Source organism: Pinus tabuliformis, chromosome 7 (genome assembly GCF_031772625.1).
Source record: "Pinus tabuliformis cultivar Carrire ecotype Pingquan chromosome 7, CPIR1, whole genome shotgun sequence".
In the NCBI taxonomy this organism is placed as follows: Eukaryota; Viridiplantae; Streptophyta; class Pinopsida; order Pinales; family Pinaceae; genus Pinus; species Pinus tabuliformis.
In genome coordinates this window covers 1969227397-1969371575 of record NC_142293.1, presented here as the reverse complement: position 1 = coordinate 1969371575, position 144179 = coordinate 1969227397, and the positions used below count along the sequence as shown (strand labels likewise).

The following is a 144179-nucleotide window of genomic DNA, read 5'->3' as shown; positions in this document are numbered from 1 at the left end:
CAACTTCAGTACCCTAACCACAACCTTTTTAACCCATTTTCAATTACCGATATGGTACGAAACGGGAATAGAACTTCTTACCAATTTCAAGCAAACAACAACCACTCACATATCTGAGCATATTCATGAGTGGTGACGTCGTCGTAGAATGGTAAAAACGTACATTCCTGATCAGATTTTAGTTGAATGGTTTATTAAGGCATTATTACCTTCCATTACAGAAGATGTGGCAAAAGGAGGAGTCATCACCGAAGAGCAAGTTATTGCTCGTGCACAATATTTAGACTTGGTTTATATTCAGTCTGGCACGCTCTACGATAAAATACCTAACGCTCCCAACCAGAATTTTTGATCCCCCCTCCTCCTAAATAGAACAATGACTCTCATGCCGGCCACGGCGTGATTGGCGCGACAGACACGAAGTCGACAAGGGCTACATCTAAAAAGGCCCGTAAGATTTCCAGTGAAAATATGAAAGAAGAACTTCTCGCCTCAGAAGTAAATGTCGTCTCGATAGACAAAGGCAAAGAAACCAAGCAACCAGGAGGCAAGAAGAAAAACAAAGGGAAGAGGAAGAAACAAGAGGAATCATCACCTGAAAAATATTTTGCAAACCCTCCTGGAAATAGGAAACCAAAAAATCCATGCTTTATATGCGATGAGGATCATCGGACATCAGATTGTCCACATAAGGCTGAGCTTAAAAGATTCATCAAGAATTCAAAAACCTCAGTCAGTATTCTGGTTGCTAGTGAACATGCTTCCCTATCCCAAGTGCTAATGTTGTCGGTTTCGAAACAGCAAAATGATGCTTTGATATCGACAAGGAACAAAGATTACGGAAATCCACAACTGTTGAACAACAAGGATAAAGATCAACCTAGTAGTTCGACAACAACTTCGACAAAAGTTGTGCCACCCATCATTCCGGAACCGACAATAAAACCGCCAAAGGGAGTAGTACACAACTTGACATTTAATCCTTGTGCCAAAGCAGCACAACATTATAATGTAGTGGAAGATTTTGCCCAATCGCCATCCGCTATGTCGACACTTGAGGTACTGCAAAATTGCCCATCCCAAAAGAAGGCTTTATTATCAGCCATCAGTGGGATAGACCCAAAGGATTCGAATCTGGCGTGCTTTAATTATAAAGCATATGATCCACAGTTACCAGCTCAACTATCTTTCCTCATTCAAGTGAAAGCCCTGAACAAAACTGTTCATCGAACAATTATTGATGAGGGGGCATCTACATGTATTATGTCGATGAGTTGCTGGAAAACTTTAGGATCTCCAACCTTGTCACGATCTTCCACAACATTAAAAGAATTTGACGGACGAACGTATACCCCATATGGTATTCTAAGTAACTTTCAAGTTGAACTAGGAGGGAAAATAGTAGAAATAGATGTCGAAGTAATCGACGGAAACCTCGATTACAACATCCTATTGGGAAGACCATGGACATATGCTATGGTTGCTGTTGTGTCCACCTATTTTAGGAATATTGCATTTCCTTTCCAAGGAGGAATTACAATCGTCGATCAACAAACTTTCCTCCCCAATGGATCCCAAGTTACGGGAAGCATTCCGATGATCCATGGAAGCCTCCATTCGCTTCAAAATATCGGAGTAGGCCTACTAAAAGACCCTGTATTAATGGGTACTTTTTCCCTTCCACCTCCAACCAATTTGGAGGAAGTAGCATCAGTAGGAACCTGCAATATGATATCTTCAATTCAAAAGATCTCAGAAAATGATATAAACATGGATCCTACGCTGGTGTTGCCTCCAAGCCCAATGGAAATATTGTAGCAATCAATGTTTCTAGCCTGGGGGGCAAACCCAAATCAACGCTCATCAAGCATTTGGATAGATAGGTCTAAGGAATATGGCACCCCTTCAGATCCTTGGTCGAAAGTGCATTACACCGACGAAGGAATTGTTCAATCAATTGAAGGGGCACCATGGGAAGATCACCACCATCGTTCCCATCTTCCGACTTGTAAAGAAGATACTCCTGATGGACTTCATCATCCGTCAGTTTTTGATTTCCTATCAAATACTGTAAACATGGTGGGTTTAGAGCGAAACTTGTCCAACATTGAAGAGCTATTGCCATAAATATCTCGACCAAAATAGGTGTTGTAGAGAATATTTATGTTGGCAAATGTTGTTCCCCTTTAGAACTCGAAATATATAACGCTCTTTTTCGCAAATTTAGAGATGTCTTTGCTTGGTCATATGATGAAATGCCAGGCATTGATTCGAGTATAGTTGAACACGAAATTAAGATGTATCAAAATTTCAAACTAGTACGACAATGGCTATGGCAAGTGCACCCAAAGAAAGCCACTGCCATCAAGGCAGAAGTTGAAAAGCTTCTCTATGCTGGTTTCATTTACCCGTTTCCTCTAACCGATTGGGTATCGAACATTGTTCCTGTGATGAAAAAACAAGGAACGATTAGAGTGTGTGTCGATTATAGGGATGTAAATCAAGCTTGTCCAAAAGACAACTACCCTACACCCTTTATTGACCAGATAATTGATGAATGTACCGAATGTGAAATCTTTTCATTCATGGATGGATTCTCCACGTATAATCAAAGAAATATCCGCCCACAGGACCAGTCAAAGACTGCATTTATTTGTCCATGGGGCACATTCGCATATTGAAAATTACCCTTTGGTTTAAAGAACGCAAGGGCAACTTTTCAAAGGGAAATGAATTATGCCTTCCACGACATCAAAAACATCGTTCAACCATATCTTGACGACCTTCCGGCTCATTCGCGAAAGCGGACAGATCATCCGTAGCATTTAAGAGCGATATTTCTACGTTGCCGACACTACAAGATATGACTCAATCCACACAAATGTGTGTTCTGTGTCAGTTTTTATCGTCTACTTGGCTTTGTAGTCTCAAAGGACGAGATTCGTCTCGACCCATGTAAGGTACAGGCAATTTTAAATTTTTGTCCACCTTCAAACTTGCTTCAGTTTCAGAAACTCCAAGGGAAAGAAAACATTCTAAGGAGGTTCATTCCAAATTATGCCGAACTTGCTAAAGGTTATACACATCTATTGAAAAAAGAAGTGCCCTTCATTTGGGATCAGGTTGCGCAAGCTTCCTTTGATGCTTTAAAAGAATCCTTAATGAAAGCGTCATTAATGTATGCTCATGATTATCAAAAAGATTTTAACCTGTATCTGGCTGCAGCAGATACAACCATTGCAATGGTTTTAGTACAAGAAGACAACGAAATAGAACATCCTATATATTATTTAAGTAAAAACTTAAATGATACAGAAAGCAAATATTCTTATGCTGAAAATCTAGTGCTCGCAGCTGTTCAAGTGATAAAGAGATTTCGACACTATGTCCTCTTTCAAAAAACTACCATTCTGTCAAATTGCAACGTTACCCCATGACTTATATATTATCGTGACAGTTGCTGGGGGGAAAATATTCAAAATGGATAGCAATTCTACAAGTGTTTGATCTGGAATTTGTAAAATCCAAGTCAAAGAAAGCCATAGTTTTCACAGAATTATTATGTGATCTCCCATCATCGTCCAACGATGAAAAATCCGAAGAAACAATCATGGACGAATCTTTGTTTCTGATATCTTCAAGAAATCCGTGGTATGGAGACATAATCATCTATCTCCAAACCCAAAAATATAGGCCTAATACCTCCCGCCTAGAATAAAAATGTATTCGATACCAATCAAAAGACTACATGATCATCAGTGATACGCTTTACCGTCATGGTGTCGATACAGTTCTGAGGAGGTGCCTCACCCATGAGGAAGCTGAAAAAGTCCTGAATGATTTCCATTCAGGCACGTGTGGGGGATGTCAATCCGGTTATGCTACAACACAAATTTTTTTACGAGCGGGATACTTTTGGCCAACAATGTTCAAAGATTGCATAACCGCAGTCAGAAGTTGCCATGCCTGTCAAATTTTCAATAGTAAAACTAGAATACCATCCGCACCTCTGCAGCTGATAGTTGTTGTTGGGCCATTCGCCAAATGGGGCATTGATTTCATGATATGTAACCCCACCTCGACCGGGGGGCATGGGTATATCATAGTCGCAGTGGACTATTTTACCAAATGGGCCGAGGCGATGCCTACATTAGATAACACTGGTGAAACAGCTGCCCTTTTCTTTTTTAATCATGTAGTCACCAGATTCGGTGTTCCACAGGCTATAGTCACAGATCATGGATCGCATTTTCGCAATCACATGATGGCTGAATTAGCTGCCAAATTAGGGTTGTCTCACGACAGCTCTACTCTATATTACTCGTAGGCCAACAGACAAGTTGAAGCAATCAACAAGGTCCTCAAGCGCACGCTGCAAAGGATGATTGGAGTCCACAAAAGGAGTTGGAACCCGATCTTGTACTCGGCCTTGTGGGAATACTAAACATCGGTAAGGAATGCAACCAGGTTTACACCCTTCCAACTAATGTATGGCCTGGAAGCAATCTTACCAGTTCAGTGTGAAATCTTGTCCCTCAAACTCGCAATCGACCTTCTCCCCGAAACTTCAGAAGAAGACGCTCGTTTCTTGGAACTAATCCAATTGGATGAAACCCATCATGATGCCGCTTTGTCTAACGAAGCCCATAAGAAACGAGTCAAGGTGCAACTCGACAAAAATGTCAAACCCTGTGTCTTCTCAGAACGTGATTTGGTCGTACTTTACGACCAAGAATCCGATAAATTGGGAACAGGAAAATTCAAGTCTTTATGGATGGACCCCTATATTGTTAAGCGAGTGTTAGTAAAAGGAGCCTATGAGTTAATGGATTATGATGGGATTCCACTAGCACAACCTCGTAATGGGTTGTACCTTAAGCGTTACTACGCATGATTTAGTGTGGTAACCCATATGCTTTTGTTACATTTTTATTTTCGCTAAGGGTAATCGTTTTGGTTAAGTAATTCGCTTTTACATTTATCGTAGATGTTGAACCCATTGGAATCTTTTGTTGGATATGCCGACGGAGCAAGTCATAGTTCGTGGAACCTATCTTCTGCGGCCTGGGCTATTTTTGATCCAAGCGGCGAGTTAGTAAGTTTCAGAGGGGTATGTATTGGTAGTTCAACAAATAACATCGCTGAATATAGCACGTTGATAGAACTTCTCTCTGATTCCATAACACGTGACATACGCCGACTTGTCGTCAGGCTAGACTCACAGCTCGTCATACTACAGCTCACTCGTATCTACTCCGTCTGAAATCCAGCTATTTATCTCATGTTCCTAAGGGTCATGATTTTCGAAAGGCGATTTGATTTTATTCAATATCAGCATATTTCCAGAAACTTAAACACATTAACTGACTCATTGGAAAATTATGTGTTAGATAGACATTTGCAACATTTATAAAAAGAAGAATTTCATCAATATTTGCATCAGGATCATGTAACTTAACCAAAATAAAACTCTGAAAGTCAAAAATATATATATAATTGTTTATGGTTTACACATAAAGTTCTGTAACCAAGACAAAATTGGTCAAATGACCCAAAACTCAAAATGCTAGGGGCACCCTAGTCTAATGATGCTGGTGATAACAAGTCACCGCCTGTGCAATCATGTGTAAAAGCCTAGTCCATCGACTTGGCACGCCAGTAGTGTGTCGCTACAACCGTAGAGGCAGCTCGTCAGTCCTCACATCCAGAATATCGAGAGTGAGGCCCTCGACCTGATCCTGTAATGCTGAAAGACTCTCGGCCACATTGAGGTCGCGAAGGATAACCCTTCCCACAGCCTCTTCTACTGGAGCGGCAGCTGGCACTCTCAGGCGTACTACTGGCCGAACTGGTCCAACATCTGCATGAGCACATGAGTTCTGATTAGTCTTGATAGAATAAAGCACAAGAACATTATGAAGTGAAAAGATAAATAGAAATATGGTCAGAGAACTTACCAATGGCGCCCCACTGCTCGCCAGCCGACAGTGCCAGATCCGGGTCACCCCGGAAATCCATACCAGCATATGGATACTCGGAATAAACCATCTTCTAACGATCAAACCACCCGAAGAAGGTATCAGAAAGAGAAATCTGACATTGACAAGCATGTCTGGACATATGGTCAACCCATCTTTGCATCTGTGGCTCAGTCGGTGGAGGTAAACCAAGTGAAATATATTAAGGCTGCATCAGCGGGATCTTTTCCAAGGCGAAGGCGGTCAAAATAGAACCATATCCAAAGTTCTTCAACCTTCCATTTTTCACCTTGGTCAACTGTTCTTTCATCACAAGGAGTACTGCATCACACAAGTTGAACACCTTCGGTTCGAGACATTCTAAGGCGTACTGCATATAAGACCGGTTGGCCATGTGAAGGGCCGCACCACCAGCCATCCTACCAAAAGTATACAGAATGGTCCTCAGGGACCTGTCAGTGACATCTCGGATAATGATCTTGCTGTCTTTACTCGATTGAGATCCCTCTCTGCAATACCTGCGAATATAATCTCTCACAGATTTGGCCCCACGGGTTGAACCTGATAAGGAGATGGGGGCACCTCACCTCGATAAGCCGGTCAAAAAATAGATGTCCACGACAGTCAAGGGGATGGATTTGCCCCTAATCTGGAACACCTGGCTGGTAGGATCCCATGCATCGAGAAAATATTGCAACAAGTTGATTTGTTGCCTCATGCTAGAAATGCGGAAAAACTTGAGCAAGCCACAGTTTTGCAGTGCATTTGCCGTAACCGGATCATGTAAAGCAAGCATGTACTCTTCTTCATGCTCACGTTCTCGCCATGTAACAGGAATTTTGCTCCAATGAATCTCTGAAAACAAACAAGAGAAAAGTTAGATCCTGATTTGGTGAAAAACATGCAAAAATTTCCATTGAAAACTGTGCACAAATTTTCTTCCCTCCGCCCAACGCACCCCCAGCAGTGTTCTGGGTGTGTTTCATGCCAACTGACCAGTAGATAGGTCAACATGCAATGCAAATTTCGATATAGAAAGGGTGCGATGGGGCCAGGGCGAGTTTTTCAAACCCCTGGGGCCCAGAAAAACCAGAAATTAGACTCAGAATACAAAACGGGAAGGATGAAATTAAAGAGCTCAAGTTTAGCTCCTACCTGGTTCAGACGGTGCCAAGAATCATCCGTAGAATCTCCCAGAGTCAACTGGTGAAAACCAAAGGAGGGAAAGCACCTCCAAAGCTCCAACAAACCAAATTTCAAATGAAATGGTAAAATGAGAGGTAAAATCACTTCTAATTATTTTTTTTACGTAGTTCAAGTAAAATATTAGTGTATTAACTCATTTTTCAAATGTATATTGTTCATTTCTAACTAGTTTGATGAAGCAATTGATAATGCATTACAATCCTTGAAGGAACAAAAGCTATTAATGGTAAAGACAAGAAATGACCATTATATCGAGCAGTTTTAGCACATAGTTCAAGCTCGTTAAAAAATAAACATAAGTCATGAGCAAATGTTTCTCCCCGCGTTTATGGTCATTAAAAAATGAATGGGTAAATAACTATCGTGAATGTAGTACTTCAGCCTTTAAAGACTTGGTCATGTTCTCACCATCACCTCCACTCTATATTGGTCAATCATTCACCTCCATTTGATTGTTTACCCCTTTTGAGGAACAACTGTGAAGACTGATCTTGTTAGCCATCCTTGTAACACTACCGTGATTGGAAAATTCCAAACCTTACCTGGAATCAGCTGCTACCCAAATTTATCACTCGTTCCTCAAAGACGAGTCTCCTTTAAGCTCCTTTCAGCTGACTCGTAAAATATGAAAAGGTTTCCTAGCCATTGGCCTCTCCAGCTCGTTAAAGTGACCGAAAGTTCTATCCCTCCTTTAGATTTTAATCTTTTTGGACCTGAGGGATTATTACACAAAAATATCGAGTGCTTGTTTTGTTCGGCTCGTTAAAAGTACTGAAAATTCATCCCTTCTGTATTATTTTATACTTTTTTAGACTTAAGGGATTAGATGATGAAAAAGGATTTTTGGAGTTTCCTTTACGTCCCTTTTCAGACTCTCTAAAAATGAAAAGGACCGAGTTATATTTGTCGTTAAACTCGTTAAAACCTAATAGCGACAAAATTGTCCATAACAGACAAGAACGAGTTTCACTATCGCTAGGCTCGTTAAAACATAGCGATGGGTTTGCCAGAAGGGAAAATTATAGAACAAGCATATGTTATCCTCCTCAAGCTTGACAAAAATAAAGAGGTACTGGTCAGTAATGACTGGGGAAAAATTGCGAAGAAAACTTGAAGAAACTTTGTTGGTAGCAAGTTGCTCTTGAACATGACACTTTCACTCCGCATCCAAGTCGGGTTGGGTTGTTCCATTCACTGGTCACATCACCATGGTTCCATCATGCCATCCACATTTTGGATTAATGCTACCAATCCATCATGTCAGTGTCGCCGATATGTTCAAGAGAAGTCACCCAGAGAATTCGCCTGTGTCTCGCCCATTGCAATACATTCACGCTCCATTCTTTCATGACCGCCACCCTGAACCTTATATCACCAGATTGTTTTCACCTCCATTAAAATCCTTTCCTCCGTTCTGTGTCATTGATGTGGGATTCATTAAGGCCATCCTATGATGGATCGCTTCTTGTCGACATCAGCTCATTATCCAAGAAGTTGATCTAGGAAAAACCCTTTCAGTACTTTGAAGCTTGCATGCCTCAATGGCAAGTTTCTCACTTTCGGTGACAAGTTTACAATAATGGCCTTCGGCCAAAAGATTTTGCGTGGTGTTCGACGCCAAGTCATTTATTCACACCACGTGAATTATACTGTAGTACCTTGAGGGTCATCATCATTATCGGTGATTCCTCTCGCGCATGTTAACAGCTTACATCATTGGCTGGTAATCAGGCAATGTCTTTCCATGTTCGACTCCAGAACATCTCTCACATGGATCGACTTGTACTTTGAGTGAAGATCGAACAAGATTGAAGACCCCGGATCTAGTTTCATCCATTCGGGCTACGATATATATTCAGGAAAATAAAGACATCAAATTTACATCATTCCTGCACAGATAATCATCCAACCTAAGGGATGATGGCTCTACCAGAATCGTCAGTCTACACTCAGACGATTGTCTGTCCTATGTACATGAAAGTGAATTTATAAAGCTGAGCATGGGAATTCCCGCCTCAGCTAGGTTATGAAAATATTATGAAGATAATATATTGAATTGTATCTTATTACAGGTCTCCTTCCAGCTTGAAAGAACTTCAGATCCTCATGATAAAGAATTTCACCCGACATCCACAAATTAACGACCTCATGCATTAGGGGGCAACTGTTATAGAAATTTTTGGGCACTGCAACCCAATCATAAATGTTAATAAACCAAGGGCTCTTAAGTCCCTAAAAGTGTTGTTCCGACCCCTAAAAGAACAAGGTCAACTGATTACATCTTCTCCCAGAAGTTCTCCATGAAAATCTACTCATAACTGGTCAAAACTGGACCATTTCACTTGCTCCATAGGCAAAGTGCACTGCATCCCACCTAAATACACACAGTAGGTGCGATGCATGTCAAAAAGCCCTTCTATGGGGTGCGATGGGTGAGAAGGGACAAATGGCAGGGTCAATCCGCAAGGTGGAGGAGCATGGAATCTTCCAGAAACTTCTCCTATGACACTTGCCTCTCTGAATTCAACTAGGGATGAGTAAGAGTTCATCAATCTCCAAGTGGAATCAAGAACTATCAGAGAGAAGACACTAGTCAAATCTCAAAAGTTGACTCACCCCCCTTGAAAACATCTATATATGGATCCCTCATCCCAGAGATCCAGAGGCTGGAATTTTGTATCTTGTAAGGAAGTGTTGTTGGTTTCTTGGTGTAATATCATAGTGTTGGGTGATCTAAGCTTTTCATGAGGTGAAGAAGGGCTCCTTGCTGGGAGGATGATGCTGGGTTGGAACAATTGGTTGTAATTCTCTTGACTCTTTCTTGATTATCAATAAAGCTATTCAAGTTTTCCTCCATACTCTTGTATTATTCATGTTTTATGCATTTGTATGGTCAATTTACATCTGATCCTAGATTTTTTATGATAATAGATCTATGTTCTCATATAGTGTTATGCTGTTGTGACTCTCCAGGTGCTCTTTGAAGCTGGGTATACGAGAAAGCTAGTAGCAGAGGACTATCAAAACGGAGAGGAACCAAACAAGGAACCAAGTGCAAGACAGAGGTTGGTCTCCTTTATTCTTCTCTCATCTATTTCTCATAAAGGAAAATTAGAGTGGTTTTAGTTTGCTTTTTTCTAAGGTAGCCACTAGCCTTAGTGGGATTAGCAGTTCTGCATAGACAATTTTCTCAGTAACATGCACCCCGTATTTAATGTGGATATCCTTAGGACATACTTTCCACCATTGTTGGGCACATCAAATGTTGTTGAGTAGTTGACACCAATAGAGCTCAACCCAAAATACATTGAATATACCACAAATGATTGGGTCATGGACACACAAATCAAGAACACTCACAAACAAAGGATACAACTATATCGAGTTGTCAAAGTTGGACAATTGCTATAGGAGGGAAAGTTATTCACCAAGGATAAAGTTCAGCAGAAATTCCCCATCTCATCAAGTCACTCAATACAATGGGGACCATTGCTTCCTAAGGAGGGAGGAATGATCTAGATGGGTATTGGTGGCCACACATATATTCCACTTGGATCCCCAGCATCATTTCTTTTCATTTCCTTAATTATAGCATATTTTACTATTTTTGGTTGTTTTCTAGATCTTAAACTTCGGGAGCCATTTCGAGGCCCTAAACGACATTTTTCTATAAGAAAGGAAAACTTATAGAACATGATAGAGGATTGTAGTCAAAATTTGTATTCCTCATATAGATCTTTCTAACGAGGTATCATAAGTGTCAAATGAAGATTGTATGTCAAAGTTACGACCCTAGGAAGTTGGTGTACCAACTAACCCCAACGGGGCCCACAAACTTCTGCCACTTCATCTCCTAGGGTTAGATTTTGGATGTTTGGAGTATTCCGTTGTTTATAAATAATTAAGAGGCCTACGAGCCTCATTGTAACATAATTTAGAGTCATGTTGCTACCACATCTCTTCTCATAGATAAGCTACCATCACCTGAGCTACTTTATTTCCATTCACCATGTAAACAGTTTAAGTATTTTTTTATCAAGCAATTGAAGTTCAATTTTCTTTGTAGCATTGTGTCTCTTTTTAAATTTGTATTTCATTTCATTCTTGCATAAATCCAGATCAATCAACTTATTAAAGCTTACAACAACAACCAATAATAACATGTGTGAAAGAGAACATTCATGTCTAACTCCTCTAGAAGCCTTGAGGGGATACCATTTGTGAGAATAACAAAATTTACCAAGGAAACGCAAGTCATGATCCATCGTACCACATTAAAGGCCAACCCCAATCTATATAAGACTAACTTCAAGAATGTCCAATCAATGCAATCACACACCATCACAAGATCTAGTTTTAGCAACAAGGATTTTAAATTATTTGTTTTTATAGAAATCATGAATTCCTACATTACAGGCATAGCATCATGTGTATTTCATGATGCTTCACGAAATGAAATTGCATAAGGGATAGATGTGAAGAGAGTTTAGCCCTACGACTTAATGCAATCATTTTGAAACTCAATTTGTATAACTGATTGTAAATATAAATCAAGAAATAATCATTAAAAACCAAAGGCTTAGATTCCTTTGAAATCAAAGAAATAAAGGTAGCATTTAAAGCACTTGTAATCTCCAAGGACACTCTAGACTCCGCCAATTTGAGTAGATCCCTGTTCATCAAATAAAAAAATAATAAGAAGAGTTCAATTCTCTAGCCATCAGGGTTTGGACTCTTATCTTTTGAGAATGTCCTAAGAGTCCTTTCCACATCTTTCAAAGATAGTTGTCGACACACTTCCTCATCTAACATGTGTATACTCTTGAAATTTTAGTGAACCCACAAGGAGATAACTCAAAAATACAATTAAACAATAGTTTTTATTTTTCCTCCAAATTATTTTCCCCTAGTTATGATATCACCATCTTGAATCCTATTATATATTTTTAGGTCAATTTTATTATTACATTTTATGTATTGAGGCCCATTTTTTACCTCAAAATTCCCCTAACTAAAGGTCATCGATCCGAAATTCTGTGGGAAAAAAATATAGTCATGCTAAGGGCTGGTGTGTCCTAGGCCAAGTGAGAACCCTGGGTGATTTTGACGGATAAGATGCCCCTTGGTCATAGCTACTCAAGCCATGGGTTAGTTGTGCAGTCATCTTAGGACTCACATAAACTAGCAAACAAAAGAAGAAATAACACTTAGAATTTAATATTTGTAATTAACTAACTACTAATTCTATTATCTTTCATTATGATATTGTTCTTGTGAAGATATATGCCTATTTACGAGTAAAATGAAATTACTCGTCCATATACATAATTGTATTGTTTATATACATTTTTGTATTATAATAAATTCACTAAATAAAAGGTTATACAATTGGATTTTGATTATCTTTTTAACAATTTCAAGGAGACATTTATAAACTAAAAATTTATATAATTAATATTATTATCATGCTAATGATTAGCATTTTATAGACTATAAGATATTAGATGGAAAACTTCAGAATTTTATTTTTATGTTAGAAAAGTGTTAACCAAATCATTCCAATATCACCATAGTTTTGTTGAGTTACAATGTGAAGAAAATTGATATCGTGAAAAAAATTCAAAATTTAAATTTAATATCAGTATTTGTTGAACAAACTGTATCGTTATATGCATTTTTCCTATAGCGTTAATAAGAATTTATTTTTATTTTAGCGATGTTCTTTTTCTACATTAATTTAGACAAAAATATAGTATTAATTTTCAAGATATACTTGATCACCTCTTTATAATATCTTAATTTTTTTTTTAGATACATCTTTTTTAAAAATGATTTATTGAAACTTAAACTTATCAAAATATTACTAAATATTAAAATTAATTTTTTACTCAATACAAAATGCTTTAAAAATTAAATTATTTTTTTAAATGTTATTAAAGACATAATAATTACTATTGTTTTAGCAATACATAATCAATTCCCTTGGTTTTTAACACGTCTTTTTAAATGATATTTTACTTTCCACACATTTAATAGCATATGGTGTCTATTTTGTGACAATTTATTCATTATATCTCTCTCTCTCTCTCTCTCTCTATATATATATATATATAATGTTAGTGTTTGAATCGTGTTTTTTATGGTTGAAATGGAATCAACACCATCAAAAACCCTCGAGGCACCTATAATATTTAAGTTTTAAAGCTATAACCTAGATTTCAAAAAATTTCTACCAACGTTTATCAAAATCATGATAGATTTTCCATTCTTTTCTGGGAAAAAATGAGACCTTTTTAGACTCTGACCAATTTCCTATTTTATAAAATTTGCTAACATGTTGATTTTGACGTAACAAACTCCATATGATATATTTTCCTAACAAGTCTCCTAACCCTCTCTTGTTGACATCTCTTTCCTTCATGTGTTCTAGGAACACAGCTTGAGGCGGATGCTCTCTCCAAGCCTAGGGTCTCTCTCCACACTGATTAATATCTTTTGTGTAAAACAACCAAAATTGGAAACCAAATTCCACTGTATATTCATAATGTTGTGGATGAATGATGTGCATAATGTACATATAAATACAAGAATAAAACTATTAATTCAGTTTCCTAGGTTTATTGCACTCTAACAACTAATTACAATCACACACTAGCCCAAAACATAACCCGTGGATTAGGTGTCTAACATTCCCCCCCTTAATCTAAAGGGATGTATCAAAGTCCAAGAATGAAAGCTAAAAATGCAAAAATGCATCTCAGCCAAGAGTTGAATGTCTCTCAGAAATAGTTTCCAAAGGATGACCACAAATTAAGGATGGTGCTTTTTAAGAGAAAACCAAAAACAATACCAAAATATGGGAGAAATCAAGGTATCAACCAACACCAACTTTGGAAACTTCATAGAAGTTCTCAAAATAACCAGAAGTGTGGTTTTAAGGTGACCACTAACTCTAGAACTATCCATGTAGTTCCTTGAACAATTTCGAATATGGAAGTGCTCGTTCACAAACAACTCATTTAGAAAAAACTAGAGTCTCTCTGGCTAAAACTCAGCCTCTAACTAGTATAGGTTGTGGGTCTGGCTCACTTGTGGATCTCTGACTCAGGCCTGTTTGAAAAAACCTCGAAGTTGTAGTAGACCATCAATTCTATTAATTCCATCAATTCCCCCCTTGTCAGATTCAGAGTGAGAAGATGAATTACTCTTCATCATTGCAAGGCTAGTCAATACTCTTGAACATATTCGATGGTATGATGCATAAAACATCTTCATTGTTTTGGACCAATCCGAAGACAAAATCCATCCAAAATTTAGTTTCTCTCTTGCAATAATATTCTTTCTAAAACATTTGTTTGAATGGTGATTTTGCTTTCCACAATGCTCACACGGGTGAAGATCAAAACACCAATCTTTCACATGTCCAACTCTGTCACAATGCTAGTATCAATCAATTTCTTCTAGAATGACGCCATCGATAAATCTAGCACTCTGAAATTGTCTAAGTTTAGAAAATTCAGGAACATGAAAAGGTACATCCAAAATATCCTTATTGTATCCAAAACTGGTTTTGTTTTTGTTGTGTACAATTTCTTCCCATAGTCTTCTAAAGGTTTTGGAAACTCTAGGTTTCATAGCTATATGCAAACGAATCTTGCATACCCTTTCTTGAACATTACTTTCTATTGCATCCAAATTTTATCTTGAAGTGACTTCATTACTCTTTGATTGTTATTTGAAATTAGGATCATCTCCCTATACTTGAGACTCAATATGGAGAAATTCAACTGTCTCCAATGCATCATGTAAACGGACTCTAATATTAACAAGAATTACTATGTTTATATTTACAGTTTCATCAGCAGTAGAACTAATGAGATTGTTTAATATTTCTAATACATTTTTAATGTGAGACATTTGATTCAATCTCAGGTGATGGGTTCAACCAAAAATGCACCCGTTTACAATGAAAATTCAACAAGTAAGACAAATAAGTTTTAGTGAGAGAAATAAATGATAATTCTTCAGGGTGGAAATAATCCTTATACCAAGTTTCAAAATAAATAAATAAATTTAGCTCTAATTGACCGATTGACCCACTTGAAGCATTTTTCACTTAAATAATACATGCAAATAAAATAATCTCACTTCAACGTCATTCACACTATCATTTTTCACTTAAATCAAATATGCCAATAAAATAATTTGACTTAAACATCATTCACACTTAAAGATTTAAATTCAACTCTTTCACAACCCAATTATTAGAACTTTAATTTGAGAAAAAAAAATTAAATCAAAGTTCATAATGCATTTATGTCTTCATAGTCATGTTTATTATATTAATTCATGAAAATTAATTTGTGAGAGTGCTTACCTTCCACATTTTCCCCAGTTGAATATTATTGTTTTTGAGTCGATTAGCACAGTGATTCCTCAGATGCAATACTGGAAGATCATGTCCACAATGACAGATACGTCTGATGTAGGCTTTCCAAAGGCCTTAAAATACTTATTCCGAAATAGACAAAATACCATCTTCTAAGCACATTATTATTGTCCTCTAATAATGGAACAAACCTTGTTTGTTGATAGTATTTTCATCCATCCACAAGAGAAGTAATTCATTGCAGGAATAAGTTCACATGGTCTTTAACAAAATGATGATGCTTGCTTCATTTATACTCCTTGCAACAGTTGTAGGTCTTCAAATAGGGCTTTAAACAAAAATTTATTCCACCAGAGAGCACTCAACTTTGGGCATCAGCTTCAACTCTGTCTACACATAATCTATTAAATCCTCACAAAATTCATCTCAAAATGACTGTATGTATGAAGGCATGCTTCAATCTTTGGAAAAATTTTACAATGAGATGGAACCAATTTCGGGTCTTTGTATCCAGTGTCTATCCATGCTGAGTTACAAATAGTCAAGGGTGTTGTGAACTTAATGAGTTCCTACCAATTTTTTTGACTAGTCTATCAATAAATTCAGCCCCTAGAACTTTTCGTCACTTACAAAGTCAATGGAATTAGTGTAGCCATTTCTATTGCTTAATAAGGAAGCTAACAAAGCAAACTAGATGTAAATTTTGGCAACAACTGCATGCCATACAATGAATCAATCATCAACCAATTGCAACGATGACTTCCAAATACGTCGACTGGAGCTATAGCATATTATACTAATCTCAACAAGGGTTTGGTGCATTAACAATAAAAATTACAGTGAATATGGAAATTTATTTGCAAACCTTGTCTTGTTACTCACCGATAATCTTTCCTTTGTGTGGAATTTGCGACTCCTCTTGACACACGTCCACAACTTTGTTGATTGACACTCTTAGTAGTCATAGTTAAGAAATTCGAACAATCTCACATTATGAGATGGAAAATAGAGGTTCTAGAGTCACCAAACAATATGCAACAAGATGAATTGGAAAATGCGAGGAAACTTTTCACATTTAGTAAGAGAAACAATGACCTTCTTCTAGATAGACTAGATAGGTTTTGTATTTTTGCATGAGTTACCATATGCAAATGGAAACAGGGTCTAATTTGGCTCACTCCTCATTTCTCTATTCTTTCCAAATATGTAACATGAAAATCCCCGCTACAACTTACCACAACTTGACCTTCAAGTTTGGTATCCAATCAAATACATAAATTCCTCCAATAGGTCATTTTACGGGACCGCTTACAACTCTATGGTCCATCATTTGAGGTTTCCAATTGAAACTCCTTACGATGTGTAGGTACTCCTAAATAATAAGAAACTATCATGAGATCGACAAGATCACCACGCTTCAATACTAGGGATCACATAGCATAATTATTTTCCCTCAACTATGATTGGTCATCACAACATGCATGTCTTCATTTACTTCAAAAACAATCACAAAACAATAACCCAAACATTCTTTCAGTGAGAGTTCTAGGCAACAACCCCTTCAAATATTAAATATTTCACCAGTTGCATTGTCTTGCCTACTCACTGACTTCACCTGCTCACTTTCTTGTGTAGGAAACAATGAGAACGTGCTTAAGAAAGCAACAAACAAGTTGCTCAATTTACTCAATAGGGTGAATGAACCTCCATTCTGATACCACTGTAACACAAACAAAATTGGAAACCAAATTCAGCTATATATTAAGAATGGTGTCGATGAATATATGTAATGTACATATAAATACAACAAGAAAATAGTTGATTTAGTTTCCTAGGTTTCTTGGATTCTAACAACTAATTATCATCACACAAACCCAAAACATAACCTAAGGATTAGATGTCTGGCATTTTGAACTCTTGATTGATGAAATTTTTTTGCGACTGAGGATCGGCTAACTCTCTCTTTGCCTTTTTTTCTTTGTGTGTGATTTGTTATGCCTCTTCGAGGTGTCTTTGTGATCACTTCAAGCTTTCAAGTTCCATTTTTTTGTCTTGTTCTGATGTTTGGGGAATTTTCCTTCTAGGCTTCTTCTACTCATTTTGACCTATCTCATTCTATGTTGACTCTCAATTTGTAGTCCTCTTTTTTTATGCTATTTCTCATATAATGCCAAAGAAAATTTGTTGTAGATCATCTTCCAAATTCACAAAATTATGTTTCTTCCTCTTTATAATTAATTAAGGAATTAAGTTTTTGGATTGAAAAATAAAAAGTCTCCTCACTAGACAGGCCAACGTGTTTTCCCATAGTTATTTTCGACTTCTCAGAAACCATAGCCATTCATAAAATTCACAAAGATGATAATCAGGAATTGAAGTGGGGCATAAAGATGAAGAAAGTGTGAGGAAATTCTTTGATATACACCAACCCTATGTAATATTCATGACAAGCCAATGTAAAATAATTGGAGGACTACACATAAGTGTTGGAAATATTAATCCCAACCACTGCCTTAAACACATTGACAAACACCATGCTTACCCAGTCAACTATTACATAGTTGCGATTTTGTTTTCAGGCAAAAGGACTGAAGTTAGATCAGAAGTACAACACTGACAATTCCGCAACAAACCAGAGAGTTTAAGGCATTTACTGAATTTTGGTAAATAGGTATGGGCAAACATTCACTCTGCAACTATTTCCCACCCTCCACAACACTTGCAAGTTCAGAAAACCAATTATTTTGTATAATCGCCATCCAGTGTATTAATTATTTTCTCTGTCATGTATTAATTTCAAATTTGTATGTTGAGATAAATATGAATGTAAAAGACATTTGCATTTTAGAGAGAGTAAGAGAGGGTTAAAGTTTGTGAGGTAGTGAGGAGAAAATCGTGGACTAACTATTGGTGGGTGCATGAAAACCAATTTTACAGAGTTTTACAGTAAGTCTTTTGTGTTTTCACTTGGAGCTGCAGCCTGCATCTATCATGCGAATGTATTTTCCTATGTTTTGTATTATAGTCAAAAGTATGTTATGTTTCGATGTGGTCTTAAGCCTTCATGAGTATATTTACCGCAACCATTTGTTTTTACCTTGTTTTACTCTATTTTTCCGTGAGTGAATTCTGTGTTTTATTAAGCCTTTGTGTAGTTGCGATATCCTTGTAGAAAATGAAGTTGAATTTGTCACAAATGATTTCCAAACCAAACTCTTCTACTATCCTCTGCCCCTATGAAATATTTTTTCCAACATGGTATTAGAGCAGGTTAAACTCTGTTAGTGTACAAACAAGTGTTTTTACTAGCAATTAAAATTGTTTTCAGGGTATATTTTTCTTTAGCATATTTACCAGCAATTAGAAATTTGTTTTTCACTCAGAAATGGAAACATCAAGCACAATCTTGACTAATCCTCAGATACCTTAGTTTAATGGAAAAAATTATGATTATTGGGCTATTACAATGAAGGCCATGTTTTCTTCTCAAGACGTTTGGGATTTGGTGGAGAATGGCTTTCATGGACTAGCAAATGCAACAACGTGCAATGCCTTGTCTCAAGTAGAAAGGGATTTTTTGAGGAACAATAGGAAGAAGGATAAAAAATCCCTCTTCTATATTTTTCAAGTAGTTCATGAAAGTATTTTCCCAAGGGTTGCAACAGTAACGAAATCCAAGCAAGCATGGGACACCCTCCAGACAGCCTACCAAGGCATGACAAAAGTCAAGAAAACAAAGCTCTAAATGTTGAGAAGAGACTTTGAAACACTTTGTATGAAAGAGTATGAGAATGTGGACTCATTTTATACACATGTAATTGGGTTGGTTACTCAAATTAGGTCTCATGGTGAGACACTTGAGGAAAGGAGAATAGTTGAGAAAGTTTTGAGAAACCTGCCAACAAGTTTGATGCCATTTTTGTCGCCATAGAAGAGACAAAGGATCTCTCACAATTATCAGAGGATGAGCTTCATGCATCACTGATTTATCATGACATAGAATGAGTAGAGAAACAAGCTCCTCATTGGAGAATGTCTTCAAGACACAAGTTTCATTTGGTCAAGGTCAAGGTAGAGGAAGATCATATGCTAGAGGAAGAGGAAGAAGCCCACACAGAGGTGGAACAAGCAACCCTTCAAGCTCAAGTGGAAGAGGTAGGAATAAAAATCCAAGTCAAGGCCCAAGCCAAAATCAAGCACAACGTCAAAGGTATGATAAATCTCAAGTCCAATGTCATTATTTTAAGAAGTATGGTCATTATGCAATGAATGTAGAAAGAATAAATATGACATTAGTAACAAACAAAATGTAAATTTCAAAAACGAAAATCAGAACCATGATAGCATGTTCTTAGTTTGTAGTGTAGTACAAGAAAAACAAAGTGATATATGGTATCTAGATTCAAGGTATTGCAACCACAAGTCAAGGAACATAGAAATGTTTTTCAATCTAGATGAAGGTGTGAAATATGAAGTGACATTAGGGATTGATAACAAAGTCTCTTTCATGGGAAAATGGAGAGTTAATATCCTAACAAAGAATGGGGAGAAGAAGTACATCTCAGATGTTTACTTTGTCCCTGATTTGAGGCATAACCTCATAAGAATTGGACAATTCATGCAAAAGGGCTACAATGTCTTCTTCAAAAATGATGTGTGCACAATTTTGGATAGGCCTCCGAGAAGACAACTAATTCCAAAGGTTCAGATGAGAAACAATAATATGTTTCCCCTAAAGATAAGATCAGATTTGAAGGAAGAAGGTGCACAAGTATAACTATCAATGAACTCACAAGAGGATGGAAGAAAAGATGCAGATGTCATGCAAGTAAATTTTCAAGCAAAGGTCAAAGATGAAAGTTGGTTATGGCATTTGAGATTTGGACATCTCAACTTTGGAGGTTTGATTTTTCTGCATAGCAAAGGAATGGTGAAGGGATTACCACTCATAGAAAAATCGGACAGCTTATGTGAAGGATGTATCTTCGATAAGCAACATAGAGAGGCATTTCCAGTAGGAAAGTCAGTAAGGGCAAAGGCACCTTTGGATATTGTCCATTCAAATTTATGTGGACCAATGAAAACACCATCAATTGGTGGCAGTCACTATTTATTGACCTTCATAGTTGACTACGCAAGGAATACATGGGGCTATCTTCTAAAACATAAAAATGAAGTGTTTGAGTGCTTTTTCCAATACAAGGCTCTTTTTGAGAAGCAAGGAGGACATTACATCAAATTCCTCATGACTGACATAGGTGGCAAATATATCTCAAATGATTTCCTTCGTTTCTGTAGGGAACCTGGAATTCACAAGCAATTTACAACAAGATATACACCTCTGTTAGCTACCTGTACCAATAGGTTTCATATTTCATGATTGGCAATGAAAAGTTCCAAAAATGCTATGCTTTGATGATGCAAAGATCCCATATTTCCAAGAGGAGACAAGGTGTGTACATAGTTCTATGTTGACTCCATTTTGATGGATGGTCCAACAGCCTAATCTGGATCATGCCATGTGTTAAATTTTCAGTTGTAGACTAGAGAAAGAAGTTTGTCCAAACTGTTTAATCTTGGCAGACAAGTAGCTTAGGTAGAGAGGTAAGGTTCCCAACTGCTTAATCTGGGACGTTGGAAGTAATAAGGGTAGCATTAGATAGAAAATCAAAGGAAAAAAGCCAAAGAAAAGAAAAGGAAAATAAGGGTCTGCAAGTCCAAGTGCACCCTCCCAGAAGAAACAAAAAATGCTAGGCAAGTAGATGGGTAGGCAGATGGGGTTGCAGAAGTGTCATTCCTTACAATTGAATGTGTGCTAACCTATTCACAAAGCAAAATCAATGGATTGAGAAGGTCTTCTTCTCCATCAGGTTGCAGCAAAGCAAAGAAGCATGTCTAACTTCCCAATTTTCCCCTTTCCCATTCATTACTAATATCCCCTCATCAGTTGAGATTCATGGAAAAATTGGTGGTTTTATGGTGGTTCTTATTCCTTTAAAAGCCACATTTCTTGTCTAAAAATATTTTCATTTTGATCTACTCCCTAAGCTAAGTGATTTTCAAATAAACTTAGTGATATCACTCCTCATCCACCCTTTTCATCCATATTAACCCCTAACATCTATTATATAATTCCCCTATGTTACCCTTTCCCTACTATTATAAAACTATGGTGTATAAACCCCCAAGCATTGTATAAATATCCCTCGCCTTGGCATTATAGCCATATATTCTCTGTCAGGGATCAAATTGACATCTGGTCAGTTTGAGAAACCTAAGCCTTACCCCCTCCCCCCTTTCTGAATCCATTTTACCCATTAAACCCTTTATTGTCTAGGAAAACCTTGAAAAAACCCCCTTTTACCTATAACCCACTTCATTTGCAAAAATCACACAAAAACCCACTTTTTCGATGTTATCCAAAGTATCGGCGCGATATTATTTTTATTTGAAAATACATTGAAAAACCATCAAAATCCGCCGCATCCCAAAGGTTTCCGCTGAGCACAAGTCCCAAAAGATATATTATTTTAATCCCGCCCCCCTTCCGTATTGTCCGATCACCTCACCGATCCGTCAACCGTCCGATCGAGCGCCTTTGATCGGACGGCCATTATGCATATCGGGTTGGGCCCGACGTCCGAAGTTTAGTACCCGAGAAACTGTCAGAGGGTGACGTCAGGCCTCTGCCACGCGTCGCCCTCACAATTTCTCGGGTCGCCCTCTGACAAAACCGCGACCGTATCAAAGGCGGTCCGAGAAAAACCATTACCGCTTATGATTTACCGCTGGTCCCGCTATGCTTATGTCATCGCCACGTCAGGCCCACGTCATTGCCACCCCGCCGTCGCGTCAGCACCCTTGTCCGCCCCTGCGCTGATATGTCTGCCACCTCACCATCCCCGTGGACCACTCACAGCTTGCCACATCACCCAGTGACGTCATGCTGACGTCATCCGACCTTGACCCCACCTGATGACGTCATGCTGACGTCATCCAAAAAACGCGCCAATATGCCAAAAATCCATATTTTGGCCAAAAATTCATGTTTTTCCCACTTTTTGCCAAAACAACTATTGTTATTCCTGCATGCTTTTTACGATCAAGCCAGCGCCAACCTACCGAATTCGACTCTGAAACCGTCGGGGCCTCCGTCGTACCTGCATTTGCAACTGTTATCGGTAATTCGCAAGGTATTTCTCAAAATCATTCCCTGCACCTGGTTTTATCCATATTTCTGCAAGCAAACTGGTTTAAGAGATGTAAAGCACTGAAATCACCATCAAGCATCTAGTCACCTGTACCCATTTCCAACTGGCAAGGCAATAAACCTTCTGCAGAGCCTACATTTGACAAAATTGACCTGAATTCACAGGTAGTTCGCGCAGTCGTGAACTAGAAACCTCAAATACATAAATTCACCATAGAAACACTCTGGTCAGTCCTGGTACTGGTGTCATCAGTCTTCTAAACGGTATTTCAATTGTTGTTTTCACAAATTCACCCTCTGTTCCTTACAATTCACATTTCCATTGCAAAGAAACTCCTCTGTATTGTTCTGCTCACTCAAAACAGTTTACATACAAGTCAGAAGCCTCATTAGCCATGGAAACACCAATAGCCCTAAATATTCAGCCTCTGAATGCCCCTCAAAGGGAGTTAGAATGGAAAGCCCTGGGAGATGTAGATTATCAGATGTTAGACTGGTTCCCAATGAACTCCAAATTTAATATTCATATGCTCAATGAACTAAAAGCCCAACACCTTAATGGAGCTGATATTTTAGGGATTTGGGACTCAAATTTGCCCATTTACAACCTCCCTCAAGTCAACCCCCTTCCAGACTTGATCCATAAATGCCAGGAATGCTATGATCCATGCCAAAGAGCTATTCTCAGTCCTACAGGCTCAGTTTTGTTCCGTATCACCCCAGAGACCATAAATGAGATGCTGCATTTCCACACTGCAAGGCCATTGACCCCTCTTTCCATGTTGGACCTAGTAAAGAAGGGGAGTAATTTGTCAAGTGCCCAGATCATCAAAATTAATTAGTTATTCGTACATCCAAGCTCTGAAACTATGAGAACTCCTCCTATTGGATATGAGTACCTGAATGACTTGGGCAGAATGCTGGTGGATTTGATCAGCTACGTCCTGGGGTACAGGGGAATTGAGGATGTTGATGACACTATAATGGCAATGCTGTCCATATTTTCTCCTGGAAGGCCTCCAGCTGTACACTATGACTATGCCACATATATTGCAGAAAAGATTCATGAGCAGCTAATGAATCTACCACGGGAAAGGGTGTCCAGATACACCTCATACATCTACCATATGTTCTTATTTTATCAACCAGACAGCTTCTCCGTTCCCCTCAAGAAGCTAAATGCCCAGGGAATTCCAAGGTCAGTTGTGTTTTGGACTTCAGTTTTCCATTGTACTTCTAATTCACCATACACATACTGTGAATTCATAGACCTGTTCATTCACCCAGCTATGACCTTGCTGTATGGTGTTCCTCCTCCAAGGTTGACTGATAACATGCAAAGAGTCCTCCATCTCTCCAAGGCCTACAGCATTGGTGATTGGTATTTTTACCAACAACACACAGTAATCAGAATATATGGCTGTGATTTGAACCCTTATAGGCTGCCAAGATATGTCCCTATGAGAATTTTTGCCCTAGAATACTTCAGGCAGTTTGGAAATGTCGACTACATCCATTTCCAAAGTAAAAATAAGAAGGTGCAGCTGAAGGTAAGGAGCCAGCTAGGTCCTTTCCTATACAACAAAAGAGAAGAGGGATGGAAGGAGGTAGATATGATCCTAGAGGGCCTCAGATTACAAACCAGTTTCAAATGGACACCTTATGACCGTAATCATTTTATTTCCCTCAGAAGGATAAAATACAAATTGGGTAACTATGCACATGTAAGGCTGCCTCATATTGAGCAATATGCCAATTCTTTGAGCTGGAAAGAAGACACTCTAGAAGAGCCAATTACTAGGGATCAGATGCTAGAAAGAGAGGCTAGGAATATTCAAAAAGAGGGTGACTTGGAAACTTGTGGACAGGTTTCCTTTTCATATCAAAGGAAACTTGGAGCAGCTGCCTCATCGTCAACAACACAGCAGCAACCTGCCATGGACACTCAACAGACATCCAGCAAAGGCAAAGAAAAGCAGGTGGAGAAGGAGCAGCCACCTCCCATGACTGAAGAGCAAACAGAAAGAGAGCAGCAACAACAAGAAGAACAAAGACAGGAGCAGCCTGTGCAGCAAGAGCAAACAGTGGAAGCCCGAAAATACACTGAGCAACAGCCACAACAAACTATGACTCCAAGGCAAGAAACATCAGCTGAAGCATCAATCCTCCAAACTCCACAAAAGGAGGATATAAGCAGGAAAAGAGACAGAGAGACTCCCCTTACATCATCCATAAATCAGGGAGAAAAGAGACAAAGATTGAATCCTCTTTTTGAAGAGGAAATGCCAATGGGATAGTCTTTGGGCATGGGCCCAACTAGCAGGGAAGCATCCGCAAGTTCCTTCCAACAGGAACAGGACAGAACAATGGGAGCAGAAGTCAGCTCCTCAAGCCAGTAGAGAGAAGGTGAACTGAGCATCAAACAACAGTTCATTGACATAAAGAGGAGGAATGAGCCAATAAAAATACAACTATATAATCACTTGTTGAAAATGGCTCCCACTAACCAGCAAAGACTGATGTCCGCTTATGATGTTAGTGAAGGCAAAATGATCATGAGTCACTTCATGCCAACTACATTGCAACCACAGTCACCTTCAGACTACTTGAGGACCAATCTTGAGGTCCTTGCCAAGGACATCCACCCAATGGACAAAATCGAATTGCATAAGCAAACAGGTGAGATGGTGTATGCCTCCTTGGCAGACAAGACATTAGACAACTATAGGCTAGAAAATAGCCTTAATAATATAGCTGCCCAACTTGAGTTGGAGAGAGCCTCCTCCCAAGCAAAGGACAACAGAATAAGGTCCTTAGAAGATATAATCATAGAGATTGGGCATGATCCCAAGGACATTAAGGGCATTCAAGAAATATTGAAATTGAGGGATGCAGACATGGTAGCTTTGAGGAGAAAGATCAAAATCCCAGCCTCAATTCACCCTCAAACAGATGAAGTAGCCCAGCAGAGGCATGATCAATATGCCTCAGCTTTGTTGGTGTCTCTATATAAGCAGCTAATCCAGACTCAAGAAAAGTTGGGAGAATCAGAGGCTGCACAGGCAGCATTACAGGTAGCTTTGAAGCAAAAAGAAGAAGGTCAGACCTCCCAGCCTCCTCCTGAAATAATTAACCTTGAGGAAGCTGCTCCAACTACTGTTCCCCCTCCTCAACAAACGGAACAGGCAGCACCATCCACCTCAGCACCACCACCAACAACAGAGCAGGCCCCAAGCCTGGACATGCAAAAGCTGAGAAATGAAATTCAAGCCTTGGAAGCACAAATGACAGAATTAAATGAGGCCAGGGAGAAATTAGCCAAGGTAAATGAAATATATGACAAATCCAAGCAGACTGTGGCAGAAAAGGGCAGGGAAATAAAAGCCCTTAAAGACAGGATAACGGAGCTAGAGAAGGAGCTTCAACTGGATAAAGTAGTGGCTGAGATCAAGACAGTGCTATGGGCCAATATTGGCCAGTCTATCACTGACCAATGGCAGTACATTGAGACAATTCATGAGCAGTTAGAGCTCATTGCAAAAGCACAGAAGGAAATTCAGAGATCAAGGGCTTCTCTAAGCAATATGCCTGAAGTTGCCACCAGGATGATCAATGTGCTCAATAATAGAACAAGTGCTCAGTTAGCAACTATGGGAATTTCTAACAGGACTGAGACTATTCAGTTAATAAAGAGGGTCCTAACACTAAGAAGCCTCATGCAGACACTAGAGAGAAGGACCCAAGACATGCAGACCGAGGTAAACAGATTTATGGACAAATTTGTGGTATTACAGAACAGAGGTCTCCCTGGCTTACTGAACAACGCAGGAAGACTATTTACACATGAGAAGTATGCCAAGAGGGTGAATACATTCGCCACAAGTCAGATCACTGAAAGGCCCAGCACCTCAGAAGAAACAGGGCCAACTACAGGACAAAGTCTCTACAACAGGGTAGAGAATCTATTCTTTATAATGAATTAAATTAAACACCTGTTTGAAGTGCCTCCCTATTTTTATAAATACACAGAGGCAGATGAGACTATGGATGCAATTCTTAGGCATCAACTGCCCACACATGAATGGTGGACAAAGGCAATACAGATGATCTTATAGATCAGGGAAGCCATTCTTCAAGTTTTTTTCATCAAAAATACAAGTTGGCACGCACAGGAAAAGTTAATAAAATCAGCATGCATAACAGGTGAAGGCTGAGAAAACTCAGCAGAGCTTTCGGTCAGCAAATCAAGATGGACAGCTACAGGTGACAGGGCCGAGAAGTTACAGCAGAGCAGCCACAAAAGCGCATTTTCCAGCATTAATGCAGATCATTCCAACCGACTCGGTGGCCTCCAAAGGCCAAAATATCTTCTGACAGACATAAAGATTATTTATGTTGTATTAAAAGCAGCAATAACTTCTTATCTCCTGTTCTGTACAAATTTGGTGAAACATTTATTTCTCAGATGACTCAACGCCTTAGATATTTTGTATTGCTGTTTGTATATATTGGCCCCTCGCACAAGCTTGCAGGGGTTGTTGTTGATTTCTTTTGAAGAAATTTCTTATGCTGTAATCTTTTCAGAGTTTAATAAAGGAAGTGATGGAATTTCTCAAGTTCTGAGTTGTTTGAATGTGTTCGTGGTGTTTGTTAAAGGTTGCAGGATCCCTGTGTATCTCACAATACAATAAGTTTTCTTTAAACTCTCTTCGTTATGTGTTTCAATCTTTTACAATCCATATATGTTTCTAAGTTCTAAGTATTTAGCAGCAAAGAAAAAGAATAGCCTTCAGGATTTATTCATGGAATACCCTGAGCTCAATCTATGTTGTTAATGAATGTGTTCCTCAGTTATAATCTTGATAAGTGTAATTCTTAATTGCTACACTTTCAGAAAATATCTTTCACAGTGACCCTTGTTTCAGGAATTCAAGTTTGCTCCTGAGCAATATACTTCACTTTCACACCACCAGCTTAGTGGAGAATTCTTGATTGCTCTCCATTGGCTAAACATACATCATCAATTTAGCTTTGAATTTGTTTGTTGGGATACCCAATAGGCCCTGCAATCCGAACATTCTCACGGAAGCATCTCAAACATTTCACAACTCTAGACTCCATTGCCCAATGAATTACAACTGTCTAAACACTACACCTTAAGCATTGAAAGACAGCCTTCAACCAAAACATAAACAAAACCTGAGCATAATAGCTAGCCTAAAATACTATCAATACAGAGATATATCATAAAGAGAGAGACCTCTCTGATTGCAGTTTGGCTAGAAACTGCAATCCAAGGATTGGTTAGTGGTTACCCCGGCCGTATTCCCTTGGGAGTCAAAGGGAACAACCTGGGTGTTAACAACCTCAACGAAATGGTGTAGAGAAAAGGAATAATAATACCATTATGGAAATGGTAAGGAGTATGTTGAAGGAAAAGCATTTTCCAAACAATTATTGGGCTGAAGTTGTCACTTGTGCAGCATATATCTTGAATAGATGTCCAACCAAAAGCATCTAGAACATGGTTCCTAAAGAGGCATGGAGTGAAAAAAAGCATAGTGTTACTCACATGAGAGTCTTTGGATGTATGGCATATGCACATGTCCTTGATGAATTGACGAAGAAGTTGGACAACAAGGGGGAGAAATATATATTCGTTGGATATAGTGATGAATCCAAGGCATACAAACTCTACAATCCATTAACAAAGAAGGTCATAATTAGTAGAGATGTGAAATTCATAGAAGAGTAAGCATGGGATAGTAGTTTAGAGAAGACATTCAATGTCAAAGCATTTATACCACATGAGGAAAAATAGGAATTGATAGTAGCAAGTAATTCATCAACAGTGACTCCCTCCACACCTATTCAAGCGCAACAAAGTAGGTAGCAAGTAACACCATCAACAAATAATCGGGCAACATCGTGCAGTCAAGCAAGTGTTTCTCCAAGCACACCGCAAAGCACAACACCAAGTGACATGTCAAGCCCATCTTTAGCAAGCACAAGAAGACCAAAAATAAAAAATTTAAATTAAATTTATGAGCAAGATGAAGTTGATAGCAGCATTTGTCTGAATTCCTTAGTTGCATTATTTTTTCATGTAGATGGCTCAATCCATTTTGAAGATGCAGTCAAAAAAGAAAAAAGGGTTGCAGCAATAGAGGAAGAAATAGAAAAGAATGACACATGGGAGATAGTGAACCCAGATCCACCAGCTGTTTTTGAAAATCCTAATACAATCCCTAGGATCATTAGGAAGCAGCAGGGACAGCAAACTCTTGCTGATTCAAGTCCTGAAACAGTTCATCCAAACCCTGTTCCAACTCCAATCAAGGTTCTGTTTCGATCTACCCTTGATTCCCCCAGTTCCCCTTCTACATCTCAAAGCCCTCCTTTCACACCTTCATCCACTGCACATATCCCCTTAACCAACACTCTAGTTTCTACCGGTCCCATCAACCCTGTAGTACCAATCGTTCCTGTTATCCCATTTATCTCTATCAATCCCATAAATCCTGCAAATATGGCCAATAGGTATGCACCCTTGCAGTTACCTGCTAATGTTGCAGCTTTACCCCAAGACTATCAATCTAAAATCTCATATTTTGACTCCACTGGCCCTTTCACAGCTATTCAGCATGCAAGAAAGATGCAAGACCATTTTGAGAACTATGAAATAGATGATGACAGTGTGAGAATGAGAATTTTTGTTCAAAGCTTGACTGGGGATGTAAGAACTTGGTTTAGATCCTTGAATGCAAATTCCATCACAACTCCTGATGAGCTTTATCAAGCCTTTACTAACAGATCAGAGAAAAAGAAAGATCCTCTGCACATACTTGGTGAATATGACACTATCAAACGAGGTCCTCAAGAGACCGTTCTGGAGTATTGTGCAAGATTCAACAATGTATATAATGCAATACCACAAAATCTAAGACCTCCTCCTGATTTGGCCTTGTACAAATTTCCTGATGGTTTTGACCCTGATATGGCCTATCAGCTGAAGGAGAGAGCTCCTGAAACCCTTGCAGATGCCCAAAAGGTGGCTGTCATAGTAGAAGCTAACCTAATTGCTAAAAGAAACAGGGCAAGGTTGGAAAAGAGAACCACCTCCAAAGAAGAACCCTCAGCTTTTGATCAAAAGCTGGATGCAATACTCAATGGTATGAAGAGATTGGGTGATAGAGTGGAATCTGTGGAGAGAAAGTCATCATGGGAAGCACCACAGAATAACCCTACTAGGAATCCAAATTTTAGGAGAACTCAAAACCCAAACATGGGCAAAACAGGTGCTGATCCAGACATAAGACCCCCTTTTCAAGAAAACTATGCTGAGACTTCCACATCTAGTGAACCCAATGAAGATCCTCACATTAATTTAATGGGTTTGGATGGTGAAAGTCAAGTCTTTTTAACACAAGAAGATCATGAGGATGATGAAATCAAATTGTTCCAAACCAAATCAGGTGAATCATTTGACTTTAAACAAGGCTATGACACAGCTGTTTATGAAGTCCATATACAATACAAGCTAAGGAGCAGAACTGTGAATGTAACACAGCCTGAAAAGATAAAGGATAACCAGCAGCCTAAAATGGCCACAATCATAGAGCCAAATGACAAAACGAATTCCCCTGCAAAAGAAGTAACCGTTGAAGAAATCACTGAACCAGTTTCTTCAAAACAACAGCCCATGGCTACATCATCCTTGCACCCCAATCCAAGTGTCACTCCTCAAGAGATGAGTAAGAAGGACAAGCCTCGAGATCAGGATAAGAATCAAGAAGAAGAATTACTGAACAAGGAAAAGAGTGTCATCCACCACACAAAGACTCAACCTGATAAACCTTTTGACTTAGAGACTGAAATTGGGAAACTAAAGATAGCAATTCCTCTCTCGGAATTGGCCAAACACAGCATTTATAAACATCAAATCGAGAAGTCCCTTCAACTCACCAACAACAAAGATGATGCCAATGTGTTGGATGACACCCCAGAATTACTGTTTGGACCAGAAGTGGATGGAAAGACGGTAGTCACAGGAATCTTACCTTTTTATGTCAGCTTACATATTCATGATAAGATATTACATAATGCAATGTTTGACTCAGGTGCCTCTCACAACCTCATGCCAAAAGCAGTCATGGAAAGATTAAATCTAGATATAACAAGACCATATAAGGACCTATTCTCATTTGACTCCAGCTAAGTTAAGTGTTTAGGTCTCATAAAAGACCTATGTGTGTCCCTTGTTCAGTACCCAAATAAAACAATTCTAATGGATGTTGTAGTTGCTGACATCCCACCCAAGTATGGGATGCTGTTATCAAGGTGATGGGGGGCTAAACTCCAAGGTTCCCTACAATTAGACATGTCATATGCCACCATCTCTGTTTTTGGGCAACCAAAAAGACTATACAGAGAAACACTCATGAAATACATGGTCAGCAGTGAAGAAAAGCCCCAAAACTTTCCCATATATGCTGTTCATTCAGACATAGACTCATACATTCTCTTCAATGACAATACAACTCTCTCAAAAAATGATGTTGAAACCAAGATGCTCATACAAGAGGAAGATACTAATGAACAAACTCCTGCCCAAGGAACAATGGTTCAACCATCACTAAACACAGCTGCTGCTCTACAAATCAAATTGATCCAATCAACTGATAAGACTGTCCTAAAAGACAAGCTAAATGAAAAACCAGAACTTCAACTTACAATTCCAGCTCATGAACAGATCATTAACTCTCCCCTACAACAAGATATCCTATGGTTCCTTGAATTTGATGGCTCAGTCAACAAATTAGGGGCAGGAGCTGGAGTTTGGATACATAATAAACAGGACAGTCATGCAGAAGGCAGAGCCTATAGATTAAACTTCAGATGTACTAATAACATGGCAGAATATGAAGCTCTTTTACTAGGCCTCAAGCTAGTAAAGTTCTTACAAGCCACAAAAGTCTCAATTATGGGAGACTCAGATTTAGTCGTCCAACAAGTAAAGGGAAATTTTGTCACCAATGACAAAGGATTGAGGTCTTATAGGTCTGCTGTTGCTGAAGTACTGAACTCCTTCTCTGAATTCCAAATCACCAAAATTTCTAGGACGCATAATCTTCATGCTTATAGTTTAGCCACATTTGCAAGTACCTGCAAATTGCCTTTTGAGCCCCATCATTGCTTTACAGCTGAGGTAAAACACAGACCTTCTGTCCCAAACAATGTCAAGGACTGGCAAGTATTTGAGGATGATATACAAATAAACAATTTTTTAACTTTGCAACAAGAATTTGCAGGATTAAATATTGACACTGAGAGAGCAAGTCAATCACAAATACTTGATGGAGCAAGTCAATCACAAATACAGTCTGAACAGAATAATCACCCAATATCACCCAGAACAGCAGAACAAATACTACATCCAACCATTTTCAACAATGAAAACATACAACAAATTCAACAAGCCAGCTATGAAGAAATGCCTGTTACAGAGGCTGAAATCATAGAGCTGAAAGACAATTTTCTTCCAACAGGCCTAACTCCATTAGAGGACATCTTTGATTCGAATGATATCCCTAGAAAGCCAAAAATGCAGCCCTTAAATGCATCCATTGAAGAATGCAACATTGGCACCATCGACAAACCCAAAATAATAAAGTTGTCTGCATCTTTACCTCCTGATCAAAAACCCAAATACATTGACCTCTTCAAAGAATTTCAAGATGTCTTTGCATGGGGTTATGAGGATCTAAAATCCTATGATACCTCTGTTATCCAGCACACTATCCCTCTCAAGCCTAATCAAAAGCCATTTAAACAAAAATTAAGAAGGATCAATCCCATGCTCCTTCCTTCAATTGAAAAGGAATTACAAAAAATGTTTAAAGCTGGCATCATAGCACCAATCAGGTTTTCTGATTGGATTTCAAACTTAGTCCCTACAAGAAAGAAAACTGGTGAAATAAGGCTTTGTGTGGATCTTAAGAACTTAAATCAAGTGTCCCTCAAGGATAACTATCCCTTACCTAAGATGGATCACATTCTCCAAAGAGTGGTAGGAGCCTCAAGGATATCACTTCTTGATGGGTTCTCGGGTTTCAACCAGATCCTAGTACACCCTGATGATAAAGACAAAACTGCATTTACAACCCCATGGGGAACTTTCAAATATGTAAAAATGCCTTTTGGATTGAAAAACGCAGGGGCAACATTTCAAAGAGCAATGGATATTGCTTTTGCTAAGGAGATTCATGACTTTCTAGTCATTTACTTAGATGACCTCACACCCTTCTCAAAATCTGACCAAGAACATCTGAAACACTTGAGGCAGATCTTCTTAACATGTAGGAAATATGGAATTTCCTTGAATCCCAAGAAGTCTCTGTTTGGTTTAGAAGAAGGTAAGCTGTTAGGACATATCATTTCAAAAGATGGCATAAGAATTGACCCAGATAGGATACAAGCTATCTTACAAATGCCCCACCCAAGGAATATCAAAGAATTGCAAGCATTCTTGGGAAAGATCAATTTCTTGAGAAGGTTTATCCCAAACTTAGCAGAACTGATCAGATTGCTGAATAATATGCTAAAGAAGGATTCAAAAGTAAAATGGACTGTTGAAGCAAATCAAGCCTTTGAAGGTATAAAATTGGCCCTTACTCAAACCCCAGTCTTAACAAATCCTCAATTTGATAGAGAATTCATCATTTTCTCTTTTGCCTCCCAGCATACTATTGCTGCTGTTTTATTACAGAAAGATGACCAAGGAAATGAAAAACCCATTGCTTTCTTTAGTAGAGCTCTCAGAGATGCACCTCTGAAATATCAAATCATGGAAAAACAAGCCTATGCTTTGGTCAAGGCCATTAAAGACTTTAGGATTTACATCCTTTATTCCCATGTTGTAGTTTATGTGCCAAGTCCTATTGTAAAAGACATTCTCACCCAAGAAAACCTAGAGGGCAGAAGAGGAAAATGGATTGCCAACATCTTGGAATTTGATATTGAGATAAAACCTACAAAATTGATAAAAGGGCAAGGTTTGGCTAAGTTAATGACAGAAGCAAACTTTCAAGCCTTAGACATCAATCAGCTGGACAATGAACCGGAGCTGGCGACTCCAAAGATCAATGTAGCCTTTGAACAATCCCCCTGGTATTCTGATATTTGTTATGTATTACAAAACCTGTGTGCTCCCCCAGGATTGTCCAGAACTAAATGTAGGTTCTTAAAACTGAAAGCCTCAAGATTTTGTGTAATAGATGGAAATTTTCTTTGGAAAAACCATGAAGGGATATTACTGAACTGCTTGATTGAAAATGAAACTAACAATATCATGAAAGAATTTCATGCAGGGGACTGTGGTGGACACCTGTATTGGAAGTCCACTATGGACAAAATACTGAGGGCTGGTTACTATTGGCCCACTATGTTCTCTGATGTCAGGAAATTCACCACATCATGTCACAAATGCCAAGTGTTTGAGGGAAAGAGAAAGTTACTACCACTTCCCTTAAGACCTATTGCAACAGAAAGACCTTTTCAACAATGGGGCTTGGATTTCATTGGGGAAATTCATCCCTCATCCTCAGGCCAACATAGATGGATTCTAACAGCTACAGACTATTTCACTAAGTGGATTGAAGCTGCTCCATGCAGACAAGAAAATGATTCAATAATCATTCAGTTCTTGGAGAATAACATATTGGCTAGATTTGGCTGCCCTGACAAAATAATAACGGACAATGCTGCTGCTTTCAGATCTAAGAAAATGGCGAATTTCTGCCACAAATTTCACATAACCTTGGGCCATTCTACTGCATATTATCCCCAAGGAAATGGCCTTGCTGAATCATCAAATAAAAGCCTTGTAAACATCATAAAGAAGGTGCTGGAAGAAAATAAGAAGAATTGGCATAAGAAGCTGGTGAATGCTTTATGGGCAGATAGACTAACAACCAAGAGATCAATTGGGACCAACCCATATGAGTTAGTTTATGGATTAGAAGCCAAATTCCCCTCATCACTAGGAGTTCCTGTTATGAAACTTCTTCAAGAAAGCCAAGCTGAACCAAATGATATGAAAAGAAGGATCAATCAAATAATATGTTTGCAGCAAACTAGAGATCAAGTCTACAGCAGAGTTCAAGTTTTACAAGAAAAATTAAAGAAGGCCTTTGATAGAAGGACCAAGGTAGAAGATTTAAACATTGGTGACAAAGTCCTCAAGTGGGATTCAAGAAGGGAAGATAAAGGAAAACATGGAAAATTTGATTCCCTTTGGAGAGTACCATTTGCTGTCCAAGCAGTACAAGGAAACAATACTTATTTCCTTAAAAATCTTAATGAAACTGATTTGGATGAAGGTCCTGTAAATGCCAGGATGCCGAAGCACTATTTTGACTACTACCCATAAGTGCAGCATGCGTTTCCCTGTACATATTTAGGTGTATATATTACTTTCTGTTAAAATGTAAAAATGCAGTTCCTCAAGTCTTATTAACTGTCAGGAAAAGGCAAATAGGTTCAGAGATCTACCAGGATGGGAAGAGCACAATTTTAGCATTTTAAAGCAGCATACTTCAAGTGTTGGTGAAAGCAGGCAAGGGCCAAGGCATTCTGACCTGCTGTTCTTGGTCTTTCTAATGAAAAACCATCCCCATGTGGAGCCACTGTTAGCTACCTATACCAATAGGTTTCATATTTCATGATTGGAAATGAAAAGTTCCAAATATGCTCTGCTTTGATGATGCAAAGATCCCATATTTCCAAGAGGAGACAAGGTGTGTACATAGTTCTATGTTGACTCCATTTTGATGGATGGTCCAACAGCCTAATCTGGATCATGCCATGTGTTAAATTTTCAGTTGTAGACTAGAGAAAGAAGTCTGTCCAAACTGTTTAATCTTGGTAGACAAGTAGCTTAGGTAGAGAGGTAAGGTTCCCAACTGCTTAATCTGGGACCTTGGAAGTAATAAGGGTAGCATTAGATAGAAAATCAAAGGAAAAAAGACAAAGAAAAGAAAAGGAAAATTAGGGTCTGCAAGTCCAAGTGCACCCTCCCAGAAGAAACAAAAAATGCTAGGCAAGTAGATGGGTAGGCAGATGGGGTTGCAGAAGTGTCATTCCTTACAATTGAATGTGTGCTAACCTATTCACAATGCAAAATCAATGGATTGAGAAGGTCTTCTTCTCCATCAGGTTGTAGCAAAGCAAAGAAGCATGTCTAACTTCCCAATTTTCCCCTTTCCCATTCATTACTAACATCCCCTCATCAGTTGAGATTCATGGAAAAATTGGTGGTTTTATGGCGGTTCTTATTCCTTTAAAAGCCACATTTCTTGTCTAAAAATCTTTTCATTTTGATCTACTCCCTAAGCTAAGTGATTTTCAAATAAACTTAGTGATATCACTCCTCATCCACCCTTTTCATCCATATTAACCCCTAACATCTATTATATAATTCCCCTATGTTACCCTTTCCCTACTATTATAACACTATGGTGTATAAACCCCCAAGAATTGTATAAATATCCCTCCCCTTGGCATTATAGCCATATGTTCTCTGTCAGGGATCAAATTGACATCTGGTCAGTTTGAGAAACCTAAGCCTTACCCCCTCCCCCCTTTCTGAATCCATTTGACCCATTAAACCCTTTATTGGCTAAGAAAACCTTGAAAAAACCCCCTTTTACCTATAACCCGCTTCATTTGCAAAAATAACACAAAAACCCACTTTTTCGACGTTATCCAAAGTATTGGCGCGATATTATTTTTATTTGAAAATACATTGAAAAACCATCAAAATCCGCCGCATCCCAAAGGTTTCCGTTGAGCACAAGTCCCAAAAGATATATTATTTTAATCCCGCCCCCCTTCCGTATTGTTCGATCACCTCACCGATCCGTCAACCGTCTGATCAAGCGCCTTTGATCAGACGGCCATTATGCATATTGGGTTGGGCCCGACGTCCGAAGTTTAGTACCCGAGAAACTGTCAGAGGGTGACGTCAGGCCTCTGCCACGCGTCGCCCTCACAATTTCTCGGGTCGCCCTCTGACAAAACCGCGACCGTATCAAAGGCGGTGCAAGAAAAACCATCACCGCTTATGATTTACCGCTGGTCCCGCTATGCTTATGTCATCGCCACGTCAGGCCCACGTCATTTCCATCCCGCCGTCGCGTCAGCACCCTAACCATCCCCGTGGACCACTCACAGCTTGCCACATCACCCAGTGACGTCATGCTGACATCATCCGACCTTGACCCCACCTGATGACGTCATGCTAACGTCATCCAAAAAACGTGCCAATATGCCAAAAATCCATATTTTGGCCAAAAATTCGTGTTTTTCCCACTTTTTGCCAAAACAACTATTGTTATTCCTGCATGCTTTTTACGATCAAACCAGCGCCAACCTACCGAATTCGACTCTGAAACCGTCGGCGCCTCCGTCGTACCTGCATTTGCAACTGTTATCGGCAATTCGCAAGGTATTTCTCAAAATCATTCCCTGCACCTGGTTTTATCCATATTTCTGCAAGCAAACTGGTTTAAGAGATGTAAAGCACTGAAATCACCATCAAGCATCCAGTCACCTGTACCCATTTCCAACTGGCAAGGCAATAAACCTTCTGCAGAGCCTACATTTGACAAAATTGACCTGAATTCAGGTAGTTCGCGCAGTCGTGAACTAGAAACCTCAAATACATAAATTCACCACAGAAACACTCTGGTCAGTCCTGGTACTGGTTTCATCAGTCTTCTAAATGGTATTTCAATTGCTGTTTTCACAAATTCACCCTCTGTTCCTTACAATTCACATTTCCATTGCAAAGAAACTCCTCTGTATTGTTCTGCTCACTCAAAACAGTTTACATACAAGTCAGAAGCCTCATTAGCCATGGAAACACCAATAGCCCTAAATATTCAGCCTCTGAATGCCCCTCAAAGGGAGTTAGAATGGAAAGCCCTGGGAGATGTAGATTATCAGATGTTAGACTGGTTCCCAATGAAATCCAAATTTAATATTCATATGCTCAATGAACTAAAAGCCCAACACCTTAATGGAGCTGATATTTTAGGGATTTGAGACTCAAATTTGCCCATTTACAACCTCCCTCAAGTCAATCCCCTTCCAGACTTGATCCATAAATTCCAGGAATGCTATGATCCATGCCAAAGAGCTATTTTCAGTCCTACAGGCTCAGTTTTGTTCCATATCACCCCAGAGACCATAAATGAGATGTTGCATTTCCACACTGCAAGGCCATTGACCCCTCTTTCCATGTTGGACCTAGTAAAGAAGGGGAGTAATTTGTCAAGTGACTAGATCATCAAAATTAATTAGTTATTCGTACAGCCAAGCTCTGAAACTATGAGAACTCCTCCTATTGGATATGAGTACCTGAATGACTTGGGCAGAATGCTGGTGGATTTGATCAGCTACGTCCTGGGGTATAGGGGAATTGAGGATGTTGATGACACTATAATGGCAATGCTGTCCATATTTTCTCCTGGAAGGCCTCCAGCTGTACACTATGACTATGCCACATATATTGCAGAAAAGATTCATGAGCAGCTAATAAATCTACCACGGGAAAGGGTGTTCAGATACACCTCATACATCTACCATCTGTTCTTATTTTATCAACCAGACAGCTTCTCTGTTCCCCTCAAGAAGCTAAATGCCCAGGGAATTCCAAGGTCAGTTGTGTTTTGGACTTCAGTTTTCCATTGTACTTCTGACTCACCATACACATACTGTGAATTCATAGACCTGTTCATTCACCCAGCTATGACCTTGCTGTATGGTGTTCCTCCTCCAAGGTTGACTGATGACATGCAAAGAGTCCTCCATCTCTCCAAGGCCTACAGCATTGGTGATTGGTATTTTTACCAACACCACACAGTAATCATAATATATGGCTATGAGTTGAACCCTTATAGGCTGCCAAGATATGTCCCTATGAGACTTTTTGCCGTAGAATACTTCAGGCAGTTTGGAAATGCCGACTACATCCATTTCCAAAGTAAAAATAAGAAGGTGCAGCTGAAGGTAAGGAGCCAGCTAGGTCCTTTCCTATACAACAAAAGAGAAGAGGGATGGAAGGAGGCAGATATGATCCTAGAGGGCTTCAGATTACAAACCAGTTTCAAATGGACACCTTATGACCGTAATCATTTTATTTCCCTCAGAAGGATAAAATACAAATTGGGTAACTATGCACATGTAAGGCTGCCTCATATTGAGCAATATGCCAATTCTTTGAGCTGGAAAGAAGGCACTCTAGAAGAGCCAATTACTAGGGAGCAGATGCTAGAAAGAGAGGCTAGGAATATTCAAAAAGAGGCTGACTTGGAAACTTGTGGACATGTTTCCTTTTCATATCAAAGGCAACTTGGAGCAGCTGCCTCATCCTCAACAACACAGTAGCAACATGCCATCGACACTCAACAGACATCCAGCAAAGGCAAAGAAAAGTAGGTGGAGAAGGAACAGCTAGCTCTCATGACCGAAGAGCAAACAGAAAGAGAGCAGCAACAACAAGTGTTATAGACATTTTTGTGCCTCGCAGCATGGAGCATGAAATGTCAATAATTACAGGGATCCTCAGTCCCTAAACATGTTGTTCTTACCCCTAGAAGAACAAGGTCAGCAAACCACAGCACTTCCCATCAGTTCTCCACCTGAAAACACTCAAAAACAGGCTATTTTCGGATCATGTCAGCTGCTCCACTGAGAAACTGCGCTGAATGTCAACTACTCCTCCTTGTACCTGCGCTGAAAGTCAACTCCAATATAGGCTACCTGCGCTGGGCGAGATTGGCCAAGTGGCACAGTCATTCTGCAAGTTGTCAACTGCCCAGGAAGCTTCCAAACTGACACTTGGTTCAAGGAATTCGCCCTGTGATGAGTAAGAAGGTCTTGATCTCCAAGTGGAAGCAAGATTCTCCAAGTGGACTCAAGAACTGAAGTTTAACTGAAGAGGGAAAGGACACAAGGCAGCTTTAGGTCAGTCTCAAGCTGACTCATCCTTTCTCCAAATCTCCTATATATAGAGCTCTTCTATGAAATCTAAGGAGGCTGGAATTTTGTGCAAAGCAAGGAAGTGCTGTTGGTTTACAGTTAGAGCTATTGGGTGATTGCTTTTATAGAGGAGAAGAGGGGATTTTCTTGCTGCTGGGGAGGTGCTGCTGGATTGGAGCCATTGATGGTTGTAACCTTCTCAGAACCTTTTTACTTCTATCAATAAAGCTTTGAATGTTCTCCTATATACTTGTATTACATTGATGTATTGTTTTTACTTGTATATCTGATTCACTCTAATCCATGCATCAGTTATGAGTACATGTTTCTTGTAGTTTCCCTCTCTTGTTTTTGCAGGATCTTTGTGTAGCTGGGCCGGCAAAAGGAGCAAGGAGCTGGGAACAAGAGACAAAGAGAGAAGACAGGATCGACAAAAGCGAAAGACACCAGTTGGTCAATCTTTTCTTCCTTCTCTGTACTTTCATAAAGGAAAATATCAAAGCTTTACTTTCAGTTGTTGCTAAGGAACTATCACCCTTAGAGTAGGGATAGGGTCATTCCGAGTCGGATACTTTTCCCCACAACAAACTGGCGACTCCGCTGGGGATCGTATCCGTTTGATTTGTGTTTGTAGTATCTTTGCTATTCATTTCCTGAAGAAAAGAGTACCAAATCGAAAAGCTTTTGACTATATCAAAAGCGAAGTAGAGGGGCTGCTACTCTTGCTCATTTTCTGAGCAGATTCATGATTTGAAGAGCTGATCTACAAAAGACTCTTGTACTCTTTGTGATAGCTTTTCATCCTCTTGATCATCCCTTACCTTGTACTTGAACTATAGCTTTTTATTTCAGCAAAAACAGTGAATTTTTGAGCTTTTTATGACCCTGAAATCCTTGTAAACGCAACTCTCGTGTCTCAGTGCAGGCTGTCCAAAGGCAGTATGCATTTCAGCGCAGGTACTCCCTTCGGGAACTGCGCTAAGAGTCAGTTTGACAGACCAGAGCCTGCGCTGGACCAATTAGCCAGTGTCTTGCTGAGGTTTCCCACTGAGTCTTGGCCCTGTTTTCACTGTTATTTTGCTGCTGATTGCTTGTCATTTGTACTTGCTGTAAACCAACTTTCCTTGACATTATTCCGCCTCAGTTGTATGATGAAACTGTGATTGTTCTTTCAGTATTTCTTGTTTCAGTTACAGTTTCCCATTGTGAAAAGCAAACCAGTATAGCTGTGGCCTCTTACATCCTGAACTGTAAAAGTGTCTTTGTGATCTTAAGAGCTAGTTTTGTTACTGTTCATGGCTGTTTGAGTTTGTTTGTTTTTCATTTTGTGGTTTGAATCTATACATTTCCAGTGTCTAAACAAGTCGATCTTAAGGTGTCTTTTGATTTTGGACAAGCTTGTTTACTTTCACTTGAAATTAGATTCAAAGTTATACAACAGTTTCCTTTTTGTCTTACATCAACATTAAGGAAAAAGAAAAGAAATATCTGCATTGTGCATGTGCATTATTGACAGTTTGCATGTGATTTAGGAAAAAGTGCATTTAGTGTGTGTTCTATGATCTGTGAGAAAAGTTGATGTCTCTCTTTTCCCTCAGTAGATTAAGGTTTTCAAAGTTGAAAGATTGAAAAGTTTTGCTTCTCATCTTAGATTGCATTTAGGAAGTTGTATATATACATCTCGTGGTGATCCTTAAAGGCAAACTATTAAGCAAGATCAACATTAAAATAAATCCAATTTACATAACAACGCTTTGTAACATAACGCAAACATCTAGAGGTCTAGGTAGAGACGTGTTCCAGCGTCGTTAAACATAGTGACTGTCGATCTCTACGAAGGTGGGTGATTCCTCCTGAGAGTCGGTGGCACTAATACGGACTTGTGCTCCCACGTACCGTCGAGTATATATTGGGAGACCCCTATAGGCAATCATCCTTTATCCATAGGAAGCCGTGTCGACCGCCCTACTGATCGCGATGCAGTGAACACAGCATTCACGAAGATCGACCACCCGTACCGTAAAACGTATTCTGTGGTTTCGCGAAAAGTTTGGCACACCCTCTGCCTAGAACTCCAGAGCAGTTTCTTTTGGCCTTTTTCAAACTCTATAACTGAAAAAGTCCAACCGAGCATTTGTCACTTCGGGCTCGTTAATACATCGAAGGCGACTAGAGTCATCTTTAGCTTTTTCTCGACTCTTAAAACATGAAAAAGCAAGTTTGTGTCTAAAAGCGTCGTTAATAAAATTTATTTTAAGCGGAACAAAATCACCTGTTATTCCCACGTTGATCTTTCAGTTGAAAAGTATGGAGCCCACCAACCAAGGAGGCAACCTTGGCGGAAGTCCAAATCCCTTCTCCTCTTGGGGAGATGTTGGTGCGCCTCATATGGCGACATTGTCACTTCCAGGATTGACAATCGGCCTCCCTATATGGCTCTTTTCAACTAATGTAGTCCAGATCGCCACTAATCCTGAGCAGTCGAATCAACAGTCTGAACAGTCTAGAACTACCCACCAGCCTTCCACTTCTTACAATACTTCCTCTGATCCTTCATCTTCGCAAGGTAGAGCTGGCAAAAGTCAACCTCCCAAGGAGAAGAAGGAAAAGAAGAAGAAAGAAAAGAAGCAGAAGGAGCCTATGGCGAAGGCGACTGGGGGCAAGCAAAAGACAGCTGACAAAAACCCACACACTGCACCGACCGGGCCTAAATCGCCATGTGTCATTTGCAAAGGGGCCCACTTCCATCGTGATTGTCCTTGTATTCCCCGGATACTAAGGGACTGGTCCCCAAGGTTGCACAATCCGGTAGCATCAACCTCTGATAGTCATGTTGATTGCAGTCCGTCAACTAGCGAGAGTGAAGGACGAAGAGGGAGACCAAGATCACCCTGTGTATTGTGTGAAGGCAAGCATGCCATCCACAAATGTCCATTCTTAGATGAGGCAAAGAGAGTTTTGGAAGATCGTCCGGTTTCACCGTTACGACTTCCTCCTGGATACCAAAAACTCGCGCCTAATCCCTTGATAGTTGAAAATCCAGCTGACCCGCCCAAGTGGTCAGCTGAAGTGTCGGTCATTGAGAATGAACCCACTGAATCCAGACCAGACGAAAGTCTAAAGGTCGAAACGGCAGTTGACCCGATTCTTCCTTCAGAGGTTTCATCGTCCAATGACTCTGTCATTGAAGACCCATCTTCAAATGACGCCGTCGCCGAAGAGTCATCTTCATGCGACACCCTCACTGAAGAGAATAAGGATGACACCATCCAGGTTCTTTTCATTAGCACCGACTCTGATGAGCGTCAGGGCAATGCGCCCATTCCTTTATCGCAGGAAGGAACATCATCAGGGTCATACCCGGCCGTATATTCGGTCCCACCACCAAGCAACCTGGTTGTATCCTCTGATTGGGATCAACTAGGCAGACCCCGGTTACCAGCCAGTATACCATTCAGAATCATTGTCCAGATCTATAGAATGATTATGGCTAGTACTATCATTGATGAGGGGGCGTCTGTGAGTATCGTTTCCTCTGTTGCTTGGAAAGCACTGGGTTCCCCGGCGCTTTTACCTGAGTTAAGAAATCTCTCAGGTTTTGATAAAGGAACCAGTCGACCATTAGGAATCCTCCCCAATGTGCCTGTTACATTGAAAGGGAAGACCGTCAATTTGAACGTGATGGTCGTCCAGGGACCCTTGGATTATAACCTACTCCTTGGACGTGACTATATTTATTGCATGGGAGCGATAGTCTCCTCACTCTTTAGAGTAATGTGTTTTCCGCACGAAGGAAGGATGGTCAAGCTCGTAGACCAACTTTCGTTTCCGGGATCTCGCATCGCAAATAGTCAAATACCATTCCTAAATGGTCTGTTCACTCAAGATTCGCCTCCACCCCCAGTCCTACTTCCCGATGAGTGCGAGTGATTCGGAAAGAAAGACTGGAACCCAGGGGGCATGCACCCTGGTCTGCTTCGGGCAGAAGAAACCCCGAGTATAAGGTAGAATTTTCGCAGAAGAATAGACTAGTCCGTACCCCGTCCGGCGGTGGAAAGGAGGGTTGTTCGAGAATAAAATTCTTTTGTCAAAGTTATGTGAGCGAAGCGGTCGCTCCATTTGTCTAAAGAGGTGGGCTCTACTAAGGAGGGGGTCCATTTGTGACAGCAAGAAGTAACCATCTTTGGGGAAAAGCAAGCCTCACCCATTAAAACAAATGTTTTGAAGGATAAGTAGGGGCAGCCTCCAAAGAAGGAGACTCTGTTGTTGTGACAGAGGGTAACCATCTTTGAGTAACCCAATGATAGACATCGCCGAAGAAAGAGATTGATTTGCGGCAGCAAATAGAACCCTCTTCGGATAATAAGAAAGAGACAAGCCTCCCTCAATAATACCAATGTTTTGTCTTTGAGTAGTGTTCTTCTCTTGTCACAAATAGCTGTTCGTTAAAAGTTGGGCCGACGGGAAGACTGAGTACCGCGTAAGACCCCTTAAAATAACGAGAAGACTAGTATCGTTAACATTAGATTGGCAAGATGACAAGTAGCTGTGAACACCCAAAGAAAAGCAGAGGTAGGGGAGAGGAGGGGCAGCCTCGAAATTCTATCCTATGTCTGGGGGCATGCAAACTTTTGGAATGTGAGCGAGGGACGACTATTTTTTTTTTTTAAATTTTTAGGTCCTCCCTTTAAACCTGTAGGTCTAACCCTTTAAACTCGTAGGATTAGCCGATTCCGACCTTGCATGAAGAAAGTCTGTGGGGCAAAAGTAAAAACTTGCCAAAATTGGAGCATAGCTTCGTGAGATAAAGCTCCTTAAAAAATAGCTATCTCACAGGAGGCGTTCTTATTCTATGACTGGTATATCGAGCAGTTTTAGCACATAGTTCATGCTCGTTAAAAAATAAACGCAAGATCCGAGCAGTTTTAGCACATAGTTCATGCTCGTTAAAAAATAAACATAAGTTGTGAGCAATCTTCCCCTAGAGTTCAAGCTCATTTAGAAAAAATGAACCGGTAAATAACCTTTTGAGATCGTAAATTCATCAGCCATAAAAGCCTTGGTCGTGTTTGTGCACCGTCACCTCCACTTTTCATTTGGCAGATCATTCACCTCCATTTGTGTGTTTACCTCTTTTGAGAAACAGCTGCGAAGAGTGATTTCACCTAGCCATCCTTGTGACACTGCCGTGATTGGAAAATTCCAATTTGTACCTGGAATCTGCTGCTATCCCTGTTTATCACTCGTTCCTCAAAAGACGAGTCTTCTTTGAGCTCTTTTCACTGACTCGTAAAATATGAAAAGTTTGCCGAGTTTTGGCCTTCCAGCTCGTTAAACGACTGGAAGAGCTATCCCTCCTCTAAATTTTAATCTTTTTGGACCTGAGGGATTATTGCACAAAAAGATCGAGCGCTTGTTTTGTTCGGCTCGTTAAAGCAATCGAAAATTCATCCCTTCTGTATTGTTTTATACTTTTTCGGACTTAGGGGATTAGATGACGAAAAAGGAATTCTGGAGTTGACTTTCTGTACCTTTTCAGACTCTCTAAAAATGAAAAGGACCGAGTTATCCTTGTCGTTAGACTCGTTAAATTCATTAAATAGCGACAAACTTGTCTTTAGACGAGAACGAGTTTCCCTATCGCTAAGCTCGTTAAATCATAGCGATGGGCTTGCCCGAAGGGCAGGTTATAGAACAAGCATATGTTATCCTCCTCAAGCTTGACAAAAATAAAGAGGTACTGGTCAGAAATGACTAGGGAAAAATTGGGAGAACATCAAAGCCTAATGGTAGCAAGTCGCTCTTGAACATGACACTTTTCCTCCGTACCACATCGGGTTGGGTTGTTTCATTCACCAGTCTCATCACCATGGTCTTCGCCAAACCATCCACATTTGGGGTAATGCTACCGATCCATCGCATGAGTGTCGTTATATGTTCAAGAGAGGTCATTCTGAAAGTGTCAACCGTGTCCCATCCACTGCCATACATTATCCTTCATCCATTTATGATCGCCACCCTGAATCATATGTCACAGTTTGTTTTCACCTCCACTAAAAATCATTAGCTCCGTTCCGTGTCATTGATGTGGGATTCATTAAGGCCCTCCTTTGACGGATCGCTTCTTGTCGACTTCAGCTCATTATCCAGGAAGTTGATCTAGGAACAACCCCATCAGTACTTTGAAGCTTGCATGCCTCAATGGCAAGTTTCTCACTTCCGGCGACAGGTATACATCAATGGCCTTCGACCAGAAGATTTTGCGTGGCGTTCGACGCCAAGTCCTTTATTCACGCCACGTGAATTGTACTGCAGTACCTTGAGGGTCATTATCATTATCGGTGATTCCTCTCGCGCTTGTTAATGGTTTTCATCATTGACCGGTAATCAAGCGATGTCTTTCCATGTTCGACTTCAGCGAAATTCTCACATGGATCGACTTGTACTTAGAGTGAAGATCGAACGAGTTTGAAGACCCCAGATCTAGTTTCACCCATCCGGGCTGCGATATATATTCAGGAAATATAAAAGCATTTGTCATGTACATCATTGCAGCAGATGATCATCCTATTCAAAGGATGACAATTTCAGCAGAGAATTATCAGTCTACCATCAGACGATCGTCTGTTCTATGTACCAAAATGTATTTATAAAGCTGAGCATGGGAATGCCCGCCTCAGCTAGATCATGAAAACAGAATGAAAAATAATGTATTGTATTGTATTGTATTACAGGGCACCTCTCAGCACTTGAATGAACTTCGGACCCTCTAGGTAAAGCATTTCACCCGATAAACGGCCTCATACTTTAGGGGGCAACTGTTATAGACATTTTTGTGCCTCGCAGCATGGAGCATGAAATGTCAATAATTACAGGGATCCTCAGTCCCTAAACATGTTGTTCTTACCCCTAGAAGAACAAGGTCAGCAAACCACAGCACTTCCCATTAGTTCTCCACCTGAAAACACTCAAAAACAGGCTATTTTCGGATCATGTCAGCTGCTCCACTGAGCAACTGCGCTGAATGTCAACTGCTCCTCCTTGTACCTGCGCTGAAAGTCAACTCCAATGAAGGCTACCTGCGCTGGGCGAGATTGGCCAAGTGGCACAGTCATTCTGCAAGGTGTCAACTGCCCAGGAAGCTTCCAAACTGACACTTGGTTAAAGGAATTCGCCCTGTGATGAGTAAGAAGGTCTTGATCTCCAAGTGGAAGCAAGATTCTCCAAGTGGACTCAAGAACTGAAGTTTAACTAAAGAGGGAAAGGACACAAGGCAGCTTTAGGTCAGTCTCAAGCTGACTCATCCTTTCTCCAAATCTCCTATATATAGAGCTCTTCTATGAAATCTAAGGAGGCTGGAATTTTGTGCAAAGCAAGGAAGTGTTGTTGGTTTACAGTTAGAGCTATTGGGTGATTGCTTTTATAGAGGAGAAGAGGGGATTTTCTTGCTGCTGGGGAGGTGCTGCTGGATTGGAGCCATTGATGGTTGTAACCTTCTCAGAACCTTTTTACTTCTATCAATAAAGCTTTGAATGTTCTCCTATATACTTGTATTACATTGATGTATTGTTTTTACTTGTATATCTGATTCACTCTAATCCATGCATCAGTTATGAGTACATGTTTCTTGTAGTTTCCCTCTCTTGTTTTTGCAGGATCTTTGTGTAGCTGGGCCGGCAAAAGGAGCAAGGAGCTGCAAACAAGAGACAAAGAGAGAAGACAGGATCGACAAAAGCGAAAGACACCGGTTGGTCAATCTTTTCTTCCTTCTCTGTACTTTCATAAAGGAAAATATCAAAGCTTTACTTTCAGTTGTTGCTAAGGAACTATCACCCTTAGAGTAGGGATAAGGTCATTCCGAGTCGGATACTTTTCCCCACAACAACAAGAAGAACAAAGACAGGAGCAGCCTGTGCAGCAAGAGCAAACAGTGGAAGATCCAAAATACACTGAGCAACAGCCACAACAAACTATGCCTCCAAGGTAAGAAACATCAGCTGAAGCATCAATCCTCCAAACTCCAAAAAAAGGAGGATATAAGCAGGAAAAGAGACAGAGAGACTCCCCTTACATCATCCATAAATCAGGGAGAAAAGAGACAAAGATTGAATCCTCTTTCTGAAGAGGAAATGCCAATGGGACAGTCTTTGGGCATGGGCCCACCTAGCAGGTTAGCATCCGGAAGTTCCTTCCAACAGGAACAGGACAGAACAATGGGAGGAGAAGTCAGCTCCTCAAGCCAGTAGAGAGAAGGTGAACTGAGCATCAAACAACAGTTCATTGACATAAAGAGGAGGAATGAGCCAATAAAAATACAACTATATAATCACTTGTTGAAAATGGCTCCCACTAACCAGCAAAGACTGATGTCCGCTTATGATGTTAGAGAAGGCAAAATGATCATGAGTCACTTCATGCCAACTACATTGCAACCACAGTCACCTTCAGACTACTTGAGGACCAATCTTGAGGTCCTTGCCAAGGACATCCACCCAATGGACAAAATCGAATTGCATAAGCAAACAGGTGAGATGGTGTATGCCTCCTTGGCAGACAAGACATTGGACAACTATAGGCTAGAAAATAGCCTTAATAATACAGCTGCCCAACTTGAGTTCGAGAGAGCCTCCACCCAAGCAAAGGAAAACAGAATAAGGTCCTTAGAAGATATAATCATAGAGATTGGGCATGATCCCAAGGACATTAAGGGCATTCAAGAAATATTGAAATTGAGGGATACAGACATGGCAGCTTTGAGGAGAAAGATCAAAATCCCAGCCTCAATTCACCCTCAAACAGATGAAGTAGCCCAGCAAAGGCATGATCAAGATGCCACAACTTTGTTGGTGTCTCTATATAAGCAGCTAATCCAGACTCAAGAAAAGCTGGGAGAATCAGAGGCTGCACAGGCAGCATTACAGGCAACTTTGAAGCAAAAAGAAGAAGGTCAGACCTCCCAGCCTCCTCCTGAAATAATTAACCTTGAGGAAGCTGCTCCAACTACTGTTCCCCCTCCTCAACAAACGGAACAGGCAGCACCATCCACCTCAGCACCACCACCAACAACAGAGCAGGCCCCAAGCCTGGACATGCAAAAGCTGAGAAATGAAATTCAGGCCTTGGAAGCACAAATGACAGAATTAAATGAGGCCAGGGAGAAATTAGCCAAGGTAAATGAAAGATATGACAAATCCAAGGAGACTGTGGCAGAAAAGGGCAGGGAAATAAAAGCCCTTAAAGACAGGATAAAGGAGCTAGAGAATGAGCTCCAACTGGATAAAGTAGTGGCTGAGATCAAGACAGTGCTATGGGCCAATATTGGCCAGTCTATCACTGACCAATGGCAGTACATTGAGACAATTCATGAGCAGTTAGAGCTCATTGCAAAAGCACAGAAGGAAATTCAGAGATCAAGGGCTTCTCTAAGCAATATGCCTGAAGTTGCCACCAGGATGATCAATGTGCTCAATAATAGAACAAGTGCTTAGTTAGCAACTATGGGAATTTCTAACAGGACTGAGACTATTCAGTTAATAAAGAGGGTCCTAACACTAAGAAGCCTCGTGCAGACACTAGAGAGAAGGACCCAAGACATGCAGACCGAGGTAAACAGATTTATGGACAAATTTGTGGTATTACAGAACAGAGGTCTCCCTGGCTTACTGAACTGCGCAGGAAGACTATTTATACATGAGAAGTATGCCAAGAGGGTGAATACATTCGCCACAATTCAGATCACTGAAAGGCCCAGCACATCAGAAGAAACAGGGCCAGCTACAGGACAAAGTTTCTACAACAGGGTAGAGAATCTATTCTTTATAATGAATGAAATTAAACACCTGTTTGAAGTGCCTCCCAATTTTTATAAATACACAGAGGCAGATGAGACTATGGATGCAATTCTTAGGCATCAACTGCCCACACAGGAATGGTGGACAAAGGCAATATAGATGATCTTATAGATCAGGGAAGCCATTCTTCAAGTTTTTTTCATCAAAAATACAAGTTGGCACGCACAGGAAAAGTTAATAAAATCAGCATGCATAACAGGTGAAGGCTGAGCCAACTCAGTAGAGCTTTTAGCCAGCAAATCAAGATGGACAGCTACAGGTGACAGGGCCGAGAAGTTATAGCAGAGCAGCCACAAAAGCGCATTTTCCAGCATTAATGCAGATCATTCCAACCGACTCGGTGGCCTCCAAAGGCCAAAATATCTTCTAACAGACTTAAAGATGATTTATGTTGTATTAAAAGTAGTAATAACTTCTTATCTACTGTTCTGTGCAAAGTTGGTGAAACATTTATTTCTCAGATGACTCAATGCCTTAGATATTTTGTATTGTTGTTTGTATATATTGGCCCCTCGCACAAGCTTGCAGGGGTTGTTGTTGATTTCTTTTGAAGAAATTTCTTATGCTGTAATCTTTTCAGAGTTTAATAAAGGAAGTGATGGAATTTCTCAAGTTCTGAGTTATTTGAATGTGTTCGTGGTGTTTGTTAAAGGTTGCAGGATCCCTGTGTATCTCACAATACAATAAGTTTTCTGTAAACTCTCTTCGTTATGTGTTTCAATCTTTTACAATCCATATATGTTTCTAAGTTCTAAGTATTTAGCAGCAAAGAAAAAGAATAGCCTTCAGGATTTATTCATGGAATACCCTGAGCTCAATCTATGTTGTTAATGAATGTGTTCCTCAGTTATAATCTTGATAATTGTAATTCTTAATTGCTACACTTTCAGAAAATATCTTTCACAGTGACCCTTGTTTCAGGAATTCAAGTTTGCTCCTGAGCAATATACTTCACTTTCACACCACCAGCTTAGTGGAGAATTCTTGATTGCTCTCCATTGGCTAAACATACATCATCACTTTAGCTTTGAATTTGTTTGTTGGGATACCCAATAGGCCCTGCAATCCGAACATTCTCACTGAAGCATTTCAAACATTTCACAGCTCTAGACTCCATTGCCCAATGAATTACAACTGTCTAAACACTACACCTTAAGCATTGAAAGACATCCTTCAACCAAAACATAAACAAAACCTGAGCATAATAGCTAGCCTAAAATACTATCAATACAGAGATATATCATAAAGAGAGAGCCCTCTCTGATCGCAGTTTGGCTAGAAACTGCAATCCAAAGATTGGTTAGTGGTTACCCCGGCTGTATTCCCTTGGGAGTCAAAGGGAACAACCTGGGTGTTAACAACCTCAACGAAATGGTGTAGAGAAAAGGAATAATAATACCATTATGGAAATGGTAAGGAGTATGTTGAAGGAAAAGCATTTTCCAAACAATTATTGGGCTGAAGTTGTCACTTGTGCAGCATATATCTTGAATAGATGTCCAACCAAAAGCATCTAGAACATGGTTCCTAAAGAGGCATGGAGTGAAAGAAAGCATAGTGTTACTCACATGAGAGTCTTTGGATGTATGGCATATGCACATGTCCTTGATGAATTGACGAAGAAGTTGGACAACAAGGGGGAGAAATATATATTCGTTGGGTATAGTGATGAATCCAAGGCATACAAACTCTACAATCCATTAACCAAGAAGGTCATAATTAGTAGAGATGTGAAATTCATAGAAGAGTAAGCATGGGATAGTAGTTTAGAGAAGACATTCAATGTCAAAGCATTTATACCACATGAGGAAAAATAGGAATTGATAGTAGCAAGTAATTCATCAACAGTGACTCCCTCCACACCTATTCAAGCGCAACAAAGTAGGTAGCAAGTAACACCATCAACAAATAATCGGGCAGCATCGTGCAGTCAAGCAAGTGTTTCTCCAAGCACACCGCAAAGCACAACACCAAGTGACATGTCAAGCCCATCTTTAGCAAGCACAAGAAGACCAAAAATAAAAAATTTAAATTAAATTTATGAGCAAGATGAAGTTGATAGCAACATTTGTCTGAATTCCTTAGTTGCATTATTTTTTCATGTAGATGGCTCAATCCATTTTGAAGATGCAGTCAAAAAAGAAAAAAGGGTTGCAGCAATAGAGGAAGAAATAGAGAAGAATGACACATGGGAGATAGTGAACCTTCCGCAAGGAAAGGAAGTCATTGGAGTGAAGTGGGTCTATAAGACCAAGAGTAATGTCCACGGTAAGATTGAAAGGAACAAATAAATGCTAGTTGTCAAATGATATAAGCAGCAACATGGAAGATATTATGTAGAGACGTTTGCGCGAGTCGCAAGGATGGAGACAGTGCATACAGTTGTGGTGATTTCCATGCAACATAAATGGAAAGTGTATCAAATGGATGTAAAATCAATGTTCTTGAATGGAGTGCTAAAAGAGGAATTGTATGTTGTGCAACTGCCTGGTTATGAGGTAGAAGGAAAAGAAGACAAAGTGTATCGGTTGAGGAAAGCTCTTTATGGGCTGAAGCAAGCACCATGTGCATGTTACTGCAGGATAGATTCCTACTTGTTGGACAATGGTTTCGACAAATGTGATGGAGAGACTACCCTCTACATCAAAGAGAGTAATAGTAAGATTCTTATTGTCATCGTATATGTAGATGATTTGATTTTTATGGGCAATGATGATTTCCTCATCTATGATTTCAAAGGAGTCATGAAGATTGAATTTGAAATGACTAACTTGTGGTTGTTAAGATATTTTTTGGGCATAGAAATAAAGCAAACAGAAAATGTCATTTTCTGATCTTTCTCAGATAATGCGAGAGAAATTTGTAGTAGATCATCTTCCCATAGTTATTTTCCACTTCGCAGATGCCATAGTCATTTGTAAGAGTCATAGAGACAACAATCATGAATTGAAGTGGGGCATAGAGATGAAGAGAGTATGAGAAAATTCTTTGATATACACCAACCCTATGTAATATTCGTGAGAATCCTATGTAAAATAATTGGAGGACTACATAGAAGGAAAGTTACCGAATATATATGAAGTAAATGTGCAAAAATGTGGGATGAATTCCATAGAAAGGCATGGAAAATAGATATGTTTTGGTCTTTGGTTGACTTGATTCAGTTCGTAGTCTTCCACTATGACAAAACACTATCCATACCAATTCTAGCCTGAGATGAATCCATGAGGTGTGAAAGAAGTAAGGGAAATTAGTAAAATCAGTCAATACTATGGATCAAGTAATCCGAAATAGTTGCATGATGTGCAATATAGAGATGAAGGAAGTGCGGGGAAGTTTTTAGATATACATCAACCTATGTAAAGTGCGTGAGAAGTTAATGTGAAATTATTGGTGGACTACAAAAAATAAAATTGGGGCAAGATATGAAGAGAGTGATGACAAATGTGTGATATGAATTTAATAAAAAGAGATGCTCCGTGGCCTATTATCTCAAATTCTTCTCTCTATCAAATTATTTTACCAAGAAATTCTCTAGATATGTATCATATGAATTAAAAAGTAGTGTGGGAAAAAGAGGTGGTTAATAATATTGTGATTTGAAATTTTCCTTTTACAATCAATTTTTTTGTGGGTTAATAATCAGACACTCGATATGAGAAGTAAAAAGTAAAAAAATGAAAAGGAATGTTTAGAGTTTTATTTCATCAATAAATTAAAATATACATATATACATACACACACACACAGATATATATATATATATATATATATATATATATATATATATATATATATATATATATATATATATATATATATATATATATATATTTCTCATGGAATTATTATGGGTTGATATCATGGGTTAATATCATAAATTATGGAAAAAAATGATGAGGGATTCTTGGAGCTCTGCAACCCTAATGACCTTGCGGCCATGAGGTAGGTGTCTAGTCAATTTAACGTCTTAAATTGCTCTACATAAATTATCAATCCAGGTATCGTAAACTGATGAAGTGTGGTGCACCATATGTGCTTAGTTAACCTTTTCTTACTTCGTTGTTTTATAGTTTATGTTGTTTTTGCGGTTTTGTTCTTGTTGGTTTCCTTAAGTGTCTTATGCAAATGGAAATCCTATTCTAAGGTCTTAAGAATACTTTTAAAGGACAAGTATGGATTTCAAGACAAGGCCTATGTCCCTAATGGTAACTTCCAAAACTTAGTACTTCGAAAGATCTTAAACAAAAGTGTAAATATGCAGCTACTTAAACAAAAGTGTAAATGTGCAGCTGCTTCAATCAAAATAGAATGCAACAACCAAACAATGAGCTAGTGACTATGAGACCCAGTATCCTTGCTGCTGTATAACAAAAGAAAGTAAAAACTGAACTTAAAGCAACTCAAAGACTGAAAGCAAAGCAACTAATTCATCGCACTACTTCAACTCTTCTGATCCTTTACCCTTCAGCTCAATCTACCTTATGGGAAGAAATCATGAACAAGTTAAGCAATATGATATCTAAATTGTAAGAAATTAAATTACATAAAGGAAACTAATCACACTACTTCAACTCTTCTGATCCTTTACCCTTCAGCTCAATATACCTTATGGGAAGCAATCATGAACAAGTTAAGCAATATGATATCTAAATTGCAAGAAATTAAATTTCATAAAGGAAACTAATCACACTACTTCAACTCTTCTAATCCTTTACCCTTCAGCTCAATCTACCTTATGGGAAGCAATCATGAACAAGTTAAGCAATATGATATCTAAATTGCAAGAAAGTAAATGAGCAAAACAAAACTGAAAGAAATAACAATGCTGGAATTAGAACTCAGAAAATAAATCAGCAGGAGGACAAGATGATTCTATCATGTCATTAGTCATTAAAAGGCTATGTGCATCACTAATCTACAATCAACCAGTTGAACACACTTGCATGAATTAAAATTGCATGAATGAAAAATCTAATCTATCAAACTTGAAAGCAATCAAATGACATAATGAAATCAAAGAAAAATTTACAAAATGAAATCTACTCTACCTTACATTCTAATGTGCTCCATGACATCTACTTCACATCTCCTTCCATGTTGAGAACATCAAAACTTTATTCAAATTCTTCAAAAGTACAAAGTACAACAAAGTTCTCTAAAGCTTTCAAAAGCCATCAAGGAAGAACTACAAACTCCAAGCTAAAAAATTAACAAGCTTAAGCTAAATAGACTAACAAATGAAGGAGAGATATCTCCTATTTATACAAAAATATGAGAAGCCATCTCATTAATGAGAGTCCATGAATCTCTCCCTCTACCTCTAGAGTCCTAATCAAAATAGGAACTGATAAGACACATGCCTTCTCAGAGTTACAATACAATTAGGAGATGTGACACATATCCTCATGATCCCATGATTCTTTCCAACCAAATTCGAATTTGGCCTTAGAGTGCCACATAAGGGTCTTCTAGAAGTCTCCTTTCAACCTACACATGTCAACAACCTCAACCCATTTGTTAGGTATAAGCATATGCACATTATTTTCTAATTTTTAACCACAAATTCACTTAAAAGACTTAGAATTAATAAAGATTGGAAAAACATAAATGTGGCCCAATGATAATGAAAGTGGGATGAATGTAGTGACATAGTAGTGAAATGGAGGTGATATAATGGACATAATAGTGAAAGTGTAATGGAAATGAATGAAATTTTCAAGACTCAACAGTAGGCGGCGTAGAACACCTCGAAAACAAGTGGATCGGTACAGACAGAAGTGGACAGGCGGCTCAAAAATGGCAGAGGAAATTAGGAGGGGAGAGATCCCCTGCTATAGAGATGCAACAGTGGGAGAAGGAACGAGAAAAAGCAAAGCGGAGGCTAAAGAAAGGACATCGAGACCAGTCCTGGGAGCTCGCTAGCAAGCATGAAGTAAAAGAAAATGTCTACCCTGTGCAGCAGAGAAACCGAGGTTTGTTATTCCAATGAACAAACTAGAAAGGTACAAAAGTTATATGAAAGACCATGGAATGATCTTCAAGTTCATTGGAGTTTGGACCTTAGAGAAAGAACTGACAGGATGGATTCAACAGAAATGGTAGCCACGCAGCCACATTGAACTAAAGCTAGGCGCACGAGAATTCTTTACAGTAATCTTCTCAAACCCACAAGACAAAGAAAAAGTTTTTGAAAATGGCCCATATTTCCATAACAATGTAGGTTTATTTATGAGATATTGGGAGGAATACTATAATCTGGATAAAGAAAAATTCTTAGCAGCACCTGTATGGGTTAGACTGTTTGGTCTACCTATGGATTTTTGGGACCCAGAGATACTTGAAGGAAAAGGGAATACCATATTTAGCTTTGTAAGGATAGCAAAATCAACTAAAAAAGGAAGATATACCTTGTATGCAAGAATATGTGTTTATATGAACCTTGCAAACCCTATACCAGGTGCAGTTGTGTTGCACAAAAAATTGTCACCTTGACATTATGCAATCTGTGTCAGTCCATTACCATTCATACTTTCGTCATTTGCAAGTCTTAAGCCTTAGTTCTTCATATCAGGCCTTGAAAATGAGAGAAAGCCCTCAAAAGTTTCTAAAATTATGGTTCCACACTTTCTCTCAGCATTACCTGCAGTCCCGCACCTAATGGTCATGTCTCCTGCATACCTGACCGCTCTGTCTCTATGTTATGGGTGCAGACCTGTGTAAAAGTTAAAAAGGTGCAAGTATATTCTTAAAAACTCACTTTGAGTCATTTTTAGAAGCTTCTGGAAGGAATCTTGAGGTGGAAAGTTCATTCCTTTAAGGTTCATGCATTTCATACCTTAAGGAGCCAACCCGTTGATGTGAGGAGCTTATCCCTTTGAAGGAGGACTCTATCCCTTCATAGGTGGACCTGTAGCCTCCTTCCTTTGCACTATAAAATCAAGCATTGGGCTGGTTACGGGGAGGTTGAAAAGATGAATATTTTTGAGGTGAAATGCTGTTGGAACTTAGTCTTCTTAATTGAGCTTTTATGAGGAGAGATTACATATCTCTTTGATCTCATTTGGAAGAGTGTAAGCTTGTCAAAGTAAGGCGAATCCTATTTCGGATGCTGGGAAGAGCTTGTTCAACATCAAGGCTGAAAAGGTTGTAAGGTTCTTCTACTTCAAAGTTAATACAAATAAGTTTGTTTTTCTCAATAAGCTATTGTGTTATGGTTTATTTTATGGATTCCTTTATCACCATAATGGACATTATTTATGATATTAGCTATGCAGGTGCTCTTTGATGTTTGCTTGTTTGTGATTGTAGGTTCTCAAAAGGAAACTCTTTTGAACGGTTAAAGGATGGTTGCCACAAACTAGCTTTGGACTTAAGGTAGGGTCTAAAACACCTCTATAGTTTTTATTTATGAATCGCATATGTTTAGAGAAAAATAGATTTGTTTGTCCTACATGTTGCTAGACTATCTTCTGATACTAGGGAGATCGGTCTTGTCTACAAGATCGATTTATCCGGCCAACAAATTGGCGACTCCACTAGGGAACTGAATTTGGTTTTTGATTTTCCTTTTTCTTTGACTTGAGAAACTTGTTCTCATTTATGGTTTTTTCTTGATGTGTGCTGGATTGGGTATTTTTTAGAATCTGGATTATTTTTTGTTTTTTACGAAGTTTTCAGGGGACCGCACTTTCTATTTACAGATAGTGCAGGCATCTACACACTTCTCCTTTATACACAGAGCGGTACCGCATCTGGTTCTTCTAGAAGCCTGTGGTCCCTATGAAATTAAAAAAAAAAAAAACACTTGAAATTTTTACTTCCAGTTAAGTTTAGGTTTTATTTACAACTTTTAGTGTCTACCTAGATCTACATGTGTTCAGTCAAAAATCTCTTGTGAGTAAGTTCTAATGGTATTTTTTTTAGATGATTTTCTAGAAGTTTTACATGCCTGGAGTGATTTTCACTTGGTCTCTGTAGTGACTCAAAGATCAGAAGCCTAAGAAACCTTAGATCACCCTGGTTTCTTTTTTCTTCTTGACGAGTCTGACTGGTTTGTGAAATCTATCCTTGGTGAGAAATATATTTCGTTTTCTCTTTGCAAATCTTTGAAAAAACTTGGTTATAAGCTTTGAATTTCATTTTTATAAAAGAAAACATATTTGGATGTTTTTGATTGATTTTTTATTCTAAACGAATGAATCCTTAGTTTACTGAACAACTAAGTAAAATGTCCTCAAAAAGAATTGAAGCTTTTATTCAATTAGGTTTTTAGAAGTTTTTAAATCTCAAGATTAGATTTTGTAGTTTTGAGTGCTTTCTAGAACTTATAGGATCTCTTTTGAAAGAAATTGTTTTTGTAGTTTCATGTTTTGAAATGGAAAGGGATTTATTGTGAGCATAATTAGTAGTATCGTTTTGAGTTTTTATTGAAAAATACAAAAAGATTTTCTTTTCGTTTACATGTTGAAAGAAAGATTTGTTTCTCAAAGAATTGCATTCTCTAACTCTTTCTTTTAGCTAGAAATTCATTGAAAGAAAAACAAATTGTTTATCATTTTAGGTGCATTTTTTTAGTGTTTTTGGAGTCGAGTCTTCACACCATCAAAGTTTCATTTCCATACCTATTGAATTAAGAACAACCCATAAAAGTAACGCTTAATTTAAATTGATCTAGTAATATTTTTATTTCTAGGGCTCTTATCACCAATATAGCTTAGGCTAGTATCTTGGAGTAGGGAGTAATTAACTCTCCAAGATAGTTAAAACAAAAAAGTAGCTATATCTTGTGGTAGGAAATAAATCCAATTGTAAATGATACATTATGGGAAGACCCTCTTAAAGGAGTCAATCACGAGATCATGTCTGAACCTTTGAGATAATCAAGTTTGTTTCATTTGGAAAGATAGAATATTTGCGCGTATTATAAACAGTAAACCTCAGATTAACCATTGTCGACGAGCCTGGGGTCACTTATTGGTAAGCCTTGCATTGATCATGTTGAGGAGCCTTCAAGGGGATTGAGCTTTGTTATTCTACCCTTGCGTGTAGATCGGATCATAGACTGTTCCCCCAATTGTATTTGTTGTTGTTGGTAACCTTAATGTCCATAAACTTAAGATAAATTCCTAAGGTGACGATGAAGCACGGATCTCACTGTACCTGGAGCAGACGTCGACTAGAATCACTTGGACTCTCTGGGGGATTCTCTTCACTCGAGATGGTTTTGTGAAGAAACTTGTGCTAGTACCTTTCATTAGGCAGGTTGTTAGGGTAACTGCTCCAACCACCCTTTTTGTATTAAAATTCTACGACGTTGGATTTCATCACCAACTAGTGTTTTGAGTATGGGAAGTTATTGTTTGTGTGTGGTTTGAACTCTTAGATTTTTTAGGCGTGTGATTCAATTGTTTGTTTCTTTAGAGACTTTAGGTGGATTTATTGAAATTTATCTTTCTTTGCGTGTGAGTAATTAAATATTTAATCATGCTCGAATTACCGAGACAATCTCGTAGGCTTCGGGGGCAACCTCCTGAGTATTCACTGAGCCAACTTGAAGGGATACGAGCTCTTGTATCACCTAGTGACAGTAGAGTTGGGTCACTAGAAGCTGAAGAGTCATCCTTATTTGTTCATCCTGACTATCAAGTACAGACAACGGAGTATGTTTCTGAGCCCATTTCACTTTCTAACGTTATTGGTAGTATTTCTCCTACCAGTGGATTAGATGAAGAACGTCAAATTTCTTAGCCTGAAACTGAAACTACTCCTACTCCATCTTTAGGATTTGCTTCTCCAACTTCTAGTGGTCCTGGTTCACCCAAGGTAGGAAATATCATTACCCAAAATCTTCCTTCTGGCCTCATTTCTATTGAAGAACTTGTTAGTCCAGACGAAGACATAATTCTTCCTGAAAATCAACCAAATTTAGAACTTAGGGAGCATGAATCAATTTTCTACAGTCCTTTTAGAGGTGACGCTTGGTACATATCATTGACAAATTTTTTAGAAAATCCAGGACTTAGTTTTTCAACACCCAGAGGTTATTATCCTCCATTGAATAGGTCGAGATAGTCATCTATGTTTTCTCAAACACTGGAAACTTTTTTATATGGCAGTCCTTTTGTTCCTTCGGGGTACCAGTCACTCACTAGTACTTTTTCAGGAGAATCTCCTCAACCCATCGGACATGAGATATCAACTAGTAATAATGGAACTCAACTGTTGAGTGCAAAAGAAATTCTTATGATGTTTGGTAGTATTCCAAATCCAAAACCTCAAGGTAATCAGTTACCACCTGGGGGGCAACCCTAAGGTAGTCAATTACCACCTAGAAGGCAACCTCAAGTTAGTCAGTTACTGCTTGGGGGGCAACCTCAAGGTAATCAATTATTGCCTAGAGGGCAACCTAAAGGTACTTAGTTACCACCTAGGGGGCAACCTCAAGGACAGTACATACCTTCGGGACAGTACATACCTCAAAGTCAACCCCAGATTCAGTACATGCCTCAAAGTCAACCCGAGTTTCAATATATACCTCTAGGTCAACCCTAGTTTTAGTACACGCCTCAGGGTTATCAACCTCAAGTTCAGTACCGAACTCAAGGTTTCCAACCACCTTTTGGTCAACCATTTGTACAAGGAGCTGGAAATGTGCCGCTTAATTATCAGCCCTACGCTCAACCTGGTTATGGTCCTCCATATGCACAACCTTTTATGGGTCCATACCCTGAAATGAATATGATGTGGGATCCATCTCAAATTCAACAGACCATGCAACCTAATGTGTAGTTATCAAGTCAACCTGGACAAACTATGGTTGCTAGTCCAACCTTGCAACTTGTCTAGCCTACTGTTCAAACTTCTGCACCTGGTTCAGTTGAGCAGTCTCGGCCTAGTTCACCTCGGACTCCGCCTCAAACTACTACTACAACTATTGTAGTTTCTGTTCAATCCACACTTGTTTCTGGAGTATCGATACCTCTGATTTCTACTATTCCTATATCAGTGCAAACTCCTCAAGCCTCTTCACCATAGTCAGGACCTACAATTCAGACTTTGGTCCAGATGCCTGTAGGACAAGCTGGTCCAAGTATGATTGTCACAAGTCAATCGCAATTCACTTATCAACCATACCAAGGACAGTATCAATTTGGTCCTACTGTACAAAACCCAGTCTATCAGTATCAACCGTACCCTGGCTACACTCATCAACAACCTTAACAACCCCAATTCGGTCTGGTTAATCCTAGTTTCCCAGGAGGTTATAATATTCCTAATGCAAATCCAATTCCAGGTTATCCTAGATATCCTCCTCCTATGGATGGTCTTGTTACCCAAGGTTTTCGCGACCCTAACCATCAGTTACCATTTATTGCAACTTTGGATTTACCTGATTTGTCGCGCCTTACGAACGATCCGATTTACTATCTTCCATATTGGCCGCCAATGCCTAATAAGTTGCCTAGTGATATCTCGAAGTTCAAGGGTAGGTCAGGAGAACATCTGTCAAATCATGTGATGACTTATCACCTCTGGTGTGCATCTAATTCCATTATTGATGATTCAATTCGCTTACATCTTTTTCAATGAACTCTAATTGGTCTTGATGCCAAATGGTACATTGAGTTACCATGAGGCTATTTTTATAATTTTAGTCAGTTAGCCACTTCTTTTTTAACTCATTTTTAGTTGCTTGTCAGATACGACAATGGCACTGAATTGTTAACTTCATTAAAAAATCGATGTCCACATATATTTCTGATCATCTTCATGAATGGCAACGTAGATGGTGTTTGGTGAAAGTTTTCATTCTGGATCAAATTTTAGCGGAATGGTTTGTAAAATCCTTGTTACCTAAAATCACTAAAGATGTAGCTAAGGTAGGAGTTGTTACTGAAGAGCAAGTAATTTCTCAGGCTTAGTACTTTGACCTCGTCTATACATAGTCAGGTACTTTACATGAAAAAATCCCCAATCTTTCAAACCATGGACAAATAACTGCAGCTCCTTCAGGGTCTCATGCCGTTGATGGTATGATTGGTTCAGTTAGTACTAAAAGCAAGAAGAAATCCTCAAAGAATTCTTCTCATATTATAACTTTACCAAATTCCCCGACAGGAGACTCTTTCACTAAAATTCCTACCAATATCCATGCTATAGAATCATCTATGGCCAAAACAAATTCCGGTAGCAAAAAGAAGGGGAAGAAGAAAAACAAACAAAACTCAAAAGAGAAAACAGATAAAAATGAATCTACTGATGAGAAACCTAAACCTCACTATTGTTGTCTCATTTGTGATGAGGATCATTTTACTAAAGACTGCCCACATTGAGTAGAGGTTTAGAAAATCGTCAAAGGTTCTCAAACGCCTACTATCTTGAAGGATCCTTTTCCTAATCAAGATAGTAAGATGATTGGTTCTTCCTAAAATGCCTCAGAAGACCCATTATGATGATGTCTCATGTCAGGATTGCGACGCGATCGCAAGATTATGGTAGTGAAAATCCTTTTGGTGGTAAAGAAGCAAAATATTGTAATTCAAACCCATCAACTTCAACTCCTCTTGGTTCTGATCCGCTACAGATCGAAACCTAACCCTAACTTAGTAGTCAAACTGCCTGCTAAAGGTATACTTTGGAAATCAGCTTTCAATCCACATGCGAGAGCTGCTTAGAATTATAATTGTTGAAGATTTAGATATTTCCCCTTCAGCAATGTCGGCTTTGGTAGTGTTGCAATCATGCCCAGCACAACATAAATTACTATTGTCTACTATAGGAGTTGTTGATATTTAGGATTCGAACCTAATAATCTTTGATTTAGAGAATAGTACACCCCACCTACGTCATCAAATGGCTATCCAGATTCAAGTGTTAGTCAAAAACAGACCTTGCTTTCAAACTGTGATTGATGAGGGAGCTTCTACATGTATTATGTCGATCCAGTTTCGAGATTGCTTGGTTCTCCTAGACTCAATCAGTCTCCAATGGTTCTAAAGGCTTTTGATGGTTGAGGGTTCCATCATTTTGGCATTTTGTAGGATTTACCTATAGGGGTCGAAGGCAAAACTGTAAATCTAAATGTGGAAGTGGTTGATGCCCCTCTAGATTACAACCTTCTCTTGGGTCGTAGTTGGTCTTATGCTATGACTGGTATTGTTTCATCAGTCTTTCGGCTTATCAAGTTTCCTCATAACGAAAAGATCATTACGATAGACCAGCTGACTTATTTTTGGATTCATTTGGTAACGCGATGCCTTTAAGTCCCTTTGAAATTGCATAGCAGGCTATACAGTCGTTTTCTGACTCTTGTTCAACCATTACTGATCCAATGAATGTGGTCCATGGGGAATCACTTTCGATATCAACCTTAGCTTCAACAACATTTTTTGATCCTGTTCATATTGATGAGCAGATTCATGAACTTTTGTCTGTTGATGAATTACCATGGGAAGATCTTCATCATTGCTCTTTGTTTTTACCTGAGCTTGATCATTTTGAAAATGATTTTTCATCTATTTTTACTACTGACTATGTCAAAGAACCACAGAATCCATTTCAACATCCTGATTTTGAGTTAAATTTGGGAAATATTTCTCGAACAGTTCCTATTGACATTTTAGTTAAACCCGGAATTATTGAAAACATTCATATAGGTGCTTCCTATATGGACGATGAAATCCAATCCTATAAAACCTTATTTCAAGAATTTTGCGATGTGTTTGCCTGGTCATATGAAGAAATTCCAGGAATTGATCCATCAATTGTTGTCCATGAAGTTAAAACGTACCCGGATGCTAAACCTATCCGGCAATGTTTGCGTCAGATACATCTGAGAAAAGTCGCTGCTATTAAAGCTGAAGTTGAAAAATTACTTTGTGCAGGTTTCATTTATCCAGTTCCTTTAACATATTGGGTATCAAATATTTTTCCTGTTAACAAAAAGCAAGGAATGATAACAATATGCATCGACTATAGGGATATTAATCAAGCTTGTCCTAAGGACAATTATCCAACCCCCTATATCAATCAAATTATTGATGATTGTGACAGAAGTGAAATGTTCTCCTTTATGGATGGTTTTTCCGGTTACAATCAAATCCACATACTCCCTGCTAATCAACCTAAAACAACTTTCATTTGTCCATGGGGGACATTTTCTTATTGCAAATTACCTTTTGTATTGAAGAACACTGGAGAAACTTTTCAAAGGGCTATGTCTTACGCATTTCATGACATCAAGCACATTGTGCAGCCTTATCTCAATGATTTACCTGCCCATTCATTACGTAGAGCCGATCATCTCACTCATTTATGAACTATCTTTAAGAGATATAGGCATTATCAAATTAGGTTGAATCCACACAAATGTGTATTCTGTGTAGAAATGAGTCATTTACTGGGATTTCTCATTTCAAAAGTTGGCATTCATGTCGATCCCTCGAAGGTTGAAGCTATCGTCAAATTACCTCCTCCTTTGACTCTTTGCCAACTCCAAAGTTTGCAAGGGAAAGCAAACTTTTTACGTTGTTTCATTCCTAACTACACCGAGAAAACGAAAGGTTTTACCAAGTTGTTGAAATAGAATACTCCATTCTTTTTAGATGAGATTGCTGACAAATCTTTTGATGCACTAAAACACACGTTAACCCATGCGCCATTACTGCATCCTCGCAATTACAACAAGGATTACTTTTTATACCTCGTTGCTTCTCATTCCACCATTGGGATGGTTTTAGTTTAGGAAGATGAATTCAACAATGAACATGTGATTTACTATCTTAGTCGAACTTTGCATCCAATTGAGATTAAATATTCACATGTGGAGAAATTAGCCTTAGCAACTGTTCAAGCTATCCAAATATTTCATCACTACATCTTATTATGCAAAACCACGGTAATTTCTAACTGTAACCTTATGATGTATATCTTGACCAAAAAATTGCTAGGGTGCAAGTATTCCAAATGGATTGTTATCCTGCAGGAATTTGATTTGGAATTTGAAAAATCCAAAGGAAAGAAATAATTGGTTTTTGTAGAACTGATGTGCAATTTCTCACATACTGATATTGAAACTGTGGAGGAAGAGCCCGTTGCGGACGAATCCATGTTTCTTATCAGTACTCTTGATCCATGGTATGGAGATATTATTGTTTATCTCCAAAACCAATCTTTTTGGCTTGAAATCTCACGATCTCAGCGACAGAAAATATGTTTCGAATCCCAACAATACAATATTATTGGTGATACACTCTATCATCGTGGGGCGGATTATATTTTCTAACGTTGTCTAACTCATGAAGAAGCATAAAAGGTTCTGAATGACTGTCACTCTGGAGCATGTGGCGGTCATATGTCTAGGTATGCCACAGCCCAAAAGATATTGCACACTGGTTAATTCTGGCCATCCTTATTAAAAGATTGTATCTATGAAGTCTAGAATTGCCACAACTGTTAAATTTTATCATAAGATGCGTGCTCCACCCGCTCCTCTCGACCATATAATTGTTGTCGGTACTTGCGCAAAGTGGGGTATCAAATTTATTGCATATAACCCTCACTCAACCGAGGAGCATGCATATATCATCCTAGCGGTATATTATTTTACTAAGTGGGTTGAGGTGATGCCTACATTTTCGGCAGACGGAAAAACTGCTGCAACTTTCATTTTCAATCATATAATTGCTAGATTTGGTGTTCCTTAAGCTATTATTATTGATCATGGAAGTCATTTTCAAAACATCATGATGACTGAACTAACAAATCAACTTGGCCTACATCACAATAGTTCTACTCCATATTACCCACAGGCTAATGGTCTGGTTGAAGCTATCAATAAGGTTCTAATCACTATGATCCGACGAATCATTAGTATTCATAGGTCGAATTGGCATAACATGTTATTTTCAACACTTTGGGCATGTTTAACCTCAGTAAAAACATCAACTGGTTTCACTCCTTTTCAACTGGTCTACGGTTTGGAAGCAGTGTTACCCATTAAATGTGAAATTCCATCATTACAATTAGCCATAGAATTACTCCCAGCCACTTCTTAAGAGGAGAAACATTTTTTGTACTTAGCTCAGCTAGATGAGAATTGACGCAATGCTGCATTAGCAATCGAGGCTCATGCGAAACGAATAAAAGCTCAGTATGACGGAAATGTTACACCTTGTAATTTTTTGAAAGGAGATATAGTTTTACTATATGATCAAGCAAACGATAAGCTAGGGGTTGGTAAATTTGTACCTATGTGGCATGATCCTTATATTGTTAAGTGAAAGCTGGCAAAAGGGGCCTATGAATTGGTAGATTTTGACGGTGTCTCTTTAGGTAAACCTAGAAATGGCCTTTACCTGAAGAGATATTATGCTTAAATTTTGGTGTGGATATTTTTGTTAGATTAGTTTCTTTATAGCTGGTGTGTTTTAAATTAGGAAAGTTTGCCTAGTGTAGAGAGTGCTTTTATCATTATTTATGCTTATCATGATTTTACTCTTGATATTGCAGATGTTGACGTCTCTTCAAACATACATTGGTTTTGCTGATGGTGCTTATCGTAGTACACAGAACATTTCTTCCACAGCTTGGGTTATCTATTCGCCCTCTGATGAGTTAGTATCTATGCATGGGGTAAGCCTCGGTCAAACAATGAATAACATCACAGAGTATAGTGCAGTGATTGAGTTATTATCTGAATCCACCTCATTTGGGATTCAGAGTTTGATTGTTAGGTTAGATTTTGAACTCATTGTATTACAGCGTAACAGGTTTTATGCCATTAGAAATCCAGTGTTATTTAGATTATTTTTGAGAGTTCGTCTCTTGGAATGTGAATTTGATTATATTGAATATCAACATATTCCAAGACATTTAAATACATTAGCAGATGCATTTTCTTCTCGTATGATAAATATACATTCGCAATAATCAAAACAATAAAATTAAAACAAATTCAATAACATGTTACACAAGAGAGCCAGTAATAGTGATATATTATAGCATAAAAGTGTGTCAAAATATACATCGTCTTCAATCATAGGTTGAAAAACACCTTATGATCGGCAAAATGATAGTACAAAAGACAAAAATGTCATGTGAGTCTACAAAAGTGATCATCCTAGCCCTGGTGATGATCACAATAAGAAGCCATTGCTTGGGCCACCCTAAAAAGGAACCTCCTAAAAGGTCCTGGGACCCCAATCACATATCGTTGTAACCTAAGTGGGATATCATCTATGCCAGTCTCTGGAATATCTGTCGTCAAACGCTCTAGATGATTCTCCAAATTAGTCAGGATCTCTGTAGATTGGTCCTATGGGGTTGGTAGTACTGCAGCTGGGTGTCTTCTCTCATAAGGCTGGAGAGCAGCTGGTCATCGTGGACCCACATTTGCATTTAAAACTTTTATTGTCAGTTTTGGACGATTTAAAAAGAAAAAATTAGTTAAAACTTAGAAAGTGTTGAAAATGATTTTACCTGAATCATCCCACTGCTCTCCTGGTGGAAGAATCATGTCCGGGTCACCGCGATAATCCATCCCAGCATATGGAAAATCCTGAATCACAAAAAGTTGGTTCCTCAACTAACGAAAATACTCAGGCGGAAATCGAACAACCTCTAAACCCTCCTCAGGATGAAAGACCATCACTGCAACCCAACACATTATCCTGGGCTCTCGAGGAAGATTAGCCTCAACAGAAAGCTACCGTGGGACCAACATAGGGACCCTCTCTAGACCAAAACTCACAATGAGGAAACCATATCCAAAGTTTTTTAGTTGTTCGTTCTTTGCTCTAGTTAGTTGGCCTTTTACATTCACCAACACAGCCTCGCACCAGTTGAATATGGTACCTCGATAACAATCTACTCCCATTTTCATTTGGGATCTAGTAGCTACATGCAATGTTGCACTCCCACATAGTCTGGAGATAGTGAATGCAATAACCTTAAGTTCATGATGGTCAATAGTTTTAATATCGATTTGTTTGTCCTTCGTTTGTTCATTGCAAAACTCCAATCAGAGACTAGCGACAGACTCGCCACCTGGCCTAGTCCCGAAAAGAGATAATTGTTCACCTCTCTTGGGCAAACCAGTCAAGAAATATATGTCCTCTAGCTCAATTTCGAGCCAGTAGCCACCAATCATGAAACAATGGTCCTGTATGTTCCACCTGTCTACCAACTATTGCAAGAAGTCTACTTGGGCCCTCATGCCTGGTATGGCCCAGAACTTAAGCAGTCTGCATGCTTTCAATGGCCGTATTATGGGTGGATGATTTAATGTAGTAAGGTCCACATCCTCATGCTTCGTTCCCACGAAACAAGCATTTTGTATATCCTACAATGCAAAAACAACATATTAGAATAGTTTAGTTCGAAAAAATTTCGGCGGAAATAGAGAAATTTGAATTTTTAAAATCCATTTCGCGGGGTCCACACCCACTAGTTACAAACAGTGGATAGGTCTGCACTCATTGTAAGCAATAGGTGTGGACCCATGACTTTTTCCTTTGTAGAAAAAAGTTGGGGTCCGCAGGGGCCGCATGTTGCACCTGTGGACCCCCACGAGCGATTTTCTAAACGAAATTCTCCTTAAAAAAATCACTTTTAAAGCCTAAAAATGAAATGTAAATAGTTGAAATGTAAGATAAGGGTGATGTGGATTACCTGGAGCTGACGGTTTTTGATTCGAACAGACGGATTTTCCGCAATATTCACAGGAAGTTTCTTACCCAAAAGCTCTCACTTCTCACTCTGAATCAAATGGTAAAAATGAATTTACAAAAGCCCTTTTTATAAGCTTTTTTGAACAAATGAATTTTTAATTTATTTATTTTTCATTTTAAAAAGGTAACTTTTTGATACATTTTTATTTATCTTAAACAGGTATGGGTAATGTTTTGAGTTTTTGTGCAGAATATTGGATTTTTCGAGGAAAATTGATCATTTTCAACAAAAAACATACTTTTTCACTTTTTCTGACTCTTCCAAAACTTACGAAATAGTGAAACATTGGATTCCTCTTTAAGCTCTTTTCTGACTTGTAAAATATGAAAATATTGCTGAGTTTTTTCCTTTTTAAGCTCGTTAAACAGAATAAAAAAGGAGGTCCACTTACAACTCTTTTCTGACTATATAAACATGAAAAGATTTCTGGACTTTTGTCATTTCAAGTTCGATATTGATTATATAACGATGTGTCTTCGATTGCTTTTTTACTTTTTCAGATCAGAACCACTAATTATGAAAAGTACTCCTTGATTGTAATGGTCAAGCAATTATCTCAATTATTATTTTATACTTTTTCGGGCTCGGGGGACACAAATTTACGAAAGAGGACATGCATGGAGTTTTCTTAAGTTCTTCTTCTGACTCCCTAAAATTGAAAAACACTAAGTTTTTCCTATATTGGACTCATTAAAATTTAACAGTAAAGGACCTGTTCAATTTAAATAGGAAATAACCACTCCTTCTTAGGGTTCGAATTTTAAACTAAGTTGGACTCATCTGAAGGATGAGCTTATAAACAAGCAAATGTTATCTCCTCAAGATTGTCAAAGATAAAGAGGTACTTGCCAGAAATGGTGGGGGAAAAGAGAGAAAAATGAACCTGTTTGTTACACTTTGTGTTTTAGAAAAGCAATTAACCACTCTTGAAAACGACACTTTTTGTTCACCTGGGTTGGGAATCCTTTGCCTAACAGTTAATCAAACCATATTGAAAGTCTTCAACCTGTTTCTGGGTATTAGCTTTGGGTCAATTGTTACCAAACCATCTGTAGTGTCGTTGTGTGTTCAAGAAGTTAGTTCAAACAAACCATTCATTCACAAAATATCTGTCATCCATTTTGACCATCCCTGAGTCAATCCTTGCCAATACGTTTCTTTAAAACTTGATCTATGATTTCATGTTGTGGGCTTGCCTATGACAGATCGCTTTCTATCGACTTCAGCTCATTATCTAGAAAGATGATCTAGAAATCATCAGTACCTTGGAATCTGCATGCCCTAATGGTAGGTTTCTCACCTTCGATGATAGGTTGCATCATTGACCTTCGATCAAAGGATTCTATGATATGTTTGACATCAACTCATTTTTTCACATTTCATAGATTGTACTGAGTACTTTGAGAGCCATTGACATTACTGGTGGTTTCTCTCACACTTGTTACCAATTCACATCATTGACTGGTAATCAAGTGATTTCTACCATGTTTGACTTCGACACATTCATTCACATGGCTAGAATCGTACTAGTTCGGGAAGCAGAAATCAAGACCTTGGATCTAGTTTCTACCATCCAAGTTGCGAGGAATTTTTTTATTCATTATACATTGGACTATTCACAAATAGATGGTTGTGGCCATACTGTGTCTACATATGTCTACACTCTTGATGTATTACAAAATCATTCTTGTATCAAGATAGTTTAGTCAGTTTTCTAGTCATTCTTAATCTGAGTATGGGAATGCCTACCTCAGCAATGATATGTTCACAGATATATATTTTGCATTGAATGTTTTTAAAGGTTCCGACTGGGGTGTCCACAGGATGATCCTTGAAATGATAAAGTACTTCACTCTCCATAATATGACAAACTATATCTTCATCTATTACAAACTTTGCACTTTAGGGGGAAATCTGTTGCACAAACAATTGTCACCTTGACATTCTGCAATCTGTGTGAGTCCATTACCACTCACGCTTTCCTCCTTTGCAAGTCTTAAGCCTCAGTTCTTCATATCAAGCCTTGAAAATGAGAGAAATCCCTCAAAAGTTTCTAAAACTCTGGTTCTGCACCTTCTCTTAGCATTGCCTAGGTCCCGCACCTAATGGTCATGTCTCCTATGTACCTGACCGCTCTGTCTCTGTGTTATGGGTGCGGACCCCTGTAAAAGTTAAAAAGGCGCAAGTATATTCTTAAAAACTCACTTTGAGTCATTTCTAGAAGCTTCTAGAAGGAATATTGAGGTGGCAAGTTCACTCCCTTAAGGTTCATGCATTCCATACCTTAATGAGCTAACCCCTTGATGTGAGGAGCTTATCCCTTTGAAGGAGGACTCTATCCCTTCATATGTGGACCTATAACCTCCTTCTTTTTCACTATAAAATGAAGCATTGGGCTGGTTACTGGGGAGGTTGAAAAGCTAAATATTTTTGAGGTGAAATGCTGTTGGAACTTATTCTTCTTAATTGAGCTTTTATGAGGAGAGAATACATACCTCTTTGATCTCATTTGGAAGAGTGTAAGGCTTGTCAAAGTAAAGGAGATTCCTGTTTCGGACCCTGGGAAGAGCTTGCTCAATATCAAGGCTGAAAAGGTTGTAAGGTTCTTCTACTTCAAAGTTAATACAAATAAGTTTGTTTTTCTCAATAAGTTGTTGTGTTATGGTTTATTTTATGGATTCGTTAATCACCATAATGGACATGATTTATGATATTAGCTATTCAAGTGCTATTTGATGTTTGCTTGTTTGAGATTGCAGGTTCTCAAAAGGAAACTCTTTCGAATGGTTAAAGGGTGACTGCCACAAAATAGCATTGGACTTAAGGTAAGGTATAAAACACCTCTATAGTTTTTATTTATGACTCACATATGTTTAGAGAAAGATAGATTTGTTTGTCCTATTTGTTTAGACTATCTTCTGATACTAGGAAGATCGGTCTTGTCTGCAAGATCGATTTATCCGGCCAACAACTCGAACTAGAATATCATGAGGAGGTTTGGTAGCAGGCGTTGGACTACGAACACATACCTTTTAGATGGAGAAAATATCATGAATATGGACACATTTTCAATGAATTCCCCTTAAATATAGAGGAAGAGGAAAGAAAGACTAAGCTACAGAGGAAAACCACCAAAGACAATGAGGGGTTTCAAGAAATAAAAACCAAGAAACGACCTACCAAAGAAACCCCAAAGATAGAAGAAAAGAACAACAAACCAAAGTAAAAGATACAAATAGGTTTGAAATATTGCAAACAGAAGAAGGAGAAGAGGAAACTCGAGGTATGGACTACCAAGACGAACCAAATCAGAAGGATAGAACAAATCAGGATGTCAACAGCGACAAGCAGAAAACTAAAGGAGAAATAAAGGCAAAGGGGAGAAAAGAAAAGGAAGAAAACTAGGAGAATGAAGTAATGTAAGTAGATATAAATAAAGGGGATGACCCAACAATAGAAGAGGAAATTTTGAGAAACCTACTAGATAAATGGAGAAACCTGGATGAGCGGTTTATACTAGAAGAAGATAAAAAACTATATAACGAAATATTCCAAAAATACAAAGAAAATGGGAGCACGAAACTATATGGAGGAATGAACAGTTAGGAACACCACATGAAAATAGCCAGGAACATCAAAACAAAGGGAAAGAAGGAAAAAACAAGGAAGAAAGAACTTACAAGAATCAATTCCAGTAATGGGAGAAATACTAGTCAATACAAGAAGAGTAGTGACGCTTTCAGCAGTCTTCCACCAAACAACCCAACCTTCCCAATGATTATTACATCATGGAATATAAGAGGGCTTGACAACAAGGGTAACCAAAGGCACCTGGTAGAGAGGATCAAAAAAGAAAAACCTCAAATTATGCTGCTTCAAGAAACAAAAATAACAGGGGTGAAAATGAAGGAAATTCTAAAAAAGATAAAGCCCTCTTATGAAAGTATGACATTAGATTCAAAAGGGAGTGCAGGGGGTATTGAAATCTTGTGGAATCCAGCAAAAGTAATGGTTAACCTATGGATAGAAATGAGAAGGATTCTCTCAGGGAGATTTAGAATGATAGGGCATGAAGGTTGGTTCCTTATATCAACGGTGTATGGACCTCACATACTGACAGAGACAGAGGCCTTCTTAACAAAGATGCTTTGAATGAGTAACCTGTACACAGAAAAATTATGGGTGATAGCAGGAGATTTTAATATGATCACAACCACAATGGAAAAGAAAGGAGGACTGCAATGGGAGGATTCAAATATGGAGAGATTTAGGGAAACCTAGACCACCATTCAATTGATTGATATAAACACTATTAATGGAAAATACACCTAGAATAATAGAAGAGGAGCCAGCAGGTAGATAGCCTCTAGATTGGACAGGTTCTTAGCAACAGAACACTTCCTTGGGAAAGACATATTATATGAAGCAACAATCTTACCATGCTAAGGATCAAACCACTGACCAATAAAAATTGAAATTGCCATTCTCAATAAAAAATAGCACAAACCTTTCAGGTTTGAAGCCTTCTGGCTAAGATACCCAACAGTCATAGAAAAGAAAAATGGTGGCAGAACAGTGAAGAGGAAATACAAGGAAAAAATATGATGCATGTGCTCCAACTGAGACTGAAGAAGTTCAAAAGCAAGCCTAAGACTTGGAACAAAGAAGAATTTGGCAACATACACAAAGACAAGGTACAACTCCAAATAGCAATGAAAATGATACAACCAAAAATAATAGAAGAAGGGAGAACAGAGGAGCTCATGCAAGAAGACGGAGGGGTGCTAATTAGATTGGAGGAAAGACGAAAGCAGGAGGAAATCCTATGGCATCAAAATTCAAGGGTAAAATGGTTAAAAGAGGGAGAATAGAACACAAAATTCTTCCACGGAGTGATGCAACAACATAGGCAGCAGAATAGAATTTTCTCCTAAAAAACAAACAAGGTAACAGGGTAATCCAGAAAGAGGAAATGGAAAATCTCCTAACCCAACATTTCAAGGGAATACTGATAGAGCTGCAAAGTAACAGATAAGAGAAGATAGCAAAGATAAGTCAATACATCCCAAAAAAGGTAAACAGGGAACAAAAATTGGCTCTCCTAAGAGTAATTACCAAGAAAGAGGTAGAGGAAGTCATAAAGACAATGGCAAAAAATAAAGCCCCTGACCCAGATGGATTTACAACAAAGTTCTTTCACGCAAGATGGAGTTTTATGAAAAAATATATTGTTAGCGCAGTAGAGGAATCAGGAAGCAATAAAATAATGCATCTAGCATGGAATTCCACCCTTCTAGCATTAATACCAAAATTAGAACAGGCTGAAGAACCTCATAGCTTCAGACCAATAGCTCTTTGTAATGTAATCTATAAAATTCTAGTGACAATAATGGTAAAAATATTACAACCTCTTCTTCCAGAATTGATAGCAAAAGAACAAATAGGGTTTGTGAAAGGGAGACAGATCATGGATGGGATTGTCGTCACACAAGAGGTGATCTATTCCTTAAAGAAGACCGGAAATAAAGGAATGGTGGTTAAACTTGACTTAGCAAAAGCCTATGATAAACTTAGTTGGAAATATCTTCAAAAGATTCTACAAGCCTATGGATTTGATGATAGATGGATAGCATGGATAATGTCCATGATATCCACACCAAGCATGTCAATCCTGCTCAATGGGACCCCTACAGAAAACTTGAAACCTTCCTGTGGTCTAAGATAGGGAGATCCACTTTCACCATTTCTATTCATTTTAGTAGAGGATGGGTTAGACCAATTAATCAATGCAAGAGTAAGTAGAGGGGAGTTCAAAGGGCTGAGATTATGGGGGGGTGACTTAACCATTACACATCAACAATTCGTGGATGATGTAATGATGTACAACCAAGAAAAACTCAAGGAAGCAAAAAAAACTCGAGGAGATCCTTACAGAATTCACAAAAGCTTCAGGAACAAAGGTGAATAAGGAGAAAACTGAAATATTCTTATTTAATACTCCAAGGGTGAGCCGAGCCTTCCAAGGAAGAATAATGGGGTTCAAAATTGGACAGTTTCCAACTAAATACTTAGGAGTACAACTGAGTGTTTAGCAGAAAATAATTGTGAATTGGAAAGGATTGCTAACGAAAATCCAAGAAAGAATGGACAATTGGACGTTTAGAACGCTTAACACCCCAAGCTACCTTAGATTCTTGAAGTCTATTATTCAAGCTATGTCAGTCTATCAGATGGTGAATCAAGCAATCCCTAAAATCATATGCCAGAAAATGGTGCAACTTTTCAAAAAATTTCTGTGGCAAAGGTCAAATAAATAAAAAAAGTAGGATTTAATTTCCTGGACATGGTTAAGCAAGTTCTTTATAGAGGGAGGCCTAGGACTAAGAGACCCCTACATATTAAACCAAGTCATGGGGGAAAAATTATGGTGGAGATGGGTGCAAGGAGGGAACGACCTATGGAAATGGCTTTGGGGAAAGAAATATGAGATAGCAAGGAATCCGAAAGGAAAACACCAAAAAATATCAGAAAGGAAAGGCCCAGCCATTTGGAACCTGGCAAGTATGAACAGAGCCTTGATAAGTGACAAAATCTTCTAGGAAATTTGAGAGGGGAATAATGCAGACCTTTGGAAGGAGGCGTGGCAATAGAGAGGAATCATAATCTAGGAACCCCAGCTCCAAGAAATCCAACAATACACAACCCAAATAGTGGAAGATGCAGTAAGAAACTATTGGATAGAGGAATAGAATAGTTACTGGAGAAAATGGAAGATGAGGAGTGGTTGGCCCGAATCCTTAGAAACTGATCAATGGATAATCTATCAAAAAGAAATGGAAACCAGGAAAATTGCAATTAAAGGAGGAACATATATAATAAGATGGGAAAAACACATAAAAGGCATGTTCACAATCTTAGAAGGTTACCATATAAAGACAAGAGGAGGTGGAAACGCAGATATAGAAAAATGGAAAAGAATATGGTAGTTAAAAACTTGGCCAAAAGTGGCGTTTTTTACCTGCATAGTGCTGCATGGGTATGCCCTGACTTGGGACCAATTAAGAAGGAAAGGGATGCATGGGCCCTCGCGATGTGCATTATGCTGAAAACAAGAATAAACCATGGATCACATCACAAACTCCTGCAATGTAAGTAACAACTTGTGGCAAAAACACCAACAACTATTTGAGATTATAGATAGGAATATAGGGAGCATAAAAACAACAATAGAGAAGTTGAGAAGTAAGATTTAATACAACACAATCCTAAACCATGCACAAAATAGGGTAATATTCAGCGAAGATAAAAAAGACAAAGGAGAATTATGGAACCAATTCATGAAAAGCATAAGAGAAACAGTAAGTCTGGAAAATTTGAAAGAGGACGACTGGAAGATGGAAGGAACTCAGACCCGCATTATGAACCGACTGGAAATCAAAGTAAAAGGAACAAACAGGATAGGGAAGGAACATGATGCAGGTAAGTCTAGAGCCAAAGAAAGAAATCGGAACCTGCCGCAAGGGGTCATAAAACTAAATCTCGATTGAGTGGCCAAAGGCAATGCAAGGGAGGCTGGCATAGGAGGGATATTCAGAGATGAGGAAGGGAAGATCAAATGGGCATATGCAATGGACTATGGCATCACCACGAAAAATGAATTAGAATACCATGCACTAAACAACGGACTAGAGATATCGATAACAGAATGGTACCACAGTGTGCAGATATAAGGCGACTCCATGCTGGTTATAGAAACAATGAAACAACTCTAGCAGGGAACAACAGGTGAAAAGTTGAGCAAAAGCTGGAGGACGGATTGGGTAATAACATAATTACAATAGAAACTATAGAAGATGGCATACACCATACCTTCCCATGTGAAAAGGAAAGGAAATGCCTTGGCAAACCTCCTTGCGAACGGGGGATGTCGAAATAGATAGCAATAGTTAGACAAGGGAGGGGAAGAGCTTAGTCAGGATGAGGAAATGAAACAAATGATAGAGGCATTCGAAGAGGATAGGCGTATTGAAAAGTGTGCAACAAGAAATGTTAAATTTAGAATGTACTAAAAATAGATTTGCTAAAAATAGCGGTTTGGCCAGTGAGGTCATTGGCCACACTAGGTGAGAGGTGAAACTGCTAAAAATAGAAAGTTCTAAAAATAGCATTTCTAGGTCCCTTCCTATTTATAGTACTCCCTAGTTTATCTATAGGAAGCAAAATTAATTTTGGTCTTAACAACAGTTGGAAATATTAATTAATTAATTCAGTTGAGTTGATTAGTTAAGGAAATTCGAATTTGAAGTCTTTGTGAGCATGAAAATGAGTTGTCCCACTGATTGAGGAATTTATCCTTAATTTCCTCCACTGATTGAGGGAATAAGTATGAGTTCTATAACGAGAGAATCAGTTGACTTAGTTCTAACTAGTCAAGTCCACATAGATTATTTTAACAAGTTGTTAAAATAATAAAATATAGTTTGTTAATGCTTGCATGCATGTGACAACTATTATTTTAGATAATTGAGGATTCACTCATGGATAACTGTTGCATGTCAGTTTTGTCAAAAACCCAGTTGAGATCAGATGTGGAATAGTGTACTATCAGATGCTTGACTATTTCTAGTAAGTAGTTTTTGCGTGATTGAGGAACTAGTGTCCTCAAGGATTGTGTAGTTGGACCATAGTTTTACTTGGTATGTATGGAATTAATTGCATATGATTTTGCTATTATTTCCTAAGAAAACTGCAAAAGGAAATAAGGATTGGACCATAGGTGAAGCCTTTATATACAAGGCTTGGTTAGTTCATGAGACATATCTTCATAGTTCATTGAGAACTAGATAGCTTGAGAGCTGATTCTTTTTGTATTGTGAAGAGGATTTCCACTTGATTGATAATACATGGTTGGGGTTTTATGCTGGTGCTTTCCCCTAGATATATCTTGTGTTATGTGTGATTATTTCTCTTGATCAGTTATACATGTTTCTACTTGATGTTTCTCATGAATTCAATTATGCTTCCGCTTAATGTTTTGTAGAAGTAGATCATGTGTTTTGCTTTAGTACATTGCGTTACCATTTTGATCTACAGGTGAAATTTCTACATGGTATCAGAGCATAGGTGATCAAGCAAGAACAATATACTAGCAGGAGAAATTCGAAGTTTATTATTCGGGATATAGATCTCAAGTTCTTATCACATCTATTTCATTGATGGTGTTCTATGGTTTGAGGCTTGAGTATGCCCTTGATGGCAGCTCAAACTATATTGCTTGGAAGGATCGCATGGAGGCAGTTTTGGAAGATAATGGCCTTAAGGATTTCATTGATCAAGAAATCCTTAAGCCTATCAAAAAGACTAAGCAGGTGGAATGGAGGAAGTGTGTGGCTAGAGCTAGGAGGATTCTCTTGGAGGGAGTGCGAGATCACATTGTCTCGAGCCTCCATGGGAAGGAGACTCCACATGTAATGTGGAAAACATTGAAAGATTTATATCAAAATAGCAGTGATCAAAGGAAGCTGGATTGAAGGATAAACTTCGAAAGATCAAGTGTGAAAGGGATGAGACGATCTCTATGTATCTGACCAAGCTTGTCACATGCAGTGATGAGCTTGCAGGTGGATGGTTCGTGACATCGGATGAGGATATGGTGATTCTAGAACTCCTTGGCCTTCCTAAGAGTTGGCATAGCTACCAGGACTCGGTGAATGGAAGGGGGAAACTGCCAGACTGGGAATGACTATGGTCAGATTTGATGCAGGAGGAGATCGCACGGAGCACCAAAGATAGTTCTTCATCCATGCATGATGAGGAGGACTCTGCCTTAGTGAGTAAGGTGAAGAAGGGGAAGGGGAAGGTTTCTCTTTTTGAATCTATTTATTCCAATGATGGGAAGAAGGATGACAATTGAAAGTGTGATGCTTTTGTTGTCATGAGGTGGGCCATTATGCTGCAAATTGTCCATGGAGGAAATCCAAGAAGGGATCCGGGGAATGATCTGAAGGTGAGGCACTTGCTTCACAATTTGAGTTGGATTTCACACTCTTCGCATGCATGGTTTCATCCATGGTGGGAAGTGGTTGGTTTCTTGACAGTGGAGCTTCTTTCCACATGACAGGTGACAAGAGTTTGTTTAGTACTTTGGAGGAGAAAGATTTCCAGATACTCATAGAGATGGGTAATGATGATAAGTATAGTGTCTTAGGTGTAGGCACAGTTATTTTTCAAAGCGAGCATGGATCTTGCCTTACCTTGACCAATGTCAAGTATGTACTAGGACCGAATAGAAACTTGGTGTTGATTGTGATGCTGGAAGACATAGGCTATGATGTAGTCTTCAGTAAGGGAAAGGTTTTCCCTAGACACATCATCAATAGATAGGTGAAGAAAATTGGTTCATAGGTCAAGAACCTATATGCTCTTGAGGTTCAAGATGAATGCAAAGCCTTGATCAGTAAGGCAATTGATGGAGACATGGTGGTTGAGAGGGAGGGTATATTACCTCTCAACATGCAGAGCTAGAAGAAGTCTCAGACGATTGTGGAGAAGCCATGATTGGTGCAACAACTTCAGGAGGTTGTGGAGCAGCCACAATAGGGGAAGATGAGTGGATATCGAGTAGAAACATCTACTAATTCAGAGACCTCCAGTAGGGGGAAACTTTGAGCCAGGTGGGCTAAGGGATCACATGCAGCCATACTTGCGGGTAAGAGGTGGGGCGATATAGAGTGATCGTCCCATGTAGGAGGGGAAGGATCCTTGAGGTACCCAACCTCTTGGATGAGACTTTGCTATGGGAGCCCTGATGTGGAGTAGTAGGAACTTATTGATTAGGTAGAGATAGATGCGGATGGAGCGACAAAGAGAGTGATATTACAGGGAATCCCAGGACAACGCATAGCTAGAAGGTTGCAACAATGCAAGAGTTACAAGTGTAGCACAGATGTTAGAGAGGGAGAACTTGTTAGTAGTAGGTAGAGCTTTAGCATCAGAGTATGTTCCTAACCCAACAGAGTGGTCCGTTGGCAGTGTTTTTGGAGCAAGTGGACCGGGTAGATGTGTTTCATGCAGAACATTCCAGAGTTATAGGATCGGGTTCGAGAGAAAACCATTCTTGTTGAGAGGGAGTGTTGAAAAGTTTGCAACAAGAAATGCTAAATTCAGAATGTGCTAAAAATAGCATGTCAAAAAATAGCAGTTTGGCCAGTGAAGTCATTGGCCACATTGGATGAGAGGTGAAACTGCTAAAAATAGAAAGTTCTAAAAAGAGCATTTCTAGGTCCCTTCCTATTTATAGCAGTCCCTAGTCTATCTATAGGAAGTGAAATTAAATTTGCTCTTAACAACAGTTGGAAATATTAATTAATTGATTCAGTTGAGTTAATTAGTTAAGGAAATTCGAATTTCAAGTCTTTGTGAGCATGCACGAGTTGTCCCACTGATTAAGAAATTTATCCTTAATTTCCTCCACTAAATGAGGGAATAAGGATGAGTTCCATAATGAGAGAATTAATTGACTTAGTTCTAACTAGTCAAGTCCATATAGATTATTTTAACAAGTTGTTAAAATAATAAAATATAGTTTGTTAATGCTTGCGTGCATGTGACAACTATTATTTTAGATAACTGAGGATTCACTCATGGATAACTGTTGCGTGTCAATTCTGTCAGAAACCCAGTTGAGATCAGATGTGGGACAATGTACTATCAGATGCTTGACTATTTCTAGTAAGTAGTTTTTGCATGATTGAGGAACTAGTGTCCTCAAGGATTGCATAGTTGGACAATAGGTTGACTTGGTATGTTTGGAATTAATTGCATATGATTTTGCTATTATTTCCTAAGCAAACTGCACAAGGAAATAGGCTTTGGACCATAGGTGAAGCCTTTATATACAGGGCTTGGTTGGTTCATGAGACATATCTTCATATCTTTATAGTTCATTGAGAACTAGATAGCTTGAGAGCTAATTCGTTTTGTATTGTGAAGAGGATTTCCACTTGATTGATAATACATGGTTGGGGTTTTATGTTGGTGCTTTCCCCTGGATATTTCTTATGTTATGTGTGATTATTTCTCTTGATCAGTTATACATTTCTCTACTTGATGTTGCTCATGAATTCGATTATGCTTCCACTTAATGTTTTGTAGAAGTAGATCATGTGTTTTACTTTAGTACATTGCATGACCAATTTGATCTATAGGTGAAATTTCTACAAGGTGGCATAGCAAACATCTAGTGAACTCGGTTGATGTTGATAGGAGGGAATAAGGACGAAGGCAAGTGCAGGCAGGATAGAACAGATCACACCCAGAATAGCAAAGGATGGAGGAAAGGATAGAGATGAATCAAATGACGGAAGAGGGCAGTGAATTCACAAACTCGGGAAGAGTGGGGGTAGAAACGGAAAGGTGTGGAAGACGGGGGGGGGGGGGGCAGGACATCAAGACTGAGAAAGGGCAGCAAGTGGATGCCAAATGGCAGTGCAGAGTTAGTAAGCAGACGACAAGAGCAACTAAGAGAAGAAAGACATAAATGAAGCATGGAGGAAAAGACAAATGGGTAGCATCCCAAGACAAGTGGGACAGAAGACGAGCCAAGGAAGGAAGGAAAAGTGGACAACTAGCGGTAGAATTAAGCAAGGAGGATGTTAAAGGAGTAAAGTTAGAGGGAAACCATGCATTTTGCATGAGGATGCCAAAGACGAAAGGTGGCGAGAGAGAATGCTCAGAGCACAAATGAAAGCTGTAGGAGAGAGAACAGTGCATCCAGGTAGATGGGTATGTAAAACTCTCGTCTCCATCCTTCGAAATAATCTTTAGCTTGAAGTATAGAGCAGGCCTGAAGATAGATAGGGATGATCCTTAGAATCTCAGAAGTAAGTATAGAGATAAGGTAGTTGGGGATAGGGAAGAGTCCTTGGGGGCTATGGTTGAGAAGGGAGAGCATAAAAGTAATGTGAGGAGGAGAAAGGAAATGGAGGACCCAACCATCCACGATCCTGTAACATAATGGAGGTGTCGGGCGATTCCAACCCGAAGACTTAGTCTATTGAGATGAACCCTATCAGGAAGGAAAGGAAAGCCCAGAAAATTCGAGGGAGGAAGTAGGATCACCTCATGGGGAGAGGAGATTTTGAAGAAAAATGTGAGGGTGACTTTGGACCAGAGAAACCCAAACCTAGGAAAGGGATAAGCAGGCCTAGGAGAGAAAGGAGTGACCTTCAAAGAAAGAAGGAGCACTCGACCCAAGAAAAGAACTATAACTGTCATAGTGCAAGTTAAAGTGATGGGGGCCCTGAACCTAAAAGAATTAGAGAGGTCGTAGTATTGCATCAAAGAGAAAGAAACTATAAAAGAAGAACCATGATGGGGGGGGGGTAGAAATATCCCTTTCAATTATATAACCTCAATGGCCAAAATTGATAAAAGTGTTTACCATGTGATAGGTGTGACCATTGGTAAGGGCGTAACTGCAACCTAGACAGAGCACTCTAAGGATAAGAGTACCAAGGCATAGACAAGAAGAGACATGGCACCCAAGCGCAGCCAAAGGAACGTTAAAAAAGAAGAAGGAATGAGCGACACAGGGAAGAAAAAAGGAAGGAAATTGAATGGCAAACAGATGAAGAGAATAATCGATGCCTACATGGAGGTAAATCCAAAGGAGGTCAGAGATCTAATTTGGGGATGGCAAAGAGATCTGAGAAATAACTTGAGAGGTCGAGACTTCCCCATAGATGAATGGGAAGAAATGCTACAGGACCCGGGTACCACAAATGGTCAACATTCTCTCTTTAACAGAACTTTGCAATAATATTGGATAATGAAACACATTGTCACCCGCGCCACGACCTTGCACCAAGGACATATGGAAGGGGAAGTGTTGAATAGGCAGGAAAAAAAATGAACTAGACCCAATTTGGGGGGAAATAATGAAAGAACTGGTGACAATTCAGATACAAACATATAATAATAATCTTGCACTGTGCAAAATTGAACAGACACTGTTGGAGATAAAGTCGAAAATGTTCCAGCAGGGATGAGAGCTTCCAGGCCCATGGGTGAAGATGCAGAATCCTGATGGGAAGGTGTTGAATCTGAAAGGAAAGATGACAGTTCAGATAGCTTCCTCTGATGAGGATTAGTTTAATTATCTTTGGTTTTTGAATGTTTTTGTTTGAAATGTGAAAGATAAGAAATTGTGTAATGGCTAGTAAAGGCAAAGTGGTTTTGATGAACTTGTTTAAGTTTTGGAGTGGATATAATGTTGACCAATGGTCACTTGGTTTCCTTCAGGCAGGTGACTGATCAGAGGATTCGACTGTAAATTTCTGAAAAAGGTAAATAAAGAGTACTACCATGTTTACAACAAAAAAAAATTAAACTATCAATATCATATGCTCAAATAGCTATGACTTTTAAGGATCAATATCATGTGCCCAAAAAATTATAACTCTTAAGCTCCATAAATAAAATTGAGAAACATGAAGTAAAATTACCATATATTTTAATTAGTTGCATCTTATAGACCCTCTCCAACCCAATATGGTAGAGATGGTGTAATGTTTAACATTTTGACTAGGTCAAAATAAAACAAAACAAAATAAAAATAAAATAAAATAAAGTAGAACACATGTAATTCTCCAACTGAGTGTGGTAGAGATGTTGTAATGTTTTGGAAAGTAAAAAATAAAAATAAAAAAGTTAAAAAAATAAAAAATAATTTTTTTTTTTATTTATATTTCTAATTGATATTAAACCAACTTAGATCGATGTTAAATCACCCCAGAGAAATCTTAGATGCAAGTCTTTTTTAGAGTGAAAAGAGATTCTATCTCTCTTGGCCCTTAGTAGATCCCAAGTTAAGATGGATCTAGACTATTTTAATTTGAGTGGGTATCATGTCTAAAAATCTGTCACTTGAAACCATATAGAAGTTTGAGTGAATATTTTTTCTACTGTTTCTATCGCATTGCTGCTAATCCTTTCCCAAAGTGTCTTTCATAATATTTGCATAACCAACCAAGTTTCTGCAAACCTCCTTACCACCTCAACAACTCCCATGAATTTTAAGAAGAGGGGTGGCGTGGCCATGCGATACATGAATCTTCAATGCATGTTCAAATTCTTTGATCATCTCATGTTTTCTCGATCTTTCTTCTTAGTGGCCTATGTATGATAATGATGTGGGTTATTCGACGGTCACAGGGAGTTTTATAGACAACCCCGCAAGCCCAATGTTTTGTTATAATTATGATAAGTATGGGAATGCGAGGTTGTAATTATGATAAGTATGGGAATATGAGGTTATATACAGTAGGAAATATTGATTTGGAGAATAAATTTCAAAGCCGCCCGATAGGAAAGGGCTCTTGAAGCAATAATCTTCCATTTATGAAATTCTATGACTCCTAATGTCACGAGGTAGTAGATCAAAAATAAAGGGCTCCTAGCTTGAGGGAGATATGTTACCCTCTCGCTTGGTTTGGCTTCGACAAGAGACTTTTTTAGAATCTCACTTAGCAATAAGTTCATGGTGGGCTACAACCCACATCTCCAAGTTGGAATTGAGATATTTTTTTGTCTATGGTTGTTTCAGCTCTGCTTCATCTCTTTGGTAAATTGATGCATTTTTTTAAGTTTTTGGAGCCTTTGGCAAATTAAGGTGTTGATCAGTCTCTTTCCATTCATCCCCTCTCCTTTAATTTCTTTGTCAAATTGTTGGGCTACAAATATTTAATATTCATCTACTGGCTTCTGCTTTCATGTAGGTGTGGAATTGTTGGGTTGAAAGTTATCTTTCTTTTTTAGCCTCCCATATACGTACTCATAGCATATTATTGTATCTCTCGCATGTTAGAAAATTAATCCCAACTACTGCGTCAAACACTATGGCAGCAACCATACTTGACAGAAGTATTTTGCAGGTTGTGATTTTGTTTGCAGGTGGAAGGATAGAGGGTTTGGGTAGTAGTATAGCTTTGACCATTCCGAAACACATCACAAAGTTAAAGCGCTTAATAAGTGTTGGTAAATATTCATCGGTGAAACATTTACTACGCAACTCTTAGTTGCAATCCACAACCTCTGCAAGTTTAGGAAATCTCACATTTTGTATAATCGCCCATACTATGTATTACTTATTTTCTCTATCATGTATTAATGTCAAAGTTTATATGTTGAGATAAATATGAATGTAAAAGTAATTTGCAAAGAGAGCGAGAGAGAGGGTGAAAGTCTAGTGAGGAGAAAATCGTGGAGCAATTTGTGGTGGGCGCATGAAAATTAGTTTTATGGAGTTTTATTGACAGCTACGCCACAACCCTAGTGAAGCATAGATCCATTTATTATACGAATGTATTTTCCTATGTTTCGAAATATAATCTAAAGCATGGTTTGTTACGATATGGTTTTAAACATTCATAAGTAAATTTATCGTAACCTTTTTGGTTTTAATCTATTTTGTTGTGCGTTAAATTTCAATTTCAATTATCTTCTTTGTAGTTGCGATATCCTTGTCACAACTGATTTCTAAGCCAGACTCCTCTCCTCTGCACCTATGAAATTTTCTAACATGGTATCAGAGAGAGTTAAACTTTGTTAGTGTAAAAACAAGTGTTTTTACTAGCAACTAAAAATTGTTTTGAGGGCAGATTTTTGAAGTGTGTTTAGGAGCAGTAGAAAGGTTTTTTTTTCACTCAGAAATGACAACATCAACCACAAGCTTCATTAATCCTTAGATACATCAGTTTAATGGAAAAATTATGATTATTGGGCTATTGCAATGAAGGCCGTGTTTTCTTCTCAAGACATTTGGGATTTGGTGGAGAATGGCTTTCAAAAAGCGACAGATGCGGTAGCATACAATGCCTTGTCTCAAGTAGAAAGGGATTTGTTGAGGGACAATATGAAGAAGGATGCAAAATCCCTCTTCTACATTTTGCAAGAAATTCATGAAACTATTTCCCCAAGAGTTGTAGTAGCAATGAAGTCTAAGCAAGCATGAGACACACTCCAGAAAGCCTACCAAGGTATGGAAAATGTCAAAACAACAAAACTGCAAATGTTGAGAGGAGACTTTGAAATACTTTGTATGAAAGAGTTTCAGAATGTAGACTCATTTTTTACACATGTAATTGGACTGGTGATCCAAAATGGATCTAAGATAGACTTATAAGTCTAAAGTGTTCCTCACAGAGGAAAATGAAAGTCCTAGGATGCTCTTGGAAATAGCCCCATTGCATAGATATTTTCATTTTGAATCTACTACAACTTGAACGGGCTAAAATGGACTTCGGATGAAGAAGTTATCACAAAAAGAAGTTTGCCTTTGTCCTTTGAAAAAGAGGCAAATTCTTATATAAATGAGACTTGAGGGAAAATGTGTTTTAAACATAAAAAAACCCTTAGAAACCCATCACATCGCATTCTTCATCGCATCACAATAAACAGAGGGAAATGATTTAAAACAGGTGCAAAGGCCTTCAGTGGACCCGACGGATTTATGAACCAAACTGGTGGAATTTTTGAATTCTGAAAGGAAGGTCATAAGCGGTATTTTAGGTAGGCCTCAAGCAGTAAGCAGTATAGGACGAGCTCCACCTGAATCCATACATTAGCCAACGCATGGCATGATGGAGGAGAGAGGAAATTGCTTTTTCGAGCAGTTAATACCCATGCAAGTTGCGCGCCCAAAATAGACTATCAGTCGTCGGATTAGAGGGCACAGATCAATGGTTAGGATCTAATCAACGATTAGGATCGGATCAATGGTCACGATCTTATCAATGGTCAAGATCTGATCGGCATGACCAAAGGAAAGAACCCCTGGGTCATTACCAATGTGATATGTCGGTTGCGATATAGCGATGGGGCCAATAGCGATCGACAATATCAGTGATCGGCAATCGGTGAAACCCCATTACAAAGGGTCAACGTGCTACGATATGCCGATATGTGACTTGTGATAAATGGCGGACCCGATGGAGTTTATAAGCGCGATTCCATAATATTTGAAATCCGAAAATTTGGATTTTCAATGTATTTCCTGTGTAAATGGGTTTTTGGCCATTTGGCCATGCGACGATGCGATTGTGATATTACGATGGATGGCGGGCCAAAAAGGGATTATAGACCTGATTTCATAGATTTTGAAATCTAGGAATTCAAAATTTCTGTGTATTCCTGTGTATTGAGGTTTTAGAGCTCCCTTCTAAGAGATAGCGATAAGCGATATTTGGACAGAATCGATAGGTTTATCAGGTTGATTCCATAATATTTGAAGTCCGAGCTAAAGGCCCATGATGTGTTTTGTGTGCGCTTCCTGTGTATTTCCGTTATTTGGCTGACACGGCCAGAGGAAGGCAAAATGACCGGGTTTCCCTGCCCACCTATTCTTTTCCATTTGTAAACGGATTCTTGTGAGGAAATAGTTGGGTTCTTCAATGATGGAGGAATGTAATCGATGCATGATAAAAAAACAAAGAGCACAAGTGTGGAAGGGAGATAAAGGTTGTCGAGGGAGCTGCTTGTTTGAAAGAGGTCACTAGAAGGTTGTTGAAGAATCACTTGTAGGTCAAGCGAATTAGAGAGGCACAGAGAGGCCAAGAGAGAGAGCTCAGAGAAGCTAGAGCCAAGAGCCAAGAGCCAAAGCTAGAGCCATGAGCCAAAGCCAAGAGCTAGAGCCAGAGCCAGAGCCAGATCTAGAGCTAGAGCTAGAGCTAGAGCCTAGAGCCAGAGCAAGAGCCAAAGCTTGAAGCCTAAGAGAATCAGAGCCAGGAATGAGATGGTGTTCTAAACCCATTTTTCTATGTAATACAGTGGAGTTGAGCATGGTGCTTGTAAAAGGAATTTTCCATAATCCAAGAGAGCCTAGTCGAGTTGACTTGAGCTCAAGGAGACGTAGCAAGAGTTTTGGGTGAACTCCATATTATATTGGTGTTTTATGTTTTTTCTTATTTGTTGTTCTATTTATTGTTATATGTATTTCATATCAGCATAAGCAAGTGAATGTAAAGCACTGAACAATTAAAAATAAGCACAAGCATACACCTATTTCAAGAATTTTTTAATTTCGTAATTGGTTAATCATAAGATCTTTGGAATATATAAGCTTTGGGAGTGGGAGAGTATCTTGTAAGCTTGACAAGAAGTCTTTAGTGCCCCATTTTCAGATCAGGTGGTATTAGAGCCTGAGATTGATTAACCACACATTCAAAAAGGTGATATCAAAGCTAATTATACTAGAGCAAGTGGTATCACATCAAAATTTTTGATTGACAGAGAAAATATTACTTGTCTAAAAGGTGTTTAAATAGTCAGAGGTTGATTGTATGCTTGTTTGCAGATTGGCTATTGTTTGAGTTTGCAGAGGTGAAGGGAAGGCTATTGATAGCTTAGTCCAGGAAGGACAAGAAGGAAGAAGGGCTCAAGGCATTCTTCTATCCCTAGGAACCTCATGGTAATCCTTGAAGCACGAGAGGTTTGTTAAAAAAGGTTTTTGAATAAGCTCTTTATTAATCTTGTTTGAAGTTCTTTTGTTCATTGGCATAATGACAACTTCTACAAGTGAGTCCTCAAATTCTTCTTACTTCACAAGAGTCATTAATGAAGACATGAAAGAAGATTTGTCCACCATGATGGATATGGTGAGAGAAATGTATGAGGATGGAAGGAAGAGCAGCATACTTAGAGAGAAATTGAATTTCGTGGAGGAAGAGAAGCAATTTCTTTCTAACAAATTGCAGGAAATGGAGAGGCAACTTCATATTTCAAATATGAACCTGGAAAGGATGCATGAGTTGGAGAGACAACACTTTGTTGCCAAAGAAGCCTTGGTCAAGTATAAGCTTGAAGAAGAGGTAATTAGTTCCTGTTTATCTTCAAATTCTTCTAAGAATGCTTGTATTGGTTCTTTTGAAAAACATACCGGATGCATAGGTTCCAAGCTAATGTCCAAGATGGGCTATAAAGGAAAGGGCTTCGGTAAACATGCACAAGTTATTGTTGAGCGAATAGTAGTTGAGGAAAGGCCTAAGTATTTGGGTCTTGGCTATGGACAGTCTTATGGAGATAGTTCCAAAGCTGCCATGAAGGACATTGAAACAACTCCAAGAAGGAGTTGCATTGCAGGTCTTCTACCTCAAGAGTGTGAAGATTGTATTGAGGAGGAATGCAATAACTTGAAACATCATTTGCAGGATGCAAGTGTTCAGAAGCACACACTTGAACCAAATAGTTCTGGAAACTCTACAAGCCTTGAAGAGATTGATAGTGTTCCAAAGGGAGCTACTTCTTCATTCAATTCGCCTCCTCATGAAGGCAATAAAGGTGAACAAAAAAGCCACATGCAGGAAAATTTTGAAGGAAAGGAAGTGAGAAGCCAAAGTTCCATTGGACAAGGCATGTGATGCTGTCAAGAGGATGCACATGTGGTGCACTTACTACCATAAGCAAGGACATCTTTCTGCAAAATGTTGGACTCTGAATCCAACAATGCTCCCATGAAACTTGAAGAATGTTTAAGGAGAAAATGGAAGAAATGGAAAGTAAGATTCAATGAATGATGTGTTTCAAGATGATTCACATGTTGATGTTGATGTGTAGACAAAGGAAATACGTTTGAAATGGATTGTATTTTACCAAGAAGGGGAATGGAAAAGTTGAGTAGGAGACTCACTTTGTCGCTGCAACATTATGTTCTCCAGCTTCGAAAGTACAATGTGCTTAAGCGAAAGTTGAAGGATGAAATGCATGCATAAGCTTGATGTGCATGAACACATGGATGTTGATGTTGTCCTTGTTTTTGAACATGTGTGTGTGATTAACTTGAAGGGTTGGTTGCTTTGGCATGCATGCACTATTGACTTGAGAAAATTTGATTTGGTCTCCAAGATGGAGATAATGATGAAGTGTTTTATCTTTTGAAAAAGAGTCCTAATGGTATTTTTCTACATGCTTGACTTAAAGGGTCATTTGTTTTAAAGGCATGTTTTGTGGGCTCGGTATCTAGTCCATCATTTGTATGCAGATGTAAGACATGGAGGTGTTCAGAAGATGTGAAAATTTGTTTCTTTTGTTGAAGCAGGAGTTTAGGCCATCCACTTGTTGTTTGTATTTCTGTTGTTGTTAACAGTTGTTGTTGACAACTTGTCAAACAAGTACAGATGAGAATTTTGTGAAGCAGATGTAACTTCACATTTGTTTGAGCCACCTTAGATCAATGATCAAGGTAGAGAAGTTCAAATTGCCTTCTGTGACCATCTCAGCAGGAGTTCTGCATGAAGTCAAGGAGGAAACCAGTTCTTCCTAGGAGGACCAAGACATGAAGGAATGAGAGTGGTCAAAGGCTTTGGTTCAAAGGAACTATGCAAGGCAAGTGTATGGAGGCTGAAAGAAGAGGGTGTTATTCCTCTCATTTATTGTTTAGATCAGTATGTTAGTCTTTTGGAGACCAAAAGTTCTTTTAGTGGGAAGGCGTGATCCAAAATGGATCTAAGATAGACTTTTAATTCTAAAGTGTTCCTCACAGAGGAAAATCAAATTCCAAGGATGCTCTTGGAAATAGTCCCATGGCATATGTCTTTTCATTCTAAATCTACTGCAACTTGAATGGGCTAAAATGGACTTCGAATGAAGAAGTTATTGCAAAAAGAAGTTTGCCTTTGTCCTTTGAAAAGGAGGCAAATTCTTATATAAATGGGACTTAAGGGAAAATGTGTTTTGAATATAAAAAACCTTAGAAACCTATCCCATCACCTTCTTCATTGCATCGCAATAAACAAAGCGAAATGACTTAAAACAGGTGCAAAGGCCTTCAATGGACCTGACAGATTTATAAACCAAATAGGTGGAACTTTTGAATTCCGAAAGGAAGGCCGTAAGCAGTATTTCGAGCGGGCCTCAGGAGGTAAGTGGTATAGGAAGGGCTCCGCCCAAATCCATACATTGGTCAATGCGTGGCGCGGCGGAGGAGAGAGGAAACCGCTTTTTTAGGCAGTTAATCCCCATGCAAGTTGCGTGCCCGAAATGGACTGTAAGTCGTCAGATTAGAGGGCATGGATCAATTGCTAGGATCTCGTTAGCGGATTGACGATCAACATGACCAAAGGAAAGAACCCTCAGGCTATTACCAATGCGATATGCCGATTGCGATATAATGACGGGGCCGATAGAGATCGGCGATATCGGTGATCAGCAATCGACGAACCCCTGATACAAAGGGCCAATGCACTGCAATATGTCGATATGCGACTTGTGATAAATGGCAGACTTGATGGAGTTTATAAGCATGATTCCATAATATTTGAAATCCTAAAATTCAGATTTTCAATGTATTTCCTGTGTAAATGGGTTTTTGGCCATTTGGCCATGTGACGATGCAATTGTGATATTACGATGGATGGCAAACCCAAAAGGGATTATAGACCCGATTTCATAGATTTTGAATTATGGGAATTTGGTATTTCTGTGTATTCCCATGTATTCAGGTTTTTAGACCTCCCGCCTAAGCGATATTTGGATGGACCCGATAGGTTTATAGGGTCGATTCCATAATATTTGAAGTCCGGGCTACAAGCCCATGAAGTGTTTTGCGTGCATTTCATGTGCATTTTCATTATTTGGCTAACATGGCTAGAGGAAGGCAAAATGATAGGTTTCCATGCCACATGTTCTTTTCCATTTGTAAATGGAATCTTGCCAGGAAACAATCGAGTTCTTCAATGATGGAGGACTGTAACCAATGCATGATAAAAACACAGAGAGCATAAGTGTTGAAGGGATCTGAAGGTTGACGAGGGAGCTTCTTGTTTGAAAGAGGTCACTAGAAGGTTGATGAAGAATCTCTTGGAGGTCAAGTGAATTACAGAGGCATGCAGAGACACACACACACACACAGAGAGAGAGAGAGAGAGAGAGAGAGAGAGAGAGAGAGAGAGAGAGAGAGAGATCTCAGAGAAGCTAGAGCTGAGAGCCACAAGCCAAAGCGAGAGCTAGAACCATGAGCCAGAGCCAAGAGCTAGAGCCAGAGCCAAAAATCCTGAGAGCTTCAGAGCCAGGGATTAGATGGTGTTCTAAACCCATTGTTTCTATGTAATATAGTGCAGATGAGCGTGGAGATTGTAAACAGACTTTGCCATAATCCTAGAGAGCCTAGTCAAGTTGACTAGAGCTCAAGGAGACGTAGCCCAAGATTTTTGGGTGAAATCCATATTATATTGGTGTTTTATGTGTTTTCTTATTTTCTGTTCTCTTTACTGTTATATGTATTTTATATCAGCATAAGAAAGTGAGCGTAAAGCACTGAATAGTTAAAAATAAACACAAGAATACACCTATTTCAAGCACTTTTTAATTCCACAATTGGTTAATCATAAAATCTTGGGAATATATAAGCTTTGGGAGTGGGAGAGGTTCTTGTAATATTGACAAGAAGCCTTTAGTGCCCCATTTTCAGATCAACTGGTTACTCAAATAAGGTCTCATGGTGAGACACTTGAGGAAAGGAGAATAGTGGAGAAAGTTTTGAGAATTCTGCCAGCAAGGTTTGATTTCATTCTTGTGGCCGTAGAAGAGACAAAGGATCTATCACAATTCTTAGTGGATGAGCTTCATGAATCACTAAATTCTCATGAACATAGACTGAATAGATAAACAAGCTCCTCAATGGAGCATGCCTTCAAGAGACATGTTTCATTTGGTCAAGGTAAAGGAAAAGGAAGATCATATGCTAGAGGAAGAGGAAGAAGCCCACACAGAGGTGGAAAAAGTAGCCCTTCAATCTCAAGTGGAAGGGGAAGCAATCAAAATCCAAGTCAATGCCCAAGACAAAATCAAGCACAAGGTCAGAGGTATCATAAATCTCAATTCCAATTTCATTACTATAAGAAGTATGGTCATTATGAAAATAAATTTAGAATGAAGAAATATGACATTAGGAACAAACCAAGTGTAAATTTCACGAAAGAAAATCAGAACCATGATAACATGTTTTTAGCTTGTAATGTAGCACAAGAAAAACAAAGTGATATATAATATCTATATTCAGTGTGTAGTAACCACATGTGAGAGAACACAGAAATGTTTTCCAGTCTAGATGAAAGTTTGAAATATGAAGTGGCATTAGGGACTGATAGAAAAGTCTCTGTCATGGGCAAAGGAAAAGTTAATATCCTCACAAAGAAGGGGGAGAAGAAGTACATCTCAGATGTTTACTTTGTCTCTGGTTTGAAGCATAACCCCATGAGCATTGGACAACTCATGAAAAAAAGCTACAATGCCTTTTTCAAAAATGATGATTGCATAATTTTGGATAGGTCTCCAAGCAGACAACTGATTCTAAGGGTTCAAATGGAAAACAATAGTGTTTCCCTTAAAGATAAGATCAATATTTAAAGAAGAAGTTGCACAAGCACAACTATCAATGAACTCACAAGAGGATGGAAGAAAAGAGGCATCTGTCACACAAGTGAACTATCAATCAGAGGTCAAAGATGAAAATTGGTTATTGCATTTGATATTTGGAAATCTCAACTTTCGAGGTTTGAATTTCCTACATAGAAAAAACATGGTGAAGGGGTTTCCATTCATAGAGAAACCAGATAGCCTATGTGAAGGATGTATCTTGGGCAAGCAACATATAGAGACTTTTCCAGTAGGAAAGTCAATAAGGCCAAAGGCACCTTTGGAGATTGTCCACTCATATTTATGTGGACCAATGTAAACACCATCAATTGTTGGCAACCACTATTTATTGACCTTCATAGATGACTACACAAGGAAGACATGGGTATATCTCCAAAAACAAAAAAGTGAAGTGTTTGAGTGCTTTTTCCAATACAAGGCTCTTATTGAGAAGCAAAGTGGACACTACATAAAAGTTCTTAGGACTGACAGAGGTGGCGAATATATCTCAAATGATTTCCTTCAATTTCACAAGGAGCATGGAATTCACAAGAAATTTACAACAAGGTATACACCTCAGCAAAATGGTGTTGCAGAAAGGAAGAATAAGACCATTATGGAAATGGAAAGGAATATGTTGAAGGCAAAGAATTTCTAAAATGATTATTGGGCTGAAATTGTCGCTTATGCAGTGCATATCATGAATAGGTGTTCAACTAAAAGCATCTAGAACATGGTTCCCGAGAAGGTATGGAGTGGAATAAAGCATAGTGTCACTCACATGAGAATCTTTGGATGTGTGGCTTATGCACATGTCCCGAATGAGTTGAGGAAGAAGTTGGACAACAAGGGGGAGAAATGCATATATGTTGGATATTGTTATGAATCGAGGGCATACAAGCTCTACAATCCATCAGCCAAGAAAGTAATAATCAACATAGATGTGTAGTTCATAGAGGAGGAAGCATGTGCTAGAAGTTTAGAGAAGAGAGTCAATGTCAAAGCATGTATACCACATGAGGAAAAAAAGGAATTGGCAGCAGCAAGAAATTCCTCAATAGTGACTGCCTCTACTCCTATTCAAGTGCAACAAAGCAGGCAACAAGTAACACCATCAACAAATAGTAGGACAATGTCGCGCAGTCAAGCAAGTTCTTCTCCAAGCATGCCACAAAGCGCAACACCAAGTGACATGTCAATCCCATCTTCAACAAGCATAAGAAGACAAAAAATCAAAAAATTTCAATGAAATTTATGAGCAAGATGCAGTTGAAAGTACCACTATTTTGAATTCCTTATTTGCATTGTTTTGTCATGTAGATGATCTAATCCATTTTGAGGATGCAATCAAAGAAGAAAAATTGGTTGTGGCAATGGAGGAAGAAATAGAAGCAATAAAAAATAATGACACATAGGAGTTAGTGAACCTTCTACAAGGAAAATAAGTCATTGGAGTGAAGTGGGTCTATAAGACAAAGAGAAATGTCGATGGTAAGATTGAAAGGCATAAAGTGAGGCTAGTTGTCAAAGGATACAAGCAATGACATGGAAGAGATTATACAAAGACATTTGTGCCAGTCACGAGGATGGAGACAGTGTGTATAGTTGTGGAGAAACTGTATCAAATGGATGTAAAATCAATGTTCTTGAATGAAGCGCTAAAGAGAAAATATATGTTGCACAACCACCTGGTAGAAGGCCAAGAAGACAACGTGTATCAGTTGAGGAAAGCTCTTTATGGGCTGAAGCAAGCACTGCGTGCATGGTATAGCAAGATAGATGCTTACTTGTTGGACAATGGTTTCAACAAATATGATGGTGAGCCTACTCTCTACGTTAAAGAGAGTGACGATAAGATTCTTATTGTTGTCTTATACCTAGACGATTTAATTTTTACAGGCAGTGATGATTTTCTCATCGCTAATTTCAAAGAAGTCATGAAGAGTGAATTTGAAATGACTGATTTGGGGTTGTTAAGGTATTTTTTGGGCATAGAAGTGAAGTAAACAGAAAATGGCATTTCTATTTCTCAAGAAAAATATGCAGCAGACATTTTGGAGAGGTTTAATATGCAAAACAACAAGCTCGCACCAACTCCAACTTTCATGGGGTTGAAGTTGAGCAAAGAAGATTGCCACTAGGCTGGATATAATGTATGCAGTGAGTTTGGTGTCAAGGTTCATGGAGACACCCAAGGAGACACATTGGCAAGCAACGAAAATAATTCTAAGGTATGTCAATGGGAGAAAACAATATTGTATTTAGTATGCTGGAACAAATGATTTCAGGCTGGTTGGTTACACTAAGAGTGATTGGGTAGGAAGTGTTGATGACAGAAAGAGCATGTCAAGATATGTTTTTCATTTGAGTTCTGGAGCCATTTGATGAGTCTCCAAGAAGTAGCCAATAGCATCACCGTCAATAGCAAAAGCTGAATATGTCACCGCAACAACAGTAGCATGTCAACCAATGTGGATGAGAAGGATGTTTGGGGATCTTCGCCACAACCAAAAGGGAATGAAAACTATTTTCTACGACAAGACTTCAGCGATTGCATTGCCGAATACTTCTGTCTTTCACAAGAGGACCAAGCATATTGATGCTAAATATCATTTTATTACAGAGTTGATTAACAATGATGAAGTTGTGTTGCAACACTATAGGCCACATGAACAATTTGCTGATATTTTCACAAAGCCATTGACACGTGAAAGTTTTGTTTACCTCAGATACTATTTGGGAATTTTCAATGGAAACATTTGTGATTAAGGGGGAGACTTCGAAAGTTAATCCCAACCACCACATTAAACACTCTTACAGCGGCCATACTTGTCAGAAGTATTTTGCAAGTTACGATTATTTTTGCAATGAGGGGGACAGAAGGTCTAGGTAGTAGTACAATGCTGACCGTTTTGCAACACATCATAGAGTTAAAGCACCTAATGAGGGTTGGTAAATATGTATGGGTGAAACATTTAGTCTACAATCTCTGCAAGTTCAGGAAATCCCATATTTTGTATAATTGCCCATCTTGTGTATTAATTATTTTCTCTATCATGTATTAATGTCGAAATTTGTATGTTGAGATAAATATAAATGTAAAAGTCATTTGCAAAGAGAATGAGAGAGAGGGTAAAAGTCTGTGAGGTAGTGAGGAGAAAACCGTGGAGCAATTTGTGGTGCACGCGTGAAAACCAGTTTTACAGACAGTTACTCTGCAACCTGAGTGAAGCGTAAATCAAATTTTTTTTTTGTGTTTTCACTTGGAGCTCGAGCATCCATTTATCACGCAAATTTATGTTCCTATGTTTTGAAATATAATCTAAAGCATGGTTTGTTGCGATATGGATTTAAACCTTCATGAGTATATTTACCTCAACCTTGTTGTGCGTTAAATTTCAATTTCAATTTCAATTAAGCCTCCGTGTAGTTGTGATATCCTTTCCACAACTAAACTTGACTTTGCCATAACCGATTTCTAAGCCAGATTCCTCTCTTCTGCCCTTGTAAATTTTTTTTTTTCACTTGGAGCTTCAAACCTTCATGAGTAGATTTACCTCAACCTTGTTGTGCATTAAATTTCAATTTATCCTTTCCGCAACTGAAGTTGACTTTGCCATAACTGATTTCTAAGCTAGATTCCTCTCCTCTACCCTTGTAAAATTTTTGTTTTCACTTGGAGCTCCAAACCTTCATGAGTAGATTTACCTTAACCTTGTTGTGCATTAAATTTCAATTTTAATTAAGCCTCTGTTTAGTTGTGATATCCTTGCTGCAACTGAATTTAACTTTTCCATAACCAATTTCTACACCAAATTTCTCGCCTCTACCCCTGTAAAACTTGTGTTTTCACTTGGAGCTCCAACTCCCATTTATCAAGCGAATGTATTTTTCTATGTTTTGAAATATAATTTAAAGCATGGTTTGTTGCTATATGGTTTTAAACCTTCATGAGTAGATGTATTTTCCTATGTTTTGAAATATAAGCTAAAGCATGGTTTGTTGCAATATGGTTTTAAACCTTCATGATGAGTAGATATACCACAACCTTATTGTGCATTAAATTTCAATAATTGTGATATCCTTGCCACAACTGAAGTTGACTTTGCCATAACCGATTTATGAGCCAGATTCCTCTCCTCTACACTTCTAAAATTTTTGCATTCGTTTAAGAAAGAGTCTGCCTTCCTTATAGGTTGTAGGAGTTCGTCGCAGTAGATAGTAAAATGTGGCTAAGATAACCTAATTTCTTAAATGATTTCCTATGGTGTTTTGAATTTACTGGTTTTTTTGGTAACTTTAGTTTTGAGAAGCAATATTTCCTTTTTGATGTAAAAACAGTGAAATGATAAAATAACTTTAGTAAATTACACATTGACCCACATCTAATTTATCCATGACCCCAACCACCAAGATACTAAATAAAATAAAATAAAATAACTCTCAGAAAACACAACCATCCAAGTTGCTTACTCTTTGAATTTAAAATAAAGTAAAATAAAATAAAATCACGCAATGAAATATCAGAAAACACAACCGTCCAAGTTACTTACTCTATGAATATTTCTTTATATGGAGAAAGTCAATGGTGGAGCCCAATCCCCACCATCCTTCTCCCCTTTCACTTTTCTTTTCATGGGAAATGGTAGATTCAAATCCAGTGTTATAGTCAATGTTATATTCCATTCCACATTCCAAGAAACCATCCCATTCCACATTTCGCTTTTTCTTGGAAGCTCATGGAAAAAAAATGTAATATTAATGGAGTTCTCTATTTTCACATCAAGTGTATCTAAATAACTTCAAGGAATTCAATTACAAATTCAGTGTATCCAATTATCTGAAACAGAGTGAAGAATTAAAACTCATGAAGTAGATGGAAGCGTTAGAAAGAAGGTTAGGGAAATAATAAATTATGCCAAGCCTTATGATCATAAGGACAACTCTCATCATCAAATTAGAAAAGATCGAGAGGAGGGTGTTGGGGTCATGCCCTATCCTGAGATGGAGATGAAGATGAAAGAATTAATCAGCTGCATGTTACTTATCCTCACTCTATGGATGCCTCTGCATCTCTTAGAAGCTCAGCAAACTGATATAGCCGAACTAGTTTGGGAAGACTGTGGGGATAACAAATATATAGACGGTGGGGATTTCCAGCATAATCTAATCCGGGTTTTGGAATCATTGTTGGGGAACGCTTCTACGAGCAGATTCCATACTAGTGTTAAGAGGCGGGACAACAATAGCTTTGTTTATGGGATTATCCAGTGTAGAGGAGATTTAAATTCCTTCGATTGCAAAGCGTGTGCTTCTACGGTGAAGGAAAAATTTCTTAAGGAATGTCGTTCTGGATTAATTTATTTAAACGGTTGCTTCTTACCTTACGAAAATCATAATTTTTACAATGATTATGATAATAGTAGTGTTAGAAATATTTTCTGAAATTAATTTTCATTTTCGCAGAGGGGAGAGGCAGAGAGTTATAACTTTCTTGAAGCCACTTTTGTGACACTAGATTCATGCACCGCGAAGCTAATTTCGCACAACTACCTTCGCGCACTGCGAGGCTATTTCCCAGACTTGGATTTCGTGCACCTTGAAACTATTCTAGAGACTTGATGAATACTCACAGCAAAAAATAACAAGATAGGTTTGGACAAACACACTAAAACTTAGTATTCATTTCTTAAACATGAAAATACATCTACATGAGACTGTGGCTCATTTACAAAATAGAATAAAATTTTACAAAGATTTACACTTACACAGAGTAACACATAGTAAAATAGAGTAATTGTTGTTTTCATACGCCCACCAAAAAGTGTTCCACCATTTTCTCCACAGAGACTTCCACTCTTTTCTTATTTCTTACTCTTTAACCTCTCTACACAGCCTAACCCCTACAAAACGACTTTTACATTCATATATATAACTCAACATACAGTTTTACATTTAATTCATGACAGAGCGAAATTAATTTTGATGTTGTTGTTGTGTGTGATCAGAGTCGCGCAGGTGTTTCTGGAGTGTGCGCAAGGTTGTTGAATTAATGTTTGCCCATATCTATTTACCTAAGTACATACGTTATTTAAACGCCTTTGTTGGGTTTCTGAATGGTTCACATTTGACTTCAGACCTTCTACCTTCACGCTGAGACGTAACCTACAAAAATGTCTTCAAGCGGAGATGCAACCTGCAAAAGTGTCTGACATGTATGGCTACAAAAGTGTTTGACATGTATGGCTGTTGTCGCGTTGTTTATTGCAGTGGTTGGGATTATTATTTCCAACACTCCCCGTTAATCACAACTACCACCATTGACAATTCCCAAATAGTTTCTTAGATAAACAAAATTTTCTCCTGCCAATGGCTTTGTGAAAATATTAGCAATTTGTTCCTATGACCTGCAGTGCTGCAGCACAATTTCATCATTGTTAATGAACTCTCTAATAAAATGATATTTAACATCAATATGTTTGGTCCTTTTGTGGAAGACATAATTCTTTGACAATGAAATTGTTGTGGTGGTGTCGCAGAAAATAGTTGTCGCGCCCTCTTGGTCATGACGAAGATCCCTCAACATCCTTCTCATCCAAACTGCTTGACACATTGTTGTTGTTGTTGTTGCGGCATATTCAACTTCTTTTGCTGACAGTGACACTATTGGTTGCTTCTTGGAAGCCCATGAAATGGCTCTAGAACGCAAATGAAAAAAATATCCTGACGTGCTCTTTCTATCATCAACGCTCCCTGCCCAATCACTATCAGTGTAACCAACCAACTTGAAATCACTGGTTGTGTACAAAACGTCAAACTGTTTTGTCCCATTGACATACCTTAGAATCCTTTTTTCTGCTTGCCAATGTGTCTGCTTGGGTGTCTCCATGAATCTTGACACCAAAATTACTACATACATTATATCCGGCCTAGTGGTGATCAAATACATCAAGCTGCCTATCATGCTTTTGTATAATGTCGGATTGACATTGTTGTTGCAATCTTCTTTGCTCAACTTCAACCCTGATTCTTCTTTCCCCTGTAACGGCGCCAATTTATGTTATCACCCCAAGAAACTCACCAAGGTTGTATTTCAGTGATGCTCAGGAACATTACAAATTCAACATTTATGTTGGATAAATTGATGGATGAATGGAAGATATGCTGCACATTCAAGCCAGATAACCACTGCTACTATGATTAACCTCAGACATGGGTGAAGACCCCAAACTACAAGGCTTTTAACCACCAACTACTCACGGTTTAAGGCAAAGGTGATGATGGAGAAGACTGATTACACCAGCAGATGCACAGGACCCTGTGATGGCCAGCCACAACCAGTTAGAAGTTCTGTAAAACTACTATTTAATACACAGAGAGGATGACAACTCTCTGGTATTTAAACAACAGCAATCTGCAAGCAATTTCAATGAGCCACTCAATTATAACACAAAGGTGGGATGACAGCCCCTCTAATGTTTAACATTTATAGCACATCAAATAAATGCAAAGAAGGCATAGCCTGGAACATAGAAGAAGTGAAAAGTGAGCAGGTGATAGCAAAAGAAGCTTGTATTAGTTGAAATCAAGACCAAAAGTTGCAAGTCTCATAGTACTTATAGTCTCCAGAAGTTAAAGGCTACAACAAAGGTCTCATTCATCAAACACTCATCAACCTAATTACATCTCTGTTCTGGGTATATATGGTGTCTCTTTACAAAATATCTCTGCTAATACATGCATGGAGGAGCCAATAAATGTTCACCAACCACATTTACACTTAGAAATGGGCCTTTGGTACAAATCTGGCTATGTTTGTAATGGATTTGACCTTCTCTGGTGCCCTGCAGTCCTCCTTGGGCATGTGGAGTGTGATATGGACAAAGTCCATGATTGATAAATGCTGATCAGTTCAAGGGATGACCTGTTTCTACTCATCCATACTGCGAATTGAATGCAGCTGCCTATTGCGCTGTACTATTTCATGCCTGCTTTAAACAGCTCCGCTCCACTGAGAAATACCGCCCACCTTGCCATTTTTAAACATGAACGGTCAATACATGCATAACTTCTCTATCGGGTCATCTTTCTGGCCGCAATTGTATATCAGAGCCGGCTTCTTTGCTTTTTTTTTATATATTGACTTATGCTTACAAAACATTGAAATCATGAGAAAATGGTTGTTGGCGGACTTGAGAATATATATGCAATAAAGTGTTATAACCGTCGGGTCCGGTTATCGCATCACAAACATGCATGCGAGAAAGGCCCTGACCCTTGGTGAAGCATCGATGCGAACCGCCGATGTGATATCCCCCGATCCGATGTGGGCTGATGTGATCTGGGCCGATGCGATCCCTTGCTTTTCTTCATATATGAAAATACATGAAGAATTTTGCAAAACATGAGAAATTCGCCTTTGGCGGATTTGAAAATATATATATTTCACTTCTCGGACCCATTCGGGTCTGGGCTTCATCTCTATTGGCGCTCGCCTAAGGCCTCCTCTATATTTCATTTATACACAAAAATGCACCAAATACACTGAAAATGGCTTGCGCGCGGACCTGAAAATATATCAAAAATCATTTATAATCGCCATCGGGTCCGACCCATCGGGTTGCAAGCATGCCTTAAATGAAAGCCCCACCCCTTTTGTTTTGCCGATAGAGAAAAGCCGATGTGATGTGAGCCGTTGATCTTTGCACGCGATTAACGACCATGATCGAATCGCTATATCGCAATCGCAATGCCACCGCCGATACCTCCGATGCTCCGATCGCGATCACTGATGGAAGTGTTCCGAGCATATTTGTAAATCCTCCTCTGCGACCTGCCGATCCAATCATCGGCGATCGCTGATCGGCGGTGTTCCGCGTTGCTACCACTGCTTGCCTGTGCCAATTGTGACCCGCCGATGTGATTTGGACCGTTGATCGGCCAGATCCAACGGCTGTCACGCATTGAACTATTAAGCCTGTGATTTGGTATTTATTAGGGTTTTGAAGTGTTTTAGGCCTCTCGATAGTGTATTTCTACCCTCCCAAGGGTTCTTCTCTTACGATAGCTTTGATCGGTGGAAGGCCTTTAATCAAAGCTTGAATACTTTAACAGCATGCATGGATCCTTTGGCATGAACTACGTGTTTTTGTAGACTTTGAGAGTGTTTTGAATCCATTTTATATCCTTTGGTATAGCAGAACTAACACTGGTTCCTTCTGGGGATGAGATCCTCCTTGTGAGGTCTCAAGAACCTACAGATCAATGTCTTTCCAGCAACAAACAAATTAGCCAAAATTCATAGTGTTCCATTGGGCATGGAGTCTACTACACCTATACTAAAAACTGGTAAAAGCACAATATTTACAGCTTTTAAGGCCAAAGACCTTAAATCACATAAGTTTTCAAAAACCGCCCATTAACTCGGCCATCAAAAATTGTCTCTCCTCCCATACTTTTAAGTATGAAGGTGTTGTTCCCTTGAATCTGTGAAATAATGAAAGGGCCTGTCTAGAGAGCATCGAATTTACCATGATTGCATTTATTTTCTTTAAATGCATCCCATTTCAGAACCAAATCCCCAACCTGCAAATTATTTCTTTTTGCCTTCTTGTCAAAGACTTCCTTGATCTTTTTCTGATGTGTTGTAACTTTTTCAACCAATTGCTCTCTAATCTGATACAACTCTGTTAAATCAGTGATTCTGTTTTCCACATCATCTTCTTCATCCTGTGCTGTTTGGAGCAACTTTCCTATAGGGAGGGTAAGTTGAATTGGAAAAATAGCATCAGTACCATATACCAGCTTGAAGGGAGAACTGCCTGTAGATTTCTTGATGGTCACCCTGTCCGCCCAAAGTGCATACTTGAGCTTGGCATCCCAATTCTTTTTATTATCCTCTAACAGCTTCTTAATTATCCTGATCAGACTTTTATTAGAGGATTCTGCTAGACCATTCCCTTGAGGGTAATAGGAGGTGGAATGAACAAGTTTAATGCCCATTGAATCACACATTTCCACCAACTCTTTTGCCCTGAAGGCTGCTGCATTATCTGTTATTAGCTTATGTGGGCAACCAAATCTGCTGAAAATGTTTTCTGTTAAAAACTTCATGACCACATTATGATCAACCTTCCTTGTAGGAATTGCTTCAATCCATTTTGTAAAATAATCAGTGGCAACTAATATCCACCTGTGCTGGCCACTGGAGTGTGGGTTGATTTCACCAATGAAATCCAAGCCCCACTGCTGAAAATGTCCTTTTGCAATTATTGGTTTTAGGGGCAGGGATTTTAACTGTTGCTTGCCTTCAAATCTTTGGAATTTATCACAAGATTTAACAAAAATAAATGCATCAGAAATAAAGAGGGCCAATAATACCCAGCTCTGAGAATCTTATGGGTTGTATTTCTCCAATAATGATGTCCTCCACACATGCTGTTATGGAATTGCTGCATAACCTCTATTGACTGTTCTTTGTCCAGGCACCTTAAAAGCACTCCAGATGGATCCCTCCAATAGAGCAAGCTATTATTGATGCAATATTTCGTTGCCTTGAGCTTTAAAGTTCTTGCTTGACTTTGAGAAAATTATGAAGGGACTTCTAGCTTTAGAAGGAAATTAATTATAGCAACATACCAGCTACATGAAGCTAGATTCTCTGCCACTGACTGTTCTCTCTGTGATTCAGCTGTTTCATCTTCTTCTGTTTGACCATTTTCTGCCATAGTGAACGAGAAATCGATGTCCAAAGACCTGCAATTATCTTCAGCCAATAACTTGGCAAGCCCCTGACCTCTTACCAGCTTGGTGGGCTTCAGCTCTATGTTAAATTCTATCATTTTTTCAATCCATTTCGCTCTTCTTCCATCAGCATCAGCTTGAGTTAAGACATCCTTTATTGCGGCAGAAGGCACGTATGCAACTATCTTGGAATGCAAGATGTACACTCGGAAAGCTTTCAAATATTTGATAAGAGAATATGCTTGCTTTTCAATGATATCATACCTTAGTTCAGCATCCCTCAAATTCTTGCTGAAAAGGGCCACTGGATGCTCTGAACCTTCTTCATCTTGCTGCAACAGAACATCTGCAATGGTATCCTTAGAAGCAAATGAAAACAGGTGAAACTCCTTGCTATATTCAGGACTTATTAATGTGGGAGCTTCCACAATAGCCTTCTTAATTGACTCGAAAGACTTTCTTTCTACATCAGTCCACTTTACCTCTGTTCCTTTTTTCAACATGAAGGTTATGTGCTTGACTAGCTCTGCGAAATTCAGAATGAACCTCCTTACAAAGTTAATTTTGCCCAGAAAAGACTGTATGTCTTTCTTTGATCTTGGGAGAGTCAAAGCCTGAATTTCTTTGACTCTTTCTGGGTCAATTTGAACACCTGCAACAGACACTACATGTCCCAACAGTTTGCCTTCTTCCAAAGCAAATTGGGATTTTTTGCGATTGACTGAAATTCCAAACCTCCTGCACTTCAAAACAAGGATAATTTTAGGGGCAAATGTTCGCCCTTTGGCAAAATTAAGGGGTTTTAAATTTTTAGTGGGCGAATATTTTGTATCATAGTACATTTTTACAAATCACCTCAAATAGCCCACCTTATTTTAAGGGAGAGGGTAAAAAAGGTGAATTTAGCCCTTGAAAATAGGAGTTACAACTTTCCATTCGCCAATTTCCAAGAATAGGTTTTATTTAAGTGAATCCATTCGCCCATTTTCAAGAATAGGTTTTATTTAAGTGAATCCTATGGGCCAAAGGCCCAAATACCATATTTATAAAAAAGTTATGGTAAATTAATAAAAATATAAATAAATGAGAGGTATGGTAAATAAATAAAACATTTTTTATATTTACTCCATAAATCACCTTATATACATGCAAGGGTGTAAACAAATAAAAATATAAATAAAGTGGAGGTAGGGTAAATAAATAAAAAGTCCTTTTATACTTACTCAAAAGGTATGGTAAATAAATAAAAATATAAATAAACTAGACGTATGGTAAATAAATAAAACCTCTTTTTATATTTAGTCCATAACCCTCGTTCTATTTATGAAGGCTCAAGAAAGAGATTTTATTTAAGTGAATCCTATGGGCCAAATACCATATTTGTAAAAGAGGTATGGTAAATTAATAAAAATATAAATAAATGAGAGGTATGGTAAACAAATAAAACATTTTTTTATATTTACTCCATAAATCACCTTATATTTAAGGACATTTAAAAAATGCGTTATATTTAAGTGAAACCTATGGAAAAAATACTATGGGACAAATACCACGGACTACATTGTTATTAATACCATGCAAAAAACATTATTATTAATAAAAATAAAAATGGCACATTGTATTGACCCATGGTATTCACCAAAATGGCACATGGTATTGACCCATGGTATTCACCTGGAATGCAACCTATTCAAATGGGGGAATTAAACCAGCATAGATCCATCTTTACTTTGGATCTACTAACCCCCGAGAGGTATCAAATATCGTGATATGCAAACTAGCATAGAGTGAAAAAATATTTGATCCCTCTCGGGGCTTGGTTAAAATAAAAAATAAAATAAAAATCAACTATTAATTTTATTATTTTTTATAAATTACTAATAGTAATTTTTAAGCTCCAGGTGTATGATAACCCATGGTATTAACCCATGGTAATACCATGGTATTCATGTGAGCATAGACTATTTAAAGGGGAAATTCTATCATCTTAGATCCATCTTAATTCTGGGTCTACCAAGTTCTCAGAAGGATAAATAGATTTCATCCCCCTAAGAGTGGTAGATGTGGAGTTAAGATGGATATATGTTGGTTTTTATGATAATGAAGATATTAAATAAACTTAGGAAATCATATTGTAAAAACATATTAAGGTGAATGGTTAAAGCATAGACATTGGACAAGTGTATTTGTATACTTCTGTTTTAAATTGAAAAAAATCCAGGGTTAAAAGGAATGAATTGATTGCACTAGTCATCCTTCTATAACTTTCCAACATATGCTGGAGTAAACAGATTGTAATTTGGGTAATTTTTCTAACTGCAAATAGGAACATACTTGTGTATTGGCAAGGTGGTTATGAGGTCCCTAGAAGTGATGAATTTGAATTTTTCTTGGTTTTATATATAGTATTAATTTTTTTCTCATGCTTTCTGTGAATGACACGGGTGAATTGTATCCTACATCCACTAGGTTATTGATATGTAATTTCGGTAATTTTGATTTCAAAAGATATTTAAAAAAAATGCAATGATTTCATTCGTGTATTCAATAAACACCGAGATTTTATAATTGAGTAAAATATTCGCCATGCCTGGTGAGAGATTCGCCAAAAAATTATATATACATATTATATTATTGATAAAATCGCCTTCCATTTTTCCTATATACCATGGAGATTCGTCCATTTATTATATATAAAAATTTAGGGGGGGTTCTTAAAATTTTCCCTGCTTCAAAAACACTTTTTTCAAATGTTGTAAATGATCATGATGGCTGCTAGAATAAACTATTATGTCATCAAGATAGATTAGCACAAATTTGTCCTTCTCTCGCATAAAAGCTATATCCATAGCTCTCTGAAAGGTGGCTCCAGCATTCATCAGCCCAAACGACATTTTGGCATACATGAACGTGCCCCAAGGAGTGGTAAATGCAGTCTTTTCTTGATCATCTGGGTGCACAGCAATTTGATTAAAGCCTGAAAATCCATCTATAAAAGACATTACTTTGGCACCTGAGACTTGTTGCAACAAATGCTCCATTTTTGGCAGAGGATAATTATCCTTTTTGGAACATTTATTTAGATTCCTGAAATCAACACACAGTTTGATTTCTCCATTCTTCTTCCTCACAACAACTAGATTGGCCACCCATTTAGAATATCTGAGAGGCATTATAATCTTAGCAGGCAGCAACTTTTTAATTTCTTTCTCAAGCTGAGGAAGGAGCATAGGGTTCATTGGTTTCAGCTTCTGTTTGAAAGGAACAATGTCTTTTTCAAGCGGAATTTTATGTTGAATTATATTCTTGTCATATGTTCTTAGATCATTGTACTCCCAAGCGAACACATCAGCAAATTGCCTCATTAACTTGTAGTATTCGGCATTCTGATCAGCAGATAGATTAGTAGACAGATTTATAAATTTGGGCTGACCTGGACTTCCTATATCATGCTTACAAACTGCAGATTGATCTTCTTTTTGGGCAGCTTTGTAAGGCACATCATTGTGATCAAACAATCTCTCAAGAGGAATTAGACCCTTAGGAATGTGGTTACTAGGAGGCTGGACTATGCTATTCTTACCAATCTTATTTGTAAACTGGGACTTGGGATCTTCTACCAAAGCATCATTATTTTGGTCAAATTTGCATTTCAGAGAACTCATCAATGACTTGAAGGAATCTATTTAACTCATCATTGTCATCAAAAACCTTCCAATGGTGGACATTATCAAGCAAGGAGGGTCTATACTTCATTTGTATCTCATAAACTAGTTTGGGAGGCGATGGAGGGATGAACAAACTAGCTGAAACAGCAAGGGAATCAACAAGCTGATTTTGGGCTCTAGGAATGTATGAAATGCAGAAAAAATTAAAGCACTCTTTAACTCTTCATACCTCATCTCTGTATGCTCTCAGCCTTGGATGCTTTGCTTGGAATGTTTTATTTACTTGCTGAATTATCAGATCAACATCTCCAAATACCTTCAGCTTTTTTATTCCCCTGTCTTTGGCTGCATGAAGGCCCAACAGCAGTGCTTCATATTCTGCTATGTTGTTTGTCACCTGAAAAACCAGCTTTAGAGACAATTCAACTCTTTCTTGTTGTGGAGATACTAGCACCACCCCTGCTCCTGCAGTCTCCTTGGTACATGCTCCATCAAAGAAAATCTCCCAAATCTAACTTCGTATATCATGCTCAACCTGAGCTGTTGGTTTCCTGATCTGCAATGCGACCTTCTGAGATTCTTCTATTTGGAGAATGCATGCTCCAAAATTAGTGTCCACTGCATATATGGGATGTTTTGTAGGATTCTTCTCATCACTAATGATATATGCCAGTTGTGCTTCTCTATATAACCTCCTGCTTTCTCCTCCAAACACTGGGACAGTTTCATAAGATAGATCATTCTGTAATGTCCCACGCAGTCTCTTAATCCACCCTCTAGACAACAACATACCAAACTTAGGAGGGACATCGGCCACCACTATATCCATCATCATACTCTTCATGGGTAGCTGGGTTAAGGTAATGGCCAGATCCTTAATTAATCCAAGGCATTTTACCTTGCTTGAATCAAAAGAGAAGAAATCATGATAGGGTCTAGTGATATCAAGGCCTAACTCTTCCATGACAGTTTTAGGCATTAGGTTGTGGCTGGCCCCTGTGTCTAGCAGGAAATTGTGGAGGATTTTATCATGGATAGTTAATGAAACATAGAAAGATGGAGAACTATTATCAGCAGGTTCAATCATGGGGCTAAGCACAATAGTAGGCTTGTCATCTTGCAAATTGACAAAGTCAATGGAGGTTTGTTTAGATTTTAGTTGAAGGGCTTTAAGGATGGATTTTCTGAATAATTCACTCTTCACCAACTCAGCCAGAGGCATAGCTATTTTCAATTTCTGAACTTCTGACTCAAAATTGAAAGAGGAGAATAATTTATCAGCAGTTTTTACCTCTTGAACATGGGTTTTGAGGGTGACAAGATCAGTTGCTGGTCTTCTTTGCCTGATATTCTGTGGCGCTGTTTGGGCAGCAGCTTCTTGTGCAACATTTTCTTTGGCATTCTTTGCATTGGATCTTAGATTATATTTTTGCTGCTGCTCACCAGATTGCAGAACAACACCACGGTCCCACCTCTGACTGTTTTGCTCTTGTAGCAGCGACTCTTCATACTCGGCCAATGTTAAAAATGCAGTGCTGCCTTTATCTTCCATGTAGTGAATTTCGTCCCCATATTCTTCAGATTTTTCCCCCTCCATGACTACATTTTGAAAGGGAGCCTTAACTTTATGATCTTCTTTCGTTTCTTCACCCCTTTGCATAATTTGTAACTGCTCATTTTCTTTTCTGAATGGGTTTGGATTTCTTGGAACAAATGTGTTTTGCTGCCTTGTTTTGCCTGAAGTCTACTCAACCTTTAGCTTAGAAATCTCAGTAGCCAATGACTCTATCATCTTAGTCATTTTGTCTAATTTAGGCTCTGAAGTTGAATGAGAAGAAGAAGAAGCCTCACCTCTCAGCCTTCTTCTATCAACTTGACTCTTTAACTTCTCTGCTGCCATAATATTGGATTCCACCTCCAGGGATGCTTCTTGCATATCACCCAGAGTAGCACATCTTCTTTCTCTCAAAAATAAGCAGAAATTGGGGTAAAAAGAATTGGCATATGTGATTTTGGCGGTGGTGGGGGTAGGCTTTACCTCAACTGGTATTTTACTATACATTTTATTAAATCTTTTATTGAAGTCAGGCAAAGACTCACCCTTTTCACTTTTCAAGTTTCCAAACTCAGTATGATAATACAACAAGTCCTTCTTATCTCCCCATTGCTTCAAAAATGCATCATCCAATGCTTAAATATATGTTATAGATCCTTGGGGTAATTCTCTAAACCACTTCCTAGCCTCTCCATCAAGGCTTTGGACAAAAACTCTCATCCATACATCATTCTCACTTATATCTAAATTATCAGCATAACTGTAAAAAGCTTCAATATGTTCTTTTGTTTTCACTCCCTTTGTTCCAGTAAATTTAGGCATATATTTTTTATATTCTCCCACATGCATAGGATTTAGAGGCACAGGCAATACCAAAGGTCCATATCTAGTAGCAACAATCCTCTCAATCCTAGTAGGTGCTTGCTGTCCTGCCATGTTTGAAATATGTGGAAGAATACTAGCAGATGGAGCAGTAGGAAATAATGCAATGGATGACAGAGATATTGGGATATTTTTGACAGTATGGGAAGCCTTCTTTGGATTAAGATTCAAAGGGGAACTAACTGCACAAGGGGCTGAACTAATCTCTGAAGGAATTTCTTTATTAACAGTGCTGGGCTCTAAGACTTCAAGGTGTAATTCTCTAGCTATGAATTCATCTTTCAGAGATAAATCAGAGTTTTTAGGCTTACCTGATCCTGATGCCCCTTTCTGTGATGATTTCTTCGATTTAACAATTCTTTCAGGGTCAAGCAACGATTCAGCTGGAGATTTCTGAGGATTTCTTTGAGTATGCCTCACAAACTGAGCCAGAACTTCAATGTGGAGTCGCCAAAGGATGGTCTTCCACCAATGGAGTCGCCAAACAGATGATTACAACGAATGTTTATGTTCAAACCTTGTCTGTCATCAAAGATTGAAACTATGTCGTTCTCCCAGGGAAGCTTGAGCTCCGATTCTTCTTTCCCCGGCAACGGCGCCAATTTATGTTATCACCCCAAGAAGCTCACCTAGGTTGTATTTCAGTGATGCTCAGGAACATTACAAATTCAACAATTATGTTGGATAAAATGATGGATGAATGGAAGATATGCTGCACATTCAAGCCAGATAACCACTCCTACTATGATTAACCCCAAACATGGGTGAAGACCCCAAACTACAAGGCTTTTAACCACCAACTACTCACAGTTTAAGGAAAAGGTGATGATGGAGAAGACTGATTACACCAGCAGATGCACAGGACCTTGTGATGGCCAGCCACAACTAGTTAGAAGATCTGTAAAACTATTATTTAATACACAGAGAGGATGACAGCTCTCTGGTATTTAAACAACAACAATCTACAAGCAATTTCAATGAGCCACTAAATTATAACATAGAGGTGGGATGACAGACCCTCTGATATTTAACATTTACAGCACATCAAATAAATGCAAAGCAGGCACAACCTGAAACATAGAAGAAGTGAAAAGTGAGCAGGTGACAACAAAAGAAGCTTGTATTAGTTGAAATCAAGACCAAAAGTTGCAGGTCTCATAGTATTTATAGTTTCCAGAAGTTAAAGGCTACAACAAAGCTCTCATTCATCAAACACTCATCAACCTGATTACATCTCTGTTCTGGGTATATATGGTGTCTCTTTACAAAATATCTCTGCTAACACATGCGTGGAGGAGCCAATAAATGTTCACCAACCACATTTACACTTAGAAATGGGCCTCTGATAGAAATCTTGTTGTGTTTGTAATGGATTTGACCTCCTAGTGCCCTACAGTCCTCCTTGGGCAAGTGGAGTGTGATATGGACAAAGTCCATGACTGATAAATGCTGATTAGTTCAAGGGACAACCTGTTTCTACTCAGCCATACTGCGAATTAAATGCAGCTACCTATTGCGCTGTACTGTTCCATGCCTGCTTTAAACAGCTCCGCTCCACTGAGAAATACCGCCCACCTTGCCATTTTTAAACATCAACGGTCAATACATGCATAACTTCTCTATCGGGTCGCCTTTCTAGTCGCAATTGTATATCAGAGCCAGCTTCTTTGCTTTTCTTTATATATTGACTTATGCTTAAAAAACATTGAAATCATGAGAAAATGGTTGTTGGCGGACTTGAGAATATATATGCAGTAAAGTGTCATAACCATCGGGTCCGGTTATCGCATCGCAAAGATGCATGAAAGAAAGGCCCTGACCCTTGGTGAAGCGTCGATGCGATATCCGCCGATCCAATGTGGGCTGATGCGATCCAAGCCGATGCGATCCCTTGCTTTTATTTATATATGAAAATACATGAAGAATGCTGCAAAACATGAGAAATTCGCCTTTGGCGAATTTGAAAATATATATATTTCACTTCTTGAACCCTTTCAGGTCCGGGCTTCTTCGCTATCGGCGCTCGCCTAAGGCCTCCTTTATATTTCGTTTATACACAAAAATGCGCCAAATACACTGAAAATGGCCTGCGCGCAGACTTGAAAATATATCAAAAATCATTTATAATCGCCATCGGGTATGACCCGTTGGGTCACAAGCATGCCTTAAATAAAAGCCCCGCCCCTTTGGTTTTGCCGATAGTGAAAAGCCAATGTGATGTGACCCGTTGATCCATGATCGAATCACTATATCACAATCACAATGCCACCGCCGATACCTCCGATGCTCTGATGCTCCAATCGCAATCGCTGATCGGAAGTTTTCCGGGCATATTTGTAAATCCTCCTCTGCGACCCGTCGATCCGATGATCGGCGATCATTGATCGGCAGTGTCCCGCGTCGCTACCACTGCTTGCCTGCGCCGATTGCGACCCGCCGATGTGATCTGGACCATTGATCAGCCAGATCCAACGGCTGTCGCACATTGAACTGTTAAGCCTGTGATTTGGTATTTCTCATGGTTTTGAAGTGTTTTAGGCCTCCCGATAGTGTATTTTGGCCCTCCCAAGGGTTCTTCTCTTGGGATAGCTTTGATCGGTGGAAGGCCTTTAATCAAAGGTTGAATACTTTAACAGCATGCATGGATCCTTTGGCATGAATTACGTGTTTTTGCAGACTTTGAGAGTGCTTTGAATCCATTTTATATCCTTTGGTATAGCAGAACTAACATGACTAATAACCCAACAGTTGAAATTAAAGGGGAGTGTTGAAATTGTAATTTAAACTGCTGCCCAGTTAAACAGTCGCGCATTTAATTCAGCAAAACCACCAGACTTCATCGAACCGCTTTTCTCCAAGCGGTGGTATTCTCTCAAACGCCCCCAATACTGTACGCTGTTTAATGCATGTCCGCAGGCATTTTTCAAAAGAGCCATTTTCCCGGAACGTAATGTCGTTTTGTTCAAGCAATAACCGTTCGATTAAAATGAAGGTTGTCCACCATCCGATTGAAACCAAGTTGTTGTACAGGTCTCTGCCATTGATGCATGAACCTTGTGTGGGGTAAAAATTTCATTTGACTATCGATTTGCCAGTAAAATAATTAATGCAATTTATTTCGCTTCGTAGATTGTTGGTAGAGTTTTAATTTTAATGTTTTTTAACTCACGAGAAGTATGGGCATAGTAAAAAATGCATTTGTTATGTTTTTAGTTTTAGTTGTTCATTGTAACATGTAATGTAAGGAAAAGGGAAGAACGCACAAAGTGCGAATGAATGTATGTTTTTTTTGGTTGAAATGTAATGTAATGGAAATGCAGCAGCATATGTAAGGAATTACATTTACAGCACTAAATGTAAGAAAGTTTTTTTTTACACAGCAGTGTAAAGAATGAAGGAACAAAGCAGTTAATTTTTATGAGACAGAGTAATTTTTTTTTGTGGTCTTGGAGAATCCCTCTGGCAGAGGAAGAAATTTGTAACTACAGTGGTTTGATTAATGAATACAAGTTTTTTTTTGTTCAAGTGTGAAATTCTGTTCTTCAGCAGAAAATAATTTTTTTTGCTTCCATGTGCAAAACAGAGCATCATTCTCTATTCATTATTTTGTTTTGGAATTTAGCAGAAAATTCCCAACAATTTGGAATCTACAGGTTCCATGAAAAATAGAAATAATTTTGAAGTTCATTGATCTGTTGTAGGGGGTTCTACCTGATGCAAGAGAAGTTGCAATTAAACAGCTGAATATAAATTCAAGGCAAAGAGACACTGAATTTCTGAATGAAGAAAATCTTATCAGTCATGTTCAGCGCAAGAATGTAGTGAAATTGCTTGCTTGTTCCGTTAAAGGCTTAGAGAGGCTACTAGTCTATGAATACCACCAGAACGGAAGTCTTGACACAATTCTATTCGGTAGCTTCTCTTTCTTTAACTACTTAATCCCTGCATGGAACCTGGATTTGTTCTAGCTTTTTAATATAGCTTGCCAACGTTTTTACTTCTTGTCATGCAATTATTCAAATAGACAAAATGCCATTTACTTGATTGGAGAGATGGGTATGAAATCATGGTTGGAACTGCAAGTGGGCTGGCCTATCTTCATGAAATATGAGATTCGGATCATCCATAGAGATATTAAAGCAAGAAATATTCTACTTGATAATAAATACAGACCCAAAATAGCAGACTTTGGTTTAGCCAAACTTTTCGGAGAAGATCAGAGCCACATTAGCACCAGAAGTGCAGGGACTCTGTAAGAATTCGCTTTACATTTATCTGTCTTGATGTCCCCAAATTTATTTTATTTAATAAATTGTAGGAAATGAACCAATTAAAATTTGCATATTTGAGAAAGCATCATTTGATTTTAAGAGTGTTAAGATAGGTTGATTTCATTGTGCAGTGGTTACATGGTGCCTGAGTATGCCTTATGCAGAGAAAGCAAATGTATTCAGTTTTGGAGTACTTGTTCTTGAGATTGTCAGCAGAAAAAAGAATCAGGGTTTGCTTCAACACATGGTGTTTCTCCTAGAAGCAGTATGGTTCATGTGGATCCCATCTTTATAGTACAAATTTCCTAAACGCCAATATTAGTGGATTCCTACTGACTAATGTTTTATGTTTTGTTAATGTTTGTCAATTACCAGACATGGAGACTATATAAGGATGAGAGAGCGTTGGAACTTATGGATCCCTCATTGGAGGGAAGTTATTTGTATGATGAAGCGATGAGAGTGATTAAAATTGGTCTTCTGTGCACTCAAGGAGCTGCATCATTGCAGCCTTAAATGTCCCGTGTGGTGTCGATGCTGACTAGCGAGCAAGAACATCTGTCTTCGACTATGAGGCCTATTTTCATAGCTATGGATAATGTGGCCAAATCTCACCAACTTCAACATCCTAGAGTTGTTGATCCTGAGAAAGCATCTAGCAGTACAACAATTTCTCTTGTTATCCATGGGCAATGAGTAGAGATATTACTCTTGTTATCCATAAATGAGATACCGGGATTTTCTCTTATGGGAAGAAAATATCCTCAAAAATAGGATATGGTAATGGGTAAATGGCCGCCACTCATATTTATCATATAAATCAAGCTGATTATTCTTTAATTTGTTTTTTTCCTTTTATATATATATATATATTTAGATGGAATATAGCTAAAAAATTTGTGGTCAAATTTTGATTTGTGTTGTTTAAATTGGTGTTTTTGTTTGAATATATAGATTTAGTACTCTCCAATTTTTTTGCATTTCAACTATGAAGAATTCACTCATCAAACTTGAATAGCTGTCAAATCCTAAAACAATTAAATCAGAAGATAAACAGAGAATTTTTTCAAAATATTACACTTGACTACTCTTAGCTAGACATAGTGGACAAATAATACACATTAGGTTTTTATATATCTTTTATTTTAATTTTTAATTTTTATAATATAAGAAAAATCTATTATAATTTAGTTGTTAAATTAATAGTGTGAAAATTGTTATTGATTTTTATTCAGAAATGCAGGCTAATTCATTCTAATTATTCCATAAAACTCACACTAAAAATTAACTTCTGCATTGCTTATAAAAAACCAATTTTCACTCCTGTCACATACTCTAAATATTAAACAATAATCCCATCAAAATAATCTATTATCTAAATAAAAACAATTTTTTTAAAACATACTTTACTGGACGATAACTAAGTTTTTGTTTACTCGACGACGACGACCCAAAAACACACAACCAGATCTTTACTTATTTCGTTTTGTATAAACAAATTCTTTTAATTAAGAAAATAATTTTAAATACTAACCCAAACACATGTTACTTTTATTTATCAGTATAAAGAGCATTTACTCATGCTATAATGTGTCACTCGTCATGATGTGCTACACCCTCAGCATTTAAACAATTTAATTTGTCTACTTCGAAATCGACTACATATTTCCTTTCAAAAATAAATTAATTCTTCCCAGGTTTATTCAATTCACCTCATCATCCATATGATGAAAGACTTTATAATTTTATAAAAATATGTTTATTCTCTCTTTATTTAAATCGTTAATTATGTCTTTTTAATTTTATTTATTCAATTCATCTCAACATTCGTATGATAAAAGACTGCTTATAATTTTATAAAAATATGTTTATTTTCTCTTCATTTAAATTGTTGATAATGTCTTTTTAATTATATGAAAATTGGATTGCTCTTTATTTGTGTTTTATAATATATAATGTTAATTATTGTTTATGTAAATGTAGAAAAAGATGAGTAGAGTGTGAGCTTGTTGAGCGTGAGTTTACATCTAGTTAGTTAGGCAAAGTTAAGTTTACTTAAAATGTTTAAGATTTTATATTTATTAACTTTGGTGTATTGCTAACCATAGTTAAATCATTGTAATGAGAAATAATTAGATGGAGAGACGAGCGAAAGAACCAAATTTATTTTTAATAGAGTAATTGAGCAGTTCACATGTTTTGTTTATGTTTTCCTCTCCTCTTCTTCCCTTTCCATCAATGTTAACATATGAAAATGCATATATTTTTATAAATTCTTCCTTACTCTGCCTCATCAGGTAACAAACCAATAACGGTAATTTCCTGTTATAGTGATGGATTCCTTACAACTTGATATATCAAATAAAATAATGAATGTTACGTACCAGGCTACACACGGTTAACTTTATTCACATATGGGATGACCCACCTCTTGACCTGCACGTTTAATATATCCCATATCCTTTCATATTTGGTTGGCTAGCAACCACTGATAAAAATAACAATGTTTTTATTAATAAAAATAAAACCCACTGGACCTATTTGTTGTGATATTTGATGCAATGCCGTAATAGAAAATGTAGAGCAGACGATGGTGCTCTGCAACTAGGGTTTGAGCAACCCCGTGACAGCGCAGAGTCCTCAGTAGCAGCGGCGCAGCAGCAGCAACTTAGAGCAAACTTACAACACTCTTCTAGTATAGTGAGGACAAGCATGGGCAAAAGCCCTCCCCAGAAGCTGAAAGAGACCCGTCGGCGCACACAGGATCAAGGCACTCAGGATTGGTACATGAGGATGAGGTTAATAGAGAACCCCCTCAGCCAGACAAAGCAAATGCGCCTCTCAGTCAAGCAGGAAGAAATAATGAGATGCCAGAAAGGGATACAATGCACACAGAAATACCAAAGGTAACCTCGAACACATGTAAACCCATAGCAACTGAAAGGCCTAGAATAGAACTACCCAGTCACAGAATCAATGGGAGAATCCAGTATATGAGGGATCATGCACTCATTGGAAAATTCATCAGATTCTGGCCAACAGAAAGAGCTTTGCATGGATGGATCTCGGCCAAATGGAAACCAAAGGGCCATGTTACACTACAGCTAGGACCAAAAGGGTTCTTTACGGTTGATTTTTTCTGCATCGAGGACAGGAACCGAGTAATGGATGAAGGGCCATACTTTTTCAACTCAGTGGGCCTCTACCTAAGGGAGTGGGAAGCAAGATTCAACCCAGACAAGGAGGACCTCAGCGGGGCACCAGTATTGATTAGAATGTACTCGCTGCCAGAGGAATATTGGGATGAAGAATCACTAAGAGACATAGGAAATGGGCTGGGGGAATTCATAAAGGTAGCAGAAGAAATGAAAATGTGCAAATACACATCCTACGCTCGCATCTGCGTCTTCATGCGCTTGGACAAGGCCTTACCAGACTCAGTAAGTCTTTATCACGATGATTATGAATGGACTCAACCATTGGATTATGAACATGTCCCCTTTCGCTGTTGTAAATTCCATGCGCTTGGACATCTCTTCAGGGATTGCCCTTTGAATGCCAAACCCCAAATCCCCAATCCATCTGACATGCAAAACCAAGACGGGTTCATTAAGGTTTCCAATCGCAAAAGATCGCATAGAAAGCCCTCGAATGGGAAGAAACCCCTTCCAGAAGCTTCATCTCTCTCTACAACTAGCAACAGCTTCAAAATCTTGGCCAATACCTCTGAAGATCCCCTGCATTCAATATCAAAGCTCCAGCCTCTCTCAGCTCCTGTTATCCCTTCCCCCCTTGGATCCTCTCCCCCTCCTAGTCATCTGGAAAAGAACCCTGGGCCTCCTAAAGAATTCATAAAGCTCTTGAGTGGAAAGACAATGGACATGGAGGTGGACGCCCCCTCCACCCATACTATGAGTACAGCCACAGCCCTAGAAGATTTGGATCAACCACAAGTGATGGATGAAGAGCCGGAAAGCTTCGACCTAGGAGGACTCGATATCTTGGAGCTCGAAGCAGCATGCAAAAAGAAGGAGTTTGACAGAATACCAGAACACCAACTCAACATGCTGGAAGTCATCCTAGCCAGGGCGTACCAACAACATCAGCTAGGCATCCAATCGGGCAGCCACTGGGATGGGAGCCTCACTCCAAAAGATTCCAAGAAAAGAGGGAGAAGAACAGACCTTCAACGGACAATTGCATTAGGGAAAATCCTAGTGGACTCAGGAAGATATGCGAAGCTGACCAAGTATTACAAACCCACCACTAGTAGTGAAAGATGAAGCTCACATCATGGAATGTAAGGGGGCTCAATAGACCAAGAAAATGTAGAATGATCAAGAACATGATAAAACAAGAAAGGCCACAAATTTGTTTTCTTCAGGAAACGAAATGTAACAGTGATACTCTGGGAAACATACTCTCCAGAGCTTGGGTAGGTAGCAGATCAGTGGCAGTGGATGCCTCTGGGGCTTCTAGCGGGCTCGCTATAGCATGGAATCCGCAAGCGATAGCACTCTTAGATATACACGCATCCCAACACATCATCCAAGCAAGCTTTCATGTTCTAGGTACCAACATTCACGGGCATCTTACGAATGTCTACTTTCCTCAGGAAGTGGGCAATAAAATGGCTTTATTGGACACGATAGAAGCACTGAATATACACAGAATCCACCCCTTATGGATTATTGGAGGAGACTTTAACATGATAACTAATTTAGAGGAAAAGCAAGGAGGTCGAACAAGAATGGAGCAGGAAAATGAGCACTTCAAGGAGTTCATCCAAAACAACGCCCTTATCAATACCCAGTTTTGTAATGGAATGCACACATGGAGCAATCGAAGGATTGGAAGGCATCAAATTGCCTCCAAGTTAGACCGCTTCCTTCTGATTGACAACGCTGTCCACTTAGGAGGGGACATAACAGCAGCAATTCTCCCTTACGCAAGCTCTGATCACTGGCCCATCGCTCTTCAATGGCAAAGACCAGGTAATGCCAATAAGAGACCATTTCGGTTTGAGGCGTTCTGGCTCACTCATCACGCATTCAAAGATTTCATAAAAAATACCTGGAATACTTTTCATCTGCCTGAAGGTTCCAAAATGTATCAGTTTCAACAGAAACTCAAGTATCTCAAAAAACATATCAAGCTCTGGAATCAAGAAACCTTTGGAAACAATTTTCAGGTGCAACAGAATCTAAATAGGGAAATGGAACAACTCCAATAGAAAATAATCATAGAAGGACACAATGAAGAAACTTTGGAATAGGAGAAACACATTCATCACCAACTGGAGGAGAGGAGAAAGCAGGAGGAAATATTATGGAAGCGAAAATCAAGGATAAGATGGCTGAAGGAGGGGGAGAGAAACACCAAGTTCTTCCACAGAACAACTATACAGCGGAGAATGCACAACTCAATCCCTTTCATACAGAATCAGGGGGGGAAAGAGTAGAAGAGCATGAAGCGATTGAGCAAGAATTCATAAGGCATTTTCGGCAGGTTCACCAAGAGCCCCAAAAAGACAGAATGCCGGCCATTGAGAAAATCACACGAAACGTGCCAAAAATCATCACTGGCGATCACAATAAGCTCCTTCTTCGCCATCTTAAACAACAGGAAGTAGACACAACAATGCATCAGCTCAAGGAAGGAAAAGCCCCCGGACTGGATGGATTCACAACCACCTTCTTCCATGCCTTCTGGGAATTAATCAGAGATGAAGTCTGGCAAGTAGTTGAGGAGTCGCGCACCCTGCACTAGCTTCTACCCTCTCTCAATTCCACTTTTATCGCACTCATTCCAAAGGAAGAAGGCAGTATCACTCCAGACAAGTTCTGGCCAATTGCTCTATGCAATGTAATCTACAAGGTGATCTCAAAAGTCATAGCCAATAGATTAAAGCCGCTGCTGCCCCTGCTCATCTTGGACGGCATCATCCTCTCGCACGAATTTATACACTCTCTCAAGCACACCAAGCAAGCAGGTATGATACTCAAGCTGGACTTGTCAAAAGCTTTTGATAAGTTAAATTGGATGTACATACAGAAAATGTTGTTAGCTTTTGGTTTCTCTCCTACATGGGTTAGATGGATTCAAAGTCTCATATCCTCAACCTTCTTCTCCATCCTTGTCAATGGCATTCCATCCCACCCCTTCAGTCCCTCAAGAGGTATATGGCAGGGCAATCCTCTATCGCCTTTCCTTTTTGTTCTCATGGCTGAAGGTTTAGGTCGCAACATAACTCAGGCTCGCCTTGCCCAGCATATCAAAGGTTTTTCCATCCACAACTCCCCTGCTATAACCCATCAGCAATTTGTCAACGACAACATGCTGTTCGGGTACCCCTCTGTCCAAGAAGCTTCTATGTACAAATCCCTATTGTTTGATTTCTCTGAGGCCTCAGGAACAAGTATTAATAATTCCAAATCTCATATCTTTTTCTTTCACACCCTCCTGTCATTCAAAGGGCCATCGCTCGTATTCTGGGCTTCTCCATTGACTCCCTCCCTTCCAAATATCTTGGAGCCCCTCTCATTGACTCAGCTATCAACCATTCCTCTTGGCGCTTGCTTCTTGAGAAAATTGACCACAAGCTCAATTCATGGACACATAGATCTCTGAATATAGCCAGCAGACAAGTTCTAATAAAGGTTGTTTTACAGGTAATGCCGCTATACCTTTTTTCTATTCTTGCAGCTCCTAAATGGGTAATAAAAAGAATAAGAAATATTCAGTGCAACTTTCTCTGGGGAGTGATGGGCACTAATCGTAAATGGGCTTTGGTTAAATGGAACTCCGTATGCAAGCCTAAGGAGCAAGGAGGCATTGGTCTGAGAGACCTCAGCCACAGTAATACTATAATGTGCACAAAGATCTGGTGGCAATGGCTAACCATCCCCAACAAACCATGGGTGGCCATCTGGACAGCTAAATACGCCAATCACAGGCCATAGGAGGAGCTCATTAGGCTAACGCCCAATGCAAAAGGCTCTCTTATTTGGAATGCAGGCAAACAACACTTTCAAATGATTCAACAACATAATTTTTGGGAGGTTCGAAATGGCAGGACAACACGTTTCTGGATGGATGCCTGGAACCAGTTACCAAAACTCGGCAGTCTCCTCAGTAGACACCCAAGCCAATCAGAGGATGAGCGACACCAAGAAGAAATATGGCACCATTGGATTCAGGAAACTGATCTAGGATACAGGAAATGGAAGCAAAGCGAATTGATTCTCAATAAAGTTGATCAGAGGAAAATAAAGGAACTCGAAGGGGAACTCCAAAAACGCCAAGTAAGATATTCAAAGGACAAAGACATCATACGCTGGGGCTACCAGCCAAAAGGAACTTTCAGCATAGCAGAAGCTCACAAGATCATAAGTGCAACTACATCACCTTTGGATCCAATATGGGGGAAAATTTGGTCAGCTGGCAACTGGCCCAAAGTATCACTTTTCCTATGGTTGGTAGGGCACCGAAAAGTATTGACATGGGACAAACTCAGGCGCAGAAATTACCATGGGCCATCAATATGTGTTAATTGCAAATCGCAGGAGGAAACTCTTCAGCACCTTCTGGACTCCTGTCCCCTAGCAAACCAAATGTGGGAAAAAGCCAGTTTTCAATGCCAAAGAAAATGTAGAGCATCAGAAGATATCATCGATTCAATCCGCCGATGGCATCGGAGTCCATACAAAAGTGAACTACTCAATCAACTTTGGAGATTAATACCAGGGCTCCTCACTTGGTGTATTTGGAAGGAACGGAATAAGCGTATTTTCAAAGATCAAATAACACCCATAGAGATCATCTAGAGCAAATTTTGCTTGAACCTTAAGGAGACATTAGCGCTTCACACTTGGAAGCCATATGATTTCCCTACTTTGGCAAATGAGAAGGCCATTTGGGCAAATTGGAACTTACCACTCCAACAAGAAAACCCACCTCAAGCCCACTCAGAAAGCAGCAAAGGAAAACAAAAGGATACCTGGACTCCTCCACCAAAGCACACTATCAAGCTCAATTTTGATGGAGAATCGAAAGGCAATCCCGGTAATGCTGGATATGGGGGAATATTCAGAAATCATGCAGGCTTGGCCCTCCTCATCCACCATGGCAACATAGGATGGGACACTAATAAATCTGCAGAACTGGAGGGACTTTGGCAAGGACTCCTTCTCTCTAGAATCCACAACTTTCAACCACTAGAATTTGAAGGTGACTCCACCGTCCTCATCAACATGGCCAAGCAAATTCTCAATGGAATTCATGCTAGGAAAATTGCCAAAAGTTGGAGACTTGAAGCTAGATTGGACGCCTTAGAACAATGGCTTCACCATAATTGAGCTATTATCTTCACTCATGTTAAATGGGAAGGGAATAAGGTAGCGAACCTCTTAGCCAACCTGGGAGTGGATTCTAAGCATGCTCTCACTATAGGGATGCTCGACATAATCCAAAACCATGATCATGCATAGGAATGCAAACTTCAGGTTCAAAAGGAAGATGCTCCCTCGGATGCGGGTGATAGCATTGAGAGATAACATGATGGGACAGAGGATGGGCGGGGTGGAACGCCACATGCCCAATCTGCACAGGAAACGTGGAAGGGACATTATACATGGCGTGAGGCTCAAATGCATGTTCGTCACATAGGGTACGTTATATCACCGGTTCAGCTGGAGCGCTAGATTCACTGTGGAGGAATTAAGTTTCACATGCATCAACGTGCAGTGGGAGGTTCAAACCATTAAGGGAGCAGTAATGGGAGGCGACTCCCAAGACATGGCCCATAACCTTATAACTGGAGAAGGGTCGAGGGTGATGGTAAATTCGTTGGCTCTGCCGCTCTGCAGGCACTCCTCTGCGCATGACAGGAAACTCAGAGAGAAGGCAAGGAATTGGACCATGGCGCTGATTATCTTGGTCCTCTCTACGAGGCTGGTCCCTCCTCCCCCCGAGTACTGCTCAGGTATCGCAAGATGGCCCTCCCGTTCTTTTCTCTTGGCAACTAATATATGTGTTTGTTCTTGGTTCATGCACAAGCGCAGGGTCTCGACAAACACAAAGAATGAGCTCAATCTAGGCAGAGGAGGCTCAATTGGGAGGCATCGCCGCATCTAGGCTAACGCTGCATCGCAAAATCTCTAGATCTGGGCCACTATCATATGCAGGATGCCTCGATTGAGACCCAGAGTTGGCAGTCGCAGAGGACGGCAAAGCAGAGCCCCAACAAACGCGTCCTCCGGCGACCTAAATTCTCCTCCAAGGAGAGGGCTTTCTTCTCGCAGTAGAAGAGGAAGGTCTCGAGCCTCTGACTCTCAACCCAGTATGATTCCTACCATAGGCTCCGCCATTTTCGCCTTTGACAGTGCTCTTAACAGGCCCAAGATTACAGCCTCTTTACAGTGGTGTTTCAGGAGCAAAGTTTAACGGTTGATTTAAGGACACAAGCAGAAAATTCAAGGGCTATCCAGAACCCCTCTTCATCCCTGCAGCTAGCTACGGAGAACACGCCTCAGCGGGAAACAAATGAGCAAAGAAGCAGCGTGCGGAAGCCGATGATCGTATATCTGGGCACCCCCTTACCACAGAGCAAGGTTGTAGGGCGACTCGGTCATGGGTTTCTGGCATTGTCTCGTGTTTTAGTGTTCGTTCTCCTCTGGTCTTTTTGAGTTTTTGATTTGTCTCATGTTTCAGAGATTAGTCCCCTACGTGGGAAACAAAACAGACTTTTTCCATGCATGCATGTTTTTGGACAGAACTGCCTCCTCTAGGAGTAGTGTGCTTGACTATGGTCATGATGTAAATATACTACTTCCTTGTTAATATAATAGATTTAGCTTTACGTAGAAAAAAAATAAAAAATAAAACCCACTGGTTAGCTCTACGAAAGAGAGTCTAAAGTAAGAGAGTCTGGCTCCGCAGAATGCTCTACATTGTTCATCTACATTACACATTAAATAGAAAACATGGTTTTAGGGAAGTTAGAATAGCATCCTAAGAAATAGAAACTAATACCTATCCTAAGGTTACATGAATCAACTCTACCTATTCTAGGATATTCTCCATTATCTTCAACGCTCCCCCTTAATGGAGAATGGGTTCACATATATGCCTAACATCTCTCTAAACATTTGAAACTTAACTTTTCCAAGAGGCTTAGTGAAAATGTCCACAACATTATCACATGTACTACAATATTCCAGATGAATTTTTTTAGATTGCACTTTCTCCCTGATAAAATGGAATTGAGTATCAATATGTTTAGTGTTTTTGTGAAACACCGGATTGTTGGCCAGCTTGATTGAACTCTAATTGTTGCATCTGATTGTTGTTGCAACTGTCTATTCTTCCCCAACATCCTGGAGAAGTCTCCACAACCAAACTGCCTCACACATTGCTCCACACATGGCTTGATACTCTGCTTCTGCTGAAGACACGGAGACTGTGTTCTGCTTCTTGCTGCTCCATGTGATGACCCCAGATCCAAGAGTGAATGCATAACCTATTATAGATTTGCAATCATCTACATTTCCTGCCCAATCTTAATCTGCAAATCCTGCCAATCTAGCATCAGAAGAGTCAGTGTAAATAATTCCATAATCTACAGTACCTTGTAGATACCTCAACACATTATTCGATGCATTCCAATGAGTTTCAACTAGCTTCGACATAAATTGGCTTAACACACTGACTGCATAAGCCAAATCAGGCCTAGTGGTGGTTAGGTAGATCAGACTCCCAACCAGATGTCTGTAAAGTGTTGCATCTACCTCTTTTGAGCCATCCTCACACTGAAATTTGATGTTTCGCTGTAATGGTATTAGTGCAGGATTACACTGATCCATTCTAAACTTTTCTAACATACCTTTTACATACTTTGCTTGAGACATAAATTTTTGACCGGAATCTCTCTAGATCTCAAGACCTAAACAATATATGAGTTCACCGAGATGCTTCATCTCAAACATTTGTGACATATGTTGCTTGATTTCATCAATTAGATATATAGCATCACATATAATTATCAAATCATCTACATATAATGAAATCAAAATTATGCACCCTTGTTCATCTTTCATGCTATAAAGATTAGGGTCATTCTTATTTCCATTATAGCCAACTTGTAGAAAAAATGAATCAATTTTCTCATACCATGACCTGGGAGCTTGTTTTAGTCCATAGAGTGCTTTCTTCAACCTAAAAACTAAATGTTCTTTTCCTTTCTAGACAAACCCTTCCAGTTGCTCTAGATAAACCTCTTCTTTCAGTTATCTATTCAAAAATGTAGACTTTATATCTAGTTGGTGCATCATCCAATGTTTCTTAGTAGCTAACGTTATTAACATTTTGATGGTGTTCAATTTAGCTACAGGGGCAAAGGTTTCTTCATAATCTATCCCTTATTTTTGGGTGTACCCCTTTGCAACCAACCTAGCTTTTATCGTTTCTATAGTTCCATCTGCATTAATTTTCGGTTTATATAACCATTTACAACCTATGGTCTGTTTTCCTCTACGAAGTTCAACCAATTCCCAAGTGTTATTTCTGATTATTGAATCATATTCCTATTCCATGGCTATTTTCCATTCACTATTTTCATTTGCTTCGTTATAACTAGATGGTTCAACCACATTCATCATACTAGTTATAAAAGCATTTTCCCTATATCTTGCAGACATTTGAGTTTTCCTACCCGATCTCCTGAGTGGTGGGTAGTGGTTTCAAACCTTATTTGATCATCAGTTACTTTTTCTTCTTATTGCTATTGTTGCTGCTGTTGTTGTTGCTACTGTTGTTGTTGTTCATCATCAGCATTTGTTTGTTGCTGACCCTAATTGTTCTCTGCTTCTTCTTCCTCAAAGTATGGAATGTCCCATCCATCATAGTGCTCATCACATTCTTCATTATCTTGCTCATAGAATTTGACATCTCTACTGACAAAGATCTTGTGAGTAGAGGGATTAAATAATCTGTATGCTTTATATGATGAACAATACCCTATAAACATACATCTGATGACTTTTGAGTCTAATTTTCTTCTATCTTCCTTTGGTATGTGGGAAAATTATTTACATTCAAATATTCTTAAGTGTTTTACTGCAGGATTATATCCATATAATGCTTCAAAATGAGTTTTAGACTCAAGACTTTTTGTAGGACTCCTATTTTTCAAATAAGCTACAGTATTGACTACTTCAGCCCAAAAACCATTTGAAAGATTCTTTCCTTTCAACATAATTCTAGCACATTCCACCAGTGTTATGTTCTTTCTTTCTGTTACTCCATTCTGCTGTGGAGTATGGAGTACTATAAATTGCTACAAAATTCCATGATTTTTACAATATCTGATAAGCTCATCCTTCCTGTATTCTCCCCCTTGATCAGAGCAGAGAATTTTTATCTGTTTCCCTGTTTGTCTTTCAATCATATTTTTAAACTACTTAAAGTATTCAAATGTATGACTCTTCTTACTTAAGTAATACACCCAATAAAACTTCGTACAGTCATCAATAAACAGTAGAAAATACAGTGCACCTCCTAATGATTTTGTCTGCATGGGACCACAACGGTCTGTGTGCACTAACTCCAGTATATCCCTCTGTTTCTTTTCCACTCTTACACATAATTCTTCTCTATGCATTTTTCCTAAAGTACAGGCATCAAAATCATTATGTACTTGTTTTGGCATAGGAAGATCTCTTACCAATTCCTTCCTTTGTAGTAACAGAAAATCATTGTAGTTGATGTGATCGAATCTCTGATGCCAAAGCTCTTCTGTAGTCAGGCTCGCTAATATCAATGATCGAACCGGTGCAGGTCTCACATCCAGCTTGTACAAACCTCCTGTTTAGATTCCTGTAGTAATTGTCTTCATGCAATCTAGTAGATCTTTAATATAACAATTAGATTTTAAAAATTAAACTTTCAAATCTTATTCTATAATCATAGATATATAAATCAAGTTCTTTATTATGCCATGGACATACATTACATTATAAATTTGTTTGATATTACCATTAGGTAGAATGACCAAAACTTTCCTACATCCTTTGATTTGATGAATTTTGTCATCACCTAGGTAAATCTATGCGCCTTCATTGATTTCTTTAAAATCCTCCAGCCAGTGCTTATTCCTTGTCATGTGTATTGACGCTCCCAAATCTACATACGAGATGTCTACATCAACATTTTCATCACGATCTGCCATGAACAATCTTAAATTCTACACTTGATCACCATTCGCGAGATGACCTGCATGTCTTTTTGGCTTTCGCTGCTCTTCGTGATATTTCTTCCTACACTCCCTGGCAATATGACCCAATTTTCGGCAATAAAAACATTTAGTTTCAAATTATTTTTTATTCAAATGCATACCTTGGGTCAGATTTGGCCATTTCTGTGAACTTGCTCCGTTTCGCTATTGTGGACTCCCTTTCCCTTTGTAGAAGTTCTTCTTCGCCATCAATGTAAGATCGGCACTCTGGGGCTTCAGAGTTGATCTCCTCTCTTCTTCCTACATCAGTATACCTGTCAACTCTTCAACATGAAAGATCTTGTCTTTGCCATTTATCCCAATGATGAACATTTGATAATCATCAGTGACACAATTCATTATAAATGTTACAAGATCTGTATTGTCCATTGTATGACCAATATCTAATAATTTGGTTTTTAGATCCTTAATCCTTGCTACGAATGAAGCGATTGTTTCATTCTCCTCCATCTTCATGGATAGGATCTTACTCTTGAGGAATAAAAGACGATTTGAATTCCTAATCTCATACAATTCCTTCATAATTCCCCAGATCTCGTTAGCTGACTTACCTTCTCTAATGTGCGGTATAACACAGTCTTTCACTGACATCTTTAACCTTGTCCTTGCTCTGCTTTCTCGTTTCTCCCAATCTGGGACTGATGTTGATCCAGCCGCGGGCCTCGGCTCATCCCCATTCACAATCGTCCAAGCACTCTATGCTTCTAGCAGAGTCTGCATCTTGAACTTCCAATTTGCATAATTGGAACCATCAAGCTTGTTATGCTCGTTCATGCATGCTTCAAATATATTGTTATTCATCTTGGCAATTTAGAAAAATAAATTTGATAGGTAAAAGATGTTAAATTTACCTCAGATCCATGATAGAGATAGATCACTGATCTTCAATGTTGTTTGATCTCGCATCACATGCGTAGATCACCATGGCTTCCTTCTCAGCCTCCAAACAATCTTCTGTTGTCAGCTACAGCCTTGTTATTTGCTTCTCCATGCAGATTCTCTAATAGCTACAACCTTGTTCTTGGCTTCCTCACACAACCACAGCCTTGCTATTGGCTTCCATGATCAACGCAAAAGTTCCTGTTGTTTTTGCGACATCGTCGCAGCTGTACACATCGTTCCTGCAATGAATTGCAACGAAAAAGTTTGAAAATATGCGTGAAGGTGCTACAATGCCCTCATCGCGGAGGTACACTCATAACCAGCGACGATTTCAGAATCGTCGCAATTATCCGCCTTACAACTGTGATGATCTCAGTTCAAAGAACCACCCACGAGCCAACATACAGGGTCCTCAGCCCTGACGCTTTGATACCATGATAAAAATGGCAATGTTTGTATTAATAAAAATAAAACCCACTAGTCAGCTCTACGAAAGAGAGTCTGAACTAGGAGATTCTGGCTTTGCATAATGCTCTACATTGTTCATCCACATTACACATTAAATAGAAAAATGGTTTTAGGGAAGTTAGAACAACATCCTAGGAAATAGAAACTAATTCCTACCCCAAGGTTACGTGAACCAACTCTACCTATTCTAGGATATTCTCCATTATCTTCAACAACTCCTGTGTTCAGCCTCCACAAAAATATTATAAACTAGAATAAAGGGAAGCCCTGAAAAATAACGATTCCTTTAATTCATTAAAACAAAAGGAAAAGATACTTTTAATTTGAGTATATTTTTTCGGTTAAGTATAATTAGTTTAAGTTTTATATAGAGAGCTAAATTTTTTATTTTTTATTTTTTAACACAAATCAAAATATTAACAATTAACTTTAAAAATCTATTTTATATATATATATAATAGATTTTCAATGTAAATATTTTAATTTATATTAAAAATGGAAAATAAAAAAGTTACAGTTATATATAAATAATGATGATGATTAATGTTCATTGATATTAATGAGGTTTATTGGATTTTAAAAATGAAAGAGATTAATTGAGATTTTTTATTTTTTTATTTTTATAACTGAAGAAGAGAGAAATAAGCATTCAGATGTCACTATAGTTTTTCTAAATGAATAAGTCAAGAAGGTTGGTAGTGTGGTAGATGTTTTCGAAACATGAAAAAATGTGAGTAAGAGTTGGGCAATCCAAGAGAAAGTATTTTTCATCTTCAACACTCTTAAAATTGTATAGTTGACAAATTCTTTCATCCCAAGGTGTTTTTGGGATAGCCACCGCTAGGTTTCAATCCAGAGCTCATAGGAATTAGTTCTCATCTTAACAATGTTCATCTCTTCTTAGCGCTAATTAAGGCAGAAAGATAATTCTTGTTAATGAGAGGGGTTGATCACGTCTTTATAATACCAAGGTGTTTTGGGGCAATGAATATAGATATTACTGTCATGTATAAACAATTGGTATATCCCTGCTTGGTTGGGTGGATGAGTCAAATTTGGTGTATCCCCACTTGGTTGGGAGATTGATGTATGTATGAGTCATTAGTGATAGGAAGGTCATACTCACTTTGTCGAGTTATAGAGTCATGTTATTCTTTTGAAAAATAATTTTTTGCAGACTCTGCATATGCTCAGGGGGAGCATGGTCCTCGCATGTATGGTTTAGTGCATCTCACCATGTACAAAGGGGGAGCTTAATCAGAGAATTCAACATGTACTCAAGGGGAGCATGGACAACATAATCTATATCAGAAAGGGAGAATATCTTGGCCCACCCTTTGCCCTTGATCTCAAAGGGGGAGAGTGTCTTAATGTTGTTTTTCCATCATGTCCAAAGGGGGAGATTGTTGGCATTATGATACAGGTGTTGTCTTTGATGGAAACTCACACAAATGATAGGTCACAGTGCAACAAGTTAACAACAAAGGATTACAGATCAGACTCCAGAGATTGAAGAAAGAGAGGTATACACTGGTTCACTTTGTCAAAGTAGTGTAGACACGTGGGAACACAGATCAAAGAGAGTGTATACGTATATACACACTTTCACAGAAGGAAAAGCGTGTATGAGATGGAAAATCAAGGTTTTGGTCCAAGGTATTTGGTTTGTGGTATTGACCCTAGGTATTTGGTCCAAGGCATTGGTCCTAAGTGGTTTTGGTCCAAAGTATTGACAAAGTGCCTAGAGCTATATAAAAAGGAGAAGATCATAAGACCACATGTGCAAGTAATAAGATTCTAAGGAATACTTCTATCTGAAGTATATTTTATGTTGCAAGGTTATGTTTGGGACTAGATCTGAAATATTCAAGGGCACCTTGAGTTCAATATTGGATAAGGATCATGAGACCTGAAAAAACTTATTATGGAATGATCTAATATTGGTTGAGACTAGATCTGATGTTTTGTGCCTGTTTTTATTCATTATCTATCATGATCCGGGTTTTCCTGATGTCTGGAATTGCAACAAAGTTCTGAGTTAATATTTGCAGATCTGTACACAGGTTCATCTCAGCCAAAGAGTGTATACACACAGGTTCTGTTCTTTCAAGTAGCGTATACAAAAGAAAAGCTTCTTTTTCAGATCTGACTAATCAATCTAATCAAATTCTGTTGTTTTACTGTTGTTTGTGAATGAAGTCTTCTTAGATCTAAAAGTAAAACTGAATGCATAAGAAGGCTAGCATTTGATTGCTTGATTTTATAAGTGAGAAGAAGTGATATCTATCCCTGCCTATGTAAAGCTCTGTAAGATGTCATTAGATATTTAGTATATTGCTATTTGGTACAGACTTGATTCAAAAGTTTATGTTTGCGGTAGTTTTGAAGGTATCCGCAGGTTTGATTAATGGAAGTAGCATATACACGCAGTTTGGGTTTAGCCAAGCAGTGTATACACCCTAGTGCATGGTTTTTCAGGTTACAGCTAGTTCTAAATGATGATGCGGGTTTCTCGGTTCAGCACAGTGTTTTGGTGTCAGTGATCTGATTGTTCAGATTAACTGAATGTTGGTTGATGTAGATATATTTGATGGTTGTATTGTAGTGGTGATTAATTTTGAGCTTCAATGATGTTGATGGGTCCAATATGGAAATTTGATGAAACGTGGCCTTCAGATTATGGTGTTGTGTTCCAGGAGTATCCAGTTTGAAAATTTATGAAAAATGGTCCTTGGAGGAAGAGAGAAGGTCGTATCTTTCTGTAGGTTGGTGCCTACATACTAGTAAGCAGATCAACTACTACAAGAGCCAGGGGGTTGTAGCTCCCTTCCAGTAGAAGCTAGAGAATGAGAGAAGGTTGTAGCCTTCTGCAGGTGGGTGCTTGCATACTAGTATGAGTTTGCACCAGTACAATGTTGCAAACAAATTTTCTTGTTATTAAAAGAAGACAGAGATGACAACAACAGATGGTTTTCACCCACATTGGGTTTCCACCTTAAATCTTTGTGTTCATGTGTGTTGATTATGTGTGATGATTTATTCTACTTTTACTGCATTGTCTAATAAGTTACTAATGTACTGTTTTAAGATCAACACATGATAAATTTTCTAATTCAAAAGTTCTCTGGATATACATGAGTTTCTTTAATCACAGTTGTGTGTACACACTAGTTCACTTCACTAAAGTAGCATATATAAATATGTTTGGGAAATAAAATTATTGATCTAATAATATTGATTCACCACCATCTCAATATTATTTCCAACACATTCTTCATCAAACACTCTTGTTGGTTTAGTACCCAGATCTACTGTGATCCACTGATCTTTATCTACCAACATACCTTCCATATTGAGTTTCTACAACTCAAAAAGTATGACCATTAAATTTCTCGATCTCTACCTTTCCACTGCTCATCATCTTCTTTCACCACTAGAATCGATACCATAGATCTCCCACTAAACAAGATCTACCACAGGCCTAAGCGAAACCCCTTAGCAACAAAGGCATCACATTGAAGCCAAAACAACTCTGATACCAAATGTAGGTTTTAATGTCGTACATAAATTACTTGCATATGAATTCTAAGAAGAGAAAATAAACAAATGTGAGAGCATAACACATAAAACACATTAAGACAGAGATTTTCCCCTGGATCCCAAAATTGGGACTACCAACTTGATTTTTCATTATATTCCTTTCAATGTTACAATACATATTTATACATGCCAAAGCATCCAATACCATGGACCAAAAACCATCACGTCCAAAACCATGGGCTAAAATCATGCACAAAACCATAGGTAGGTTCGTCCCACCTAATATAAGGTCCCAAAAAATTTTCCCTAGGGCGTTTCCCTGGACCCCATAGAGGGGGGCTACTCACTCCCATTAAACCCCCTGTGACCCCCCGCTGCACAATCGGCGCAACGAAGGGGGGGCTCCACCCCCACTCTAACCCCTGGGTTAACTACTTAGGCTATTTGTAGAAAGAATATAACACAACCCAACAAAAAGGTAAACTACTCCTTTTTAAGGACTTTTGGCTATGAAGCCTTTATCCACATCAATAAAGAAAATAGAACAAAGCTTGAGGAAAAATCAAATAAATGTATCTTTATTGGATATGGTGTTAATGATTTTGGTTATTGCTTATATGATTATGAAATTCACAAAATCATTAGGAGAAGAGGTGTCACATTCAATGAAAATCTCTTGTATAAGGATTATATGAAGGAAAAGGAAAACAAAGAATATGTAGTGCTTGATGAGATCACAAAAAAATTAAAAGTTCTTGAAAATCATAATGATCAACAACCACAACAACAAAAATAACAATAGGCACCTCGAACACATAAAAGTGGTGTTAGAAGATCTACCGAGATAAGCAGATCCCCTGAATGATACTCTCCTTCATTATATTATATATTGTTGATTGATTCTGGTGAACCAGAAAGAAATGTAGATAGAAACCAAGAATAAGTGGGAGCAAGCCATGGAAGAAGAGATTGACTCCTTGATGTAGAGATAGACTTGTTAGTCAAGTTTTCTGCAGGTAAAATAAGAATGCAAAATAAATGGGTTTACAGGCTGAAAGAAGAAGATGGAGGTAAACAAATGTATAAGGATACACTTGTGTTGAATGGGTTTGCACAAAACAAAGTTATATAATTTCGTGAAATTTTTTCTCTTGTTCTTAAAATGACTTCAATAAGAATTATTTTAGGTCTGGTGGTAGGAAAAGATTTTCATCTTGAACAGTTAGATGTAAAGACAACCTTTCTCCATGGGGATCTAGAGGAAGAAATATATATGTAGAAGCCACAAGGGTATGAGTTCAAAGGGAAGGAAAAGTTAGTGTGCAAATTGAAGATAAGCTTGTATGGCTTAAAACATGCACCAAGGCAGTGGTATCTAAAATTTGAAAGGTTTATGTCTGAACAAGGTTATACTAGATGTCGCTCTAACCATTATGTTTATCTAAAAACTAAAAATGATGGAAGCTATATTATATTGTTATTGTATGTCGATTACATGCTTGTTACAGGGTCTAACATGTAGGAAATAAATGTGCTCAAAATAAAATTGGAAAATTCATTTGCAGTGAAGAATTTGGGTGCTACAAAACAAATCCTTGGTATGAGAATAACTAGAGACATGAAAAATCACAAATTAACATTGTCTCATAGCGAGTACATATAAAATGTATTGGGAATATTTAAGATGCAACATGAAAAACCAATTAATACACCTTTGGCTACCCACTTCAAACTAAGTAAGGAGATGTTCCCCAAGACTTAAGAAGAGATGGATTACTTGTGTAAAATTCCATATGGATAAGCTATGGGAGGCTTAATGTATGCAATGGTATGCACAAGGCTTGATATTTCACATGTAGTTGGAGTTGTAAACAGATATGTGAACAATCTAGGAAAAGATCATTGGATGATAGTGAAGTGGATGCTAAAGTATTTGAGAGGTACCACAATAAAGAATTATGCTTTGGTGGTTCAAACATTGCCTTACATGTATATGTTGATGCAGATATGGTAGGTGATTGAGATAACAAGAGGACCACCGAACGGTACATGTTTACTATACGTGGAAGAATTGTCTATTGGGTTTCAAAGTTGCAAAACATTGTTTCACTTTCAACAATGAAAGCAGAGTATGTTACTGCTATAGAGGCTAGTAAAGAAATGATTTGGTTATAAAGGTTTATGGATGAGTAGGGCAAGAAGAATGATTTGAACTTAAATAGGAATGCAACAAATCATAGATATAACCATAAATACAAAGATACAATAGAAATAACACCTCATTCCATTAATATCAAATACTGAAATATTCTTACAAACAAAATGCAGATAAGACTAGCTCGAACGATGGTAGCTTATCTGTGAGAAGAGATGTGGTGGCTACATTTCTCTGAATTGTGTTACAATGAGGCTTGGAGACCTATTTATTATTCAAAAACAATGGAAAACCCTAAACATCCAAAAACCTAACCCTAGGAGATGAAGCACCAAAACTAAGGGCCTCATTTGGGTAAATTGGTACATCAACTTCCGAGGGTTGTAACTTTTGCATATTATCTTTATTTGATGCACACAACACCTTGTTAGAAAGATCTATCCGAGGACTACAACTTCGAAGTGTCCATAATAGGTATACTAATTATTTTGGCTTCGGGTTTCCCAAAAAACATTGTTTAGGGCCTCAAAATGACTCAGGAAGTTGAGCACCCGAAAAACTACAAAAAACAGTAAATTGTACTACAATTAAAGAAACTACAATACTGAAAGATACAGTGGTGGGGGTCCAAGTGGAAAAGGTGGGTGGCCACCAACATCCACCTGGATCAAAGCCGGAGGTGAGAAATTTATATAGTGACAGCGAGAGTACCATTCATATTGGAAAGAACTCAACATTTCATTCCAAGACTAAAGATATACAACTCAAGTACCATTACATATGGTCATTGTTCGAAGATGGAAAATTGAAGCTCGAAAAGATACACACTAGCTAAAATCCTATAGATATGTTAACAAAAGTTGTAACCAAGGAGAAACTAAGATTTTGCTCAGTTTTAATTGGTCCTCATGTATGATGATGAAGATGAGAAACAACCACGTCCAAAGTGGAAGCCTTGTCCAGTAAATGAAACAGTATTGGAGTTACTATAATCAGTATCCATGTGGGAGATTGTTGGGTGTGGAGGTTGATTATCTTCTTGATTTAAAGGGTCTAAGTTGTGTTTGACCCTAGTTCTTAAACAAGGTGAAAAAATCACTTATATGATAGCGGACAGGGGGGTCTACGGGGGGTGATGACTACTTTTAAAGAGCCCCCCTGGTAGGAGGTCGGGGGTAGCACTCCCGAAGCTAAAAATAGATGAAAAAATACCTTGTAAAACATTGTAATTTCATAATCAATATGGGTCGTTCATTTGGTGCATGATCTGATGGTAGAAGTTATGTTGATTTAGGGTTTGTTTCCCTAGAAGGCCTTATATGAGGGAATTGTATTGCAGTTGTCTATGATTATTCTGAGAGAGATAAAGGAGGTTGTGCGAGCGCGAAGACGAAATTACAAAAGATCTATTGTAGGTTGTATCTCTTCATTTTTCTAGATAATATAGAAGGAAGGGTTGGTTGTTTCTCCATGGATGTAACCCAAGTTGGGTGAACCGCGTATAACTATGTCTTTTGTTTTTTATGTGTTTATGTATTTGTGTTTCTAAAATATTTTTTGTATTTCATTTCTTTGTTAATTAATTTCTAAAAAACAGGATGATTGTGCACATACTATGCATGTACAACTCTAAGCATCTGCAATAATGGAATGAGAGTCTTTTCGATGTGCAACATAGCTATAAAATCTCTCTCCATAGATTGATGACCACAACCCCTTTGAAGTGACCTTGGGATTTCAACAATTATTTTACCTTGACGTTACACTACCTTTTGCAACCACACAGGAAGAATTTACCGATGTTCAATCCGAAGTTGATAAAGCCACCTTGTTTATTAAGCATATTCAGCACATCCACCAGCAGGTTCACAACATCCTAGAGAAAGCTAATTCCAAACACAAACATTGACATGATCCACATCCAGTGCTGCATAAGTTTCAAGTGAGCAACAAAGTTTGGTGACATTTGCCAAAATAACATCTTATGGGAGCCTGTCATAAGCTTTGACCACTCTGATACAAGCCTTACACTATCACAAAGGTTGTGGGAGACAACGCTTTCGAGCTCACTTCTCCCCACTCCTTGGCTTGCACCCCGTATTTAATGTGGATCTCCTTAGGCCATACTTTCCACAATTATTGGGCACATCAAATGTTGTTGAGTAGTTGACACCAACAGAGTTTAACCCAGAATGCATTGAATAGGCCACAAATGATTGGATCATGGACACACAGATCAAGAACACTCACAAACAGAGGATCCAACTGTATCGAGTTGTCAAAGTTGGCCAAATCTTACACCAAGGTCCAAGTTTAGGAGAAATTTCCCCATCTCATCAAGGCACTCAACGCAATGGAATCGATTGCTTCCTAAGGAGGGAGGAATGATCCAAGTGTATATTGGTGGCCACCCATCTAATCCACTTGGATCCGCAACACTATTTCTTTAAGTTTCCTTAATTGTAGCACAATTTACTATTTTTGGCAGTTTTTCAGATCCTAAACTTTCAGAGCCATTTTGAGGCCTAAACGACATTTTTCTAGAAAAAAGGAAAACTTATAACATATGATTGAGGATTGTAGTTGAAATTTGTATTCCTCAGATAAATATTTCTAACAAGGTCTCATATGTGTTAAATGAAGATCGTATGTCAACATTACGACCTGAGGAAGTTGGTGTACCAAAAAACCCCAATAGAATCCACAAACTTTGGGAGATTCATCTCATAGGGTTAGGTTTTTGGATATTTGGGGTATTCCTTTGTTTCTAAATAATTAAAAGGCACAACCTAATTGTAACATAATTTAGAGGCATGTAGCTACCACATCCCTTCTCATAAATAAGCTACCATCATCTGAGCTACTTTATTTCCATTATACATGTAAACAGTTTAACAATATCAATGAATTGAAGTTAAATTTTCTTTTTTCCTGAAGTAAGAGTGTTTTCTTCTCGTTCATTAACTAAAAAGTTACAAAAATATGTCACAAACCATGGCATTGAGGCCTACATGAACAAGCAGGCCCCTTCAAGCTTCGAAAACTGGGCCTAGGGCCCACAAAACTATGCAACCACTGATGACTATAGGATATGATTCTAAAGATCACATGGTGGAGGGGAAAAATTGGGATCTCATCTAGCACACCATTTAACAAACACAACGGACCTGAAAACGTTTCAAAACCATGTCAAGAGTCCAATCAGGTCTGCCTAGGGATATAACTCCCGCGCAAATTTACTGCCCAAAACCCATGAGAAGTACACAATTTTACCTCTCAAAAACCAAGATCGTGAATAGCATGGAGGATAACACCACCAACTAGCTCGATGAAACATGGCCGTAGATCTTCACAAGCTAGATCTGACGGTTGAGGAGAATATCGGGCAGAGAAGAAGCACAAGGAAAACCCACCCGATAAAGGCGATTTTCTCTCTCCACCCGCTGCCACAAGTTGATTGATGAGTGGCATCAGGGGAAAACCTTAAAATACGGCTTAGGGGATTAGGGACACCCAAAAACCACTAAACCGCTAAAACTCAGTTTTCCTCGAAAAAGCAAATCACCCTTTCTCCGCTTCCTTCCATCCATATGGAAGACCCAATCATTGTTGATTTTGAGGTCTTCTACTTGTTGAACCCTTATCCTCCATCAACTTAATTTCCAAATTGTTGCTTCTCCTTCATATTGTGATAATGTTACCTTTCTGTGCTTGACAGAATGTGGTAGTCCTCACGCAGTTTCCCTGTGGGTGTTAACTCCCACTTGCATTTACTGTTATTTTTTTATAGAGCACCCCCTCATTCGCCAGCCGATCCACTAATCTGTTGGCGTTTCTGCATACGTGAACAAAGCTTAGGGTTCTCAGGGTTCTAATGTGTGATTGAATATGATGATAGACCTGCAAAAGTCTCTAGTGGTTTGAGACTTTTTCTGGTGCTAAGCCATTTACTATTTTTTTAACAGAATTAATTGTTAATTTAGAGTCTGCCTCTATGATTATGTTATGTATGTTGAGATCTATTAATATCTCTTAGAAATGCTCTATGGCCATTAGCTCCACCATATTGTTGGTAGAATTCCCTAAATGACTATTAAATATGACTTTTGTATTTCCCTTATCATCTCTTAGAGATCCATCGTAACCTGCAACCCCCAGGTTTCCTTTTGAGGCTCCATCTATATTGAATTTTAAAAAGCTAGGGGGTGGTTTCCAATAAACCCTCCCCACTGTAGAGTGTATTGTAATCTTGTTTGTGGCCTAGGGGACTAGCTTCTAGAGGCCCAAAAGAAAAAGAATGTGAGCCCCTTGGTGAGAAGGAGGATTCCTGGGAGGTTGCTTCTGAAGGGTATTTACAGTTTCTTTGAGCTATCTTAAGAGCTGAGCTATGATGCTTTGGGTTGAGCTATATTTATCATTGAAAATTATGTTGTTGCATTATTTCCAGACATTCCAGATCAAAAAGCCTGGAATCAGAGTCCTGGCTACGTTGACTGTCTCATTTTCAGATAAGTTTTTCCTCCAATTATTTAAATTTTTAAAAATGCCATTTTCATCACTATCAGTTTGCCTGAAGATTGAGGCGACTTAGTTCCATAAGGTTGACGTAAATATGAAGAGGTTGATAAGGTGATCCATCATTTCTTCATGAAGACCACATAACTGGCATCTAGATGGTCCAGCAAAACCTTTCTTTCTAATATTTTCCCAAGTTAGAATCTTTTTGTGTTGTACCATCCACACAAACAGTTTGATTTTCATCCAATGAGGGTTCTGCCATAGGTCCTTCCATATTTTATCAAGGTTTGGAAGGTTACGTCCAGTGGCAAATCCTTTGGCTTCTTTGAGGTGGAAGTTTCCCTCACTATTTCTTCCCCATCTTAGTTGGTCTGTGGAAGTTGAGATCAAATTTTTTCTCTTTTCTAGGATCACTGCAAGAGCTTTAGCCTGGGCCTTCAAAGGGGTCTCTTCACTGTAAACTGGTACCTTCCATATTATCCATTTACAATTGTTCCTTGTTTGATTCCAATAGTCATTGACCTTTTGTAGCCCTTTTTTGACAGTATCATCTTTGAGAATGTCTAGTCCTTTGCTTAGGTTGGATTCTTGCTGCTAGTTATCTTGCCAAAACCAGGCTAGGTTCCCATTTCCAATCTCCCAGAAACTATGTTTCTGAACTAAGGCTTTGTTATCCCAGACATTATTCCAAATATGGGAGCCCCAGATGTGTCTTGTCCCTTTCTTGCCAGTCCCTTGCATATTTATGTTTCCAGAGCTTGGCCCATGGGTTTCTCATTTCCTTTAGCCATCTCCACCAAAGTTTTTCCCCCAAAACTTTGCTAAGAGTTTCCAGGTCATGGAGACCCAAAACCCCATGAGTTTTGGGTTTACATAGCTTGTCCCAAGCTACCATAGCCCATTTATTTTTTCTTCCCTTTTCCTCAAAGAAAATCTCTTTAAATATTCATGATTTTTTGTAAACCTCCTTTAGGGACAAGAAAAAAGGAAAACATGTAGATTGGTATGATTTGCAGGACCACCTTAGTGAGAACTAGCCTGCCTACTAAATTCAAAGATCTACTTGTCCATTTACTGACTTTGTCCTTCAGTTTGTTAGTCACTGGCTCCTAAACTTCCTTGCTCAGAGGATTGCCAATGAGAGGTATTCCTAGATATTTGGAGGGAAGATGATCTCCCTAAAATCCGAGAATTTTGAAGAGATTTCTTTGAATAGCAATATCAGTGTTGAAAAGGAAAACTTTTGATTTTGTGAGGCTTCCCTTTGTGCCAGTAGCCATAGAAAAATCATGCAGAATTTGTTTGAAAGCTTTGGCTTCTTTGACCATGGATGTTCCCTATAGCATGGTTTCATCTACAAATTGTTGATGAGTCAATGAGTCTCCATCTCGGGTTAGCTTGAGACCTTGGATTCTTCCTTCCACCTTGGCTGAATTGATCGCTTTTCCTAATCCTTCCATCATAAGGATAAGGATAAAGGGGGAGAGAGGATCTCCTTTCTTGAGACCTCTCAAAGGTCGAAAGGATCTAGATCGAAAGCCATTGAGAAGGATTGAAAATCTAGTAGAGGTAACTAGAGCCATAACGCATCTTATCCAATTATGGTTGAATCCATACACTTTGAGTACTTCCCTGATGTATGACCAAATTAGCTTATCATAAGCTTTTTCTAGGTCAAGCGTATGATCATACTTTCTTGCTTATTATTCTTGAGATAGTGCACCACTTCATGAGCTTGAATGATGTTAATGAGAATATGTCTTCCTTCCACATATCTAGTTTTCTCCTCAGACACAAGAGTTGGAAGAAGGGGCTTGAATTTTTTTGCAATTACTTTAGAGATGATTTTGTATACTACATTGCATAAAGCTATGGGCCTGAATTGATTTGGTGTCATAGCTTTTTCCTGCTTAGGAATTAGGGCTATGAAGGAGGCATTTAGTGCTTTTAGAATTGTTTTTGAATTTCTCGAATCCTCCACCACCTCAATGTTGTCATGTTTGACAATTTCCCAGCCCGCCTTGAAGAAGTCTACATTGAAACCATCTAGGCCTGGAACTTTCCCATTGTGCATCTCTTTGATTACTTCATTGACCTCCTCTTTCATCACTGGCCTGTTGAGATTATAATTATCTTCCCTGGTCACCAGTTTTGGAATGTGTTGTGTGAAGCTTTTAATAAATAGAGATGTGTTTAAGATAGGCTCCTCTGCAATGTTTTGAAAATGTTGTACCAGAATGGATTCCATATCTTTTTGCATGCTCAGCTCTTTCCCTTGAGTATCTATAAGTTTTGTAATCTGATTATGAGCCCTATGTTCCATGGTAGATTTGTGAAAAAACCTTGTATTTATTTCTCCTTCTTTAATCCATTGCACTCTTGATTTCTGTCTCCAGAATATTTCTTCCTGTTGACATCTGTTGTCCCATTCCTGTTGGAGAGAGTCAGCTTGCATTTTCCTATCCTTAGTGAAGCCTTCCTTGATGAGAATTTGGTTAATTTTCTGTAATTTTTGTTCCACTTCTCTTTTGGCTTTAAAAATATTGCCAAACTCATTTTTGTTCCATTCTTTAAGTTTGAGCTTGATGTGTTTGAGTCTTTGTTGTAGAAGGAACATTTTTGTGCCTTGAATGGGCAAGTCTTTCGTCCACCATTTACCAATATTGGTGATGAAGTCAAGGTGAGTACGCCAAACATTCTTGAACCGGAAAGTTCTATTCCTTGGAGTGCTAATAAATGAAGCTTCTAGCTCAACAGGTAAGTGGTCTGATCCTCCAAAAGGAAGGATGAAAACATTCAAGTTAAGGCTAGAGAGAAAGAGGTCCTCTGAGATGATGAATCTATCTAGTTTCGAGGCAACTTGGGAAGCTCCTCCTCTCTTATTGTTCCATGTGAAGGTACCATTTACTGTTTCCGTGTCCACAAGCGTCATGTTTATTAGGAAGTTCTGGAATGCAATGGAGTCTCTACCTAGTGTTCTGGTCCCTCCTTTTTTTTTGTGAGAGATTGGATCATGTTGAAATCTCCTCCCATAATCGAGGGCATTACCGAGTCTCTCTCTCTCTCAGTTCCTCCAGTGAAGTGAGAAGCCTGAGATTGTCTTTAGGTTTTTGAGGACCATAAACATTTCTGATCATATAGATTTCGTTGTCACCCAAAGGTTGGATAACCACTGAAAGGTACTTCCTGGATGCTTCCGCATCCAAAATTCCAAATTTCTGAGGATTCCAAAGAGTGAGAATCCCACCTACTGTATTATTAGCTTTAAATTCTAGGTGATCATATTTAATAAGCCATTTGCTATGTATCTCTCGGATTTTGTCTATTGAACATTTTGTTTCCAGTATAAACACCATATCTGGGTTTTCTTCTTTTATTCTATTGCTGAGATTTCTTTGTTTTATTTTACTTCCTAGACCCCTAATATTCCAATTTGTGAGCTTCATAATGATGGGTTTGTAAATGAGTAGCTGGTAAGATCTCTCATCTTGCTTGAGTTGACCATGAGTTTCCCACACTCTGTCAGCAGCTCATTCTGTCTCTTCCTTCCTCTTTTCTTGCCTGGGTTCTTAGTAGAGTGTCCTGATGCTTCCTCCATTGATTTGACCCCTCTATTCTCCTGGCTATCATGGCTCCTTTTGACTCTAGTAGCCTTTGTTTGAGATCTCCAGAGGAAGAGTTGTTGTACTCTGTCAAACTCCTCTTGTGGTAGAGAGTCAATCCCTTTGTTGGTTCCCTAGTCTAGGAACTTTTCTAGATCAAGATTCTCCCTCTCAAGAATCTCCTGTAGTTCATGGTCCTCTATCCCAATTTCACTTGGGGTCATCTCATGGTCCCTTCCAAGTTCCATATTGTTTGGTAGATTCTCCTTTTGTTCACTGTTTTCATGTATGATTTCCATGCTGTCCTCTTTTTCCTTCTCTGTGGGATTGATCTCTGGTGCATTGTCCTTTCCATTATTCCCTCCTTCTTCCTCTAAAATATCGAAACTATTACGACTTCGTAGCTTATACTCACTAGGTTTATTTTGGTACTTTCTTCCCCCTCCTCTCCCTCTGCCTCCCATCTTGGTGAATCCATCAGGATCTTTGCCTATGTTGGTTCTCGGATTATCCTCCATTTTGTTTTGTGGGCAATCTCTAAAGAGGTGCCCATGTTCATGACATCTATGGCATCTGAATGGGACATGTTTATAGTCCACCGCCTGTACCCATTCCTCATCATATACTTCTAAAACAACTTCATCCAAAAGTGCTCCTGATAGGTCCATTTCCACACATATGTGGGCGAAGGAGGTATATTTACCTTGTAGAGTTTCCTCTGATATTTTTAGAAAATGCCCAAATTTATTGCCTATAGCTTTTAAGGATTTAGGTAGCCAATAATCTAGAGGTAAGGAGTATAGTATTATCCATACTAGGACCGATGTGAACATTTCTCATTCTCGGACAAAGTTCATAACCCAAGGTCGCACGTATAGGCCTGCAACAACATAGAAGTAAGGACCTCCTTCGAACACTTTGTCTTTGTCCTCTAGGTTAGTGAAAACACTTGTGAAGAAACCCTTAGACCCTAGATGTAGATTTAACTCTCCCTTTGGTTTCCAGTTGTTTCTTATCCATGTGTACAGATTCTTGTTTGTGGGCCATATACCCATAAACTTGCATATAACTGCATAAGTCGCCATGTGATCTCTGTGCACCCGTAGTGTAGGATCACTCAGGACCAGCCAAGGTTTAATGGTTGACTTGGGTTTATAGGGTCCCATTGCAAATTTGTACTCGTTTCTCTGACTACTGTCCCTTGGTCTCTCCTCCCTCCGGACTACCCCATGAGTCTCTTCCTATTCATCAGATTTGCTACTTTCCGGCCTTTTTGTGTTTGCCTTTTTTTTCGACTCCGTAGGTTTCTTGAATCCATTCAAACTCGCCTCCTTGTTTCTGCTTGATACTACGTTACTGTAGGAGGGAGTAGAGCTCCCTCCTCCTTGCCCCTCCATTTTTACCAGCTCACTACTATTCCTCCATGTTCTAAACCCTATCTTCACTCCCCTCAGCGTTAGTTCATCGACTTCTTAAAAACAAATATCATGCAAAGTAGCTAAATTAGGGTCGAATTGAAGTTCAATTTTCATTGTAGCTTTGTGTTTCTATTTAAATTTGTATTTCATTTCATTCCTACATAAATCTAGATCAATCTACTTGTTGAAGCTTACAACAACAACCAAGAATAACATGGGTGAAAGAGAACATCCATGTCTAGCTCCTCTAGAAGCCTTGAAGAAATATGAGGGGATGCCATTTGTGAGAATAATAAAATTTACCAAGGAAATCCAAGTCATGATCCACTTTACCACATTAAAGGCCAACCTCAATCTATATAAAACTAG

General features: G+C 38.7%; 1 protein-coding gene across 1 annotated transcript; it reads left to right on the top strand.

Moving 5' to 3' along the window:
• The first annotated feature begins 55519 nt into the window (after window positions 1-55519).
• LOC149256358 (cysteine-rich receptor-like protein kinase 1) lies at window positions 55520-114452 on the top strand. The gene is made up of 5 exons (XM_089455336.1): window positions 55520-55652; window positions 55901-55971; window positions 113367-113577; window positions 114068-114201; window positions 114312-114452. Exons 1-5 carry the CDS (start codon window positions 55520-55522, stop codon window positions 114450-114452), a joined length of 690 nt encoding a protein of 229 aa, XP_089311462.1.
• The last annotated feature ends 29727 nt before the right edge of the window (window positions 114453-144179 follow it).

Bases quoted from the DNA above. Each gene is read 5' to 3' on its own strand.
- LOC149256358 (XM_089455336.1), top strand. From the start codon at position 55,520: ATGCAACAGTGGGAGAAGGAACGAGAAAAAGCAAAGCGGAGGCTAAAG. The intron at 113,578-114,067 runs GTAGCTTCTCTT...TTCATTGTGCAG, and splicing joins TCTTGACACAATTCTATTCG to TGGTTACATGGTGCCTGAGT. The intron at 114,202-114,311 runs GTATGGTTCATG...GTCAATTACCAG, and splicing joins TGGTGTTTCTCCTAGAAGCA to ACATGGAGACTATATAAGGA.